The 106,520-nt window shown below is 42.7% G+C and overlaps 1 protein-coding gene across 1 annotated transcript; it reads right to left on the minus strand.

Annotated features, from left to right (window-relative positions):
* Positions 1-4,147: 4,147 nt before the first annotated feature.
* Positions 4,148-106,227, minus strand: SMARCC1 (SWI/SNF related, matrix associated, actin dependent regulator of chromatin subfamily c member 1). The gene is made up of 28 exons (XM_040994381.1): positions 105,913-106,227; positions 102,143-102,262; positions 97,175-97,260; positions 94,803-94,884; positions 93,447-93,539; positions 89,971-90,040; positions 86,501-86,570; positions 85,453-85,528; positions 82,295-82,420; positions 78,661-78,782; positions 74,683-74,807; positions 72,872-72,931; positions 71,875-71,912; positions 69,326-69,447; positions 66,283-66,354; positions 64,062-64,175; positions 63,081-63,234; positions 62,241-62,354; positions 60,396-60,455; positions 51,188-51,446; positions 50,403-50,564; positions 37,088-37,143; positions 35,881-35,995; positions 34,092-34,246; positions 25,045-25,179; positions 16,325-16,589; positions 8,843-9,019; positions 4,148-6,476 (listed from the first exon to the last, which is right to left on the minus strand). Exons 1-28 carry the CDS (start codon positions 106,108-106,110, stop codon positions 6,382-6,384), a joined length of 3,321 nt encoding a protein of 1,106 aa, XP_040850315.1. The 5' UTR covers positions 106,111-106,227; the 3' UTR covers positions 4,148-6,381.
* Between the last annotated feature and the right edge of the window lie 293 nt (positions 106,228-106,520).

Raw genomic sequence — 106,520 nt, forward strand, 5'->3', positions numbered from 1 at the left:
GCAACCATTTCGGGAATGAATTGGTAGATGGAAGCTCATTCTACTTTTCTTTTTTTTTTTTAAAGATTTATTTTTATTGTTTTTTTATTGGAAAGGCGGATATACAGAGAGGAGAGACAGAGAGGAAGATCTTCCGTCCGATGATTCACTCCCCAAGTGAGTGCAACGGCCGATACTATGCCGATCCAAAGCCAGGAGCCTCTTCCGGGTCTCCCACGTGGGTGCAGGGTCCCAAAGCTTTGGGCTGTCCTCGACTGCTTTCCCGGGCCACAGGCAGGGAGCTGGAAGGGAAGCGGGGCTGCCGGGATTAGAACCGGCGCCCATATGGGATCCCGGGCGTGCAAGGCGAGGACCTTAACCACTTGCGCCACTGCGCCGGGCCCAGCTCATTCTACTTTTCAAAAAATAATAACTTAAAAACAGTCAATGACACCAAAATCGTGCTATGGAGAGGCAAGGCCAGCATTAGAATTAAAATGCTGCCCGTGGTGCTGTCATCCCACATGGGCTGCTCCACCTGCCATCCAGCTCCCTATTAATGTGCCTTGGAATAGCAGTAGACAACTCTACACCCCTTGGGAATCTGAAAGAAGCTCCTGCCTTTGAACGGACTTCGCTCCTGCAGTTGTGGTTCTTCGGGGGAGTGAATCAATGGGTAGAAGACCAGTCTCTCATGTTTTCTTGCTGTTAACCTCTGGATGGGAATCAGGATACAGAGGCTGGGAATCAAATGGCAGCCCTGAAGCGCTATCTGCTGTCCTTCCCAGGGCACCCCTCAACTCCACTTTCACCTGGGCCTTGTGATCTCTGAATAGGGAAAGACACTGGTAACTAGACTACATTCTGTTATAGGCAAGGCTGTCACCACTTTCAGTGAACAAGCCCAGGAAGAAGGGACAGGTTAAAGGGCCAAGGGTCTTAGTTTTGAAGGACACCTCCACACTATGGGGACTCTTGAGTTCTATCCAGCACTGTCGGAAATGGACATCACAACCTGGAGGTGCTCCTGTCTAACAGCTGGGACATAGCCACACAATTTAACATAGCTTAAGATGAGGAACTACAAGTGCTTGCAGAGGAGGCCTGCTGCTTCAGGTGACAACCCAGGTGCTACCATACAACAGCTGATTAGAGCAAGGGTTTCTACAGTCTGGGCGCCCAAGGGAGAGACAGCAGTATGTCAGGGTGGAGTCACCTTGTGGAGAGGTACACCCAAGAGCCCTGCTGGCCCACGTGCTGACAGTGTGTTAGGTAGACTACGACAGCACCAAGGAGAAGGCATTTCTTTGCTTCATCAGCTATCTGGCAATGGTCACAGTATTGTATATAGTGTGGTTACATGGCTGAAGTCTGCAAAGCTGTCCTTAGGAATATAGATAGCTGTCATAATTTGGTAACCTATCTACCTTTCATGGGGTAGGAAGAGCATGAAAATCCCTTGGGAGCTGTAGTCAACATGTCTCCAATCCTGCAAGGGAGGGCTCCCACAAGAACTATATCAGAGCAGGACTGCCCCAGAGGGCCAGGTATTAAACAATCAGAGCCTCTAATTATACTATTCCATCTTAAGAAGACGTGGCACTACATAAGAATGACCAACTTTTCTATTGTTATATATTTTTAAAGATTTATTTTCATTGGAAAGGCAGATATATAGAGAGACAGAAGATCTTCCGTCCAATGATTCACTCCCCAAATGAGCGCAATGGCTGATGCTATGCCGATCCAAAGCCAGGAGCCTCTTCCGGGTCTCCCACGTGGGTGCAGGGTCCCAAAGCTTTGGGCTGTCCTCGACTGCTTTCCCGGGCCACAGGCAGGCAGCTGGAAGGGAAGTGGGGCCGCCGGGATTAGAACCGGTGTCCATATGGGATCCTGGGTGTGCAAGGCGAGGACCTTATCCACTGCGCCATTGCACTGGACCCTATTGTTATATTTTGTTACTCATTTGAATCTTTTACATGTGTTCCTATGGTCTGGTATTCCCAACCTCCCTAGGATGTTGCCTTTCTGTGACTTCACTGAAGGCGACACCCAAGGCCTGGTACATGGCAAGCCTTTAAATGTTTACTGGGCAAACTCATAGAATGAACCTTGAGGAACGGCTTCTGTGCAGACTCTACCGCAGCTTTCCTGGCCAGTGGTCCTCAGGGCAGGCTCTTGACTGGGCACAGCAGCATGCCCTGTCAACTTGCTAAGAATTGAGATGTGTAGGGCCCAGTATCTTGTGTATTCCTGGACAGGGTTATGTTACTGAATTCAAATTTGAAGTGACAATTCTCAGTGGATTTGGGGCAATTATGCCTTAACAGGAACCTGAGGATCCATGAAGGACAATGTTAGTGGGCAGTGTAGGCCGTATTATGTTCTAAAACCACTCATGCAAAGTTGTTAGCTAGTCTTTGGTTAGTCTGGATCAAAGATTAACCACCTGGGGGAATGCCACAGCTGAAGCTTCAGTCTTCTTTTTGGGAAGCACATTTTGGCAAGAACTGGAGGTTTGCCTGACAGAAGACACAGAATCCTCTTGTTCTGCCTCACTGAATTCGAATGCTACTTGAAGACAATCGTTTCTTTCCTTGTTTTCAGCCGTCTTTGCTTCCTACTTGGGGTTGTCCAAACTGTATCCTGGCACACATTCCCCATCCAGTTTGCCAAGCAAGTCTGTTCCTTCCTTGGAGGTACCTGTATGCAGGTTACCCTCTCTGTGGACAATGTCCATTCATCTCCCTTTACTGTGACTACAAAAATAAACAGCGAGACACAAGGCACTTCAGAAAGTTCATGGAGGGAACGGTGTTGTGGCATAATGAGTTAAGCTTTAGTGCTTGACACCAGCACCGCCAATGGTCGCTGGTTCAAGTCCTGGCTGCTGTACTCTGATCCAGCAACTTGCTAATGTGGAAAATGGGAAAGAAGCAGAAATTGGCCCAAGTACCTGCACCCCTGCACCCACAGTGGAAACCTGGAAGAATTTTGCAGTGTGTTGCTTCAGCCTGGTCTCGTTGGGTAAGTTGAGGCCCTTGCGGAGTGAACTAGTGGATGGAAGCTCCCTGTTTCTCTTTCTCTTTGTAATTCTGCCATTGAAATAAATCTATCTTAAAAAAATTATAAACTCTTTCCATGAACATATTTTTAAATAAATATTTTTATTGGAGAGGCAGATCAGATTTAAGGATAGGAAAGACAGATCTTCTGTCTGCTGGTTCTCTCCCCAAATGGCCGCAAAGGCCGAAGCTGAGATGATCCAGTGTCAAGAGCCAGGAGCCTCTTCTGGGTCTCCCATGTGGGTGCAAGGTCCCATGGCTTTGGGCCATCCTCCAAAGGAGAAAAAAAAAAAAATCTGTATTTATCACAAAAGAAGGATAACATGTATGTGCACACAAGATCCCATATGTTGGTTTAATTTTCAAATGCAGAGGACAGACAGGATTGGGTTTTGCTGAGGAGCACAATCGTAAGTCTCCATGAGTGGCAGGAACCCAATTACTTACATCATCACAATTTTTTGAAGAACCTTAATATGTCTGTTAATATCATAAGGGCAAGCACCTGGGAAGTAACTCCAAGTCATGCCATTATAACTGCTGACAAGACTAGGTATGCCCAAGTATTATGGTTCTTCACAGGATGCATGAAGAACCCAGTGTGTGAATGCAGAGAATGGGATTAGAATCCAGAGATCATACTGCATTTATTCACTAAGAAGCAGGGTAGGCCTTGTTTTGTGGGCAATTGCATCAGGTACCTGCCCTGCTATCTGGTAGGCATGGCTTACAACTATCTCCCCATGTCCTGAGGCACAGTTTCCAGGCCTACTAGTGGAGTGTGACCTCTGACTTGATAAGGTCAAGGGGAATACACATGGAATTTGACTAGAAAATTCAAGGGAGAAAGATGTGCCTTACAGCCAATGACACTGTCTTTGGTGAATGGGGGGGGTGCTCCTGCCCTCCCCTTTCTCACTTTTTATAACCTGTACTTGTGTATAATAAAGAAGACATTCCTCAACAGCTTGTCTCTAGTGCTTCTTATGGCAAAAGAACACCACTGCATCACCCTCGGGGCCTGCTGGCAGGCTTTAAACGCTGAGATTGTTTGTCCATTCCTCCCTTCATTTTGCTGAAAGAACACACCAAAAAACAGTTTGTACAAAAACCACATATTATTCCCCTTCAAACAAAATTGGGTGGCTGTGTTACAGAAATGAAGCCAGGTTAGAGACATGAAAAGGAAGCATCACTATTTATACTCAAACATAACAGTGTAGAATTCAGTTATTCTGTAGAATTACAACCGGCATAGTAAAATCATTTCCACCTGGATCTTGTGAATTTGAAAGTGATCACAATGAAGACCTGAGGTTACAAGAGACCACAGTATGAACCAGAATTCCATTTTCCTTCGAGGATTCCAGGGGAAAAGGTTAAGTATTTAGAATGAGTTTCCTTTAGGAAAGACTGGCGGAAAGTAGGGAAAACCCTGGCCACTGTCAAAAGGCACTGGGGTCTTTCTGGAGGCCAACGCATTGGAGCTGAACTCCAGCAGGAGCACGCTCATCTCTGCTCCTACTGCGAGAGTCCCCCACCCACACACACAACAACAGGAGCAAGGTCTCCTTTGGTGGCAGTATGCCAGTGCTCTGAGGGGGACCAGGGCCACCAGGGTCGAGACCGACCTGAAGGTTTGAAAGGCAAATCTCAATTGTGGTTTATTTCTTTTATTTTTTTCATTCATTCATATATTTTTTTTGCTTTCTGATATTAAGGAAAAAAATTCTAAGGTGTTTTACAAATACCTCCCCTACACCTTCTCATTTGTAAAGCTTTAGAAAATACATAGAAAAAGATATCCAAATGATATTCCACTTTGCATTCTAAACAAAAAAACTGCCACTTGACAGTTACACAAGGAAGCCAGGTGCTTTGGAAAACAAGCTCTACCAAAAACACCCTTTTCCAATGCATGGAAGGTTAGGAGGACAGAAGGACAAGAGGAGAAAACCAAAACTCCGAAGTCACTTGTCAGCAGGGGTAGATCTAAGGTCAAATTAAGGCATGTTGTGGCTCTTCCTCTGGAAAGGCATCATGCCTGTCCAGCCCGAGCACCCCAAGCCTTGAGGTGTCATGTTCTGCCTGCCAAGTCAGTTCCTTATCACCCTTAGCATCTCCTTGACAACCCTGCAACCGGTGGAATGCCACGTCTCAGAAGAGGCAGGAGAACGCACGAAGCCAATGCACCTGCCCTAATCTTCCAATCCTAACTCAAGCCTGAAGTACCGTTTCACGCAATTCCACTTATCTTGGCCACAGCAAGAGGTAGTCTGGCGACTTGTACCCTCCTCCCCGCTGCCCCAAGCCATCCTATCCAAGCTCCAGGAGCTAAAAGTTTGTAACTATCTACCTTTTTTTTTTTTTAAATTTTATAGTTTTTTTGTCAAAGAGAAAAAAAAAATAAAAAATGCATACAAAGCAGTGAATCGTAGGCTAGATTCATAGGGGCTCACTGCTAGCCATGGATCCCATACAACTTTGTGGCCAGTTTAAGGAACTAAAGATGCCACCTTAAAACCCAACCCTTAGAACTCACACTGCCTTCAGAGAAACCAAACACCTGCCCACAACCCAACAACTCATCTGCATAGAGAACCAGAACCAGGGGGCCTGGGGAAGGAGGGGTTGTGTTCTATGGTTTGTGCTCGCCTCTGCCATGCAATAGCCAGAGTGATCGTTCTGCCAGGCAGGGTGGAAGCCCTCACTAGGGAAGAGAATCAGTGGGGTTTCCTTGCCCATCTCTTCCAATTTGGTGCATTTTATGTGTGGTAAAGTCTCATGATGCTTCACCGACAACTGTACGATTCTTAGCTCAGATAAGCAGAAGTAAGGTCACTTATAATGCCTTCAGTTGTGTCCCCTGTAGCTATCCCCTTCTGCCTATCACCATTTTTTGGTTCCTATTAACTTAAGATGCTCTCCTTTACAATAATGATAACAACAAAAAAAGAAAGACAATGATTATAGAGCAGTATCCACAGAAGCAGAAGACAAAACAAAAACTGCAGGAGGGTGAAGATGATGAAGACATGGATACTAATGCTGACCTGCGGAACAGACTGCCAACAGCCCCCTCAACAGGACAGGGGAGACGTAATTTTGAGTGACCAGCATATACTGGCACCACAGGCTCCCTCTTGAGTGTAGGCAGAGGCCCTGACACAAGAGGTGTCAGAGCTTGGAGGGAGTGGCAAGGGGATTGGGGGGACACGGGAAATGTGCTTGGAGCTGCAAGAAAAATCCTGAAAGAAACACGAGGAAGCTGAGAAACGCAAGTCTTGTCACCCAAGTTCCATGGTGGTGGGCGCTGGTGTTTCCTGTTTCTTCCAGGTCAAGGAGCAGCTGAGGCTGGTGGGCCTGGAGCAGTAGGTGGAGGGACCCCGTCTGCAGGTGGCTGTGGTGGCGGCTGTTGTGGTGGAGGTGGATCTGCAAACACACCAAGAGTAACCCATCATAGCTGGAACCATGGTGCAAGGGGCTTGACAAGTAGCCCAGGGAGTAAAGCAACTACTATACCCTGTTGAGGCCTTGCTGCCACTGTTGGGCCATGCACACAAAGTCTAAACCTCTAAGCTGCTGCTCCACCCTAAGGAGAGTGAGGGCGGCTGAGTCTGCCTTACTCTGCTTCAAGGCCCATTTCTATCAAGAGTCATGCCAGAGACTGGTGCTATTGGTTAACTTGTTGCCTGAAGCACCAGAATCCCAATATGAGGACAGGATCCAGTTGCCTGCTAATGGCAAACTCATTTTTCCATGCTCATGGCATGGAAAAAACAGCAGAGGATGGTTCAAGTGTTTGGGTCCTTGCAGTCATCTGGGAGACTGGGATGCTTACAGTCATTTGGGGGAATGAATCAGCAGATATAAGATGCCTTTTCCTCTCTATAATTCTGCCTTTCAAATAAATAAATGGAAAGTAGTTGAGGATGGCCCAAAGCCTTGGGACACTGCACCCGCATGGGAGACCCAGAAGAAGCTTCTGGCTCCTAGCTTTGGATCAGCTAATCTTTGGCCATTGTAGCCACTTGGGGAGTGGTTCAGCGAATGGAAGATCTTCCTCGCTGTTTCTCCTCCTCCCTGTATTTGAGTTTCCAATAAAAAGAAATAAATCTTTAAAAAAATGTATATATGCATGTGTTTATTTATCTATATATACACACACACGTCACTTCAGATCCTTTCACGGATCTCATATTTTGATTGTGATGTATCTAAATGTTCTACTAATCTTATTTTTTCAGTTCAACAGTAAGCTCCTTTCCTGGGCAAGCTTTACTTTATTTTTCCTTGTCATGCAATGTCTAGCTTAGCTGGGTAAAAATCCACCAAGGCCTGAGAACTTCACTTTGGGCAGCTGAACAGACCACGGAGGCCCTCGCACTTTCGTAACTGCAGTCTCTGGATTTCTGGCCAAAACTGGGTCAGGTCCTGAAGGGAACAATTAACATGAGTGTTTGGGGCTTTTTCCTATTTCAGTGTCAGCTCCTGAGTATACAAAGAACTCCAGAGATCACTTAATCCAAGGTTTTAAAGCCTTTATGTCTTGCCAGGAACAGAAATATGTGAAATATCTTACCCCAAAGAGGTCTCTACCAAAATCCTAAGGCTCCGTCACAGCAATTTCAAGGCCAATGGTCTAATATTGTATGCTATCTTTGAGTAGGCCTTAAGAGGAAGCCAAGTTGTGCAGTGTTGTCCTCCCCATACCCTAGAGCCAACTCAGCAGTAGCACAGAACCACCAAAGCAGGGAGTGGTGGAGATGGGTGCCACCTGAAACCTACACATCTGCAAGGTGCTCCACTGATGGCCCTTTAAACCATGTAACCCTGAAATCACAAATGCTGGGTATTCAGCTGGCTCTGACAGTGGCAAATACCAATGACCTTGTCTCCGCCATCTCTGACAGCTGAGATGGGAAACTGGTCAACAATCCTGGCAGGCCAGCTCACGTGAGAATCATCTATATAAGGCAGGAGACCCATTATAGTATAACCCCGTATCTCTGGTTCCAGGGATTACTGATTTTTTTTTAACTCTCATAACCTCAAGTACTTGGCTTTCCTCCTTGAGTAAATCTACTTTGTCCTGGCCCTTAGTGGCCCAAAGAGGTGCATGAACTTCTAAATGAACCTGAGATTATACATTGGCTGCACCATAGGATCACCTTCCAGGGAGAAGAACTGCAACAGGAGAGCACATGTCAGAGCTTTAGAAGCAAACTTTGGAGATGAAGACTGGAGCAAGGGTCACTGGTGGAAAAGACCTGGCCCCTGCACACTCTCAACAGACATGGCTGAATAGCACCAGGGCTGTCCCCACTAGTCCTGCTGGGACCCCAAATTCTTTCTCAGCATAGCCTCTGACTGCTCCTTCCTCAGTCTATGCAGCCATTACTAACATATGAAGTTAGAATACTACAAGAAACTTGCTGTTCTTGTAGATTAGTTTCTGTTCTTTTTTACACACTCACCACTTACAAACCTCGAATTCAAAAAATACTCCTGTAGGGAAAATAACCAATGGCTCCGTATGTCTGCTGAGAACCAAATGAGAAAGGCTTAACCAGGAAGAGGAGAGGATGTTTCTCTGTTGCTTGCTCACAGACCCTGGTGCTGCCATGCACAACAGGAAGGCCATGGAGCACAGGCCTGACTAAGTGGCAGCCTCACACTCAGCACTCCTGGCACTGCCTGTGGACCTGCCATGCTTCAGGAAGAAGACAAGGCCTCTCTTGTCTCTAGTCCTCCAGGATGGACGCTGGTGTAACCTATCTCTCCACTATGGTACTTACACATGCCATTAGGTGCTGTAAGAGGTACCCGGGGTCCTAAGATATTGCCTGGCATCGGTGGCATACCAGGGGGGGCAGGACCACCCCCAGAAGGATGGATGTTGGCTCCCACAGCGGGAATCATGCGGCCTGGTATGGGCTGCCCAGGCATCATGGAACCTGGGCCTGGTATCTGACCTGTAAGAGGGAAATTTAAAGTATCATTAGTAGGAAGAGGTTTTAGAAAGGCAGTAATTAAATATCCAGGATTTCTAAAACAGATCAAATCATTCAAAGGATCCAAAACACTAAAAGAACAATAACCTCTGACAAACTCTGCCTGACTTTCCAAGATTTAGAAGGAGGTAACAGAGATACGTCTGTGAGCACCTGTTTATCCTGAGCTCTGGAACATGCACAGCCAGCACAACATTCCTAACAGAGAGCACTCACTCTTGGTTTTGATGAGCAGTGGTTAAATAAGTGTGTTCCTGAGCACAGGGAGTGTAAGCCTGAGCACAGTCTCAGGACCACAACTCAGTGAAGACAATGATTTGTGTATGGGTGTTGAGATGGTCTGTTTGAAAGGATCATGGTATTAATACTGTGAAATCACCACTAAAAAGGGACTGTGAGGAGGAAGGGTTTCTGTATTGATCAAGATGCCCATGTTCTACACAGAAGCACCTTGGTTCAATCTGATTATGGCCCCTAACTCTAGCTTTCTGCTAATGTAGACACTGGGAGACCATAGGTAATGGCTCAAGTACTTCAGTTTTTTGCCAATCACATGGGAGACATGGAATGTATTTGAAGCTCCTGGCTTCAGTAGATACTTGAGGAGTAAACCAGTCATTGGGAGCGTGTTCCCTTTTAAGAAAACAAAGAATAGAGTCCTCTCCATAAAACATTCTCCCTGGGCTTGGTGCAGCAGCCTTACATGTGCTGGGATCCCATATGGACACTGGTTCACATCTCAACTGCTCCACTTCCTTTCCAGCTCCCTGCTTGTGGCCTGGGAAAGCAGTTGAGGACGGTTCAAAGCCTTGGGACCCTGCACCTGCATCAAAGACACAGAAGCTCCTGGGTCCTGATCAGCTCAGTTCCAGATGTTGTGGCTACCTGGTGAGTAGATCAGCTCATGGAAGATCTTTCTCTCTTCCTTCTCTCTATAAATCGGGTCTTTCCAACAAAAATAAATAAATCTTATTTTTTTAAAAAAATCCTCCCCTATAGATCACATCATGAAACAGTAGACTAGGAGAGTGACAGGGTATATGGTAGGGGTGAAGAGACAACAAAGTACAGCTCTATTATTTTCAAATTAATGACAGGAGATCACAGAATAAGAACATGTATTGGTAGAACAGATCTGGTATTAACACTTTACAATTTGCCAGTAATTTGGTTTGTCACCATTCAAGTCCGCCTCTATAGCATGAAGGAGTTTTAGATGTGAACAGGAAGCCCTTTCTGAAGCTCTTAACTAGAGTTCTAGGCCTCGAGGCAAAAAAGTACTTGTGATGCCAGGAAGTTACGTAGACCACGTCCTATCAACAGATACACGCTGTCTCCTTCAGGCAAATCCAGTCTCCACAGAGGACTTCAGCAAGTCAGGAATGATGCTGATTCCCAGGAGCACTATGAACTAGGCACTATCATCCCTCCAGAACAAAGGTGAGGACAGAAGGTTGGCACAAGTCACCTGGCATCAAGAAGTATGGAAAGGAGGGAACCAAAACCTGACTGGGTCACACTGGCTCCAGTGTGTGTCTAGCTCACAGACTTACTTAGTGCCCAGCCCCGTAAACAATTCTCTGAGCCAGTGTATTCCAGCAGAGTAAACAGCCACTCAAGAAACATACTCAAAAGGTTATGCCTGACCTGAGCCCTCAGGTTCCTGTTCTCAGCCTCATCAGCTCTGCTACCAAAACTCCCTGGCTCAGTGGCCATGGCTCATTTACCTATTTCCCTATATCTTCACGGCAATCAGCTAGAGTAGAGCAGCTGCAGGGCTGCAGGGTTTCCCAAGGCTAGAAGTCCAATAGCTACACAATGTTTTTTTTTTTTTTTAATGGAAATTTCAGGAGCCTGAAAAAATTTTCCTATGCTACTGTCACTGGAATATAGGTATCTAAGGTATGAGAGGACAATACCCTGAAAGAGGTAGCATTGAAAAGGTCAAGCAATAACTCCTATTTCCCTGCAGGAAAACATCTTTGAAGAAACAAAGGAGTATACTTAGAGTGGCTGATGTCCCTGTGCTGTCCAAAGGTTATGGCTGGCATACAGCATACTCAGCGTTGGTGTCTGCAGCATGAGTGACTTAGACATCAGGCATGGAGGGTGGGAATACTGCACAGGGAGGTAAAATCCTGAGGCTCAATTCTTTTTCTTTCTTCCATCTTTTTTTTCAAGATGCATCATCCCCCTGAAAAGTGCTGATTTCTAAAGATCCATCTAAAATAGAGCAGAACTGAGGACTGGGGCGGGGGAAAGGGGGGTCTGAGCATTTGGAACAGGAGCTAAGCTGTCACTTGGGGATATCTGTGAGTCGTAGTTCTTCGGTCCTGATCCAGATTTCTGCTGATGCACACCTTGGGTGGCAGCAGATGATGATTCACACACTTGCATCCCAGCCACTGACATGGGAGACCAGGATTGAGTTTCTAGTCCCTGGCGTCAGGCTGGCCCAGTTTCGGTCGCTGAGGGAGTTTGAGGAGCTGAACCAGTGAATGACAGATCTCAGGCTGTCTCTGCCTTTTAAATAGAATAAGTTTTTTTTTTTTTTTTTTCGTTTAAAGAAGAGGACTTCAAAAAATGACAACCTCGTCAAAGTAATACCTTTTGAAATTTAACGTCCTGGTTGTTTTGTGGTGTTAAGTAAAGTTATCAACTTCTGGATGACAATGTCTGAAGGCATTTCCACTAATCCAACAACATTAAGAAACCTGAATCACATAAACCCAAAATGCATAAAAGCAGGTCTTAACAAATAAAATGAAAGGTGTTACATACTTTCCCATAGGGAAAAAAAAAAAAAAGCAAGCAAGCAAGCAGGTATGCTTTTCCTCCGTTAAGAGTGGGAGGAAAAAGGTGAGCGAGACGTGGCTTCCAAGCAGTCTCCAAACGCAGAGTGGTGGGAGTCTGACCTACATACGCTTCCCCCCCCGCCTGCTACCCCTGCCAAAGGCAGGCAACTGAAACATGAAAATGGTAAGGTTTGCTAAAATTAGGTTTAGTCAGTAGAAAAAACTGCTGGCTGCTCAGAGTTTATCAGATCTTGTACTAATGCCTTATCATGTCCAATGGAATATATATTAAAACTTTTATTTTTATTCCTTAGTTCAGGAAAGAAAGGGAAACAGATTCTAGAAAAAGGAAACCCGAATTTCCAGTCTTGAGCACATTTCTTCAACTTTTCTAACTGTCTTTGGTGCATCCTTTGGCTGGGGCCCTGAGAGAATTCAAGTAGCACAATCCGAGCCAACCGAGGGGAAGCCCAGGCTCCCCCGAGACGGCGGCTTCCGGGGGCCACCCGGGACAGACGCTCTTTGTTGAGCACTGGGCCCTCACTGTTCTCTTTGCGAGGGTAACCTGCTACTCCGGAAAGTGGCATGGCAGCCTTGTCATCACATGATGCAAACACGAGCAGAAGCATCACAGATAATAAACACTTGGCGGATGCAGCAGGCTATTCCTTCTTCCTTTTAAGAGTGAGGCTGCGTCTGGCCAGTGGGTTAGGAAGTGAAGACTGGCTGCAATCGTTTCCTGAGCCCTGTTTCCCATGGTGGGGCTGTGGAAGTTGGTTTAACTGAGGGGCTTAAAGATCCAAGAACGCAACGCCTGGGTTGAAATTCTCCTAAACTTGCCTTTCACTGACAGAAAATGCTGCTATTTTATCATTCAAGTATTTCATCATGTCTGAATTTTCACCATATCAGATATCCAAACTATCCTACTTTCATGTACCTATTTATAGGAAAGAAACGACAAAGATATTAAAAACCTGTGTTCCTCTCACACACAGATTGTGTGCCATTACAGGCAGCTCACGTGGGATCCATGCTCTAGAGGTAGATGCTTTGCTGATTAGAAACACCCAGGGACTATAGAGCTCACCACCATGCTACCACACCAGAGTTACGTCACTTGCTTTTATGTCAATTCAATGACAAACCTTCCCTTAAACATGTTTCAAGGTTCCTAGAGCACTAACCAGTACAGTAAGGCGACCCTCTGCAGCACGAGAGCCTTCCCTGCTTGGGAAGGCAGAATAAAGCACAGCTCAGGAAACAGCTGCTACTATCTAGGCCAATTTGGTTGACGGTCCCATGTTCTCTCAAGGTCTCCAGGGACCTCACTGTGGCCAAGGAATGCTAGAATAGACTACTCAGCTTGGATCATCAGGAATGGCAACTGTACACAAACAATAGAAAGTATTTAACTACAAGTCATGCAATACACTTTTACAGTCCAAGTGAAAGAGCTGAAAAACAATACTGTGGATTTTACCACTAGGACCTCAACATGATCCGAGAACCCAAGTCTCCAGGCAGAAACTATATACTAACAATATTTTACCACAGACCCAGGCTTTTTGCTTAATGGAACAAATTCATCACATACAGGAAAATCCTACAAATCTACAGTTCTCAGTTGAGTCAGCAAGCAGCTAAAGTCCTTGCTTGCACGCGCCAGGATCCCATATGGGAGCCAGTTCTAATCCTGGCAGCCCTGCTTCCCACAAGCTCCCTGCTTGTGACCTGGGAAAGCAGTCGATGACAGCCCAAAGCCTTGGGACCCTGCCACCCATGTGGGAGACCCGGAAGAGCTCCTGGCTCCTGATCAGCACAGCATCAGCCATTGCAGCCATTGTAGTCAATTGGGGAGTGAATGACTAGAAAGAAGATAGGTCTCTGTTTCTCCTCCTCTCTCTATATATCTGACTTTGCAATAAAAATAAATTAATAATTAAAAAACATGTAGGGCCAAATAGTAAGTAAGATGAAATGAAGAGACCTACAGACAGTACTTGATACACAAAAAATGTTGAGAATCTGAATAACTTAACGATGAGAGACAGCAACATGAAGAATAGCAAAGGCACAAACTAAACACAATGGAAATAACATACAGGTTTAGTGGGTATCCACGAGTCAGATGACCAGGCCGGTACTTATCTGCTAGCCTGGAGATTCACAGCATTTAGCTGTTTTGTATGAATGGGCACGGCCACTAAAAAATAGTCACTCAGACAAAAATTACACAAAGCTGGGCCCATCTCGATAGCCTAGCAGCTAAAGTTCTCATCTTGCATGTGCCAGGATCCCATATGGGTGCTGCTTCTAATCCTGGCAGCTCCACTTCCAATCCAGTTCTCTGCTTGTGGCCTGGGAAAGCAGCTGAGGATGACCCAAAGCCTTGGAATTCTGCAACCATGTCGGAGACCTGGAAGAAGTTTCTGGATCTCGGCTTCGGACTGGCATAGTATTGGCTGTTGCGCTCACTTGGGGAGTGAATCATTGGATGGAAGATCTTCCTCTCTGTATATCTGACTTTGCAATAAAAATAAATAAATCTTTAATAAATACAATTTTCAAATTCTGGCCAAATAAAAAACCTCTAGAACTAAACTTCCTGGGAACAACCTATTCTGGTTTCTTGTTTGTTTGAATTTAAAATTTAGTCATGGGCCCAGTTCAGTGGCCCAGCAACTAAAGTCCTCATCGTGCACGTGTCAGGATATTATGTGGGCGCCAGTTCTAATCCCAGCAGCCCCAATTCCCAACCAGCTCCCTGCTTGTGGCCTTGAAAACAGTCGAGGACAGCCCACAGCCTTGGGACTCTGCATCCACGTGGGAGACCCGGAAGAGGCTCCTTGCTCTGGATTGGCTCAGCTCTGACTGTTGCTGTCACTTGGGGAGTGAATCATCGGACGGAAGATCTTCCTATCTCTCCTCCTCTGTATATCTGACTTATACATATACATGACTGGGGATAGCACTATGGTGCAGAGTTAACCTGCCACCAGCAATGCTGGCATCCCATATGGGAGCCTAGTTCAAATCCTAGCTGTTCCATTTCTGATTCAGCTCCCTAGGAAGAAGCAGTAGATGGCCAAAGTCCTTGGGCGACTGCATCCACATGGGAGACTCTGATGAAACTCCAAGCTGAAGTTTGGCCTTGTCGTGGACAGTGAAGCATTTAGGGAGTGAACTAGACAGTCCAAAGCCTTGGGACCCTGCATCCATATGGGAGACACAAAAGAAGTAACATACATGGCAGGTCTTGGGGCATAGCCAGTTAAACCGCCAGTATTCCATATCAATACTGATTTGAGTCCCAGCTGCTGACTTCCAATTTCTCCTTGCCAATGGACTGGGAAAATCCAAGTGCTTAGGTCCTTGTGCCTACTTGGGAGACCTGGGAGAAACTCTTGGCTTCAGCCTGGCTCAGCCTCAGCCATAGCAATCAACTGTGGAGTGAACCAGCAAAGAGAAAAACCTCTTTCTGTCTCTCCTTTTATTTAACTCTGCCTTTCAAATAAATAAATCTTTATGATCAAAATTCAGATCTTGGGCCCAGCACAGTGGTCTAGTGGTTAAAGTTCTCGCCTTGAACGTGCCAGGATCCCATATGGGCACCAGTTCTAATCCCAGCAGCTCCACTTCCCATCCAGTTCCCTGCTTGTGGCCTGGAAAGGTAGTCGAGGACAGCCCAAAGCCTTGGGACCCTGTACTCATGTGAGAGATCTAGAGGAGATTCCTGGCTCCTGGCTCTGTACAGCACAGCACCGGCTGTTATGCTTACTTAGGGAGTGAGTCATCGGACGGAAGATTTTCCTCTGTGTCTCTCCTCTTCTCTGTATATCTGACTTTGCAATAAAAGCAAATATATCTTAAAAAAAAATTTCAGATCTCTTACATTAGTATAAGGATGCTGTTTCTTTACTTTTTTTTTCTGTTAAAGATTTATTTATTTTTATTGGAAAGGCAGATTTATGGAGAGGATACAGATCTTCCATCAGATGATTCGCTCCTCAAAAAGCTGCAATAGGTGAAGTGAGCCAATCAGAAGTCAGGAGCCAGGAGTTTCTTCTGGGTCTTCTTTCAATGGGTGCAAGAGCCCAAGAATTTGAGTCCTCCTCTGCTGCTTTTCCAGGCTAGCCAGCCTAGAAACTTATCTGAATGGTGAAGTTATACATAAATAGACAGAGATAGACAGACAGATAGATAGAAAGGAGAGAAAGAAACAAAGGAAGGAAGAAAAAGGAAACAACAGAACAGAACAGAACCTTCCATCTCCAGATAGCTCTCCAGATGGCTGCCATAGCCCGGGTTGGGCCAGGCTGAAGTTAGGAGTCTGGGGTCTCTCCTGGATCTCCTTGGACAGCAGCAGCCCAAGTACTCTCTTAGGCATATTAGCAGGGAGTTTCATTAGAAGTGGAGTACACAGGTTTCTGGCCCTCAGAAGCCCTTCCCAGGAGTACAGCTTTCTCACCTGGCTGGGGTGGATGAGGTGGTGGCATTTGGTGGTGCATCAGAGGGTAAGGTGGAGGCTGCTGATGAGGCATCATGCCGGGGTGTGCTGCTGTGCCAAGTGGGGCCAGGCCTGGTCCTCCTGTGTGCTGGTGTGCCTGCTGAGGGTTCTGGCCATGCTGCTGCTGCTGCTCCATTTGCTGTCGGGCACGCAATTCGGCATACTTCAGCTGTTCCATGTGGAAATTCTGGCGCTCAGTAAGCAGCTGCTGCCTCTGCTGTTCCAGCTGTAACACAGGGGGAAAGCAGAGCAATGACACCAGAGGAAGTCTCAGGATGTGAGGGTGTCTGTTCACTTCACCTCCTATGATGTCCACAGGTAAGAAAGGGGCATTATTTACTGAGTGGTATACTTCCATATGACCACAGATCTTCTCCAAGTTGAGTCTAAGATCTACTTGTATTTGTAACCTCCTATTGATCTCTGGGCCACTCAGGGCACATATAGTCTGTCCAGAAGCCCACTAGATACTTAAAAAGGACTCTCCGTGATGGTCTGTCTTCCCACAGCTTGAAATGGCCTCTCCTAACATTTTAACATTCCCTCACATGCGAATACTTCAAGTCTACTTAATTACCCCAGGCATGCTTTTTTTTTAATTGTAAAGTCAGATGTACAGAGAGGAAGATCTTCTGTCCAATGATTCATTCCCCATGCGGCCGCAAGAGCTGATGCTGTGCTGATCCAGAGCCAGGAGCCAGGAGCCAGGAACCTCCTCTAGGTCTCCCACACGGGTGGCAGGGTCCCAAGGCTTTGGGCTGTCCTCGACTGCTTTCCCAGGCCACAAGCAGGGAGCTGGATAGGAAGTGGAGCTGCCAGGACTAGAACCAGTGCCCATATGGAATCCAGGCGCGTTCAAGGCGAGAACTCTTTCCAATAGGCCACGGCACCGGGCCCTGGCACTCTCTTCTGAAAGTGATTCTTTTGACTATATTTTAGAATATAATATCAGAGCCAAAGTGACATGGCCTTAACTGTAAAGATATGCATTTCCTCACACAGAATTTTGGAAGAGGTTCAGCAAATTCTAGCTTTCAAGTTACCAAAATTATACCAGTTGATATATTCAGAATATTTTAGCTGCTTAAATAAAATATTGCAGAAATCTTGGTTTTAAATAATATAAACAACCCAATGTTCAAGATAATCTTTTTGGGACAGCCCAAAGCTTCGGGACCCTGCACCCATTTGGGAGACCTGGAAGAGACTCCTGGCTCCTAGCTTCGGACTGGCTCAACTCTGGCCTTTGTGGTCACTTGGGGAGTGAGTCAGAGGATGGAATATCTTCCTCTGTCTCTCCCCTTCTCTGTATATCTGACTTCGCAATTAAAAAAAAAAAAAAAAAAAAAAAAGGTAGTAGATGCCAGAGTGGGGAAGACAGTAGATGAAAAAGGTGACAAATGGACAAATGATTTCTGCAGCCACACCTTATAGACTCCTTGGGGAAAAGGTGCTCTCTGAAAACAAATTTGAGAGGTTGTGGGTTATTCACAGAAAGAACCAGGAAGGGAAATGGTCCCTCTGGCATCCTAGAGTGAGAGTGGATGTGAAGAGAGTGAAGGCTGATTTGGTCAGCCTCTGAGCGCAGCTGCACAAAATAAATAGCAAGAGAATTCTCCATTCTGAGGAAGACTGATCTGTGAGATGATGTCTAAGGAGGTAAAGTGACAAAAAGGGGAACCTTCTGATCCCATGCTTCCTTCCAATCACTCTTTCTAGGAAATCAAGGAATCTAAGAACCTGCTGAGGTTAGACTGAAGAGGTTGCCAGGGATCTCTTACCTAGGTTCCTGTTGAGTCACTATTATTCTGGGCAGCCTGGCTAAAATCCTGCAGTTACATAAGAACTGTGGAATTTAGGTCAAGTTTTGCTTTATAAAGGAGCTGAAGTGCTAGTAGAACAAGATTTCTATGTGTCTTAGTGAATTTTTTGTATCTCTATTACCTACCTCAGTAGTTTCATTTACTTATTTTTAACCAAACTAGCAATTCTTTGATGGCTAACCATAGTATTAAGATAGAATTACTGGGGTGGGGGGCGGCGTGATAGTGAAGTGGTTAAAGTCCTCGGCTTGAACGCGCCGGGATCCCATAAGGGTGCCAGTTCTAATCCTGGCAGCTCCACTTCCCATCCAGCTCCCTGCTTGTGGCCTGGGAAAAGTCGAGGATGGCCCAAAGCTTTGGGACCCTCACCTGCGTGGGAGACCTGGAAGAGTTCCTGGTTCTTAGCTTCAGATTGGCTCAGCTCTGGCCATTGCGGCCGCTTGGGGAGTGAAACATCGGACAGAAAATCTCTGTTTTGCCTCCTCTCTGTATATATGCCTTTCTAATATAAATAAATAAATCTTAAGATTTTTTTTTAAAAGATATGATTTCTGGGAAAATCATTTTAAAAATCTATCACAAAAAAGGATGAGAAAGCCACTGGGAAGAAAACTTGCCCAACTTTCCTTGCCTACAATCTGACATAACCTCTTGAGTCCTTTCTATTTTCTAAGCTTCATCTTCTTTTTAAAAGATGGAAGGTAATTAAAACAAAGTAATTAGAAGAATTAAAAAGGGTGATTAAACACACCTCAACAAGAACCAAGTGTTAAGCCTAAAACTCCCATGTGGGCCAAGCAGGTTCCTTCAAGAGGATCAGCTCTGTTCCTGACAGACAAGCAAGAGTTGAAGGCCTCAAGCGAGTCTCCTCAAGGAATGGAAGAGCTCTTCTGTCCTGGCCATCTCATTTTACTGATTCTAATTGGAGTGAGTGAGTGTGTGTCCGTCCAGTACAAGGACTACGAAATGGGGAATCTCTGAGCAAAATTTTAGTAGCATTAGGCATATTTTAAATGCAACTGAACACTGACCCAGTGATTTGACATCTGGAAATCTGTCCTAGAAAACTATGTATTTTGTAATTCACAAACTGCTATGAACTGTACAGATACCAGCTGTAGACATCTTGACTGTACTTCCTCCTTCTCTGGCTACTAGGACCGGCGAGAAAATCTCAATAGCTAAAATAAACAGTGAAAATTACTTATATAAATAAAGTGTTAATGGAACTGTTAACTTCTTCTATGACTCCCCAATCTGGTTCTAGGATATGCAGTTTCAAGCAAGACTGCCTGGTGCCCCGAAATCCAAGGCCTCCTCCACTGCATTCAAATCCTGCCTTTATATCCTCCTTCTCAGTGTATGCACAAAGCAGCCGCATCCTGAGGGAGCCCAACACAACAGAGCACTTTTCAAGGCTAAGACACCAAATGCAGACACAGCTGCAAGTGCAGCTGGAACTCACACAAAGCTCTTATCCCAACTCCATTTGCATAAAGTACGGAGGATGGGAGGAATATGAGGCGAAGGGAAGATAGTGGGGCTGTAAAAACCCTCTACCCTGCCAGGAACTGAAATATCTGCAGACATGAAACTTGTGACTCTTTGCCCTCAGAACTAAAGAAAACAGTTACACCTTTCCCTCACAGTGTTTCGTGTAACTGATGAGACATTTACTGAAGAAAAAACAAATCTAAAAAACACACATCCACTCTCCTCCTTATTTCCTTATTACGCCTAAGGAAAAGCACACAACTCAACTCAGCTGTGTGCTGGTACAGTCACATGTGGTGGCAGAAATCCCAAGGAAAACCAGCACTGTAGAGATGAAATCAAAATGGAATAAACATGGCTCATTGCTAACTGCAATACTTTTCACTTTTGTAACTTCTGCTTTACTTACTTGGCTAAGAGACTATGTGAGCTTATAGGCTTAATAGCCTATGTGACCAGTGCCTGCACCTGAGGTGAGCCAGACAGGCGCTGTCCAGGCGAGATGAACAAGGAATGTGTGGTCTTTCCTCCCTCACTCTACAAGCTATTGTAAATTGCCCCTTTGGAGCTGTTGTGAACTGCCCCTATAAAAATCCTGTGAATGTGCCATTTGGGGGCTGCACTCGGATAAAATGTGTTGGTCCCAGTCGGTCAGTTGGTTGCCTTGCCTCTCCTTTATAATAACATTTTGTTGTGATTGTCACTGGTGAATGTGACAATCTGTTTTAGTGGTAGAGTAAATACAACAGCATAATGATTGTGGCTGGCCACTTTATCCTTTTTCATGAGACCATGGGACTGCTTGTTATTTTTTTTTAAATTAGAAAGTCAGATTTACAGAGAGAAGGACAAAGACTTCCTGCTGGTTCACCCCACAAGTGGTCCCAACAGTTGGAGCTGAGCCAATCTGAAACCAGGAGCCAGGAGCTTTTTCCAGGTCTCCCACAGGGTCCCATGGGTGCAGCAGGGTCCCAAGGCCGTCCTTGACTGCTTTCCCAGGCAACAAGCAAGGAGCTGTAAGGCAAGTGGAGCAGCTAGGATATGAACCAGTGCCCATACAGATTCCTGCCGCAAGTGAGGCCAGGACTTTAGCCACCAGGGTACCGCACCAGGCTTTTTTCCTTTTTAAACATCTTTTAAAAAAAAAAATCTGAAAGGCAGATTACAGAAGAGAGATACAGAGAAAAAGATCTTCCATCTGTTGTTTCACTCCTGAAATGGCCACAATAGCCAGAGCGGGGCTGGTCCAATGCCAGGAGCATGGAGCTTTTTATGTCTCCCACATGGGTGTAGGGGTCCAAGGATTTGAGCCATTCTCTACTGTCTTCCCGGGCCAATGGGAAGAAGCAGGATTGTAAAGTAGAGCAGTGGGACTTGGTCTGGCACCCATATGTGATACCGGCACTGTGGGCAGAGGCCCAACCCACTACACCATGGCAGTGGTCCTATGGTCTCGCTTTCTAATTCTCAATATCTATAATGCAGTGGTATATGCCCAACAGTAGATTTAATTATATGACAAGGAACAGAATATCAAATAAAGTTCTACAGGACAGTATGAGTCATTTCTTCTGCTTGTTTTTCTTTAGCTTGTCATGAAATACAACAATCTGTTAGAACCTGTGTATGATGTATGAGAATATCCGCTTAGCTCTACCTTCAGAATCCCTCCAGATCCTGACCTCAGCCACCACTTCACATAGCACAACAGATGCTTCACCAGTTTCCTCAATTTTGACGTTGCTGCCTTGTAATGTGCTCTGTAGAACACAGCAGATTGACCCCCTGCTAAACTGTAAGAAAACTACGTCAGTATTCCCTTTAAGACTGCAATTATTTCAAAGTCATGTAGAATACCCTGAGGTGGCCTACAGTGTCTACAGTTTGTTCAACAGTCATTGCCTACTATACCCTGACTTCGCCCTCACTTCCCTGAATCCCCGGTTCCTCATCATATCAGGCAGGCTCAGGTCGCAGGTCTTTGCCCTGGCTGCTTGCAGTGCTTGCCGAGCAACTGGCAGGTTCTCAGGGAGATCTGCTTCAATTATTCATCTCTAACCTCACAAAACTTGTCCCAGCCTGTAACACACACAGCATGTGTGTATACATAAATACACATGGCATGTAGCTCCTTGGAAGTTCTGTAGATAGTTCAAGGCAGAGAATCTGAATTTTAATCATTCCAGTACCCCTAGTACCTACAAGACTAGAACACCCTAGGTGCGCAGAAAGAAGTGACTTTACTTACATGTTTTTCACGGCCCATGATTTGGGCCATTTTCACAAACTGGATCAATCCCTTCTCTTTTGCGCTGACCACAACCACCTCCTTGAATTTTCAGATATTCACTATTTGTATGTGTCTCACCCACTCTAACCTCCTCAAGTGGGCGGTGTGGGTTATTTACTGCTTTGAGTTTGCTAACTGATCTCTTTCTCTGAAGGATGCAATTTTTGTACTTCACTAAACATACTTCAGATATTCAGTATCTACTTCAGAAGTTATAAAGTGGGTCAGGTCACAGATTCATTCTTACTGGCCTCAAAGTCATGGTGCAGCACGTTAAGCTGTAGCTTGTGAGGTCAGGATCCTTTGTCAGAGCGTCGGTTTGGGTCTGGATTACTTTCTCTGACCTGATCTAGCTCCCTAACTCATCTGAAGTAGGCAAGTATTTGGGCATCTTTATTTTTCTAAGTCTAAAAATAAATAATTCTGAAATCCACTGCTATGTAAACAAAACGAAATGTTTACATCTCATTTTTGACATCTGGGATCAAGTCCTGAGCCTCTGCATTCGCTATCAGCGTTGCTTACTGGCAACATGTCTTAAGGGCAGAATTGAGGACCCAATTACTCGAGTTCTGGCAACCCTTGTGGGAGACCGAGACGGAGCTCCTGGCTGCTGGCTTCAGCCTGGACCAACCCCAGCAGATATGGGTATTTAGAATTTAAATCAGCATACGGGACATCACTTGTGCTGGCATTCTGCTGTCCAAACAAATAAAAATGAATAAGTAAACATTAAAAAGTAAAGAATTTGAAAGAGAAGTTTATAGATCTTAAAAAAACAAAGTCCTAGGATTGCTTATGGAATGAAGATGAGCAAGAACACCCACATGAATCACAATGTGCAGCAGATAGAACTAGGTGGTAGATGAGGCCTCACCTTTAGAAATGTGTAACTGGAGAATGAAAGAATATGCATATCTGAGTCCCTGGGTTAAAATGAGGTTAACAACAGCTCATTTCTTTTTTTTTTTTTTTCTTTTCATATCTACTGATTGATTCTCGCAAGTGGCATAGTGGCTAGAGTTGGATCAAATCAGGAGACCAGATCTCAGTCCAAGTGTCCCAGGGATGTGTATTTGAACCATTCAACACAAAGGCAGAAATGGGAGCATAACTAGGACATTAACCTAGCTATTTAATATTGAATATGGGGGGAAGGATATTAACCAATATTTTTTGGTAAGACTTATTTATTTTTATTGGAAAGGAAGATGTACAGAGAAACAGAGACACACAGAGAAAGACGTATCTTCTGCCTGTTGTTTTGCTCCCAAAGGGGCCATAATAGCTGCAGCTGGGTCTATCCAAAGCCAGGAGCCAGGAACTTCTTCTGGGTCTCCCACGCAGGTACAGGGTCCCAAGGTTTTGGGCTATCCTCTACTGTACTCCCATGCTACAAGCAAGAGTTCAACTGGAAGTGGAGCAGCTAAGACACAAATTAGCGCCCATATGGGATCCTGGACACGCAAGGCTGAGGATTTAGCTACTAGGCCATTGTTCTGGGTCACTAACCAACATCTCAAGTACCAGGCTAAAACTGCTCTAATAAGATAAAATTCTAATCAGACTGTACAAAGTAAAATACAAGATAGTCTCTGAATAATACAGCACCATGAAAAATGCTGGGAAAAACTGGCTCTATCCTACTAACAAGGATGCTTTGTTTAAATTCTTCTGGTGGCCAGACTTCCTTTCCTTAAGCAACATTTGGTATAAGCTGAATTTATGGCAAACAAATTTGTTGGACTAGACAGTACCTAGCCTCTAAAATAAATTAAGCTCATGTGTATTATTTATTTATTAGAAGTAACCCCAAATCTCAGTGACTGAAAATAGCAGACAGGCTTCAGTGGAGGATGGTATAAACAAAAGGAAGCAGGACGGCTGGAGGTCACTTTAGAAGCTCACAACAATTAGAATTCAAAAATCTCAGATTCATTTTGCTTACAATTAAGAAATTGTTCTCTAACACAGCACTAGCATCCTCTCCTTGCCTAAGACTTACGAAATCTATGACTTCTCCTTCTAATGACATTCACACAGGACTGCTGTGAGAGAAAACAAACAAACAAACGAACAAAAAAAAAAAAAAAACCCCAAAAAACACAGCATGTGTCTGACAGTGTCTAGCAGACAACAGGGGTCAGTAAATATTTACAAGCATCCCTCTAGCAGACAAGAAATCAATCACTCATGAAATTGATAAACTTAAAAGCATTGTGTACACTTATTATAAAAGGATTTTATATGAATTCTGAGATTCGACCTCCAAATTATGAGTGGAACTCAGAAACAAGAAAGCACTGACTACTTTGGATCTGATGGTTCAAGAACCCACCAGGATGCCTAGCACCATAGTCTGGTGGTAAAAGTTCCTAACTTGTACGTCCTGGGATCCCATATGGGCTCCGGTTTGTGTCCCTGCAGGACTGCTTCCCACCCAGCTCCCTGCTTGAGGCCTGGAAAAGCAGTCGTGGACAGCCCAAAGCCTTGGGTCCCTGTACCTGCATGAGAGAGCCAGAAGAAGCTCCAGGCTCCTGGCTTCACAGGCTCAGCTCTGGCTGTTTCAGCCACTTGAGTGAATCAACAAATAGAAGAAATTCTTCTCTGTCTCTCCTCCTCTCTGTATATCTGACTTTCCAATAACAATAAATAAATCTTAAAAAAAAAAAAATCCACCAGGATGTTGGTGACAAGAGAAAGCCATTCCTTTCTTAGCCCTTCTACTAGAAATCCCTGGTGCTGGGACATGGTAAAATGTGTCACACAGGTCTGAAATGACAGGGCCAATCACAAACCTATTTGACTCAGGTCTCTCAAATATCTAGTAGTTAATACTTAAAAAGTGAAGAAGCCAAATGTGACCAACAGATTTAGAAAGCTGAAATGTTGATGGTTGTAGACAGTGAACAGAATTCCTTATATTTATCACTACTGGCTGACAAGCCTTCTGAAGGAATATATCAAAGAGAAAAAAGATGACAGAAGTTAGTTGCAGAGACAGAGTAGACCATTTGCTCAGCTTGTGGTCAGGGATGACTTGTAACAAACCCACTATGTAATCCCCTACTCACAGCCTCTTTTTCTCTGTCCATGATAGTTTCCAGCTCCTCAAAATGTCGAAGTTTGATCTCTAATTTCTTCATCTGTGTCTCAACCAGGAGTGCTACCAAGGACTTGATCTTTCTCTCTTCCACGGCAGCCAGGTGCTAAGGGCAAATAAGTAAATGGATGATAAGTAAGAACAATAAAAAAATTAACTCAAATTATATGAGCTAGTATTTCATAAGAACAGTTAAGAACATGCTCAGGGCATCATGTAGTTGAGTAAACTTGTGTCCTTTTACATTTCTATTCTGGTCTTCACATTCAACAGTTTTAAAGGAAATTGCCTTAGTAAACTACTCCCTTGTAAGATTCTCAAGGAGGGCTACTGAATCCAAAGAGAACGCAGGTGACCTGGGGGCATTTCCTTACCTCCTACCCCATCACCACATACCTTGAGCCTCCCCTCATCGTTCTTTCTTCCATAGTAATTTGTTAGCAAAAGGGAGACAGCTGGGAATCCAGTACCTGATTCCAGATGTAAAGCCTCTCCCCTTCCTGTGAACAGTGTACTTGTGGAGAAGAAGAGAGTAATAGTTCACCTCTAGTTCAAAATGAAAACCAGAGGAGGAAAAACTGATAAAGCAGCAGTCGGAAGCTGCTCTGGAGACTGTCACTACTCCCTCCTCCCCCCAGTCCAAGCCAACTTACACTGCTTATCATCTGAGCAACATATATGGCGTGGTGCTACATCATTCTATCTAGTCAAAGCTGAGGTCACCAGTATGAGATCAATCCTAGCTTCTAAACACACGATCCAAAAATTCTCCAACAAACCCAATTCAACCTGGCATTCATTTTTATAGTATCTGTCACATTTATTTATTCATCTTTCTTTTACCCCACTTTTAAGAAACAGCACAGAGTGGCTTGCTTACTGATCTCTGTGTTTCCTACAGAATTTAAAGGAGCTAAATACAGGAGGAGTTTAATATAGACTTCTGGGAGCTAAACTGAGCTATAACACATGAACACCGTAAAAATAAGGTTTCATGTAACTGAAAAAGAAAAATGTAGTTTTACGGTTATGGAACTCCATCTACACAAACATTCAAAACGTAAGCAAAAGGTGGCAAAGAGAAGGTTTTAGGACTGTTAATGATCATTTTCCCTCCGAAAACTACAATGAGCTACATCAATGTAACCAAACATGTAAGTATTATGCAATTCTAAGGCTATTATTGTATAGTACCATAGGACTTATATTTGTGATAAATAAATTTATGTACATGATATAAATAAAAAAGTTAAAACTAAGTATCAGGTAATGGAAGACTGCAGTGGCACTGGGACAATTTGATATCCAAATACAAACAAAGAACGAATAGAGACTCTACACTACACTTTAAAAATTAACTTAATGGACCATAAGTAAACACAGCAGCTTATGCTATAAAAATCCTAAAAGACAGTAAATCTAAATGTACCTCAGTTAAGTCAAAGATATCTTAGATAAGACACCAAATGCAAAAAATGAAACATATTGCTAATCCAGATGTCATCAAAATTAAAACCATTGTATCATGACAAAAAGTAAAAAAATTACAACCCACGTTAGCTACTCATCCAAATGGCTACAACGGGTGGAGTTGAGCCAAGACAGAACTGGGATTTTCTCCTAGGAACATATAGGTGCAGGGTCCCAAGAATCTGAGCCACCCTCCACTGCTGGCCAAGTCCATAAACAGGAAACTGGGGTCCTAATGTGATAGTCTAGCGGCTAAATCCTTGCCTTACATCCTTCGGGATCCCATATGGGTTCTGGTTTGTGTCCTGGCTGCTCCTTTTTCATTTTAGCTCCCTGCTTGTGGCCTGGGAAAGCAGTAGAGGAGGGCCCAACGTTTGGGACTCTGTATCCATGTGGGAGACTCAGATGAGGCTCTTGGCTCCTGGCTTCAGATTGGCTCAGCTCTGGCTACTGCACACTTGGGAAGAGAACCAGCAGACTGAAGACATTTCTCTTGGTAAATCTGACTTTCCATAAAAAATAATAAATGAATCTAAAAAACCAAAGAAAACAGCTAGACTATAAGTGGAGCAGCTGAGGCACAAAAGGTAGCATTGTGCTGGCTCCTAACATTTAGTTTAACTTAGTTTTAACTCAGTATTTGCCTCTCAAGTACAACACAAGGGAAAGAGGAATTGTATACAAAGAATACATTATCATCTGTGTTATTACTCTTTTATACACATACAGCATTCAATCAGAAACAGAACCTCAGAAGGTAGACAACAGAGTTGGCAGGTAAGGACTTTATTAAGTTTAAGAAAACGGGCCCAGCAGCATGGCCTGGCGGCTAAAGTCCTCGCCTTGAACGTGCCAGGATTCCATAAGGGTGCCGGTTCTAATCCCGGCAGCTCCACTTCCCATCCAGCTCCCTGCTTGTGGCCTGGGAAAGCAGTCAAGGACGGCCCAAAGCTTTGGGACCCTGCACCATGTGGGAGACCCGGAAGAAGTTCCTGGATCCTGGCTTCTGATTGTTGTGCCCACGTGGGGAATGAATCATTAGACGGAACATCTTCCTCTCTGTCTCTCCTCCTCTCTATATATCTGACTTTCCAATAAATAAATAAAACAGAGAAGATAACTTAGGAAAAGGAGAATTTCACTGCTCCTCTGTCATTTGACTAAGATCAAATGTAAAAGGGGAACTTCAGCAAATACAAACACAATTAAAGGAGAGTTTGAAAAGTTGTCTGCAACGTATCTCTGAAATGTGTCTGTTCCTTTTTCTGCCTTCCAGGTAAAATACAATTGCACTTTTATTATTATTATTCTTATTAGAAAGGCGCGGATATACAGATGAGGAGAGACAGAGAGGAAGATCTTTCACCCGATGATTCACTCCCCAAGTGACCATAATGGCCGATGCTGTGCCGATCCGAAGCCAGGAGCCAGGAACCTCCTCCAGGTCTCCCACATGGGTGCAGGGTCCCAAGGCTTTGGGCCGTCCTCAATTGCTTTCGCAGATCACAAGCAGGGAGCTGGATGGGAAGCGCGGTAGCCAGGATTAGAACTGGCGTCCATATGGAATCCCGGTGTGTGCGAGGCGAGGACAATTGTACTTTCTAAACTTACGTCTTATAAATAGATTTAGGAAACTAAAAATAAAAATAGAGTTCTTCTCTCAGCCTGCCACTCTGTCTTTCAAATACAATTTAAAAAAAAAAAAAATGGAAAACAATAAAATCTACAACAGTGTCTAAAAGGATAGTTATACTGGCCTGATCTGGTCATTGCACTTTGTATTCATACTGAAATGTTAAATGATAAATTTCTATCCATAAAACATGTGCAAATAACATGTTAACGAAAAAAAATTTAAGAATAAAAAGTGTACAATCTAAATCCTGAAAAAACACTCTTTTCTAGTTTATAAAGAAATAACTGCTAACCTTAACAGTATACCAACCAAGAATATCCTTCAAAGGAAAGGTGAGGAGTCAGCATTTTGGAACAGGAGGTAAATGCTTCCACCAGTGATGCTGGCATAGGCATGCTCCACTCTTATCAGGCTCCCTATGAGTGGTCTGGGAACATGATGGCCAAGAGGGCCTGACATGACAGCTCGGCTGGCTAATCCTCCACCTTTAAGCACAGGGATCCATATGTGCCAGTTTACACCCCAGCTGCTCCACTTCCCATCTAGTTGCTACTGGGAAGACAGAAGCAACAGATGATGGCCCAAAGCCTTAGGATCCTGCAGCCATGATGGAGGACCAAAAGAAATTCTTGGCTCCTGGCTCTGAGTTGGCTCAGCTTTGGCCGTTACGGTCATCCCGGGAGTGAACCAGCAGACAGAAGATTTTTCTGCCTTTCCAAAAAGAAAAAAAAATTATTTATTTTTGAACCATCGGATGGAAGATCTTCCTCTCCGTCTCTCCTCCTCTTGGTATGTCTGTCTTTCCAATAAAAATAAATAAATTTTAAAAAATTATTTTTATTGGAAAGGCTGATGAAAGAACCATCTGTCTGATGGTTCACTTCCCAAGTAGCTGCAATGGCCAGAGCTAAGCTGATCTGAAGCCAGGAGCCAGGAGCTTCTTTTAAGTCCCCCATGTGGGTACAGGCTCCCAAGGCTTTGAGTTTTTCTCCACTGCTTTCCCAGGTCACAGCAAGGGAGCTGAATGAAAAGTGGAGCAGCTGGGACACAAACTGACATCCATATGGGATCCTAGCACATGCAGGGTGAAGACTTAATCACTAGGCTAATGCGCCAGGCCCAATAAATAAATCTTTAAAAACAAACAAACAAAAAACCAGAAAAGAATTCCACTCTCCACTTGACAGATGAGAAGCCCCTCGTCTTAACTGCTTGGCCATGACTACTGTTGAAAAGCCCCTATCCTAATAAAAATAAGTTACAATAAAATATAGGAAATGGAAGATCACTGAACTGGAAAAGGGAATGTAAAATCCCAGCATTTTTAGGGAAATAGTGAAAATGTGAATGAAATTGTGATAACATAATACAGTATTGTATAATCATTAGGATAAATACTGAATAGGAATAAAGCACATCTTTATTATTTTTATAATAGAGAAAATATAATTATATATAGTATACAAAGCTATAAATATATAAATATAATAGATTAGTGAATACAAAATGTTAAATAAGTTACCAAATGTCACTGCTTAAGGAAACCACTGTAGTAACGGTAAAGGAGACTGCTCTGTACTTTCCTTTTTTTTTTTTTGCTTTGTACTATTTTTGCAACCTCTATGAATCTGCAGTTATTTCAAAATATAAAGTAACAAATACCACCTTGAAAGGGTCTGTCCAAGGCCACAGAACTCTCAAAAAACCTAGCTAAGGGATGGAGCTGTGGTTCAGCTGCTTTTTTAAGATTTATTTTTATTTTTTATTGGAAAGGTGGATATACAGAGAGGAGAGACAAAGAGGAAGATCTTCCGTCCACCGAGATGCTATGCCGATCCGAAGCCAGGAGCCTCTTCCGGGTCTCCCACATGGTGCAGGGTCCCAAAGCTTTGGGCCGTCCTTGACTGCCTTCCCGGGCCACAGGCTGGGAGCTGGATGGGAAGCAGGGCTGCCGGGATTAGAACCAGCGCCCATATGGGATCCTGGTGCAAGGCGAGGACCTTGACCACTTCTGCCATCGCGCCAGGCCCGCATGATCGTGTTTGCTTCTGATCATTTCAACCTTGTTTTCTCTTTCACATGTATACACCCACCTCTCAACTTCTTTCTGTAACTATTATTGGAGTGAGAACTCTCCTAAATACTGATAGTTAGAGAAGATGACATCTAAATAGGCTGGCAACCATCCGCCCCTGCCTTCGCCTTCTCCCTTTGTAACTCTGAAATAAACTAATCTCCTCTCCCTCCAAAGACATCTAAAACCCTTAAGGACTAAGGTCAAAAAACCCAAACTGCTCTACAAAGACAACAGAGATTCAGCTTTTTAATGAACAGCAATTATATTTTAAAACATTAGTATCCAGTTGCAAGAGGACCAGGGTGAATTTCAACAAGGCAGAGGTGCCAAAGCACTGAGCAGACGCAGTATGTGTTTAGTTATGTAAGAGCTTAAGTGAACAGGGAATATAGTTTGCAAAATGGTTAAAAGAGGTCATTTCCCCCTTCCTTCTCCTCCTACTTTGTGATATGATCAAGTAAAGATATATTATCAATGGATACTGTTTAGTGTACAGTGTTAACTTTCCCGTATGAGGAAGGATTTTCAGATACAAATGAAAGAGTTAAGGAATATTTTCTGGGGGTCAGGTCTTCCTGTTGCCCCAGAGCCAACATTCACTCAGTCACTAGAGGGACCAAGGTATTGCAGTCATTTTAGACCAAGTACAGATCAAGTGGTTTGCCCTCTCCTTAAATTGTGATTTTCAGAAAATTTCCTATGTGCGTTCTTAGAATAAATGAACTTATTGCTGGTTTTACGAAAACATTGTTTCTGAAGTTGCTCGTTTATTCAAGCAATAGCTCTAGGGCCTTCCTTCTCTTGAAGACTAAGCATACAGACAGACAGAAGGGATGCAGGACATTTAACCAATGATGCTCCCTCTTGTTTGCAGCCACTCACTCCTCCTCTAGGTGAAGCAACTCACAGCTCTGGAAGTCTCCCACATGGAGAATCGAGAGAGAAGCCAGAGAGAACACCACTTTATCTGTTTAGGAGCTAGATCTGGAGCCTCTAATTACTACTTTGGATCAGAGTGAGACAAACAATTATCAGCGAGAACTCCTAATAACAAAGCTGTTCACAGACAGGACAAAATGAGAGTAAGAGAAATTTGGATTGGCTATATGTTATACTAATTACAGTAATTTAAGTGAATTCCTTACTCTCCAATTACCCTGTAGCATGAAAATGATTATGTATGCTGTAAAAGGTAGCAGATCCAGCTGTAAAAATGGCATCAACAAATCCATGTGTTGCCTGCTCATGTATCCCAAGCAATGCTACCACTGTCACAAATCAGAGGAAAGCATAAGCACCTGGGGACTGAAGATGCAAGCTCCTAGTTATTACAAATAGAGTGATGGTAACAGTGAAAATTCAACAACTTGCAACACAAAAGCATTTTGGGAGCATTTTGAAACTCCATGGAATGGCCAAGGGCAGCTTCTTTGGGGTGAGGGAGTCAATCAGCTCTTGTGAGATGGTCATTGGGGCGTAATGGGCACATGTTTGTGCAGTAAGTGGTACAGATGGCCAGCTACGTGGCCCCAGGAAAACAAAGCAGCCAAGAAAGCGGTTCAGGTGGTCTGAACACAGCAAAGATACAAGCACTGTGGGATGCAGGGGAAAGAGCAAGAAGGTAGAATGCAAGACCCTCTCTTACAGAGAGGGTCCAAAATATCCAATCTTTTCACTGAAGATAACGAACTGGATTTATTGTAGTGGAACTGACAAGATTCAAAATAATCGGTCTACACAGGAAAACAAGCAGACTTGAGAAGTAAAAAGCTGCCCAACCATGAAATAAATGGTAAATTGCATGAAATTATTTTCAAATTTTAACCTAAGGGAAACAAAGAGGTTATAATTATTCAATGACATATTTCCTATTTATTTTTTTTACTTGAAAGTCAAATTTACAGAGAAGGGAGAGACACAGAGATGTCTGCTCCACTCCCCCAAATTGCTGCAACAGTCAGGGCTATTCCAGGTAGAAACCAGGAGCTTCTTTTGGTCTCCTTTATGGGTTAGGGATTCATGGACTTGGGCCACTCTATGCTGCTTCCCCAGGCCATTAGCAGGGAGCTGGAAAAGAAGTGGAATATCTGAGATAGGTGCCCAAAAGGGGTACCAGTGCTACAGGCAAAGGCTTACCTACCACACCAATGATGTGGACCTAAGATCTCTGATCATGATCATATTGTAAAATTCCATTTACAGATAGTTAAAAACAGGAGAGGCTAATTCAAGATGTTAGAGGACAGGCTAGCACACCATTTTAAACCTCAACTGCTCAAAGCTCATCTATGCAATCCTGGGTGGGAGACCCGGATGAGTTTTAGGACTTTACCAAATCCAATCCTGGCTGTTAGTAATCTCAGAGGGTAAATCCATGGATACATTTTTACTTCTGTAACTCTATTTTTCAAACCAAACAAATCAAACAAAATACTTTAAAATGATAGGCTAGTAATTACTCTGGAGGGGCATGCTAACCGGATGGAAATACAAAGATGCACTTCTGTTGTGAGTAGTGCTGTGACGTTGTTTTCTGACTGTTGTATACTTGGGGGGGGGGGGGAGTTAGTGTATGAAAGTCACTGCATTAAGTAAGGTAAACTTCAAGGAAAAGTGAAAAAAAAAAAAAAAAAAAAAAAGAAAGGGACAAGAGAAAATCTCTTTTGGCCTTCAACTTCTCATTTATAAAATGAGAGTATATGCTCAAGACATCCTTAAGGTCTCCAAGACCTCTGATTGGCCAGCTCATAGGCAAAGAGATACCCAAACAGTCTAACCTGGCCAAACAGATGTTTCCAATGAAGAGAAACTACAACAAACTTGTATCTACCCTAGCACTAGTGTTCCTCAAAACTCTGCAAGTAGGGAGTGGCAGAGAACAGAAACCTTACATGGAACAGGAGAACTCTAAAACCAGGTTGGGGGAGCAGTACTGTGCCCTCTTACTCCTTGCAGATGGTGGGCACTTGAAACTGGGTGTGAATTGGTTGGCTTTTCTAAGGGTCTATCCAAATCAAACATGCAAATTCACAGCAGTTTAATGCTTCAAGAGAATATCTTTTAGAGCACTAAAGAATATCTTCACGAAACATTCAAGAACAGCTCGAGATAAAACATTTAGGAATGTTCTAGTAATCACAACCTCTTGAAAGGTGGTGACCTATTGAGGAAGGAAACTGCTTTTGATGTAGAAAGGGAGAAAAAGAAAAAGAATTTTTTTAAACTTCACATATGCATGTTTGGAATGCCTTAAAATGCTAAATTAACACAAAGTGGAGGAAAATAACATTTTCTTGTCTTCTTAAATATGTTGTACAGCCGATACTATGTTATAAATAGAAGAAACCACCCCCAGAAAAGCTGGCAGATTGGAAAAAAAAAAAAGAGCTATTTTAGGTACCCTCATTCCTTTCAGTCTGTAAAAGCAGTGGGGTGAGGTATGCACATAAATCTTTGTCTTAAAAATCACAACTATTTCAATCTGGTAGAAGTTACCACAGCAACAGTCCAGGCCAGGACAAGTTCCCTAAGCAAGTAAAAAACAAAATGAAGGCTCAATCCCTTAGACGCAAAAGTGTGACTTGGATCTCTGTAGATTTCCCAAGCTAAATGATACAGCTGATTAGAACCAGGAGAGTCACCACTCAGGACTTGATGTACTCTTTCTGTCATCTTCCCCTTCCTTGTGAAATTCTTAACCTAGAAATGCCATTCAAGTAAACAGTTATCTCCTACTGGGAGCAGGGCTCTTTATACTAAATGTTCCCAATTAACTAAAAACAATACGACCATTCATGGCTACAGAGAGCACTGCAAAATGGCTGTTGGGGCAAACCTTGGCTTTGGTCGCAGCTGAGGCGAGAGCAGCTGCTGCAGCTGTGGCAACATTTCCTTCAGAAATCTCATGTTCTACTTTCTTCTTCCCAATCTCATTTTCTTTTTCTTTACACGCATCAGGGAGTTCCTTCTTCTCTTCAGTCTCCTTCTCATCTGAAAATATCAGAAAGCTTTATGATCATTATTCCCAATCTAAATAACCCATTGTCCGTCTTAATTTTTTGCCTATGACAAACCAGGACTGAAGTCAGAAAACATCTCACTGACATTTTCCTCATCTTAAGAATTTTGTTCAATTTTTTCTAGGCTTTGTGTCTATTTCAATTTGGAAAATATTTTCCATAATGTAATCTTAAGGTTACTCTAAGTTTCATGTATAGTGTCCTTGGAAAGAACAGAAAAGAAAATTGAACAGAATTGACATATGCATTGGTCTCTCAGAGAATAAATCCCAGTGAAAGGAGGAAATGAGTTGCTGAAAACATAGTAACTTCCACAAGCCTTGGAGACAGGCATAGAGAGGAGACTTTAGCAGCTGACACTGAAACTGGCAAGCCACTTATTCATCTACACACCACTGAAAAGAGGAAAGCACATTAGCAGTACTGCTTGGTATATAGCTGCTAAACAAAACTCAAATGCATATTTATTGTTGTTAAAAAACAAAAACAAAAAACAAATGGGGGGGGGCCCAGCATGCAATGGCTCAAAAGGCTAATCCTCTGCCTGCCAGTACCAATATCCCACACAGGCACCCATTCCTGTCCCAGATGCTTCACATCCCATCCAGCTCCCTGCTTGTGGCCTGGGAAAGCAGTAGAGGATGGCCCAGTCTTGGGACCTTAAACTCAAGTGGGAAATCAGGAAGCAGTTCCTGGTTCCTGGCTTCAAGTTGGTTTCAGCTCTGGCTGTTACGGCCACTTGGGAAGTGAACCAGCAAATCGAAGGCCTTTCTCTCTGTAAATCTGCATTTCCAATAAAATCAATAAAATCAATAAATCTTTTTTTTTTTAAAGATTTATTTTTATTATTTTGTTATTGGAAAGGCAGATGTACAGAGAGGAGAGACAGAGAGGAAGATCTTCCATCCGATGATTCACTCCCCAAGTGAGTGCAACGGGTCGATACTATGCCGATCCAAAGCCAGGAGCCTCTTCCGGGTCTCCCACGTGGGTGCAGGTTCCCAAAGCTTTGGGCCATCCTCGACTGCTTTCCCAGGCCACAGGCAGGAAGCTGGAAGGGAAGCGGGGCTGCCGGGATTAGAACCGGCGCCCATATGGGATCCCGGGCGTGCAAGGCGAGGACCTTTAACCACTTGCGCCACCGCGCCGGGCCCAAAATCAATAAATCTTAAACAAAAAACATCTTGTATGTCAGTACATCACATCTGGGCTTATTCTGAATGTGTGAACCACATGATTGGAATTTTTCAGTCAGCATGTTTCTGTTTTCTAGCAAACATAAAGTCTGCTTTGTGGTTCTCCTCCAGTTCTTCAGTCACTACAATATCACGGAACAGAAGCTGGTAAGCAGGTCAGACTTCTGTGCCAAGGGCCCTGGAAGAGTCCGTGTGCCCCATGAGCCTGCCTTTGGGGGTGGAGCAGGGACTGGAATTTTGTAAATGTCAGGATCTTGAGCCCTTTATAAGAAGAGTTCATGGTTGGCAGGCATCAGTTCATTATCTTTTTCTCTCCCGATTCTCCACCTGCGAAGGTTTACTCTTTCTTGGCAGTGTATGCCGTTTTGCACTTCTAGGTAATAAAACTGAAGGAGTTGCTTCAGATTACCTGATTTGGTATCCTCACTAACTTCACTGTCGGGCTCCTTCTCATCATGCTTCTCATTTTCTCCATCTTGTGTTTTATCAGCATCATCCACTTCATTTTCTACTTTGCTTTCTACCTGAAAGGGTAACAAAAAAAAAAGGAGAGGGCAGGGGAAAAGTGGAAGAAAGAAAAAACAATCCTCTTATACTTGATGTTATATTAGACTAACACCTGTCTCCCCACTTTTGGCAACATACACTATTAAAGGGTCCTGTGGAGAACTAAACAAGAAATAAGCAGGTATTGGTACTGTGGCATACTGAATCATGCTACCACTTGAGATGCTTCCAGTTTACACTGCAGCACTGGTTTGAGTACAAACTTTTCTCCTTCAAATTCCTATTTCATCTGATATGCCCGGGAAGGCATCAGAAAATGAATCAAGTGCATAGGACACTACCATCCACACAGAAAGACTGGATCAAGTTCTGGCTGTTGTGGGCATTTTGGGGGAGTGAGTCAGAGGAAAGATCTCTAGTTAACATCCCCTACTACCAGACTCTGACTGCTATTAACAGCATGAGAGATGTTAAAACTGTAATGAGGTTTTACAGTCCTGTTCTAATACATTTTGCATGCATAGTCTCTTGCAAAGCAGGACTGGACCACCACTAAAGACGTGCATTTTGACACCATCTAAATATTAGTCTTAGTGTCTCTACCCACTCAACTGGAATCTGATGATCTACCCTCCACTTTCACCTTCTGGTTACTCCATTTGCATGGTAAAACTTGTCTCAAGTGTCAGCTTTTAATTAATTCTTCTCTAAATATTCTCTTCCCAGTTGTGAACCCTCCTAGAAAACTACTTCATATTCTCTAATTTTCTTTCAGCACAAACATACCAACTAAACCCTGTAATTCACTATTTACAGGAACTGTAATTTTCACATCCAGATTCCCAACTGTATGCCTGAAAGATACACAGAGATAGGATATGTAGGAATCTTCAAGAACAAATTAAAAATGTCCTTTCTGGTACTTTGTGAGAATGGTATATTACATCAACAAAGTTCATGTTGCTGATAAAACTACGTATACCACCCCCCGTGCAAGCTTAAAAGGTTTACAGAAAACAAACTACATTCTTTTTTTTTTTTTTAAACAAATTACATTCTAAACCCATGTTCTCTGTGGCTTTTCTGATGGGAGACAATTCAGACATTACCTTCTCAGGCTGCTGGCTGTCTGTATCTACTTCCATTTTCTCCTCTTCAGCTCCTTCTGTAAATAAGTTATTACACATGGAAAAATTAAAGACTGGTGTTATATGTAGCTTCAGTGCATATGAAATGCAGCCAACATACAGCGACATTCATGAATCTTATAACCACAGGAGTGAAAAAACTCAGACATAAAACAAAACATACCTTGTAATAAATAAGTAATAATATGGTGTTAGGAATCAGGCCAAGGCCTAACTAGAAAAGGGCAGGAATAGACAGCAGGTTCAAGGAGCTGTTGTGGCACACAGAAACAACACAGTGACTGCAAAGCTGGCATCGTATGTGAGCATCAGTTTAAGTCCCTGCTACACCACTTCCAAGGCTGATGCACTGGAGAGCCAGTGTGAGGAGGACCCGAAGCCTTGGGTTCCTCTACCCTCTCAGAAGCCTGGAGGTATTTCCTGGCTCCTGACTTCAGAGCAATTCAGCTCTGGTTGTTGTGGCCATCTGTGTCAGCAGATGAACAATCTCTCTTTTTAATTCTACCTTCCAAACAGAATATAACAGCCTGCCCCTCCCCCTTTTACAAGTGTCTGGTGAAACTCAATGTCACCCATAATAACATCCTAAAAAGAAGTTTCTGATGCTCAAGAAGAGTGCTATAAAAACCCAAATACAGGAACCTGCATCATGGCCTAGCGGCTAAAGTCCTCGCCTTGAACGCGCCATGATTCCATATGGGCGCCGGTTCTAATCCCGGCAGCTCCACTTCCCATCCAGCTCCCTGCTTGTGGTCTGGGAAAGCAGTCGAGGATGGCTTTGGATCGGCATAGCACCGGCTGTTGTGGTCACTTGGGGAGTGAATCATCAGACAAAAATCTTCCTGTCTCTGTTCCTCTATATATATCTGACTTTGCAATAAAAATAAATAACTCTTTAAAAAAAAATTACAAATGATATTGTTCACTAAGATATGCCACCTAGTAAGGTGAGGATGCCTGCATTACTATTTCCCTTCAATATTGTAACAAAACCAACATAGTCAACCAAGAAAGTTAGATTGAAGGGATTATGCTGAAAGAAAAAAATACCCAAATCCTAAGTCTTCCATTCCCCTTGAAGGTGTGAGGAATTCATGTAGTGTAACCTATCAGGAATAAGGCAGGTAACCTACAGAGAATAAACTCAAAAGAGAATTAGACAATAGTAACAACACAAAGACATACAGGGGGAAATCAAAAGTGATCCTAGCAACCTATTAACAGGTGGTCACTTGCAGAGAGCAGGGGAGGCACCCAGAGTGGAGCAGGTGAACAGGAGGAGGCTTGTGTCCCAACCCTGGAGACTCATGGATCCCCACCAAGGACTGACAATACGGGCACCAAGGACTGCATTCCAACTGCCAAAGAGACCACGGGGAACTGGAATGCCTTCGGAGGCCAAGAACTCAGAGGACATTCCCCCCCCCGCCCTCCGGACCTACCATATGGGATGGAAGAAGCCCGAGCCCTTCATCATGGGACTGAGAGCCACCGGAACAAGACAGGAACCCTGAGTGGTCCTGAGAACCAGAACAGTAAACCTCCTTCGGAATTGGGGAGAGGAGCTTTCTCTAGCCCTTGCTTGGTTCCAGCTTTGGGTCCTCACCCTCTCTGCAATGACCATTGGGGTTGCTCCAGAGCACCCCCTCCAAACACACACACAAGTTAGAATAGATAGGCAGAGAACAAAAAACAAAGCCTGATGACAATAAACTCACACACACTTCACTACGGAGGACACGAAGATTAAGTACTCCTCAAGAAGGTAATGAGAATTCCTCTGCATTCCCCTCCTAAACTGTTTCGCACCTCAACTGTTGAAATGTCATCGAAGTAGTCACAGGATGTGGTTAAGAACTCGATACTATGTCAGGTCCACAATATTGTATATTGTTGCTGATGTTATGTTGGGGCTTGTAACTGACCGGGATTTTACTTTGTTGGCTCTGACACTGGACCAGAGAGGGTCTCCCCAAGAAACTGTTGAACTTATCTAGAAGATGAGATGCTGAACTCTATGCTAGGTATAGGCTCACAGGGAAGGAATCTCAACTGAACTTGAACTGTGGGCATGCAACAAGGTGGAGGAATCCATCATGGGGGGAGGATTGGGGAGGAGAGGGGGAAATTCCAGTACCTAAAAAGCTGTATCACATAATGCAATGTAATAAATTGGGAAAAAAAAAAAAAAAAAAACCCAACCAAATCCATGGGACCTTGCAAACACAAGGGAGACCATAAATGCTGGGCCTAGAACTGGCTGACCTCACTGCAGGCATTTGGAAAATGAACCACCGAATGGAAAATCTCATTCCTTTTCTTTAACTCTACATTTCAAATAAGTAAATAAATAAATGAATATTAAAAAGACTAATACGTATATATATATATTTTTAAAGATTTATTTTATTTTTATTGGAAAGGCAGATATACAGAGAGGAGAGACAGAGAGGAAGATCTTCCATCCGATGATTCACTCCCCAAGTGAGCGCAACAGCCAATGCTATGCCGATCCGAAGCCAGGAGCCTCTTCCAGGTCTCCCACGCGGGTGCAGGGTCCCAAAGCTTTGGGCTGTCCTTGACTGCTTTCCCAGGCCACAGGCAGGGAGCTGGAAGGGAAGCGGGGCCACCGGGACTAGAACCGGTGTCCATATGGGATCCCGGGCATGCAAGGCGAGGACCTTAACCATTGTGCCATCGTGCCGGGCCCTAATACGTATATTTTTAAAGAAAAATTCCACGGTAAAGTAAGCATGAAAAAAAAGTTACTATTGGGCCCAGCGCTATAGCCTAACAACTAAAGTCCTTGCCTTGCACACGTCTGGTTCCCTTGTGGGCAATAGTTTGTATCTTGGTGGCCCTACTTCCCTTCCAGCTGCCTGCCTGTCGTATGGGAAAGCAGTCAAGGATGGCCCAAGCTGTTGGACCCTGCACCCACATGGGGGACGTAGGGGAGGCTCCTGGCTCCTTGCTCCATATTGACTCAGCTCCGGCTGTTGCAGTCACTTAGGGAGTGAATCAGTGGACGGAAGAGTTTTCTGTTTTTCCTCTTCCCTGTGTATCTGACTTTTCAATATAAATAAAAAAAAGCCTTTTTAAAAAAGTGACTATTTTGGGCCCGGCGCGGTGGTGCAAGTGGTTAAAGGTCCTCGCCTTGCACGCCCGGGATCCCATATGGGCGCCGGTTCTAATCCCGGCAGCCCCGCTTCCCTTCCAGCTCCCTGCCTGTGGCCTGGGAAAGCAGTCGAGGACGGCCCAAAGCTTTGGGACCCTGCACCCGCGTGGGAGAACCGGAAGAGGCTCCTGGCTTCGGACCGGCATAGCATCGGCCTGTTGCACTCACTTGGGGAGTGAATCATCGGATGGAAGATCTTCCTCTCTGTCTCTCCTCTCTCTATATCTGCCTTTCCAATGAAAAAATAATAAAAATAAATCTTAAAAAAAAAAAGTGACTATTTTATAGATGTACATATGACTAATTAATTGGAAAACATACTCTCCAGATGTGGCAAACTGCTGGGAGAAAGCAGCCAATAGCTCGTTTGCATTCTGGGCCTGGTTAATGCCAACTCTATGTTAAATATACTAGTATACCAGCACAGCTGCCTTTATAGCACTGGCCAGGGCTGGAGGACTGTGGACAAATTGGAATGGGGCCACGGTGGGCTACTTTGACATGTAAAAAATAATTTCTAAGGGATCAAGGAACAACTTCCTGCACCTGCATGTAACTGAGAGGTTTTAGACGAAGGAACCTGAAAGGACTGCCTGCATCATGTCAACGAACTGACAGGCACACTTGAGGGCTGGGGCTGTGGGTGGAACAGGCAAGGTTAAATCGCACTACTTCAAGTTGCTTGCAAGAACTGCATTTGGGGGTGGATCTGGTAAGAGATTTTGGGGCTTGACTCAACTAGACTGCTGCACCCTCTGGCACATGAAAAAGCCAGTCAAAGGACAGGCTGGGATGAGGTAGGCCAAAGTACCCATCACTGACAGCTGGGGCTGGGAGCAGGTTGGGTAAGTGCTAGATCTGGACATGGGCCTAGGAAGGATTCTGTGTGGTCATCCTGACTAGGTCACAGCACTGGGAGGTACACACAAAGGGCTGGGAGTGAATGGGGCTGCACCATTCACTGGCACATGTGACAGCAAGGTCTGAGGAATTCCCAGGCCTCTTAGGTAACTCCCCAACAAGACTACTATAATCTGTAGCCTATCCCTGACCTCAGGGAAAATCACACAGATATGAAGTCTGATCCTGCAGCACATGTTCAGGACTGGGCCAACTCAGTTGCTGACCCTTGTGAAGTATGGAGGGCATATCCAGATGCACACAGCTAACTCATCTGAGTCAACAGAAGACTTCAAGTATCTCTTCAAGTATGGAAAGAAAAACAAGTTGAACAAAACTCCAGGTCAGACTCTATAATAAGCACATAGGTGTGTGGGCACATAGAGGTAGGCAAGGATAGCTAACACATCTTAGAAAGAATGCCACCTCTGATTCAATGAGGTCAACATCTTCTCAGAACAATCAGGCCCATTCAAGTAACATTCTTGGAACACTATTGTTCATTAGGGTCTCTTAGAGACATTTATCAAATGACTGCCTCCATCCAAGGTGATGAAGTCTCACAGCAAAGAGGGCACATCCCCCAATCCCAAGCAGTGAAAAGAAAAACTGAAGCACCGTGTACCAACCACCTTTCTGGCTCCATGCTAAACCCATACCCACATGAATCTGTAACCCCCTCAAAATTGTAATAAATACGATTTAAAAAAATATACTGAAATTACTTGTCTGTAATGAGTAATTTAAGACGAGAATGAAATGCCATTTTACACTTGCCATCAGCAGTGAGTCATTTAATACCAGGAAGTGCTGAGTCAAGTGTTGCTGGGCAGAGAGCAAAACGGAAGGCATACTTCAGAAACGACATAGAATTTCCTAAAAAAAGAGACTAAACAAACAAACCAGATTTAAAAAATATCCCCAAAACCTCCTGTGTCACTGTTTATAAAAAATACTTTTAAAACTATTTTTTAAAACATAGTGTTTTTTTTTAAAAGATTTATTGATTTATTGGAAAGTCAGATATACAGAGAGGAGGAGAGACAGAGAGGAAGATCTTCTGTCCAATGATTCACTACCAATTGAGTGCAACGGCTGATGCTATGCCGGACCAAAGCCAGGAGCCAGGAACTTCTTTCTGGGTTTCCCACATGGGTGCAGGGTCCCAAAGCTTTGGGCCGTCCTCAACTGCTTTCCCAGGACACAAGCAGGGGAGCTGGATGGGAAGTGGAGCTGCCAGGAATAGAACAGGCGCCCATATGGGATCCTGGTGCGTTCATGGCGAGGACTTAAGCTGCTAGGCCACGCCGCTGGGCCCAGTTTTCTCTTTTGAAGATTTATTTAAAATGCAGATTTTACAGAGACGAGATGGTGAAACAGATCCTCGATCTGCTGATTCACGTCCCAAATGGCTGGAATGGCTGGAGCTGAATCGATCCAAGCCAGGAATCTGCAGATTCATTTGGGTCTTCAACCTGGGTGCAGGGGCCCAAGGATCTTGGCCATTCTCCACTAATTTTCCAGGTCATAAGGAGGGAGCTGCACAAAGTGGAACAGCCAGGACTGAAAATGGCACCCCAAGTGGAACACTAGTGCCTGCAGGTACAGAATCAGCCTATTGCACCATGGTGTCAGTGCCCCAGGTTTCTCTCAATTAAATATATATAACAAACCATTCTGATTAAACTAGCTAATATTGGAGAAACGCTATATTAACTTATAAAAAAATATGTATTGGGTTTGTCACAATGGCCTAGTGGCTAAAATCTTGTCTTATCTAAGTGCTGGGATTCAATATAGGTCCTGGTTTGTGTCACAGCTGCTCCACTTCCCATCCAGCTCCCTGCTTGAGACTTGGGAAAGCAGTCGAGGATGGCCCAAAGTCTTGGGACCCTGCACCCATGTGGGAGACCTGGAGGAAGCTCCTGATTCCTAGCTTCAGATCAGATTGGCTCGGTTCCAGCTGGTGCAGCCATTTGGGCAGTGAATCGGTAGACGAAAAATCTTTATCTCTGTATCTCCTTTCTGCAAATCTGCCTTGCCAGTAAAACAAACAAACAAAAACCCTCTTAAAAAAGAATTATTTATTTGAAAAGCTAATGACACAGCAATCTATCATTCACTCACTTCTCGGTGTTCCAATAACATGTCTCCCACATGGGGCAGAAGCACCTAACCACTAGCAAGTGCACTTAGCAGGGAACTGGATCAGAAGCCAAACAGCTGGAACTTGAACTGGAAATCTCATACAGGGTGCCAGCAACATAAGCAAATGCATAATCTGATGCACCTGTACCAGCCCATAAGATACCTACTTTGGAAAACATCGCCCATAGTTCTACATTCAAAAAGGATTTCAAACACTCTCAATGGCAAGCAGTAAAATTTTTAGCAACTTTGACTTAGTATGATAAACAGCTACACAATGTTAACATCTATTCATGGAGTGACTGTACAGAGGCAGACACTCTGTTAACAGAAGAAAAAGAAATCAAGTTGAGACGGTGTTCAAGCTTTAAAGAAGATGCCTAGTCATAGTTTTACCCATGCACAGAGGGTTTTCAAGATGTTATAAGGAAAATTATGTAATGTGGTTTCTATTTCATAAAATTTATTTTAAAAGACATTATTAACCATCAATCCATATGGGTGCCAATTGGAGTCCTGGATGTTCCACTTTTGAATCAACTCCCTTCTATATATCACATCATCTAAAGAATAGATTCAACACTGAAGTCATATCAATCCTGGCCAGTTTTTATAACCTAAATGCTCAATTATGAGTTGCTCAGAAGCTTAAGCTTATATTTCAATGTCTTTTGAGGTAAACACACACACACACACACACACACACACACACACACACACACACACACACGCAGGAACTCCACATTCAGCAAACCTGATGATTAAATATGATCCCACTGTATGACTCAGCATTATTTGCCCAGTGTATTTTTATATATTTTGTTGTAGAGGTGCCCGTTTTTAAATAATGTTGTAGAAATCCTCACAGTGGGAAACTGCATCTATTTATAAGCTGTGATTAACATATGAGGGCAAGATTTTAACAGACACTTCCAGGTTCTATGTTCCTAGAAAGTGACCTTTCCAATATTATTGTATATATTATGGCATACACATAGTACATATACACACACATAGAGCTTTTATATGTATTGCACATATTATAGCTTTTAACCTTCTGAAAACAGGATTGAGTTCAACTACACAGAGCTGACACCTGGCTCAAGATGAGGTCTTTGAGACACTGTATTCCATGGTTTGAAGGGGTGCTCAGTGGTTCACTTCTTCAAAACACACATTCAACTTTAAGAAAAACAAAAACAAAATACCAAAAACAATCACCTTAATCTCTTAAATTTCTCCAAAGCAGACTTAGAATTCTGAGTTGAATCTACTCAGAATTTCACAAAGCTATTTTATACAATCCCTTAAAAGCTTAATTGCTTTTGGGCCTGGAGGCATGGCCTAACGGCTAAAGTCCTCGCCTTGAACACACTGGGATCCCATATGGGTGCCGGTTCTAATCCCGGCAGCTCCACTTCCCATCCAGCTCCCCTGCTCGTGTCCTGGGAAAGCAGATGAAGATGGCCCAAAGCCTTGGGACCCTGCACCTATGTGGGAGACCCAGAAGAAGTTCCTGGCTCCTGGCTTCGGACTGGCATAGCATTGGCTGTTGCGCTCACTTGGGGATTGAATCATTGGACAGAAGATCTTCCTCTCCTCCTCTCTGTATATCTGACTGTCCAATAAATCAATAAATCTTAAAAAAAAAAAAAAGCTAAGTTGCTTTTAAATAAACGCTTTAGTGACACAGTAAATTTCTGTTTACATTCAAGTATATTACCTGAGTAATAAATCAACTTATAGTTGGATATACATTTACACTGAGATTTTTCAAATATAAAGCAACTAAAATATTCATTTGAAGTTTCACCGCAGCTTAGAGAAATCCCTAAAATTTTATTAGGGCTGACCAGCACCTGCTCTGACCTCATACAACCAGCTTTTTGCAACAATCCAGGCACTCCTACACAAGCCTTCTTGTGTAGACTCCTGCCCCGGGGCCTTTACTCTGCCTCCTCCCCAGGCCTGGAACACATTTATTGCAGATGTCTCCAGGGCTCTATTCTCCTCTCACTTGCATCTTTCCTCAAATGCCACTTTCTCACTGAGATATTCCTTCATCTTTTGAACTTGCAATTCCTGACACTTAACTCATATCTTTCCCATCCATGCTTCATATTTCACCATAGCACTTGCGTAAACACTTGATGTATTTAAATAGGGTTTATACACTGTAAGTTCTATTTACTGGATTAGACTGCTGTCTATTTTACACCTTTAAAAAACAAAGTTCACAAGCACAAGAGTAGATCTGGATTTACTCTGTTCACAAGTACCCAGCACACAGAATTGAAGGAAATGATTATGCTGACATTCATCTATGAATGCTTCTTATACAGGAAATCACAAAAACAATTTTGGTGCAGGATTTGTTGCCATTAATTTACAGATATCAAAAATGCACTGAAATTGTCTGTGGCATCTTGCCTTTTTTCCTTGAGCAGTTGTAGCTCCATGGAGAGCCTGTGTTATTTTCTAATTTGTTAACTGTGTACTACATATAACAAAGTACAGGGGAGGGCATTGTGGGGTAGAAGCTTAAACTGACACCTCAGATGTCCACATTCCTTATCAGAGGGCCTAAAACGGAAGCCACTCGGCTACAAACACAGCTTCCTGATAACGTGCAGTCTGGAAATAAGCAGAGGATGGCTCAAGTTTTGGGGTCCCTGAAATTTAGAGAGACCTGGATAGTGTTTCTTGGTTTAGCCTAACTCAAATGATGTAGGCATTTGAAAAATGAACCAACAGATCAAAGAGTTTCCCCCTCTTTTGCTAACTCTCCATTTCTCTTTGAAATGATCAGAAATAATCCAGAAAGAAAGAGGCTTCTGCCAGGGCCCAGCGGCGTGGTCTAGCGGCTAAAGTTCTCGCCTTGACCGCGCCAGGATCCCATATGGGCGCCGGTTCTATTCCTGCAGCTCCACTTCCCATCCAGCTCCGAGCCTGTGTCCTGGGAAAGCAGTTGAGGACAGCCCAAAGCCTTGGGACCCTGCACCCATGTGAGAGACCTGGAGGAGGTTCCTGGCTCCTGGCTTCGGATCGGCGCAGTACCGGCTGTTGCACTCACTTGGGGAGTGAATCATCGGACGGAAGATCTTCCTCTCTGTCTCTCCTCCTCTCTGTATTTTTATTGCCTTTACAATAAAAGTAAATAATCTTAAAAAAAACGCTGCTGGGGGTTTGGGGTGGGGAGAGAGTAGGAATAAGAGAGAGACTGAGGGAGGAATTAGGGAAGAGGATAGACAGCACAGGTATCAGGCCAGTGAATTCATTGGCTTTAAAGAGTCTGTTCTGTTAACGAAAACTAGAGCACATCTATGAACTTTCCTTCCTTCTGGCATTCTGCTGCAGCGAAGAAACCAAGCTCCGAGATTTACAGTGACTTAGGCTCAAAATTTAACACAGCAGGGGCTGGTTCTTTGCAGCAGCAAGTTGATCCTTCACCTGAGACCCCAGCAATACATACACTGCTTTGAGTCCCAGATCCTCTTCCTCCGATCCAGCTCCCTACTAGAGGCATAGGAGAACCTTGGTGCTTGGGCTCCTGCCTTTGAATTGGCCCTAACTCTGGCCACAACAGCCGTATGTGAAACGAACCAGTGGATGGAAGATCTTCCTCTATCTGTAATTCTTTTAAATTAAATAAATTGTTAAAAATAAAAATTTAACACACATTTTTATGTTGGAGGAGATCTACTAAAAACAAAGTTCTTTGCTTTTAGAATAAAAATGATGCAAAGTTTTGTCCAAAGGATTTTCTTGAAAAGAAATTCAAATGGCTATCCCTGTAAAATGCAGGCAAAACAGAACAAAGTTAAAACCCCCAACAGCATTTGAGCACTTAATTTTTTTTCCCGTTTTTGCCTTATTTTTCCATTTCCCCTAATTTTTTTTTTAAAGATTTATTTATTTTTATTGGAAAGTCAGCTATACAGAGCAGGAGAGACAGAGAGGAAGATCTTCCATCCGATGATTTACTCCCCAAGTGACCGCAACAGCTGGAGCTGTACCGATCCAAACCCAGAAGACTGAAGTTTCATGCAGGTCTCCCACGTGGGTGCAGGGTCCTAAAGCTTTGGGTTGTCCTCGACTGCTTTCCCAGGCCACAAGCAGGGGGCTAGATGGGAAGAGAGGCTGCCAAGATTAGAACCGGCACCCATATGGAATCCCGGCACACTCAACACAAAGACTTTAGCTGCTAGGTCACGCCGCTGGGCCCTCCCCTTATATTTTCATGGAACGAAAAAATATTTTTAATTAAACGCAAAAGATCTCAAGTATCAATAGTAATTACTTTGCATCTAGATTGATCTTTGATTGTAGGCATTTGAAAAATGAACCAACACATGAAAGAATCTTTCCCTCTTTTGCTAACTCTCCATTTCTCTTTGAAATGAAACAGAAATAATCTAGAAAGAAAGAGGCTGCTGGGGGGCTTGGGGTGGGGAAATAAATAAAATAGTCTACAAATTTAGAGAAATCAGCATGTCTCAGTGAATGACCATAGCCAAAGTAAACAGACTAAGCAAAGCCTATCTCATAAGCTAATACAAATTTCCTAAATAATTCCTATTAATAGCCCTTTCATGCTTCATAAACAACCCTGAAACTCACACTGTAATTTCACCATTGCCAATATGTATGAAAGAGCATGGCAAATTAGGTATCACAACAAATATTACCAACAGTTTATTACCCAAGCATTACCTTGTTTAGTAAAATCCTATCTCATTATATTTCAAATCCATGTGCTATGTAATAAGCTTGCCTTCATTATGTTAAGTATAAAAGGTAAAACAGTTGACTTCTCACTTCAATTTGCCTGAGCCAATTCCCAAGTGAGAAACATTTGCTGTTTCCCAATTTGTTCCATTAGTCACAGCCCAATATTAATTGTTCACAGCTCATTCAGAAATATTTAAATTACCTCCTAGTATAGAGTCCTGGGTAAAGTATAAAAGCATCCAAATTCAGTAGCTGCAACTAGTTAGTACACATTATACTAGAGAAAAGTTAAATGACAGGTTACTTCAGATACTGCTGTGAATTAAACTGCTCATACCCCACAGAGAATACACCATGCAGTTGGACCAGGTTATCCCTGACTAAGTTGGCACAACTTTGCAGTGCATAACCAACAAAGAGTAGCCGAGCTGCGGCATTGCCTGTTCATCTCCACCTCCATCTAAGAAAATAACTGAGTGTTCTGAGTAAGAATGAATACAGAGAACCTCAGACTGCTTTTTAAACCAAAAACTTGGCCCTCTATTGATAACCAATATTCAGAAAAATCAGGGCAATAGTTCTCTCTGAGGGCTAGAGCAAACAAAGAAAAAAACAAAACAGGCTCCATATCTATAAATGTGACTAGTAAATGGTAACCTTACAGAAGCTAAGTCCTTGGTAAGCTCAGGGAGACCACATCAAATTTTACTCAAACCATTAAATATACAGTTCCAGGAGCTCATTTTACACAATTCCACAATAAATTTCTTCTTTATGAGATTAAATGAGACGACTGGTGTTGTGGTATGCTATGTTAAGATACTGCCTGCAACACCAGAATCCCATATGGACTGCTGCACTTCCTACACAGCCTCCTGCAGCAGAAGATGGGTCTCTATCACCTAGCAGGAACCAAAGCAGAAATACTGGGCTCTGGCCTGGCCAGGTCCTGGCTATTGTAACCATCTGGTGAGTGAGTGAATGCGTGAGTGAGTGAGTGGATAGAAAATTTCTTTGAAAACTAAATAGGAGATCAAAGATGCTTGCTTCAGCCTATAATAAACCTAGATGCTGTGGCCTTTTAGAGAGTGAATTAGTGGATTAAAAAACTTTCCCTCCCTCCCTCACACCTTTTCTAATTTTCCTTTCAAATAAACAAAGGGCTATTACATTTAAAAGAAAGATTAAGGGCCCAGTACAGAAGTCTCATGGATAAAGTCCTCGTCTTGATAGTGCTGGGATCCCACTTGGCCGCATGTTTGTGTCCCAGAGGCCCTAATTCCCATCCACCTCCTTGCTTGTGGCCTGGGAAAGCAGTAGAGAATGGCCCAAAGCAGGGGAGCTGGATGGGAAGGGGGGCCACCGGGACATGAACCAGCACCCCTAAGGGATCCCGGTGCGTGCAAGATGAGGATTTTGGCTGCTAGGCTACCATGCTGGGTCCAACGTAAATATTTCAAACCAAACAGATGGCTATTTTCTTTAATGATGAGAAACAAGTATTGGCAAGGATATATAGAAATCAGAAACATCATATAGTACTGATGTGAATGTAAAATAGTTCTGTAATTATGTAAAGAATCGGCAGTTTCACAAAAATTTTAACACAGGATTAATGCATGAATCAGGTATTTCCTAAGTGCATACCCAAGAGAATTGGAAAAGCTCTAGTCACTACAAATATTCGTAGCATCATCTGTGACAACAGGATAAAAGTGGGAAGGACACATCAGCCATGAACCAATGAATAACCAGAAAGAATGTAATACAATTATTCTGCACAGAATAAGGTTATAAGGTTGAGGACCATTGAAAACATGCTAAGTGAAAGAAGCCAGAAACAAAGGTCAGATATGGCATGATTTCATGTATATGAAATGTTCAGAGCGGTATAGAAAGCAACACCTTTCCACAACCAAGACAAAGAAATGGGAAGAGAGACTACACACAACAGTTTGAAGATTTCCTTGGGGTAATGACATTCTGGTGACAGATACACAATATGTGAATATCCTAGAGGTTACTGGATTATATAACTTGAAGTGGTAAAACACTTGGAATTTATATCCAAAGAATTTTACCTCAAACACACATTCACACACAAAGAGCAATGGTCAAAGCCATTCAGCAACATGTAAATTAAGCTAATCTCCAGTAAAAACCAACATCTAAAACTGACCAATAGACATGGGGTAGTTTTTCTAGTCCTAGACACCATGAAGGAAATGAAGGGAAAAAACTCATACACTGAACTTAAAAGACAAATTAATTTTCATCATTTTATGCAGATAGGCAACGATGCATGTTTGCCCTGTGACTCACCCAGCTTCTCGGGTTCTTCAGGCCCCGTGCCCGCAATACAGCTGCTCTCCAGGCCATAGGTGGGATCTACCTTCCCAGAGACACGGGCTGCCTCCTGTACTTTTTTGACATGAGCTTCAACCAATTCCAGTGGTACCTCTTCCCGAACGCGAGAAAACTCCTCTGATTCAAGAACAAAAATGGAATAAAAATGACCTTCTGCACAAATGTTGCTTTCAAGGTAAAATCAATAGCAAATAGGAGAATATTTTATTCTGTGGGCTATGTAGTGATCCCAGAGGTACTCAGTTTCTTGCAAAACAAGTAGCCAGATGAAATGAACAATAATGAAATTCCATGAGTCTGGGAGTTTCTTTTCCCCTAAATATTATAATCTCTTCCTCAGCAAACTGCCAGTTAACAATCAAAATTACAGTCCTAATATTTACCTAACTCTAGGTGCCTAGATTGATACTCAAGAAACGAAGCAAAGCAAGGATGACTTGCATACTGCAAGCAAGGTCTAATAATATTAACAGAAAAATATTACATGACATGGTTATAGCAAATTCCAAATTAATCACAAAATATACCATATAAAATATCTGTATGTTCCTCCAATTCTTAAAGTTGTCAATTTTGAAGTTAAAAAATAAATATCAATGCTCGTAACAGCTGACAACATTTAAATTTAAGATCAAATTCTCTGTAACTTGGCCTTTCAAGTAAGTAAAAAAAAATCTTTAGAGGCACATTTAGAAAAAAGTGTGTTCATCTTTTATAGAAATGGCTTGGGAGGTCCGTACCCAAAGCTGCTTTTGCTGCAGCAGATGCCACACGAGGATCCACCACAGATGCCAAAAATGCCACAGTGCTCATCACTGGATTTCCCGACTGACTGAAGGGGACAGGCTGGTAGGCCAGAGGCCCCAAAGAAGCATCAGAGTTTTCAAGGTAGGGGTCTTCAATGGGAAGCCTCAAGAAGTGGAGAATGCACTCATCCTGAGTGCGACTTCCAACATGCTCCGACACTTTGTTCCAGTCATCTTTATACATCTCCAGGGCCTAAAACAGAAAAAAAAGCAAACATGGAGCTTTACAATCAGGGAACAATGAAATAATATGTAGCAACTTTAGAAGCCTGTGACTGTTCTTTAGCAGTTTTTTTTATTTTTCAATAACACCAATTTCTACTAAAACTGACATGATTATAAAGAATGTTATGGAAGCTACAAAAAAGGTGACAGACATAAACAATTGAGCTACTTATATAATAAAAGAGCAACAGAAAAATATTATATTTCTATATATAACAGCAATGGGAAATTTTAATATTTAAAACAGCCAAGAAAATTAAGAAATATAGGTGCTAGGGTGAAGGCTCAACTTGCTACTCTTGCGCCTATAAATGCTGGGATCCTGTATAGGCACCAGTTCCTATCTTGGTTTCTCTACTTCCCACCCAAGCACCCTGCTTGTGGTCTGGAAAGCAAACAAGGATGATCCAAAGCCTTGGGATCCTGCACCTGCACGGGAGACCCGGCAGAAGTTCCTGGCTCCTGGCTTCAGAGTGGCTCACATCTGGCCACTGTGACAGCTTGAGGAATGAACAAGTAGATGAAAAATCTTTGTCTCTGACCTTCCTTCTCTCTGTAAATCTGCCTTTCAAATAAAAATAAATATTTATAAGTGTATAAAAAGAAATATATATAACAAAATATTTCAGATGCCAGCATTCTATATCAGAGTGCAATTCATATCTCTGCCATTCTGCTTCCAAATCGACCAGCTGCCAATGACCTGGACAAGGCAAAATATAGCCCAAGGACCAGGCAACAGCCACCCACACAAGAAACCTGGATGAAATTCTTGGCTTCTGGTGTCAGCCTGGCCCAGCTCTGGCTTTTTGGGGCCATTTTAATGAAGCAGAAGATGGATGATCTTAACTACGTTACTAAGCCATTCAAATAAAGACAAATCTTTAAAAACCAGTCAATATGCTGGGAAAATAGAACACAGTGCAACAACAGAAAGAACTAAACAATCAGAAGATATGGGGTGTTCATTTATTCACACTACCAACACTAGACATCAATTCTTTTCAGGTTGAACTACATACACACCACAATCTGTTTCAAATTCCAAACGGGCTTTTTAGAAAAATCAATATAGATTCCGAAATTTAAAAACTATACAAATTGATAGGATAAGAATATATTAGTTTTCCAGCGAAAATTTTTAAGCACTCCAACAAAAAAAGAGAAAAAGTTGTCTGCAAGGGGAAGAAGGGCAGAATTCTAGAAAGACAAGCAAAATTAAGTGGTACAAAGAAAGTCACAGAATTAATTGGTACCAAAAACAAACAAACAAAAAACCAAAACACATATATTTAATGGATTACTACAGTGACCAATCTCAAAACTGGGGTAAGGCTACCTTCTGAAGCACAATGATAACATGAGACATTTCCTATTGACAAAACAGGGATGTTAACAGAGGCCATTGGATAATCATCCAATTTCCTACCATTCACATAGGAGCTCTGACCTCTCCCCACAAAAAATTCTGACTCAAATGCTACCAGTAACAGGCTTGAAAACCTTTGCACCAGATCCTAACTTACAGATCCACTCTGAGAGATGAGCTCCCTAGAAAAATCAATTCTGACCATGTTTACTTACCCAGACACTTTGAATTATGAGTTCCAAAAGCTGTTAAAAAACCCTTTCATTGTCACTGAGGTAGCAGAGAACTTCTCAAAACACTATCCAGAAATAGGTTTCGCTCATTTAATATACAAGGAAAGGAAGACAATCCTGAGTCTCCTCTGGGTATTTGGTGAGGTGACCTCAAGTACTTCTAGAAGGAGATTTCTTAAAAAGAACACTCATAAGCTGAGCATGGTAGTCTAGTGGCTAAAGTCCCACAAGGGGGTTGGTTCTAGTCCCAGCGGCCCTACTTCCCACCTAGCTCATTGCCTGTAGCCTGGGAAAGCAGCTGAGGATGGCCCAAAGCCTTGGGACCCTGTACCCACATGGGAGACACACAGGAGGCTCCTGGGGCTATCTGAACTTTCTTAATAGGACAGGAACTTATTTTACATACTCAATTAAAACCCTCTGGCAATAAACGTGCTACTTAAAAATGTTTATATTCTTGGGCCCAGAAGGATACTCTAGTGGCTATAGTACTGGCCTTGGATGCACTGGGATTCCATGTGAGTGCTGATTTGTGTCACTGGTTTCAATTCCCTTCCGGCTTCCTGCTGGGCACTTGGGAAGGCAGTGCAAGAGGCCCACGGACTTGGGATCCTGAACCCACACGGGAGACCTGGAGGAACATTCTGGCTCTGGACTGGCTCAGGTCCCACTGCAGCAGCCACTTGGGGAGTGAACCAGTTAATTGAGCATCTATCTCTCTGCCTATCCTTCTCTCTGTAAATTTGACTTCCCAACCCAAAAAATGAAACTAACATATAACATTTTCCCCAACATGAAAAAAGCTGTGAGAGCAACCCTTTGAGAAACAAACTCCATGCCATGCAACAGTAAAGCCTAATGCTAATAGCAAAAATGTAAGGCAGAGAGAAAAGATCTTCTAACTGGTGCTTCACTCCATAAGTGGCTGCAACCTCTGGAGCTTATCTGATCCAAAGCCAGGAGCCTGGGTTTCCTACTGGGGAACAGGGTCCCAAAGCTTTGGCTTGTCCTCGATTGCTTTCCCAGGCCAAAAGAAAGGAGCTGGAGGGCCCGGCGCAGTGGCGCAAGTGGTTAAAGGTCCTCGCCTTGCACGCCCGGGATCCCATATGGGCGCCGGTTCTAATCCCGGCAGCCCCGCTTCCCTTCCAGCTCCCTGCCTGTGGCCTGGGAAAGCCCAAAGCTTTGGGACCCTGCACCCGTGTGGGAGACCCAGAAGAGGCTCCTGGCTTCGGATCGGCATAGTATCGGCCCGTTGCGCTCACTTGGGGAGTGAATCATCGGACGAAGATCTTCCTCTCTGTCTCTCCTCTCTGTATATCTGCCTTTCCAATAAAAAAATAATAAAAATAAATCTTAAAAAAAAAAAAAAAAAGAAAGGAGCTGGAACGAAGTGGATCAGCCAGGAAATGAACCAATATCTCTATGAGATCCCAGCACATGCAAGGCAAGGATTTTAGCTACTAGGCAACTACACCATGTCCCAAGATTTATTTTCATGAGAAGGGCAGATACACAGAGAGGAGAGACAGAAATGTTTCAGCCAACTAGTTCACCCCCAGAGCTGAGCCAATCTGAAGCCAGCCAGGAGCTTGCTCTGGGTTTCTCATGCAGATGCCGGGTCCCAAGGTTTTAGGCTGTCCTCGACTGCTTTCCCAGGCCACAAGCAGGGAGCTGCATGGGAAGTGAAGCATCTGGGACATGAACTGAGACCCAAATGGATCCCAATGCGTACAAAGCAAGGATTTAGCCACAAGGTATCACACCAGGCCCTTCTTTCTTAAATTCACTACTGCTTCTGATGACAGCATGAAATAAATTTCACATAAAATACTTTCAGTCTCCTGACTGAAATGCTTACATTGTTCTTTAATGACATCACGGAATTAATGTTAAATGCAATCAAAACTGTCTACTTCTTCCATCACTCCTTACATTTCAGGAATATAAGATCCCATGACACCTGGATGTCATGCTAGTCTAGTTTATGCTGTTCCAGAATCACAAGGTATTGGAATCAGCAGAGGTATACACTCTCAGAAAGTGGCCCACATATCTTACCCACCCAACCCATCTGTACAGGAAGTCCTCTATGCATTTCTTATGCTGCAGAGTCTTATGAAGATAGGAACACTGTATTTGTTCTTTGTTTTGCATCTGTGTCTGTCATTCAACAGATTATCAACTCCATAACGGCAGGGACAGTGTCCTCTTCTTTAATCTGAATGTCTCTTACAGTACCTTAAAAGCAAGACCTAGTTGATTTATTGAATGCTAATTACAGGAAACAGTACTACTAAACTGGGAAAGTAATTTCAAGGCTCTCAAACTAAAAAGTCATTCTATTTGCTTTAAATTAATTGCATTGCATTATGTGACACAGTGTTATGGGCACTGGGATTCCCCCCAACCCCTCCCCGAACCCTCTTCTCATGGTGGATTTCTCCACCTTGCTGTGTTGCCACAGTTCAAATTCAGTTGAGGTTCTTTCATTGGAAGAATTACCAAGCATAACGTCCAGTGTCTCAATATCCTAGTGGGTTCAACAATTTGTTGGTGAGACCATCTCTGGTCCCAAGGTAAAGCCAGCAAATTACCATCCCAATCAATTAAAAGCCCGAACATAACATCAACAGCCATTTACAAACTTATGGCATTAACTGACATGGAATTGATTAATAGTATGTTGATAGGAAAATGCGGTTTCTTTACTACATCCTGTGAAAGTCATTCTATTTTAAAAATGACTTTTCCTGAAGATAGACTTATGTTTTTTAAACAGAATTGTCTGCAAGTGGTTCTAGGAAAACATGTATAACTGTTTAATTTTCCTTTCCCATAAACAATTTGAAATAACCTGGTACAAGACTTAAGTCACATAAAGTGTAGCTCGAAAGTAAATAGGAAAACTTCCTGGACTGCTGTTCAAGTGCATTCACACAAGAAATAGCTTGCTCCCTGCACCTACATGGGAGATCCAGAAGAGCTCCTGGCTTCGGATTGGCTCAGTTTCAGCCATGACAGCCATTTGGGGAGTGAACCATCAGACAGAAGATCTTCCTCTCTCTCTGTCTCTCCTCCTCTCTGTATATCCGCCTTTCCAATAAAAATAAATCTTAAAAAAAATAGCTTGCTGCTCTTTAGTGTGCATCACTTAGTGTTACTATCTCAATAAATCAGCTCATTAACAAGAAAGAAATTCTTCTAACACAAACATTAATAACACGGATTTTATCTTAAAATATAGCATTTTATACCCATCAATATCTAAGGTGAAAAAGTACACTGCTCAAAAAAGGAAAGAAAGCATATAGAATAAAATCAAGTTCACAAAGGAAATTCAGTAACTGTGCAGATTCAGGTCTTGTCAATCTCAAGTTCAGGGGTTGTAATTTGGACATAGCATGAAAAGATCAGTGAACACATCTTTGTTGTTGTTAACCTCTTACATATTAGGAAATGCGGCCATCCCAAATGCCTGCCACAGCCCAGGCTAGAGCCAAGAACAGTTTTCCATAGAAATCGTAGCGAATCAACGACTTGACTCATCACCTTCTATATCACACAGCACACATTGACAGATTAGAACTGGATGAAAGTGGGATTCAAACCCAAGCATTCTTTTTAAGTTTTTTGTTTGTTTGTTTTTTGTTTTTTATTGGAAAGGTAGATATATAGACAAGAGGAGAGAGAGAGAGGAAAGATCTTCCATCCGATGATTCACACCCCAAGTGACTGCAACGGCCGGTGCTGTGACAATTGAAGCCAGGAACTTCCTCCAGGTCTCCCACGTGAATGCAGGGTCCCAAGGCTCAGCGCTGTCCTCGACTGCTTTCCCAGGCCACAAGCAGGGAGCTGGATGGGAAATGCAGCAGCCGGGACATGAACCAGTGCCCATGTGGGATCCCAGCGTGTGCAAGACGAGGAGTTTAATCACTACGCTATTGCGCTGGGCCCAAACCCAAGCATTCTGATACAGGACACAGGTATTTGAAGAGCATTTATCACATCAGCCCACAGTAAATTTTGGAAAAGCAAACATACAGGTATTGTGGCACAGTGGTTCAAGCCATGACTTAAGAAACAGCTTTTTCAGAATCCTGGCTGCTCTGCCGCTGTCTTGAGAAAGTAGTGGATTATGGACAAATGTACTGCCCCTCAAAATGATAGAAGAGACATAAGAGCTATGCATTAATAAAACATCTTATCACATATAGTATTTTAAAAATTAGGGAGAGTTGCCCAGTGCAATAGCATTGTGGCCAAGCCTTCACCTAGCATGCACCACCAAGATCACAAGTGGGCAATGGTTAGTGTCCTTGCTGATCCATTTTCCATCCAGCTCCCAGCTTGTGGCCTGAGAGTACAGTGAAGGACAGCCCAGGGCCTTGGGACTCTGCACCCATGTGCGACAGATACCCAGAGGAGGTTCCTGGCTCCTGACTGCAGATCCACTCACCTCCAGCCAAGTGGCCACTTGGGGAATGAATAAGTGGACCAAAAAAAGCTTGCTCCGTGGATGTGGCTTCCTAATATAAATAAATCTTTAAAAAAGGGGGGTGGGGGGGAGCCGGTGTGGATGGCCTAGCGGCTAAAGTACTCACTGGGATCGCATATGCGTACTGGTTCTAATCCTGGAAGCTCCACCTCCCATACAGCTCCTTGGTTGTGGCCTCATGAAAGCAGCTGAGGACGGCACAATGCCTTGGGACCCTGCACCCACATGGGAGACCCAGAGGAAGTTCCTGGATCCTGGCTTTGGATCATTGCAGCACCAGCTGTTGCGCTCACTTAGGGAGTGAATCATCTGACGGAAGAACTTCGTCTTTGTCTCTCCTCCTCTCTCTATATCTCTGACTTACCAATCAAAAAGAAATAAATCTTTAAGAAAAAGGGGGTGGGGTAGGAGAGGGAATATTTGGTGCAACAATTAAGGCACTTCTTGGGATGCCTAGATTCTATGCTGACAAGCACTAGATACATGTTCCAGATGACCACCCTGACCGGTAGGCAAGGATGCCTCAAGTAGTTGGGTTCCTGTCAATCCCAAGAAAGACAACTGACTGAGATCTAGGATCCTGGATTCAACGGGAGCAGCCACACCTGTTAAGGGCATTTGTAAAATAAAACAATGTTTAGAATCTGTGTTTGAAATAAAAGAAAGTTGTTCTTATTTATTTATTAAAGACATAAAAATAGATGGTCTCAGGTCCAGTACTGTGGTGCATTAATTTAACCTAACAGCATCCAATGCTGGCATCCCATATGGGCATGAGTTTGAGTCACGGCTGCCCCCACTTTGACCCAGCTCTCTGCTGATGCCTGGATGAGCAGCAGAGAAGGATCTAAGTAATGGGACCCCTGCTCCTGGGGGTGGGGAGCAAGAGGAAGGCCTGGATTGAGCCCTGGTTTGGGAATTCAGCCTGGTACAGCCAAGAGTTGCAGCCAAGCATGGAAGGAACCAACAGATGGAAGATCTCTTGCTCCCTAACTCTACCTTTAAAATAAAAAAAAAAAAAAAAAAAAGGAAAAGAAAAAAATTTAACATGTTCTGAAGATCAGAAACATCTGCAATGATGCCTACATGATATAGTTTTCTAAGAAGATATTAAGATGCCTTACTGGAAACAATGGACCTCAATGAGTATACTGGATTTATCCATCCATCTATCAAAGGAAAATTGAAATTTGTTCCTTGTTTTACAACAATTAAAAATTCTCCTCTCATATTAATTGTTCTAAATAAACATAGAAATGAAAGATGTTAATGGTTAATAATGTTGTGAGGAAACCTCTTATTACTGTTTGTGTAAATACATGCAACACCTGTTGAATCAATTGTATGACTGAAGGAAATGGCAACTACTGCACAGATTCCACCTGCATGAGATAAAAGGCACTATTGTGAAGGAGTGCTATGGTTAAACACCAGGTCACAATTATTCTTATCCTATTCTGTTTACTATCCACAAATCTTAAATGGAAAAAAGAGCAAATTTTGAGCACCAAAGAGCAAGACAAAGATTCGTTGTTTTCAGTTACTACTGTATGACTAATCTCCCCCATTCAAAGCCCAATTTTAAAAAACAGGAATACTAAAGCATGTTTTATTCCTTCACACACATTAACAACAATCACCCATGACAGATCTGGCTAAACAAAACAGTCATTAAATAAATACAAAATATGTCAGAAAAAGAAGCTGTCTCCGTATCATCGATATTGAATAGGTAAAAGAGAACAAGTTAACTTGGTGGCAAAAACTCTACACAAGTTATTTTAAATTCTGATCATAAAGAAGACAGAGGAGAGAACATAAGAAGTTGAAAAGGATATAATAAAAAATTAAATATATAATAAAAAAGTAAAGGGAAAAATTTAATATACTACCAAAACTTCTAAAACACACACATGCACACACACTGTCTCTCTCTCTCTCTCTCACTCACTCAACAATTATTTTAAAAACTTCAGAATTTAAACTGGGGAGCTGCAGTTGTGGTGTGGAATAATTAACTACCTCAGTTCCAGCATCCAATATGCTTGGGAAAAGCAGGAGATAATGCATGGGCCAAGTGTTTGGGGGCGCTGCATCCATATGGCAGACCAGGATGAATTTCCTGGCTTCAAACTGATTCAATCCTGGCAGTTGTGCCCATCTGAGGAATGAACCATCAGAGAAGATCTTTCTCTCTGCACCTCTCTTTCTGTAATTATTTATAATTAATTAATAACTAATTAGTTAATTTTTATTTAGGAAAAGAAACAAAAAAATAATTTGAATAGGAGCAATACAGGAACCAAATCCCACCAGGCTCCCAGACTCTCCAGGTAGAGTCTGATGACCCAGCAAGCACCAGACTCTGAAGAAGCATACAGATCCATAGAGCTGACTGTCCTAACGTAACATGGCCTATTTTATTATGTTGATATTTGCCATCAAAACTGGTATATATATTTATGTAGTAGATATATCTTAGTACTAACACAAGTAGTAACACCCAACCATTTCAGTAATCATTTCTTCAATGCTAGAATAACAAAAAAGCCATTTACTTAAATGTTCTTATAAAAGAACTTTAAAAATTATAAATTTATAGTCCAAAAGCAAAGTACAGATGTTTCTAATATCTGATGCTATGAAGTGCAAGACACATGAAAGAACAAGATATCAAATACTGAATCTCAATGACTTACTAAAGGAAAAGCACTTGTACCAATGTTAAAGTTGTAAACTCAACTATAGACATTTCAAAGTGAATACTTCAGATACATATTCCAAGCATGGATGAAGTAGTTTCACTATTTATCCACTTACCTCCAGGAGTAGCAGAGTCTCCTGTTCTGTCCATTCTCTTCCAGCACTAGCACCTTTACTCTAAAGAAACAAAATCATTATTAATCATTTCATCACTAAAAGACAGTATTGGGCCCAGCGCCATAGCCTAGTGGCTAAATGCACCTGGATCCCATATGGACGCCAGTTCTAATCCCGGCAGTTCCACTTCCCATTCAGCTCCCTGCTTGTGGCCTGGGAAAGCAGTCGAGGACAACTCAAAGCTTTAGGACCCTGCAATCGTGTGGGATGCCCAGAAGAAGTTTCTGGCTCCTGGCTTTGGATCAGCACAGCACTGGCCATTGAGCTCACTTGGGGAGTGAATCATCGGATGGAAGATCTTTCTCTCTGTCTCTCCTCCTCTCTGTATATCTGACTCGTCCGATGATTCACTCCCCAGGCGGCCACAACGGCCGATGCTATGCTGATCCGAAGCCAGGAGCCTCTTCCGGGTCTCCCACGCGGGTGCAGGGTCCCAAAGCTTTGGGCTGTCCTCGACTGCTTTCCCGGGCCACAGGCAGGGAGCTGGAAGGGAAGCGGGGCTGCCGGGATTAGAACCGGCGCCCATATGGGATCCTGGGCGTGCAAGGCGAGGACGTTAACCACTTGCGCCACCGCGCTGGGCCCATAAATAAATCTTAAAAAAGAAAAAAGGACAGTATGGACAGAGCTCAGCAGCAATCACTTCTTTTAAAGGAATTTCTTTTTACAAAGTAGTTTTTCAGGGATCATTTCATGCAAATCACCTACCTAAAGCCCTAAATAATGAGAATTTAAAAACCCAAAAAACATTATTTCAAAGATTTCCTGATGTTAATCAAGAACTCATGAACATTCGGGAAATAAATGAACAGATGAAATATCTTTGTCTCTCTTTCTCTTGGTAAATCTAACCTGCCTTCCCAATAAATATACATAAACCTTAAAAAACAAAATTAGTTTCCTTGTGGGGCTGCCACCATGGTGACGTAGGTTAAGCCACATGGGTGCCAGCTTGAAACCTGCTACACTTCAATCCAGCTCCCTTATAATGTTCTGGGAAAGTAGCGTCAGTTAATCCAGGTCGTTGAGTCCCTACACCCAAGTGAGAGATGGAAGAAACTCCAGGCTCCTGGCTTCAAAAGGGAGCAGCTCTGATCATTATAGTCATCTGAAAATGGAAGATCTGTGTTTCCTTTTTTTCTCTCTGTAAACTTTCAAATTGAAAAAATTTTTGAAACAAAACATAAATTATTTAAGCTATAATTAGTTGCCCTGAGTCCATACTTTTTTTAAGTTTCTAAAAATTACAACATTTATAATAACATAACCTAACTATATTAAAGCAGAAGGAAACGGCTACTTTTGAGATCCCCAAATATTATCAACTCCTTGCTCACGGCTTTCACTTAGCTTTGCCCAAGCCATTACTACCACTTGGGAAGTGAACCAGTGGGAAAAGTGTCTCTTCCTATCTCTCAGTAATTCTCTCACATAAGTCATCCTTAAAAGGTGGGGAGGACAGGCCCAGCACTCTAGCCAAGCTGCTGAGGTACTCGTTTGCATTCACGGGATTCTCATGTGAGCACCAGTTCGCGTACCAGCAGCTCCACTTTCATTGCACCTCCCTGCGTGTGGCTTGGGAAGGCAGTGAAGGAGGGCCCAAGTTCTTGGGAGTGAACCAGCAAACGGAGAGCTCACATGTGCATACTCACCTTTTCTTCCCGTCACTTTCAAATAAATAAATTTCAAACAATAAAAAGAAATTACACTTCCTAAAGAAATTTACGCATCTTAGAAAGACATGCTAGACTAGAATCCAGCAGGTATGCTTAGAAAATTCCTTACCTTTGCTAATGTCTTCTTGGAGTAAATGTCAGTACGAAGACCAAAATTCTGCAAATCAATTGGTTTTTCCTTGTTCTTCTCGGGGAAATTTAACATCTGCTGAGCAGCAGGGATCTATGAGTCAAAAAATGATAAATAGTTATATTAGCCTCTTCAAAGTAAAGAGGATCAAAGTTATTAAAACGGTAATATCAGCACTTAAATCACTCTTTGCACTTTTTCTACAAAACAGATAAAAATCCACCAAAAAAGAAAAATATTCATAACTCCATACTATTTAGAAACATTTTTGGTGCCTCTTTAACTCACAGAAACAATACAAAACAATAAACATTCTTTAAAATACTCTTTTATTTCGAGCTGGAGATTTTGAGCTTAGGTTTCAATACAAGGCTATATACACTCTACTTGATATAATAATAAGTCTTTACAACTTTGCATCTGCAGAAACTGATTTTTCCAAATTTTTACTTTAGAGATGAAGATTTTGTAGTCCACGTTTTGTGGACACAGGTTAAAGACAGTGGAAAGTGATTTTGTGTAATCTGTTTGTTTATCCATGTCTGAGAACAGAAGGATAAAGAAGTTAACATATATAAGAAATAAATTTGTAATTTGATGGATTAAGGCACACTTTTGAGCCCATTAAGACTCATTTAATGTAGTCCATAGATTCTATGCACTCATTATTTGCAACAGGAAAAGGGAATTCACACACACACAAAAACCTTCAGCTAAGAAGCAACACTACCAGTGATACTCTAACATTACAATCACTGTTTTTGAACAAGAGTGCTCTAAGGAGTAATCCAGTTACCACTTGGGGCCAAAGGAATTTACCTGAGGTGATCGAAGGTGCAGAGGCACAAGCCCTGAGGGAGTATCAGCTAACACATTGAAGTGAGGAGTTGGAGGAGGCCCCATTGCCATAGGTCGGCTTTCTGGGTCAACTTGGTAATTAACGAGTCCCCACTGCTCTAAAAAGGCATGAACCCTAAAGGGAAATAAACCGCTGAAGTTAAAATCTAGAGAATCAACCATATGTTCTGTGTAACCATCATCCTATCACAAAAAACAAACAAACCAGCTAAACATGTTCTTTGCAAATGTGGATCACCATCAAGTATCTGACTATAAAATTGAATATGTAAACTGTAAAATCTGGAAAATGAACACTGAAAGATAGGCGCCAGCAAGAAAACATACAGTTTAATCAAACATTAAATAACAATGCCTTTCCCAAATGCACATGGAGGATATGGTAGTCCATTAGGGTCTGCAAAGAACATCAGGTACCATAGCAGAGGAAGGAGAGCAGAATAAATTGATTTATACTTCAGCTAAGTATTGACAACAAATATCTGGGAAAATGGAAATTCTAAGGTGGACTCTGTCACTCAATGGACCTTGGAAGGATTTCCTCATCCTTGGATCGGCGAAATCAACAGCATGTCACAACTACAAAAACCACTTGAATAGAACCCTTGGAGCATGCTCCATCAATATCAGGAAATCTGGGACATTGTGTGGCCATTCCCATTCAGGGGTACTGAGGCAGTTGGGAGGTTGGGTGTAGCTTCTCATCTTATCTCTCCCTTTACCCCATATACAGAGGGAATAAAATGAGGAAACAATGGTTTCACCCACCTTGCCCTAATTCTTGACCCTTCCCATCTTGAGCAACTATGTATACATCACCCAAAACAAAACAAAACAAAACAAAACAAAACAAAACAAAACAAAACAAAACAAAACAAAACAAAACAGCAGCAATGCCTAAGTAACTATCACTGGTAACCTAAAATGAAGCCATAATCATACCTCATCACAGCACATACATCTCCAGTCAAATTCCTCCGACATGCAGTGCTGGTTAAGTATTCTTGGGGATTTAGGCGGTATGTGTCAATCATAAAATTTCTATATGCCAAGTATCTGAAAATGAACGGCAGAATTCATAAGGCAGAGAGACATGCATCATTTCAGAAACAGTAACAGGGACAAAAATTCAACAAATAGATATATAAAGTACTGAATATTCAGTACTGACAGAAGTCAGAACCTTTAGCACACAAACCAACCGTTAACTTACATCAGAGGTATCTGACAATCTTAGCATTAAGTAACCTAAGTGCAAACTTGGTCCTGCAGGTGAAGAGATAAATTTATGACTGCCTACAAGAGTTACTACTAGCATAGATGATGAGTACTCTCCCAAGCATTTATTACATGCCAAGCACTGTTCTAAGCAAAACCTATACTATGTTCCCCATAATCTCTCTGTAAGGTAGAGTCTATTTCCCTCCCATTTTCAGATGAGAGACTGAAGTATGGTTGATAAAGCATTTCTTTCACATCAATGGATTGCTAAGTGGTGCAGCAAAAAGGAACAAAGGCAGTGTGGAGGTTCTGGCACTTACGCTTTTATCCTCTGCTCCATCTCGTTCGTACAGTCTCCCATAAAGAAACATGAGGATCTACTATGGTTATGAATTCTTGTGATATATCTTATCCACAGTTTTTTAAGCAGATTCTAGCTACTAAAGCAACAAGCGGAAGCCATATTCAAAGGGAAGACATGAACACACAAAGAAAGAAAAATTCAAGCTGTACTAAACCATTCTGCCAGAACAGATTTCAAAATCCAGAGCAAAGGATTTTCAGTCTAACAACAGCTTTTGACATTGAATACAATGAAGTAATTTGAAATCACTTTCAAAAGAACAAAAAATAACATCTATCCTCTGGAATAAACACAAGTGGGTGAACACAGAAAAGAAGATGAAGTCACAAAGTCAAAGGGGTTAATCCATAAAATGGTGCTTTTAAACAGAAAATAACCAAAACTTTTAAATAGTTAAAAGTTTTAGAAATAAGCAAAAGAGCTGAATGGCTTGCTTAGCCAAATCTGTGATTCTGGTTTGAAGTAAATTAAAAAATGATCTTTGATATGTAAACTGAAACTACCGTGGACAAACTACTATCAGTTCATATTTACTAATTAATTTTCCATTTTCATCACAATGTTTCATGTAGAAAACTAGAGGTTGATTCTCCCTTAGTTTGATCATGGGACATCTATTTATGCAGTCAGATACAAAAAGGAAGAGTAACACATAAATATCACAGATACTACTTATATCATGATAGTTAGGAACTTAGGAAGAGAAGCTTACAGTTATGTAAACTAAGCGATCATAAAAAAAATACTAACTTTCAGGCAAATTTCTACCTTCTAATAAAAAGTCCCATTTTCAATGTAAAAGCACAAAAAAGCATAATGAAATTAGGTAAACTGGATCTAGCACGGTAGCCCAGCGGCTAAAGTCCTCGCCTTATACATTTAGGATCCCATATGGGTCCCAGTTTGTATCCAGTTGCTTCACTTCCCTTCCCATCCAGCTCCCTGCTTGTGGCTAGGGAAAGCAGGCAAGGACAACCCAAACCCTTGGGACCCTGCACCCCCTGTACCCATGAAGGAGACCTGGAAAAAACTGCAGGCTTCTAATTACGGAATGTCTCAGCTTGGACCTTTGTGGCCACTTGGAGAGTGAACCATCAAATGGAAGACCTTTCTGTCTGTGCTTGTCTCTGTAAATGTGACTTTCCAATAAAAATAAAATTTAAAAAATCAAGTAAATCTTGCTGTATTCTTCAGCCATACTACACTGACTTAATCAGTAGTCACACTTTAGGTAGGTAAGATAATGACTTAATTTTCTCCTGGGTCATTATGCATGATTGCATACAATCCATAACACATTAGGAGCTGTTAGGAGAATCCTGAATATGTCTCAGTTATCACCCATTACAGAATTTAATCTTTAATTCCACCAGCTGATGTATTTATATTGTAAGCTTTAACAGGGACAAATATGCCATTTCCACTGATGCAAAGAACTCTGAAAAATTATACACATAGTTCGAAATGGAATCTGTGCAAATGTCTAAACCCCAGAAGCAATAAACTCATGACAGTGTCCTCTAACAACCTTTGCGATTTACACACAAAATAGCAAGTTTTCTAAAACACCGGTCTCACATTTCTGGAGTCTTGGATTTATTCTTTCCATTGAAAAACTCTGGAAGAGCACGCCGTTCAATCACGTGAATACTGAAAGAAAGGGAGAAAAAAAGACTGGAAGTCTTCTTCTGAAGAAAAAGATTTTAATATTTGAACTAAGCTCATTCAGTTTCCATTGTACAACTGATAAACTCAAGCACTGAGCAGAGACTGCCAAAATTAGGTGGCATACACAAGTTCCTATGTGTTAACAGCTATAATGGCTTTTCTTTCTGTAGTTTTCCCATTTTCATATTCAAACTGAAATACTTCTAACACCACAGTGAAAGCTAATTATTTTATGATTCTCTTCGTATAAACACATCATTACCAAATAACAAGACAAGATACAATGAGTTCTTATAACTGGCTAACAAAGAAAAATCAGTGTAATCACCAAGGCAGTAAGCTGATGAAAACCAAAAAAACAGTCAGGAGACACGTGAATCTGTTCCTAACCAGCACCTCAGACTCTTAGCATCAATGCACCTTTTCTCAGTCCTCAGAAACAGGGCATACGAGTAATTCCCAAAAAAATCTCAGTTATCAACCGCATTTAATAAAGTAACTGAAAATCACCAATAGCTTCGGTACAGCTGCTTTGGTAACTCAGTATCTGCAGTGGAACCTTCAACCAAACTTTCAAACAATGAGGGGATGGGATAACTGCCACAAATAATTTATGCATTATTTTTCACATTTAAATTAAATTGAAGCTATACGGACAAATGGTATAGAAACAAAGAATTAGCTAAAAACTTCTAGGAAGTTGATTTCTAAGTTGAATTAATGCTATATAAACATACATTGAATATACTTTTACTTTTATTGCAAACAAAAGCTATAAGCAATCACATAATTCTCAATAACAGCCCCTGTTTTCATGCTACATGTTAGGAACAGCCCAGCAAAAAATACATATGTAACTTATTATATAATATTAAACACAATATTTAATGGTTATATTTGCATAATTGTATGTGCACTATATGAAATTACAGTATAATATATAGTAAAATAAGATAAAATAGACATTTTTCTATATGATAACACATATGAAAACATCTACCCTCAAAGAATACTTGAGAAAAGTATTTACATGTGCGCCAAAGATTTCAGAAATGGCAATTCTATAGAATTTAACTACACAAATTTCTGACAGACTTAGTTGAGGAAGTAACTTCTGGCACTTAAATTTAAAAATGTTAAATGTTGGGCCAGTGTTGCACTGCAGCACATTAACCTAACTCTTGTGATGCTAGCAGCCCACCTAAGAGGTTGGTTGGAATTCCTGCTACTCTGCTCTTGATCTAGCTCCCTAGAAATATGCTTGGGAAAGAAAGAAACATGGCACAAGTATGTGGGCCTCTGCCACCTATATGGGAGACACAAATGGAGCTCCTTGTCCCGGGCACAAGCCTGGCCGTTGTGGCCACTTGGGAAGCAAATCTAAGATCTCATGTTGCCTATTACTCTGCCTTTCAAATAATAAATTATTTTACATTGATCTTATAAACCTTGTAATAAGTAATATGTTAATCAGAGAAAAAAGAAAAAAAAGAGATATCTTCCCATCCACTGGTGGACCCTCCAAATGGCTACAATGGCAAAGCTTGACCTTACATAAAGCCAGGAGGCAAATGGGACATCCTCTACTGCTTAGCAGGTGCATTAGCAGAGATCTGGATCAAAAGAGAAGCAGCCAGGACTTGAATCGCAACACTGGCCACAAGGGCCCTGCGCATAGTGTAGTGGTTAAAGTCCTCACCTTGCATGCCAGGGATCCCATATAGGTGCCGGTTCTAATCCCTGCAGACCTGCTTCCCATCCAGCTCCCTGCTTGTGGCCTGGGAAAGCAGTTAAAGACAGCCCAAAGATTTAGGAACCTGCACCCACGTGGGAGACCTGGAAGAAGCTCCTGGCTCCTGGCTTCGGCTTGGCTCAGCTCTAGCTGTTGTTGCAGCTTAGGGAGTGAATCATTGGACGGAAGATCTTCCTCTTTGTCTCTCCTCCTCTTTGTATATCTGACTTTCCAATAAAAATAAATAAATCTTTCCAAAAAACAAAACAAAAAATCACTGGCCACACCCAATAAGAACAATAAGATAATCTTAGGTGGGGGGAACTGATTAAAGTCAGCCTTGTATGAATTAACATCTCCTAAGCAGTCAGTAAGGAAGTTACTTTGTGCTAGCTTCAAACACCTTCCCAGGATGCCACTGCTGCCTGCCAATAGCAGGCAGGACGCTAAATAAGTATGTGTTTTTGTACATTTTAACATGCCAAGGTTTATATTTCTAAAATCTTCTAAAGTTAAATATTTTCTGATAAAATAAAGCTATCATAGCATAAAATAAATCTGTCACTGGGTATGAGAAACTTATTTATATATTTAAAATAATCATAAAAACATATAATAAATCTTAGTAATTTATAATTATAAATACTGAAAATCTGCACATAGCATGGTACCCTAGTGGTTAAAATTCTTGCCTTACATCCAATGAATCCCATGTGGGTGTCAGTTCGTGTCCTGGATGCTCCACTTCCCATTCAGCTCCTTGCTTGTGAACAAGGTAAGCAGTTGAGAGGGCCCAATGCCTTGGGAACCTGCACCCACATCGGAGACCAGGAAGAAGCTCCTGGCTCCTGGCTCTGGACTTGCTCAACCCCAGCTACTGCAGCCACTCTGGGAGTGAAGCAGTGGATTTAATTTCTTTCTCTCTGTCTCTCCTTCTCCTCTCAAATTAGAAAAAAAAAAAAGCACTCAAAATTTGCCTATCTGAACTACAACTGATGGTGAATTTAAAGCTTAACAATACATAATCTTAATTCAACAGTCCTACCTGTAAATTGTTTCAAAGAACACATTTTATAGAGAAAACTCACTTTCTACCTCCTTTAAACTAGGGAAAATTACTGACATGAGACTTGGATAGAATGACATGGCCTGGTTTCAGGGACACTTTTCCAATACTTCAGCACCATGCTTAAAGATGGCAAGAACCTACTCACTACTCACCAGTTGTAATCAAACCATGATGCATAGCTAGGAATAATGATGTGATTGGTCTGCTCCGTCACATTATCTTCACCAGGGTCAACTGATCGACTTGGATCACCTTTGCTAGGATCGTCGTCTTCCTACAAAAATGAAACCAGAGTTCAGGCACAGAATTATAGGGACAAATGTGACAGCTATCAAACTTCTGATTGTAGTTCAAATAAAATGAAGGTACAGGAATAAATTTAAAGGACTAGGAAATTAATTTGTAATAAAAACAACCTTCTAGAACTTGTAAGGGACAACACAGACAGGTACCAAGGAATTTGCTCCTCTTCTTCAAACATGAAGTGTCCTAGAAACAGTATTGAGCATCAGGTCCTTGGGGCCTTGCACCCATGTGGGAGAACAGGAAAAATTCTTGGTACCTGGCTTCAGGTCAGCACAGCTTTGGCCACTGCAGCCATTTGCGGAGTGAATCAATGGATGAAGATTTATCTCTCAGTAACTCTACCATTCCAATTTAAAATAAACAAATAAGAACCCAGGTAATTTTTGCATTGGAATTTCTTTGCATTGATTCCATAATTTAATTTTTGTTGGTAACTTGATTCAACCTAAATTTCCTGTGTTTTATATTTTGAAATGAGGATATATTATCACCTCTATACATATAAATTAGTTTAGCAACAAACATTAAAATGTTAAAATACGAAAACACCAAGAACTGAAGTAGTTACCTGAATAATATTAATTATAGCTATGTTATTACTGGTGACAGAATTTAAAAATCAACAAAATCATGTAAACTAGCAAAAATAATTTCAGATTAATGTGTTTTAGTTTGACATATCTAACAGATATTTGAGGTATAGGTTTTAAAAATCTACTAGATGACAAATAATTCCTACATTTACATAGTTTAAAAAAAAGAGATTTAATGAAGGCTGAAAATATAAATTGATTTTTGTTTAAACTTTAACATATTAATTCATTTTACTTCATTTACTTGAAAGAGAGACAAAACCCTCCTATACACTGGTCACCTCTAAAGCATACACAGTTGACCAGGCTGATAATCGGTGCGGGGAATAGGATTCGCTTCTCACCCTTGGGTGGCAAGGAACTTCTTCCCCACCACCACGGGAACCATCAGCTTTGTCCCACCAAGGACGGGGTAAGCAGGAGCCAGGAGCAAAAGCCCTGGCCCTCTACTGAGGAACACAGGTATTCCATGCCAGGTTGTTATTACTACATTATTTATATCAAATAAGAAAATAGCCAGGATGATGCTGTAGAAGAAGGACCTAGAGAATATCTAACCATTTTTAATTATCTGAGACTGACACAAGGATTTAAAATTGCTCTTGCTCTTGGCATTAAAGAAAAAATACTAACTTTACAAGGAAGTTTTACTTTTGATTTAGATCTTTCCATGCTCTAAAAATCCCTCCCCAGCCCCACTGGAGTCCACATGAGCACACATCAAACAAAGAATCAGCTAAGTCTAAGACTCAAAAAATACTATGAGAATGATCTGAGGTTTATTGGTTAAGGCTGCAATCAATAAAACCAGGAGTAAGAAAATTAATACAAGGCTGGTTCTGGCTACATAGTCAGATAATTACACAAACAACAATGCTGGGTTTGACTATTAACTACTAAGAAGGGAACCAGGGAATCAGAAATTTCACCAAATAAGGGTCACAATGTAAGATGATAGAAATTTCCTCTCTAGAAAACTTTGGGAAATAGTTCACCATTGTGACAGAGCCAAGAAGGCCAAAATCCCATTTGGATGCCAGTTCCTGTCCCTGTTGCTCCATTTCTGACGAAGCTCCTTAATAATGGTCTGAAAAAAGTGGCAGAAGATGCTCCAAGAAACTCCCACACATATAAAAGACTGCATAAAGCTACCGGTTTCTACCTAGCTCAGCCCTGATAGTGAAGCAATCAAAAGTGAACCAGCAGATGGAACAGCTCTGTGACTCTGACATTAAAATAGAAAAATAAAAACAGAGCATTCTGAGGGAGCCAAATGGGAAATTAATCAGTAGACAAAAGGATCTCTTTCCTAGTCTCTCCCACAACTCATTCAAATACATAAAATAAATCTTAAACTAAGAATACAAAAACAAACCACGGGTCTAGGGCCCAGCAGCTAAATAGTTGCCTTGCATGCACCAGAATCCCATAACCAATTTGTGTTCTGATGGCTAAACTTCCCTTTCAGCCCCCAGCCTGTGGCCTAGAAAAGCATTAGAGGATGGCCCAAAGCCTGCACCCTGCATCTATGGGAGAAACCCCAAAGAGGCTCCTGGCTCTTTGCTTTGGATTGCCTCATCTCCAGCTGTTGCTGCCATGTGAGGAGTGAACCAGAGGACCGAAGACAGGAAGATTTTTCTCTCTGCCACTCCTCAATAAAAATAAACAAATCCTTAAAAAAAAAAAAAATCAACACGTTTCAAAATGGAATTATTATTAAAAAAGCTTATAATTCACTTTTTCCAGTTCTCAATACACAGGATTTCTAGAGAAATTATTCCACATCAGGCTTCAATTATTACCTTGCCTCCTGTTGTAACTGTTTCTTCATCCTGCTCATCTGCAAAATTAAAATATAAAATTTCTTTTACGAACAGGTAAATACTAATTGGATTATCAAAAAAAAATTACTGTTTACGAAGTGATAGAGCATTAATAAAATATTACCACTGCAGGGCCTGGTGCAGTAGCTTGGTCCCTAAAGTCCTTGTCTTGCATGCGCCGGGATCTCATGTGAGTGGCTGTCCCACTTCACTTACAGCTCCTTGCTGTGGCCTGGGAAAGCAGCTGAGGAACCAAAGCCCTTGGGCCTCTGCACCCACGTGGGAGATCCGGAAGAAGCTCCTGGATCCTGGTTTTCAATCAGCTCAGCTCTGGCCACTGCAGCAACTTGGGGTTTGCACCAACAGATGGAAAGATCTTTCTGTCTCTCCCTCTCTCTATATATCTGACTTTCCAATCAAAATAAATAAATACTTAACAAAAATAAAAAAAGAGTATAAAACTTCTCAGCTGCCAGTTTCCTATAAGTGGTCAGCCTTGACTGGCCCTATATTTAAAAAAAAACAAAAAACAAAAAAAAGACAGACTAACCATTCTCCTTTAGAGTTTATGCGTTCATTAGAAGCACCATGAAATTTAACGAAACTAAGTCACACGCTGAAAAATATAATTAAAGATTTCTTCACAGCAAGTAGAGAGGGAAGCCTCAACAAAAACGTGGACAGTTAGCTGAGAAGAGAAGGAACAAAGTGATAATCCCACAGAGAAAGCAGCCAGATCAAAAGGCATCTTGAGGGGATGCATTTGGAGAACTTGCAACACTGCACAGCAGCCACGGTGAGCGTGAACAACGGTTCACAGGACAGCATGCACACCGGCAGAGGCAGCTCATAACCTGTGGTGGTCACCAGGAAACTGAAAGAAAACAACTCTCCAAAGAAAAATACTGAAGGTGCTGCTGCATTCAAGAGGAAAAAAATGACAACTTCACAGTATACAAATTATTTTGATATTTACCTAGATCTGCTACAGTTCCTCCTTTAACAGGTGTATTTTCACTATCTTTCTTTGGGTTTACTATTAAAAAAAAAACACACAAACACACAAAATTATATTTTAGAAGGAAAATTCTGTAATACTAAAGAATGAAACAGGAGAATTTCAAAATAAAAGCATCTCCTTAAAACACCAATATCATTCACTATTTACCCTCACCGTAAACACATGCCCACCTACAAGCAGTAACACCTTTTCATCGTCAAACTAAATATAGAAACATTCAAAGCAAAATATTTGAACAGCCTTTCAACCCTTGCTCCAGGACGTTTTCTAATCAATGGTTTTCGAGATTTGATCTGATCCTATTTCTCTGCTATTCATTCAGACAGGTAAAGTCAGGGAGAATCAATACCCAGGGACAATGAAATATATCCTATTAGCTTGATAACATCACATGAATATCACGCATGCCTTGTCAGTGTTTCACTGGGATCTTTTCACGTAAGTGCTTTGAACTATATATCATGTTAAATTCATTATTAACAGGTTCACTGTGTCCATGAGTGGACCAAATATTAACTATCACAACATCAGTGGAATTAAATCTGTTCTCAGCATTTTACTATTCTGTAGCCAGCATTCCTTTACAATTACTCTGCATGTGCCAGTAATTGTTTAAGATGGGCTCTAACAAAAAAAAGGGTGGTGACTAGATAGATTTATTTTTTACAAAGGATTTTTTTGGGGCTGATGGCTCTATTGGATAATCCTGCACTTTCAAGAGTCAGTATCACATATACGGCACTGGTTTGTGTTCCAGCTGCTTCACTTTTGACCCAGATCCCTATTTAAAGCCAGGGAAAGTGGCAGACTATAGCCCGAAGCCTTGGTACCATGCAATTGTTTGGGAGACCCAGTATCACAGGCAGCAGCTTAACATGCAGCCACCCCTGCGGATTCAACATTTTAAAATTTGTAGCAGATACTGCTGAATTCTATTAAGTGGGTTCATTGATTTTTTTACTTCCATCAATAACATCTGAGAGTACCCATTTCTCAAAGCAATTACAATTTTTCCATTTATATTTCACCCTTTGAAAATAAGATGAAACCTGGTTAAATCGGTTGACATATATTCATTAATTGGCTCTGTATACCTAAAAATTAGTACATTACACTTTGCTTTTCATTCTATGGGTTTAGAATCATACTTAGTTTATATATACTTAAAACACTAATCTTTTTTCTTTTTATATATGAAAGGCAGAAAGAGTAAAGACCCAACATAGACATGGATGACAGAAGCTTCATCTGCTGTACACTTCCCAGTAGTGATAGGCCTGGGTTAAATAAAATTCAGATCCTGGAACACAAATCAAGAAGGTGGAAGACCAGAGTGGAAAGAAAAGATATGGAAGGCCTCTACCAGTGAAACACTAAAAAGCCACTGAAAAGCTAAGTTGGAAAACTACACAAAAGAGAGGTGTCATGCTCATATAAGGTAAACACAAAATGCTGAGAACTCTAGTCCAGCAAAAACAATGTTAAATCACTAACATTACTATCAGCGAATCAGTAGATATTTTGCAAAACCTGACAGCTAGTTGCAAAAACTACACAGGACATCATCATTGTATCGTACTAGGTTAAGCATCTGCCTGCAGTGCCAACAACCCATATGGGTCCTTCTTTGAAAACATTAACCTTAATGGATGGATTCGATTCTTATTTGAATGTTAGGACTCTAGACTCAGAGCAAAAAAGGAATACCCCATCACACTTCTGAGAATGATCACATTACATCTAATGCCCTCCTGCAGAATACACACCGTTTTTGGGAAGTACTACTTCCTCTATATTGGGTACAGGTGTTGGGTCCTCCATGTCCTTGGTAAGATCTTCCTGCTCATCATCATCTTTCTGATTTCTGCGCTTCCCATAAAGACTAGCTTGGCTAAAATATAAAAGAGGTAGATAATAGCTGCCTATTATTAGAATCTATGCTCAGAAACAACTTAAAAGTCAAAGAGTAATCAAACCACAAAATAAATTAGACACACGCTTCAAAGTACATCTAATCAGAAAAAAATCAGCTTAAGAAATGAAGCTATGTTACCTTTTAAAATGATAAAAATTTTCTGAAAGGAAGTTAAAATTTCTGTAATAAACCTCATAATAAGGAAATATGGCAAAATAAAACAATACATAAAAAGAAGATATGTCAAAAAACAAAACAAAACAAAAAACTCAGATTATAATCAGCTACATAAGGAATTCTTTGAAATACTTCTATGAGGCCTGGCACAATTGCTTAGAGGCTAAAGCTGAAGACGGCCCAAAGCCTTGGGACCCTGCACCCACGTGGGAGAACCGGAAGAGCTCCTGGCTCCTGGCTTTGGATCAGCTGAGCTCCAGCCATTGCAGCTGTTTGGGGAGTGAACCATCCAACAGAAGATTTTCCTCTGTCTCCTCCTCTCTGTATATCTGCCTTTCCAACAAAAATACATAAATCTTTATATATATATATAAAAAAAACAAATAAATATACCATGTCATTGTATCACCACCAGGATGTGTAAAAGTAGAAATATTGAACATGGTTACTTATAATTTATTTTAATAGAAATTGGATTGTTCCTTCACACACAAAGAAATCAGATCATTTTATATTAGCAGAAGCCTAAATCAGAAATAAAAATGATTCCTTGTCCTGAAGAATTATAAGGAACAAGGTAGAAAATCATAAACTATACAATGCAATGAAACTAATTAAAAAAAATACAACAAGTATCAAAGTTCAGTGCAGAAAAATACAGAAATGAATAAAGGTGACATACATCAGAGCCAATGTTGTGGCACAGCACTGCAGGTCCGCTGCCTATAAAGGGCAGTGGTTCATATCCAGCCAACCCCTCCTTTGGAATAGTTCCCTGCCAACACACAAGAGAAAGCGACTAAAATGGGCCAAGGATGTGGACCCCCCGAGGGAGAGACTGAAATGAAGCTCTGGGCTCCTAGTTTTGTCCTGCCACAGCCTGGGCCACTGCAGGCATCAGGGGAGTGAATCAGTTTATCTTTCCTCTCTCCCTAACTCTCCTTTACAAACAAATCTTAAAAAAAAAATATCAGTTTGTAAAAATTGTGACAGTTCTATTGTACTTTGAGAATTATGAAACTTTTCACTAAGAAATAATGTTTCAAAATGAAGAGTAAAAAGACCAAGGGAGGAAAAGTAACTTCTTGGAGAAAAAGGCTGCAATAACCCAGATCAGACTAACAAATGAGAATGCAGGCAGTAATCTGGAGTGCTGGCATCCCATAAGGGCGCCCTCTGGAGTCCTGGCTGCTCCACTAGAAATCCAGCTCCCTGGTAACGGCCTAATAAAGTGGCAGAGGACAGCACGTGTACTTGGGCCCCAAGATTCGTGTACGAAATGCAGAGGCTCCAAGCTTCCAATTTCAGACAGGTTCATTAGTGGTCATTTGGGGGAATGAACCAGCGAACTGAAGATCTTTTTTCTCTCCAACTTTGACTTTCAAGGGAAATAAATTTTTTTTTTTTCCCCAAAAAGATGCAACATGTAGCTTTGCACACTCCATCTGGCTGCCTTGTACTCAGAGGAGTACGTAAGGAACAGCACCACTGCGAGCCTCCGGGACACCTCACCTTGCTACCATAATTAAGAGTGCCCCGGGCTGCATTTTACCATTTCGCCTTAGGCCACAAAGACTTCATATGGCTTTCCTACCAAAGCACTCAGCAGCTCTTCAATAGAATTCACATTACAACATGATAAACTTGGGACCAGTGTTGTAGTACAGTGTCTTAAGCTGCCATCTACAATGCCAGAATCACACATGGTTGATTTATTGTCCTAGCAGTTTCGCTTGCAATCCAGCTTCTTGTCAATTGCCTGGATTATGAAAAGCAACAAAACTTGTCCTAAGTAGAGGTCCCTGCACTCACACGGAAAACCCTGGTTCAATCCTCACCATTGGCAACATCTATCTAGGGAATAAACCAGGAAGCAGAACAACATCTTTCTATGCAACTGTAACTGTCAAATTAGCAAACTTAAAATTTTTTTTTTTTATTTTTATGGGAAAGACAGTTTATACGTAAGGGCATACAGAAAGAAAACATCATCTGTGGCTCACTCCACAAACAAAAACAAAAGCTGAAGAGCTGAAGCTAAGGTAATCCGATCTAAAGCCAGGAGCTGCTAACAGATCTCCCACAGAGGTGCAGGGTTCCAAGGCTTTTGGCCATTCTCAACTGCTTTCCAAGACACAAGCAGGGAGCTGGATGGGAAATGGAGCAGCTGGGATATGAACCGGTGCCCATATGGGAAGCCGGCATCACAGTTCCGCAGATTAGCCTGATATGCCTGCTGTCCCCCAGTCAAAGACAATGTTCTGGTTCCAGGACCTAACTTCAGCCTCCTGCCAAGGCAGGCACTAGTAAGAACTACGTTCCAATTCTGGGATACATGAATTCAGTTTACGGTTCTCGGCTCTGGTTGTGGAAACTAGGCATCTCAGAGGTAGGAACCAGAGAATGAAGTTGCTATTTTTGGTTCCATGTATACTTCTTTCCCTGTACTACTTTTTTAAAAAGATTTATTTATTTTTATTAGAAAGTCAGATATACAGAGAGGAGGAGCGACTGAGATCAAGATCTTTCGTCCAACCAGCTAGAATTGAGCCAATCCAAAGGCAGGAGCCAGGAGCTTCTTCCAGGTCTCCCACGCAGGTGCGGGGTCCCAAAGCCTTAGGCTGTCCTTGACTGCTTTCCCAGGCCACAAGCAGAGAGCCGGATGGAAGCAGGGCTGCTGGGATTAGAACTGGAGCCCCTATAGAATCCTGGGCATGCAAGGTGAGGTCTTTAACCACTACGCTATCGTGCCGGGCCCTATCCCTGTACTCTCTAAATAAATTGTTTTTTTCAGTTTTGGCTATTATTATTGCCTATTTATTAAGTACATATTTCATGTCAGACACTAATCCATGGCTTTAAAGTTTCACTTAATTCCTGTAAAAACTGCTCAGCAAGAAACAGGATCCCCTGTCAAGGAAGGATCATAAAGTAGGAACAAGGGGCTTCAACCAAGCTCCACTGCTGTGCCTTACTGAACATCCAACAGCGACAGCTTTATTTCCCTCCTGTGGGAGAGATGGTCCAACTAAGGCTGAGACACTACCTCAACTTGGACTCAGGAGCCAGGCTTCTAAACACAAACGTTAACATAGAAAAACAAAATGTTCTGGGGGACCTGGTGTGATGGGCTAGCATCTAGAATCCTCGCCTTGAATGTGCCGGGATCCCATGTGGGAGCCGGGTCTAGTCCCGGCAGCTCCACTTCCCATCCAGCTCCCTGCATGTGGCCTGGGAAAGCATTCGAGGATGGCCCAATGACTTGGGACCCTGCACCAGTGTGTAGGAGACCTGAAGGAACTCCTGACTCCCAGCTTTGAATTGGCGCAGCACCAGCCAATGCGGTCACTTGGGAAGCAGATCCTTGGACGGAGGATCTTTCTCTCTGTATCTCCTCTTTTATATATATCTGACTTTAGAGATAAATAAAATAAAATAAATCTTTTTAAAAACATGTATTCCAGTTGTCTGTATAAATGCAACAAGATGCTCCTAAGATTACATCTCTTAACAAGATAAACTTTCAATGCCAAAAGCTTCCAAACAAGTCAATCAACAAGTAATTTACAAACAGAAGAAACTTTAATGTAAAATTCCAGACAGCCCTTTCACATCTGTTTTAATGCCTTATGAATCACACAGCAGTTCTTACCCTTTCTTCCCACTCTTTTTCCGGGACTCTGTGGGTGTGGGAGGGGGAGGTGAAGGTGAATGTTTCCTCTTACGAGCACTGGCTGATGCTTTTCTATCTCTTCTTTCTGGACTTCTGACTGGCTAGGAAGAAGCAAGTAGAAATAGGTATCAGCCAACTCTACAGATGCCTCAGCTTCTGCAAACTTGTCCAAAAGGCCAGATTCCAAAAATCAAGATACCACCAAACTCATGAATTGATACAAATAAAAGCTCGCTGTGAAGTCACAAGGAGGACAAGCACAGAGATGTTACCTGACATTTCTGGTGACTCAACGCGAACACCAGCACAATCCCACGGATATCCCAACTCATTACGACACAGGCCTGCCCAGAGTTCAAGCAAAGCTAAATGCAGTTATGGCTCACATTCTGAACTATCAAGTACAGAAAGCACTAACTCTTGTAGATAAACATGAAACACATCACTACACTGTGTAAAGCAAAGACAAACAGAATGATCCTGTGACAGTGCCACTACAGAAACCACTTTTTAAATCGGCCAATAAAGGACATAAAAGAGGGAACTTCACACACAAAACATGTTGTCAACCTGAACAAGTACAATTATAGTCACCTGCCAATAACACAGGAAATCCCAAGGTTCAATTTATACAACACAATCTGTAGATGATAATTAATAATAATACAAGCATCTTAAATGATCCAAAGCATTGGCTATGGTAAAGCAAATGAAGTACAGGGCAAAAACAACCAAAACATCAGGGTTTGCCACTATGGTGTAGCAACTGAAACAGCCACCTGCAGAGCTGGCATCCATATGCGTGCCAATTTAGGTCTCGGCTGCCCCACTTCTGATCCAGCTCCCTGCTAATCTGCCTGGGAAAGCACTGAAAGATGGCCGAAGTCCTTGAGCCGCTGCAATCATATGAGACATCCAGGTTCCTGGTTTCAGACCAGCCCAGAGACAGTTTAGTGGTAATTTAGAGTAAATCAATAAACAGAAAATCTCTGTATCTCTCTTTTATTCTTTTGATCTAGCAAATAAATACAAATATTATGCAAGGAATTTTATCTGAACAGCCATAAAGCTGAAAAATAAGTATGAATGAATAGAAGCTGCTCCATGAAAATAGTTCAGTGTTTCAGTTTCAAAAGAATTTTTAAAAACTAAAATATGGGGCCCGGCGAGGTGGCGCAAGTGGTTAAGGTCCTCGCCTTGCACGCCCAGGATCCCATATGGGCGCCGGTTCTATCCCGGCAGCCCCGCTTCCCTTCCAGCTCCCTGCCTGTGGCCTGGGAAAGCAGTCGAGGATGGCCCAAGGCTTTGGGACCCTGCACCCGCGTGGGAGTCCCAGAAGATTCTCCTGGCTCTGGATCGGCATAGCATCGGCCATTGCGCTCACTTGGGGAGTGAATCATCGGATGGAAGATCTTCCTCTCTATCTCTCCTCTCTGTATATCCGCCTTTCCAATAAAAAAAATAATAAAAATAAATCTTTAAAAAAAAAACCTAAAATATGACAGACTGGGCTTGCAGTGCAGCAATTTAAGCCACCACAGCTGTGACACCAGCATGGAACATCTAAGCTCCCTGCTGAAGTGCTTTGGAAGGCAGCAGATGATGATGTTAATACCTGGAACCCTGCCATCCAAATGTGAGGTATGGCTAGATTCCTGGCTCCTGGAACAGGCCTGCTATGTGACCCATTCAGAGAGTGAACCGGCAGAGTTCTCCCCCCACATCGTATGTCATTAGACTTTGAAATAAAAACATTATTTGAACATTAACCTTGAAATTATCCTAATTTAGTCAGTACTACCATATTTTAAAAATATTTATTTTTTATTTTTATTAGAAACTCAAATTTAGAACCCGGCTCAATAACCTAGCAGCTAAAGTCCTCACCTTAAAAGTGCCTGGATCCCATATGAGTGCCAGTTCTAATCCTGGCAGCTCCACTTCCCATTCAGCTCCTGTTTGTGGCCTGGGAAAGCAGTTGAGGAAGGCCCAAAGCTTTGGGACCCTGCACCCGTGTGGGAGACCGGGAAGAAGCTCCTGGCTCCTGGCTTCAGATTGGCACAGCTCCAGCCTTTGCAAACACTTGGGGAGTGAATCATTAGACGGAAGATCTTCCTCTCTGTTTCTCCTCCTCTCTGTATATCTGACTTTGCAATAAAAATAAATAAATCTTTTTTAAAAAGAAACAAGACAGATTTACAGAGAGAAAGAAAAATCTTCTGTCCATTGGTTCGCTCCCCAAAGCAGCTGCAACGGACAGAACTGAGCCAATCCAAAGCCAGGAGCCAAGAGCTTTCTCCAGCCCTCCACGCGAGTTCAGCGTCCTAAAGCTTTGGGCCATTCTCTACTACTTTCCCAGGCCACAAGCAGGGAGCTGGAAAGAAATGGAGCATCTGGGACACAAACATGCGCCCAGAGGGTACGCCAGGACACGCAAGGTAGGGATTAAGCCGCTAGGCTAATGCAGCAGGCCCTTAAGTTTTTTTTTAAAGATTTATTTTTATTATTTTTTTTATTGGAAAGGCGGATATACAGAGAGGAGAGATAGAGAGGAAGATCTTCCATCCGATGATTCACTCCCCAAGTGAGCGCAACGGGCCGATACTATGCCGATCCAGAGCCAGGAGACTCTTCTGGGTCTCCCACATGGGTGCAGGGTCCCAAAGCTTTGGGCCGTCCTCAACTGCTTTCCCGGGCCACAGGCAGGGAGCTGGTAGGGAAGCGGGGCTGCCGGGATAGAACCGGCGCCCATATGGGATCCTGGGCGTGCAAGGCGAGGACCTTAACCACTTGCGCCACCTCGCCGGGCCCAAGTTATTTTTCTTAAAGAACCAAATAAAAGCATTGTGCATATTAAATCGGAAGCAAAATTACATAAAGCTGAAATATTTGGCACACAAAACTGAAACTCATATCTAACAAAAAAAAATCAGACGTTCCACCACAAAACTGACCAGTGTAAATCCTATTGACACATTTAGCATTCTCTGCTCCTTCTGTGGGGACATGCTGATCCCTAAGATGCTACTATGGACTCTTGAAATTTTACATGTACTCTGTTTTCATGTTTTTTTTGTCTTGATTGTTTGTTAAAATTTATTTTTAAGAGTAACAAAGAGGAAAAGACAAGAGACGTTTTTCATTCATTGGATCACTTCCCAAATGGCCTCAATGATGCAATACCAATCCCCATGTTTTGTTTTTTAAACTTCTATTTGTTTATTTAATGGTCAGATGAACAGAGAAAGATATGGCTCACTCAGCAAATTGTTACATGCTTCATCCAGCTCTCCCACATGGGTAGCAGGGGCCCAAGCACTGGGGCCATATCGCACTGCCTTAATCCCAGGCCCTCAACAAGGAACTGAATAGCAGAGCAGCCAATGTGATGAGGCTGCCTACTATGTACATCAAAAAATTGGCCCATTGCTTCTCGGCCTCTTGGCTAAGATGAAATGTAAAAAATTGGCCCAAATATGTACTTCATCAAAAATCAAACAAAAACTGATGCACCTTGCTTTGCTTGTAACAGTTAATCAATGAACATTTAAAAACATCTAAGTTAACAGAAAACAGAAATAGCTAGTATTTAAAACAGTAACAAATGGAATACCTCTTCATTCTTTGTTGAAATTCGCTGACGAAAGCTCACTGGCTTCCTGTTCTCATCCACCTCATAATCCTCCTCATTCATCCATTCATTGAAAACGTCAGTGTCCAAAATCCATTTCACATGAACCTGAAACAAGTCACAAATACACAGAAACACAAAAATCATTCAAACTTTTAAAGCACTCAAAAACAAAGCATATTTCATTTATTTATTTGTTTTCAATTTATCTGAAAGGCAGATATACATGTCAAAGTCTACTGGTCACTTGTAAAACTTCTAAAATACCCAGGGTTGCATCAAGCCCAAGCAAAGAACCTGGAACTCATCCTGAGTTTCCCATGATGATGGCAAGGACCCAAACTCAAATCATCACTTACCATCTTCCACAGTATAAATCAGCATGAGGCTAGGCTCCTACCACACAGAGCCAGGACTTGAACCTCGGCATTTCAAATCAGAATCAAAGAGTTCCAAATATCATCTCAACAATGCAACAAGCACTTCTGTTTCATTGTCTATGCCTCAGCACTAGCAATTATATGCAACCACAACCATTTCAAATCCTTTTAAAGATTTATTGATTGATTTCTAAGTCATATTTACAGACAGAACATCTGCTGGTTCACTTCCCTGGAGGTCACACTGGCCAGTGCGGGCCAGGTAAGAAGCCGGAGCTTCTTGAAGGCCTTTGAAGGACAACAGGGAACTGAATTGGAAATCCAATATCTGGGACTTAAAATAATCACCCACATGGGATGTCAACACTATAGGCAGTAGCTTTTTCAACTACACCAAAATGCTGGCCCCTAGACTCTTGATTACACTAAGTAAAGAATAGCACAGGGCCAATGCCCTCCCATGGTCACTCCGCAATGTGTAAATGGTCCCAGGCCATCTCCTGCCAGAGAGCAGTCCGTCTGACTCTCACCCCTAATAAAACCCTTCACTTGAACTTTAAAAAAAATATTAAAAATAACAAAGTATAATTGGTTTGGTTTAATATACAATTTTGATAACCACGTCATTATATCTTCATAGAAATCACTGATAAACAGTCAAGAGCACAGAGCTGCATATACTCATGGCACTAGGAAAAAAGGAAATCTAGTTCTACATAACAAGCAACATCCTACACATTTATAGAGATCTTTCCCCTAGCTCTGTCAGGTATACACATCAATCCTTGGAGAGCATTTAGTAATGACCAACGGCGGGGTAGGTTTGGGAAACAGAATAGACAGATGAACTCCTCCCATCCTTTATACAATCATGCCTCTAGCTGCAGCAGCAAGTACCAAAGTGAACTATTCACTAGATGTGCAAATGTACATGTGACTGTATATGGCTACTTTAACCACAGATCTAACCTATGTATATTCTATTTTGCACAACACTATTTCTCAAAGAGGACTCAACTGGAACTGAGCACCAAACAATTCTATCTTAAATGAGATGGCTATTCACATCTCAAGTCATAAGGAGTGGCAGAGAAGGGTTTCCCCTGGCCATGTCTGGTCAGAAGAAACAAAAAGAATCACAAACATGAAGTTCAACTAGAAAACCACAAAGGTAAGACATACTATGACAATTACTGAAATACAACATAAACTTCCTAAAGAAAAATATTCAAGCAGGATAAATTTCCCAAAGTCCCTTATTTAAAACAAGCAAAAAGTATACGGGAAGCCTCAAGTTAATAAAGAAGAAAAATAAAACCAGGTTTAAAACAAAGAGCTTAGCGATGAGCCACAAAATACAGAAGAGGCAAAAGTGCTTTCCAAAATTTGGAAACCTTGTACTTAACATTGTAAATGACACTGTGCATCATTTATCCAGAAAGCTTTGAAATAAATTGAGAAAGCTTATTAGAAAAGCGTGTGACAACTGTGTCATGCTCTATGCCACATATGTGATGCTTCAGCTAATCGATGGCATAATGAAACAAGGCTGGCACTAGCTTCTCCACCTTTACAGACAGCCAACTGGAAAACATCTCAGCAGGACGCCTACTTAACACACATAATGGAAGCAACCCTTACATTTCCCAAGTTCTGTTTGACCATTAAACCATTCTGTTCTCTTAAACATGTTGTGCTAAATGACATCACAGGCTATGGGACCTTGTGCAAAATCACCTAACTCTGAAGCCCAGTTTGCTAACCAACAGATGGTGCTAGTAACTTCTGCAATCCACCCCACTTTAATGTTCTAAACTTCAGGGAAATAAACATCTAGAACACCTTTGGTAGAGTTCTTTGCAATACTGTCCAGCTCACTGGTCCTATAATTTATCCCATTAGTCTACAGGTTTTTTTTTTCTCTAGGCATGATTTACTCTGTTCTGACTAGACACATGAAAAATATACCCAATCTGACTACAGCCTGATCTAGCCCTGTCCATTGTAGTCTTTGGCGAGTGAACAAGCAGGCAGAAGGTAGCTCTTTGTCATCTCACTCTGCCTTTCAATTAAACAAACAAACAAATAAAATTGTTTCTTTTTTAATGACCTTGGTCAACCTGTCAAGAGTACCTAATTTCAGGAGTCCAGCAAATAACCAACTGGCTAAAGTGCTCATCTTACGTGTACTGGGATCCAATACGGGTGCCAGTTTGTAACCTGGGTGCTCCACTTCCTTTCCAGCTCCCTGCCTGTGGCCCGGGAAAGCAGTAGAGGATGACTTAAAGCCTTGGGAACCTACACAAACATGGGAGACCCAGAGAGGCGCCTGCTCCAGTTGTTGTGGCCTTTTGGGGAGTGAACTAGCAGAAGGAAAATCTTTCCGTGTTTCCTTCTCTCGATAAATCTGACTTTCCAATAAAAAATAATTAAAAAAAATTTTTTAATGAGATTCTTGTGCTGGGAATGAACATTTTCATACCAAAGTGAAACTGGCACTGCTCCAGGGCTTCTTCAATGACAGCATCAACAGCCCTACATCCCACTCTCAACTCTCTCAAAACCCACTCCGATCTAGCCTTTGAACTCTCCTCAAGTGTCACTGTATACATTCCACGCATTACCTAGACAACGAAGCCTTGGCTGTGGATATCTCATTAAGAGAAATGGAAAAGGGAGACCATCATTCTTTAACGGGATTATAGCAGAGAACTAATTACAGAGAGCTATCAGACAACATAATTTTTTTTAATCGTTCACCTTCCACGGCTTTTCTGGAATGGGTGGATCCTCAATTTCAGCATCAACATCATTACTATGCATCCAGGTATCATAGCTAAAAAGAAAAAGACAAGTTAGAAGCACTCAGTGAAAACACTTATATCAAACAGTAAGAATATATTTTATAACTACTATTATAACAAGGTATCAGACTGTTTTTACTCTTCTGGCAATAACACTCCTTGGAGATCACCAGGAACTTTTTCTTACTAAACATAAATAAGCCTCGGAGCAGGCAAATTTTAATATTTAATTGTGTTTTCTTCAAAGTATCTTCCTCACCTGGCCTTGAGGTTGGGTACCAATCGCCTGGTACTGCTTCTGGTCACCAGCCTCACTTCAGTCTCTATTGCCGATTAATAATCTTTACCCAAAATGTCTTCAGCATCTAAAGGGCTCAGGACTCAGCTGCAGGCACAATCCTTTAATGCTAAGAGATCTCCATTAACCCTATGACCTTAGATATATACCAATGACTTGAAATCCTGTATCTGTTATCTTCTCTAAAGTCATGAATCCAAACCTCAGTATATGGACAGATTTCCAAACTCAGCTTGGCTACAAACCCACTCCAGGTCAGTAATATACACAACTAAGTAAATCACAACTCCCTATTTCCAGCAGTCTGGGCAAAAGCCATCCTTGACTTTACTTTGAAACACCTACTAACATCAAGTCAGCTGCAAATTTTATAGCTCTACCATCAGAAGCATTGCCCAGAATACACTTTCTAACCCAACCCTTTGCCAGTGGCCTCCTTACTTCTAACACTGGCAGCTCAACAGTCAATTTTCCACACAGATGAGAATGTTTTTTCTGTAAATCAACTCCTATCACTCTACCACTAAAATTTTCCAACAACTCCTATCTAATCAAAATAAAACTCTCAATAAAATGACAAAAAGGACAACACCAATTAACAATGTTGTCACAATTGAGAAAATAAAATTAAAACTACTATTAACTCCCAACTTACTGTGATTTAAAAAAAAAAATGTATTCCAGATCTCAGGCACACCAACATTACCTGTCGGGATAAAATCCCCAGTGTACTAACACCTGCTTGTCCTTCCTCATCACTGGTCTCAACCATTCTTCTGAAAGGACAAAAACAAACAAAAAACAACTCTAAACTGGCAAAATAACTGGATAAACTTTGATTTGGCATTAATTTTTACATGGATTTTTAAAAAATAGAAATAATAGTCATTACAGAATCACTGAAAATACAAAAAAGAAAATGATAATTTAATTGACCCTGTGATAAACAGATGATAAGTAATGAAATCTAAGAAAAACACAATTAAAAATCAAGAGACCAAGAGAAGTCATATGCAACAATTCTGAAGAACTTATTTTGAAAAGTTAGAAATGGTAAGAGAGAGATTTCATCTCCAGTTCACTTCCTAATTGGCTGAAATGACCAGGGCTGGTGTGGAATGGAGAGAGGAGCCTAAAACGCCAATGAAGTCTTCCAAGTGAGTGGTAAGGGGCCAAACACTGAGGCAGTCATCTTCTGCTTTCCTAAGTGTATTATCAGGGAGTTAGGTCAGAAATGGGGTAGTGGCATCCAGCTCCCTGCTTGTGGCCTGGGAAAGCAGTAGAGGACGACGGCCCAAAGCCTTGGAACCCTGCACCTGCATGGGAGACCTGGAGGAGGCTCCTGGCTTTGGATTGGTGCAGCACTGGATTTTGCAGTCATTTGAGGAGTGAATCATTGGACAGAAGATCTTCCTCTCTGTCTCTCCTCCTCTATGTATATCTGACTTTGCAATAAAAATAAATTAATTAAAAAAATGCATCAATATTATTTTTTAAATTGCATTTTATGGGCCTGGCGCTGTACCCTACTAGCTGAAGTCCTCACCTTGCCTGTGTTGGGATAGCATACGGGCACCAGTTCTAATCCCAGCTGCCCTGCTTCTCATCGAGTTCCCTGCTTGTGGCCGGGGAAAGCAGCCGAAGGCAGCCCAAACTCTTGGGACCCTGCACCCGCATGGGAGGCCCAGAAGAGGCTCCTTGCTCCTGGTTTTTGAACCATTCAGCTCTTGCTGTTGCAGGTGGTTGGGGAGTGAACCATCAGATGGAAGATCTTCTCTTTCTCTTCTCCCTTCTGTATAGCTGGCTTTCGAATTAAAATATTTAAATAAATATTTAATAAATATCCGAAGCCAGGATCCAGGAACTTCCTCCAGGTCTCCCACACGGGTGCAGGGTCCCAAGGCTTTGGGCTGTCCTGGACTGCCATCCCTGGCCACAAGCAGGAAGTGAAATAGTAAGTGGAGCTGCCAGGATTAGACCCACAACCCATATGGGATCCCAGCGCATTCAAGGCGAGGACGTTATCTGCTAGGCCACGCTGCTGGGCCCAAAAAATGCAATTCTTAAAGAAAGAAAAAAATTCAAATTTTAGAAGCACTCATTTTGGAGACACTGTTTAGCAACACAGAGCTATCCACTACTTCCATCTAGTGGAAACTGGTTGCTACTACATTAACAATAGTTGAAGAACAACGAATTAACTGTACACACTAGATGCTGAGTAAGGTTTTTCATGTTATAAAATGACAAACCAATGAGTTATTAGACTGAACAACAAAAAATTACAGGCAATCCTCCCTCCCACTCCACTCCCATAGAAGGATTAACTTATGATTGCTTTAAAGATGTCTGTTGGATCTGTAGTAATGCCCCTATCCCCTTCATTCTTGACTTGTTTTCCATTGTTACAATTTATTTCAGAGGCAGAAAACAAAGAGAAAAATGCAGACAGCAGTTTAAAAAAAAGCTAAGAGCAGGAAATGCCATGCAGATCTCCCACATAAGTGACAGGAACCCAAAAACTTGAGTCTTCTGATGCCGGCCACGGTATGCATTTTCAGGAAGCCACATTCATAAGATGGAGCCAGGGCAAGAACCCATAAACTCTGATGGAGAATATTGGAGACTGAACAACCAGGCCAAAAGCCTGCTCCTAAGTTATCCTGTTTCTTTCTACCAAATCTGTATAAAGATTTTTTTTTACAGTATTATTAGAAAGGCAGATTTACAGAGAGAAGGAAAAAAGATCCTTCATCCACTGGTTCACTCCCCAAGCAGCCACAATGACCAGAGCTGAGCTGATCTGAAGCTAGCAGCAAGCAGCTTGTTCCAGACCTCCCATGCAGGTACAGGGTCCCAAGGCTTTGGGCTAGCCTCCGTGCTCTCAGGCCACAAGCAGTGAGCTGGATGGGAAGTGGGGCAACCAGGACATGAACCCGTGTCAATATGTGATCCTGGAAGTGCAAGGCAAGGATTTAACACTGAGCCTTACACAAGGTCCAATAATTCATTTCTTAAATTTCAAATATATGAGGATTGTCTAGTTATATTTTTACTGTTGGCATCTACCATTATCACACCGCTAAGGAAAAGAACACTGAGGGGTCAGCAGCACAGTACAGCACTGTTCAGCCACAGCCTGCTATCTCATGTGCACTGCTACGAGACCTAGCAGCTCTACATTCAATCCCACTCCCTGTGAACACACCTAGGAAAGCAGCCCCACATTGGCCCTGTGCCCAATGGCAGAGTAAGAAGCTCTTAGATTCCTTGTTTCAATCTGGCCCAAAACTGTCATGTCCATTTGAGGAGTAAACCAGGGATTGAAAAGTTTCTCTGTCTCTCCTCTCACTATTACCCTGACTTAGAATAAATATTTAAAAAAAATTTTTTTAAATAGGATTTTAAATACATTTTTTTAAAACCCAGTTCATGTCCGGGTGCTTCCCACCCAACTCTGAGCTGAAAGCCTAGGAAAGCAATCAAGGACAGCCCAATGGCTTGTGACACTGCATCCACATGTGAAAGAAACCAGGAAAAAGTTCTTGGCTCCTGGCTTCGGATATGGCCACTTGAGGGAGTGAACCATCAGCAGGGATATTAACCAGTGCCCATTTGGGATTCTGCCGTGTAGAAGGTAAGCACTTTAGCCACTAGGCTACCACACCAGGCTGTTCATTTTTTGTTGCTGTTCTTTTAAGATTTATTTATTTTGAGCATGGCGAGGTAGTTTAGTGGCTGAAGTCCTCACCTTGCACAAACCGGGATTCCATATGGGTGCTGGTTCTAATCCCTGCAGCCCCGCTTCCCATCCAGCTCCCTGCTTCTGGCCTGGGAAAGCAGTAGGAAAAGCCAAAAACCTTGGGACCCTGAATCACATGGGAGACCTGGGAGAGGCTCATGGCTCTGGATCCACCCAGCTCCAGCCATTGGAGGCACATGGGGAGTAAACCAGAGGAGGGAAGCTAATTCTTTCTGCATCTCCTCCTCTATGTAAACTTAACCTACCTTTCCAACAAAAACAAATATTAAAACTAAACAAATAAATAAGAAATGAGCATACAGGTCTTTCTCTGTTTTACAACGCTTCTACATTATTTTAAACTGTTGAATAGAAATAAAATTGGTATGAGGAAACATGAAGTTACCAGTTCATGACGAAAAAAACTGACTTACCATCCTCCTGTGAGGAAGGATATGGATAAACATGGTGGGAAGCTTTTGACTTTTCATCAGTAAATGTCCCCTGGAAAACAGATGAACATAAAAAATGTCAGTAGAATACATATGCCAACCAGATTGACATGATAAAAAATTCTGTAAGAATATTGAGAGCACTGGTTTATTTATTATTACTTTAAGTCAAGAAAAGGGACATTAACAAAATAGAAACTCAAATCTGTTTTTAGAGTTTATATTGTGGCACAGAAAAAAAACAGAAGTACATCGTGCCAATTTATAAATCCGATTATATCTGACTTTTACAGTTATTTCAAAACAATCACAATCTATCACAACAATTTTGGAGGTTTACAAGCTTCAGATTAAAAAAAAAAAGTTTGTTTCAGATTTACAAAGGTCAAAGACAAGAGATAGAGATTTCTCAGCCACTGGTTCACATGGCCATAATTGCTGGAAGTGATCCAACTCAAAGTCAAAACCCAGGAGCTTTTTCCAGATCTCTCATGTGAGTACAGACTCCTATAGCTTTGGACCATCCTCTACTACTTTCCCAAGTCACAAGCAGGGAGGTACATGGAAAGTGGAGCATCTGGGACATGAACCAGCACCCATATGGGATCCATGGAAGGCATAGCATTTAGCCATGACCTATTGTGCTAGGCCCAAACTATTTACTTTTACTGGAAAGTCAGATTTACAGAAAGATACTCCATCTGCTGACTCACTGCCCAAGTGACCACAAGACCGGAGCTGAGTTGATCTAACACCATAAGTCAGAAGATTCTTCCTGGTCTCCCACACAAGTGTAGGGTCCCAAGGCTTTGAGCCACATCCTCTACTTCTTTCCCAGGCTATCTGGCAGGAAACTGAAATGGAAATTGAGCATCTGGGACTAGAATGAATGCCAATATGGGATAGTGGCCCTGGAAGAAGCGAATTGAAACTGATGAGCCACAATACCAACCCCAGCCTTGACACATTTGAATTCAGAAGCCACAAAGATCAAAAATTGATCATTTCAAGTATCACAAAAATGTCATGAATCCTTACATTCAGGTATTAAGAAGCACCTTAATTCTCTGAATTTTGATTAGACAATGAATATTTCCTAATCAATATAGTCAGAAAAACATACTAATTTATTTTCATAATCTGAGTTAATGCTAAAATACAAAAATTTTAACTATCTGAAAATTAACTGGCTACCTCATTAAGGAAGGATTTCTCCATCACGGCAATGCTGTATAGAGACTAAAAAGTCAACATCACTAGCCGGTGAGTGTGGTTCAGTCTAAACGCTAAGAGCTTTCTGCTCCAGTTTCTGCTGAGATACAGCAGCAACAGAAAACACCTACATAAGCATCTGGTGCATTGATCCAGCCCAATAGCCTAACAGCCAAAGTTCTCGCCTTGTGTACGCCAGAATCCCATACGGGCGCCTGTTAGTGTCCCAAAAACCCCATTTCCCATCTAGCTCCCTGCTTCTGGCCTGGGAAACCAGGAGAGGAATTTGGCACAGACCCAGTTAATGCATACAATGAGCTGGAAAGAGTGAGAGGTACAATCACACTAAGTTATTAACATGTCTAAAATAAACAGGAGTGGTTAGCACTGTGGTTACTGGGTAAAAATGCTATTTGCAGTGCCAGTATCCTATATTTTGGCACTGGCTCAAGTCTTAGTTGTCCTAATTTCAATCCAACCACCTGCTAATGTACCTGGGAGAGCAACAGCAGATGGCCAAAGCCATGCAACCCTGTATACACGTAGGGACCAGGAAGAAGGTCCTGGCTCCTGCCTTGGACTGTCCTAAAAAATAGCCACTTCAGCCACTGGGGAGTGAACCCACAGACGAAAATCTTTGACTCTCACGCTCTCTGCAATTCTATTTTGAAATAAACAAATCTTAAAAACAGTTAGCTATGGACATTTGGCCAAGCCACTGCAATGCCCACATTCTAAACTGCAATCCCTAGGTTCAAATTCTTATTCCAGCCATTAGCATAGGTTTCTGCCAATGGGCATCCTGGAGGGCAGCTGTGAAAGCTGCAGTACAGGGTCATATTGCTCCCAGAAGACATAAGGGTTAGGGCTAAATCAGTTACCAGCAACTGGGATAGACCAGAGAAAAACAGGAAGACTGTAACAACAGATGGAAGACCTTCCTCTCAGATGAATAAAACTCAGTGACTAGTACTTTGTTAGGACAGGTTAAGCAAATGACTGTAGCAGAACAGGTTAAACCACTGATTACTGTGCAAGAAATTTATCTGGTACCAATTGAAGCTCCAGATGCTACATTTTTTAAAAATTATTTATTTACCTTTATTGCAAAGGCAGATTCAAAGAAAAAAAGGAGAGACAAAGAGAAAGATCTGTTGATTCACTCTGAAAGAGACACAATGACTGGAGTTGAGCTTATCCAACCTAAATCAAGGTACAAGAACTTCTTCCAGGTCTCCCACGCAGGGGAAGGGTCCCAAGGCTTTGGGCAATCTTCAACTGCTTTTGCAAGCCACAAGCAGGGAGCGATATGGAAAGTGGAGCAACCAGCACATAAGGCAGTGAACATATTGGCTGATGATGGCTGCGAAGCGAGGATTTAGCCACTAGGCCATTGCGACGAGCCCATGGATGTTACATTTTGGATCCAGTTCCCTGCTATTGTGCCTGATGAAGCAGCAGAAGATAACCCAACCATTTGAGCACGAGCACTCACCACATGAGAGACAAATGGAAGCTCCAAGCACATATCAAGCCCATCCCCAGAAGTTGCGAACATTCAGGGAAAGGGTAGAACATTAAGATAAAGGGTAGAATTTCTCAGCTCAATGGTCTTCAAAAGGTCATGAAGGAGGTTGCTTGGTCTCCTAGAGTTAGAAACATTTAAAAACTGCAGGATGGGAAATGACTCTGGGGTCACAAAGTAAACCTCTGGATTTCCCCATTTCTCAGCTTAAAAAAAAAGTTGAGTCTTTAAAAAAAAAATTAGGGGGCCTGGCACGGTAGCCTAGTGGTAACATTCCCATCTTGCACGCACCGGGATTCCAAGTGGGTGCGAGTTCATGTCCCCACGGCACCTACTTCCCATCCAGCTCCCTGCTTGTAGCCTGGGAAAGCGGTCAAGGACAGGCCATAGCCTTGGAACCATCTACCCACATGGGAGACCCAGATGAAGCTCCTGGCTTCTGGCTCCTGATCAGCTCAGCTCCGCCTGTTGTGACTACTTGGTGAATAAGTCATCGGATGGAAGATCTTCCTCTCTATCTCTACTTCTCTCTGTTCCTCTGATTTTCCAATAAAAAAATAAATCTTAAAATAAATAAATACATAAATGTGGGTGGTGGAGAATAAAGAATCCACAGAAAAAACATCACTTTCATGAGAAGATACAGAAATTCGAAGACATTATCACTGACACTTACTAACTTACTGCTGCACAATGTTTCCTAAGTGATCATGTCTATTACCTGATGTCGTTTGATGATATCTTTCAACTTGTTAGCCAATTTTAGATCAATGTCTGGAATGAGGTAGATGTTGGGTCTGTTGAGACAATTATTCTGAAAAAGAAAGAAGTGAAAGTCTCTTTTAAGTTTTTCAAAGTAGAATAACCTGCTACACCTTATTTACAGATTACCCTAATAACATAAGCAAGGACTCCAAGCTGTAGTTTTGAGAATGGGAGGACGTAACAACAACAGTAATAATTTACCTTTGTGGATAGGGTTCAGCACCAAATGCTTCTGCTTCTAGTCTCTTTCCTTTTTTTATTAGAAAGATCTTTCATCCTCTGATTCACTCCATAAGTGACCCCAATGGCACAAGCCGATCCAAAGCCAGAACTCTAGAACCTCCTCATCTCCCACTCTGGCACAAGGTCCCAAGGCTATGGGCCATTCCTTACTACTTTCCCAGGCCACAAGCAGAGAGCTGGATGGGAAGTGGAGCAGTCAGGATTAGACCTGGCACCCATATGGGATCATGCTGCATGTAGGGCGAGGACCCGAGCCACTAGGTTATGGCGCCAGGCCCCACTTCTATTCTTAAGAGTGGCATGTGGGTAAAATTGTGGTGTAGCAGGTAGGGATGCTAGTAGGAAATGCTACATCCCACATGGGTTCTGGAATGAGTCCCAGTTGCTCTGCTCACCTTCCAGTTCCCTGATAATGTAGCTAAGAAAGCACAGGAAGGCAAATGCTCAGACTCCTAACATCCACAGGAGACCCGAACAGAGTTAGCTCCACGCTTCTGCCTGGTGCAGGCCAGCTCTGCGGCCATTTAGGAAGTCCATGTCTAGATGAAAGATTCTGCATTACTTTCTCTCCCACACTTGCAAAAAAATAAATGAATCTTTAAAAAAAAGGGGGGGGGGCGATATGGTGAAGTTCTTGCCTTGAACACCCAATGATCCCATATGGGCACCAGTTCTAGTCCCAGCAGCCCCACTTTCCATCCACTCCCTGCTTATGGCCTGGGAAGTAGTCGAGGACGGCCCAGTCTTGGGATCCTGCACCCGTGTGGGAGACCTGGAGGAAGTTCTTGGCTCCCGGCTTTGGATCGGCACAGAACCAGCTGTTGCAGTCACTTGAAGGACTGAAGGCAATTCAAATAATAGATTTAACAAAAGTAATAATAATTTCTTCAAATTTAAAATCATCTTAAAATGACAAGATTAATCATCGGTCTAATACCCATATACTAACTCATTAAGAGATTGAAACAATTAAAATACTGTACTCACTTTGATCTTTTGGCAACCTAATTAAAACAATCTTGGAGCTGAAAGCAAATTGATGAAAAAAAAAAACTAATAACTGAGTTACCTGCACCAATGTTTTCTCAATGTTCATAAACATTTCCACATTACGATCCATTCGAGATGGATTCTGTAGGTCAAATCGTCGCCTAAAATAGAAAAAAAAAACCATCATAAACTGTTTCCTATAAAACACAAGTGAAAACTTAGTCTAAGAATTCAAAACAAATGAGTATCTGGGGGCCCGGTGGCGTGGCCTAGCGGCTAAGTCCTCGCCTTGAATGCGCCTGGATCCCATATGGGCGCCGGTTCTAATCCCAGCAGCTCCACTTCCCATCCAGCTCCCTGCTTGTGGCCTGGGAAAGCAGTCGAGGACAACCCAAAGCTTTGGGACCCTGCACCCATGTGGGAGACCCGGAAGAGGTTCCTGGATCCTGGCTTCGGATTGGCACAGCATCGGCCGTTGTGCTCACTTGGGGAGTGAATCATCGGATGGAAGATCTTCCTCTCTGTCTCTCCTCCTCTCTGTATATCTGACATTCCAATAAATAAATAAATTAAAAAAAAAAAAAAAACTGTGTTCAACTACCTGTATGAATCTAACAATAAGAAATAGCTGGCTGGGCCCAGGGCAGTGGCCTAGCAGCCTAAGTCCTTGCCTTGAATGTGCCAGGATCCCACTGGTTCTAATCCCTGTCAACCCACTTCCCATCCATCTCCCTGCCTGTAGCTTGGGAAAGCAGTTAAGGATGGCCCAAGCCTTGGCACTCTGCTCCCACATGGGAGACCTGGCAGAGCTCCTGGCTCCAAGCTTCAGATCGGTGCAACAATGGATGCTGCAGTTACTTGGGGGGTGAATCATTGGGCGGAAGCATATCTGACTTTGTAATAAAAATAAATAAATCTTTGGGCATGGCGCAATAATGTACTAGTCAATGTTCTCACCTTCAGCATGCCAGAATCACATAGCTCGCCAGTTCTAATCCCGGCAGCTCCACTTCCCATCCAGCCTCCTGCTTGTGGCCTGGGAAAGCAGTCAAGGACGGCCCAAGGCCTTGGGACCCTGCACCCAAGTGGGAGACCTGGAAGAGCTCCTGGCTCCCGGTTTTGGATTGGCGCAATACCAGCAGTTGTGGTCACTTGGGGAGTGAATCATAAGACAGAAGATCTTCCTCTCTGTCTCTCCTCCTCTCTGTATATCTCACTTGCCAATAAAAAAAAAAAGATAAATCTTTAAGAAAAGAATGAAATTAGGAAGCATGTTGGATGAACCAAAATGAAGAAATCAGCAAACCTTGGTGCACAACCAGATACAATGTTTTCTCTTTTTCTTTCCCCTAATTACTTATTCTTATTTGAAAGGCAGAGTTTCAGAGAGAAAGAACAGAGAGAAATCTTTCATCTGTAGCTCTATCCCCAAATGAGCAGAAAAGATGGAGCTGAGCTAGTCTGAGGCTGGGAGCCAGCAGCTTCTTCTTGGTCTCCCACATGGGTAGAAGGGTCCAAGAACTTGAGCCATTCTCACAGCTTTCCCAGGCTCTAAGTAAGGAGTTAGATCAGAAGTGGAACAGCCAAAACTGGAACCAGCACCTTTATGGGATGCAGGTGAGCGCCAGGGGCCTAACCAACTATGACAGGTTGCCAACTCCCTACAAGAAATGCAATCTCAAGAGTGAGGATCAACTGCAGAACTTCAGCAGAGAATCAGCTTTTATGACACAGAGTGTTGGGTTGCCAATGAGGAAGTCTGCAATGGGGCACTGGTTCTAATCCTGGCCATTCCACAGGCAACAGCTCTAACCACCCCCTGCCGGGGATACAGTTCCCTAACCACAGTGGACTCAGAATCACTATCAGCAAATATCCACTAGTTCCCCATCAAATCTTAGCACATTAGGATGGAAGCCACAGAGTTCAAGAAAGAAAAATAGCACCAGAAGAGCTGAGGTCAAAACATGAAAGAGGAAGAGCAAAGGCAAAAGAATGGGAGAAGAACAGCAGGCATTTCAATGTTATCACCACAGACACAAAGACTATTCCCTGAGAAACACTCCTGTCTTGTGTGTGTCCTAAAGATCGTAAACTGGATGATTCTGGAAGACCTATTTCAACACAACACTACACAAGCTTATCAACTTAATATAAAATGCACATTACAGCTCATAAACACACTGAAAATTTCATGATGAACCTCGCAACTACCTGCTAATGCACACCATATCTGCTATCTATCTGTAATCATATGTAAAGAAAACTTGCCCAGTGAACATAATCACTTTTGGTATCCTTCTTGTATACAGGAATAAAGTAAATTAGTGCTTTTCACAAAATACAACATAATGTGCCCTTAATCAAGTTGTAATTCAGAACTTTCTAACAGCATACAAAGAAACAATATTTAACATCATGCTAAAATAGGCAAAGAAATACAAAACTTACCATCCCTGCTCATTTTTATATTTGTAAGCAGCCCCAAGAATGTGACACAAGGTACCTCCAGCTTTGAAATCCATGAAACACTTAGCCTAAAAATGATACAAATAATAGATGAGAAAATGGGTCCTGACAATAAACAACTGATGAAGTACTAAATCTTCTAAAACACTTTCATCAATAAAAAAGTAAAACTGGATTTAAAATGTCCTTCTGGGTCCAGTGGCGTGGCCTAGTGAATAACGTCCTCGCCTTGAACACGCCGGGATCCCATATGGGTGCAGGTTCTAATCCCAGCAGCTCCACTTCCCATCCAGCTCCCTGCTTGTGGCCTGGGAAAGCAGTCGAGGACAGCCCAAAACCTTGGGACCTGTGGGAGACCTGGAAGAAGTTTTTGGCTCTTTGCTTCGGATCAGCGCAGCACTGGCTGTTGTGGTCACTTGGGGAGTGAACCATCAGACAGAAGATCTTCCTCTCTCTCTGTCTCTCCTCCTCTCTGTATATCTGACTTTGTAATAAAAAAATAAATCTTTTTTTAAAAAAGCAGCTACTGACTCTGGGCTTCAGATTGGCTCAGCTCTGACTACTACAGCCACATGGAGAGTGAATCAGCAGATGGAAGATCTTCCTGTGGTTCCTCTCTATATATCTAACTTTCCAATAAAAATAAATCTAAAAAATAAAAAAGAAGGAAGTGGAACAGCCAGGACATAAACCAGTGCCCACATGGGAGGCCAGCACTTGAAGGTAGAGGATTAGCCCACTGAATCATGGTGTTGGCCCCACTGATTCATTTTCTAACTGCTCACAAATCCAGGAATTTTCCCATATTAACGTGAGTTATCACTTGCTGTTTTCCCAGAGTACACATTAGCAGGTAGCTGGAATCTAAAGCAAAGCTGGTAGGCCAGCACTGCGGTATAAGGGATTGAGTTACCTACTGCACAGCCTCCATCCCACGAGTACAAATTCAAGTTCCAGCTGCTCTACCTCGGATCTGCCTACCTGCAGGGATGTGTGGAAAAGCAGTGGAAGACAGTCCAAGTGCTTGGGCCCCTCCTACTCACATGGGAGACAGGTATGAATTTCCTGAATCCTGTCTTTGGCCTGGCCACCCCAGGCTATTGTAGACATTTTGGGGGTAAATCAGGGGAAAGGTAGGAGAGTGTGTGTGTGTGTGTGTGTGTGTGTGTAAAACCCCAGAGTTGGAATCTGCACATAGATCCCCTAAAGTGGTGGCCAGACCTCTCCAATGGCATCTTTACTGTTAGACCAAACACATAACACTAAAGTTAACAAAGTCTTACAATGAGCACTCTATTGACAGAGGCCATCACTGCTATAATAGTTTCACTCCTGGAGAAGACAAAAACTACTGTTGCAGATACTTTATGAGAACTTATCATTTCCACTTTACACTATTACATTCATTCCTAACAACCTTACACAGATGATTCTTTTCACTCACACACATACTTTTTTTAAACAATTATATACTGAAAGGCAGTTACACAGAAAAAATAATAGAGACCTTCCATCCACTGGCTCACTCCCCAAAATGGCCACAACTACTGAGTTGTGCAAGTTGGAAGGCAGGAGCTTCTTCTAGGTCTCCCATGTGGGTAACAGGGGCCCAAATATTTGGGACATTGTCTGCAACTGTCCTAGTCATATCAGTAAGGAGCTGGACTGGAAGTGGCCTCGCAGGCTGTAGCCCAATATGCCTCAATGCCATCTCCTTAACCCCATTTTACAGAAAAGAAAAATACTGCTGACTCCAGCATTATGGCAACAACCAGAAAATCTTATAAACACTTATATCAAGGAACCTAACACTATTGTAAATGAGAAGTCAAATTCCTAGAAAGAAAGTATATACAAATAAGTCAAGTACAAAAAAAAAAAAAATCAAAGCTGGGGAAAATGTCAAAACTAGTAACCTTCTGAGGTCAACACTGCAGCACTCAGATGATGAGGTGGAAATATGCAAAGCAGAAGAAATGTAATCGGCCCAGATAACCTAGAGGTGGGCTGTACGTATACACGGGAAAGGAATCAGAGCCGGAACCAGAGCAAGGGAGATCAGTGCACACTGGGACGACCACCAGCCATATGGCCAGGAGGCCCAGTCTCCTGGGAGGCACCCATTAGGGAGGCAATGGGTTAGACAAAAAGCATCTACCAATAACGAAGCAAGAAAAATACCTCCCACCTCAAGATAACTGGGGTTTGGAACATAACACCAACATTTACTAGGAAACCCATGGCAATTTAACAAAAATTGGTCCTGAGAGCCAGCATTCAGCCTCCTCCCTGTAATGGAACATCTAGGTTCCTGCTGCATAAATTCAAGTGCTAGCTCAGGATGCTGAGTGAAGTTCTCTAAGGCTGATCCTGGGAGGAGGAACACCTGTTCTGATAAAATTGGACTTCAATTAAAAGAGCACCAAAATGGCTGGTCTTCACTACTGCCACACCATCTACTGAAAAGTCTCTCACACGCACCTGTGAAAAAAACATAACTCTTTGTGGTCTCCTCTAAGCATCAGAGGTGAAGACCACCCAGTGTTGAAATAATCTGTATGCAACATACATTTGCAAGAAAAAATTTTCAACAACCAGGAGAAGCCAGCAACCTGTCATGCATTAAAGCAAAACATTAAATCTCTACAATTTCTAAGTACTGCTTAAGTTTTCTTTCATACTTTGCAATTTTCAAAATGACCCCAAGTGATCAGAACAGGAACACATTTTCACAAAATGAAAAGCTAGGGCACAAACATCTGGCTCATGGTCCAGGGCCCTTCCCCAAAACACCTGGTCTCCAGAAACTGAAGAAGGCTTACTTCTGCATTACTTCAGTTTAAATTTTTCTTTTTCTTTTCTTTTTCATCATTTTAGCAATGCATTGCTATTTTTGCAGCACGCTCTTTAACTTAATGTTGATAAAAACTTTCCAGTTTTCTCCCTGTGGTAGAATTAGGTGGATGTGTAAGTGCACTAGAGACTTACATGTTTTGATGTGGAGATATAGTGCAGTAAGTCTGTCTCTCTGCATCCAGACCAAAAATGGACTCCCAGTGAAACTGTAGAAAATATCCTGACAGGGGCCTGGCGTAGTAAACTAGCAGCTGAAGTCCTTGCCTTGCACACGCCAGGATCCCACATGGGCGCTGGTTAATACCCCACCAGCTCCACTTCCCATTGAGCTTCCTGCCTGGGGACTGGGAAAGCAGTCAAGGATGAGCCAAAGTTTTGGGACTGGCACATGCATGGGACACCTAGAAGAAGCTTCTGGCTCCTGGCTTCACGTCAGCTGAGCTCTGGCCACTGCGGCCACTTGGGGAGTGAATCATTGGACAGAAGATCTTCCTCTCCGTATCTCTTCCTCTCTACATATCTCATGTTCCAATAAAAACAAATAAATCTTGCTTCGGGACCCTGCACCCGCGTGGGAGACCCGGGAGAGGCTCCTGGCTTCGGATCGGCACGGTATCGGCCCGTTGCGCTCACTTGGGGAGTGAATCATCGGATGGAAGGTCTTCCTCTCTGTATCTCCTCTCTGTATATCCGCCTTTCCAATAAAAAATAATAAAAATAAATCTTTATAAAAAAAAACAAATAAATCTTAAAAAAAAAACTAACACTTTTTTTACTTTTATTGGAAAGGCAGATTTACAGAAGCTTCTTCCTGGTCTCCCACATGGGTGCAGGGTCCAAAGGCTTTGGGCCGTCCTCGACTGCTTTCCCAGGCCACAAGCAGGGAGCTGGATGGGAAGTAGAGCTGTCAGGATACAAACCAAAGCCCATGTGGGATCCTTGTCAAAGCAAGGCTAGCATTCAGCCATTAGGCTATTGTGTCAGGCCCAACCTCATGTATTTTCACATGAAATCACAAGGTATTTTATATACAAAATACGGAAAGTCCAAACAAATAGCCCCCTAGCCACAACACTTGAATGAGAAACGAGAACAGGGATAAGAGGTGTAGCATAAATTATCAGGAATTAAAATAACAACAAATTCTGGCCATCATGGTAGTACAGCAGGTAAAAGCAACTACCCTCAAAGCTAGCATCTCATATAGTGCCAGTTCAAGCTCCAGATACTCCATTTTTGTGGAGGATGGCCCACATACATGTTCAGGCACCTGCATCCACACCGGAGATACGAAAGAGGCTCTGGGCTCCTGACTTTAGACAGTCACAGCTACGGCCATGTGGCCATTTGGGAAATGAACCAGCAAATAGACTGTCTTTCTTTCTTCATAGCACTGCCTTTCAAATAAAAATAAATACTTTTTAGAATTAAAAAATCTTCTTGTCTACAGCTGGAACACAATATCAGGCCTATGCCTGTAACACTGGCAACCCATATGGGCTTTGCTTTGTATCCCACTGCTCCACTTCCCATCCAACTGCCTGCTAATGTGCCTGGGAAAGCAGCAGAGGATGTCCCAAGTCCTTGGGCCCCTACACCCACAAGGGTAAGAGACCCAAAAGAGACTCCTCACTCCAACTGTGATAGGCATTGGAGGGAGTGAACCAGTTGATGGAAGATGTTCCTCTCCTGGATAGGAGGTGTAAGAGTCAAGACTCAAACCACAACCCAAATGGGATGCTGGTGCTGCAGGCAGAGGTCCATATCCAGCTCTGGTCCCTGAGCCTGCTTGCACATTCCTGCCAATGGGAGGCACTGGTGCACTCCAGGAACTAGGCTCCTCTCAGACACACAGGAAATGAGGACTGAGTTCTTTTTTCTCAGTTTCTGCAGATGGGAGTCATATGTCTCTGCTTCTCAAACTTTTTAAAAACATTTTAAATTTTCTTTAAAATAGTAGTATTCTCTACAGCTGAAATTCTGTTGAGGTTCCTTTTCTTAAAATTCACATGCTAGTCACAGAAAGGAAAACAACTACTGACTGCTTACAGAAACTTAAAACGTCCCAGTATTACCACAAGCTGATGTACTTACAGGAAGTTTGGTGAAGGCCGGATTGGTGACATGCTTTCCAAAAGCATCTTCCTGGAACTGGAGAAGCTGCACCACCAGCCCAGCCAGCGTTTTATTGGTAGGAGCGTCTGCATGAACATACTGTAAGATAAAAGAGACAGATTTAAAAAAATGGCACAAGTACTGCAGGAGAGATTGTTACCTTACACCCTAGCATGTAGCAAGCACTGCCATTACATCAGAGCAGATTCTAGACCAGTAAGACGTGTTTGCTGCTCTAAGGAGCTTACAAAAACAAATACATGCATAGCCACTTAAAAATGTCTGCAATGGGAATGCAGTTTCTGGTCAAGGTTAGGCGGCTGGGGCACCTGCTATGCTACAGTACTGATCCCCACTGTCTATTTATTGATAGAGAAACTGAAGTTGCAGCAGGACAATGTCATGGCTTAGCAAGTTAAGTCTCTTCCTATAGCACCAGCATACCATTTGAGTGTTGGTTTGAATCCGACACTTCCCAACCAGTTCCCCACTTATGACCTGGGAAAGCAGTGGAGGATGTCCAAAACCTTAGGACCCTGCAACCACATGAGAAAACAGAAGCTTCTGGTTCTTGGCTTCAGATCGGTTCAGCTCCACCCATTGCAGCCATTTGAAGCATGAACCAGCAGACGGAAGATCTTTCTTTGTCTCTCAATCTCTTTGTAAATATGCCTTTCCAACAAAATTAAGTCAGTATTTAAAAGATACATATGTTTTCCAGACCATACAAAATTATCTGGTTAAAAATTAGACTGGTATATAGCAAATTTCTAGTCCTAGCAGTAGCAGCCTTGGCAAAGCCAGGCCAAATTTTGATGATCCTTTGGGGACCAACAGACAGAACAGCCCCCACTTCAGCCCAAATGAATGGGTTCCTAGGATAGTTAATCTTTTCATCCCTCCAACAGAGTTACCGAGCACCTCCTAAGGATGTTCCGAAGTTGAGACAACAAAGAGGTTCTCTTTCATTTTCAAATCACCTATGTTTCACAGATAGTAACCATCTTCTCCAGCAGATCTAGGCAAGCTCCTCTGAGGGAGTATGCAAAGTTAAACAGCCGGACTTTAGCATCCCAGACAGCGCGTGAATACCCTCCTGGCCAATCCTATAACCATATAACTGATAACTACTATACAGTACCACTATGAGAATTTTTAAGATTTGTTCACAAATAAATACATAAAAAGATTTGTTCACTTTGCTGGTTCACGCTCCCAGTAGCAGCAATGGCTGGAACTAAGCCAAAACAAAACCTGCAGCTAGGAGCTGCTTCCAGGTCTCCAAAGTGGGTACATGGTCTCCAGGACTTGGGCCGTCCTCGACTGCTCTCCCAGGCCACAGGCAGGGAGCTGGATGGGAAGCAGAGTAGCTGGGATATGAACCAGCATACAGGATCCCAGCATGTGCAAGGCAAGTATTTTAGCCACTAGGCTACAGTGCAAGGTCCTAAGGATTTTTTAAGATTTTATTTTTGAGCCTGGCATCTAATCCCAGAAGCCCCACTTCCCATCCAGCTCCCTGTTGTGGCCTGGGAAAGCAGTCGAGGATGGCCCAAAACTTTGGGATCCTGCACCCATGTGGGAGACCTGGAAGAAGTTCCTGGCTCCTGGCGATGGATCGGCACAGAACCGGCAATTGCAGTCACTTGGGGAGTGAATCATCGGTCGGAAGATCTTCCTCTCTGTCTCTCCTCCTCTCTGTATGACTTCGCAATAAAAATAAATAAATCTTTTTTTAAAAAAACAAGATATTATTTTTGGTCCTGGCACGATAGCCTAGTGGCAAAACCTTCCTGAATGAGCTGGTTCATGTCCTGGCTGCTCTACTTCCTATCCAACAGCTTTACTGTGACCTGAGAAAGCAGTAGAGGATGGCCCAAAGCCTTGGGACCCTGCAACCACATGAGAGTTAGAGGAAGCTCTTGGTTCCTGGCTTAAACCAATGCCCAATATGGGATCCTGGTGCTTGCCAAGGTGAGACTTGAGCCACTGAGCCACGAGGATTTTGAGTTGTTTTAAGCGCTTGGCATATAGCAGATTCTCAGCTGTTCACTGAATACATGGACAAGCCATCGACAAAAACAGGCTCAACAATTTCATTTATTTCATATGGCTGCTAACACTCAAACTGGCTGCTACTCTGAGAATGGAGTAGTAAAGGCAACACCCATCAATACACACATTGAGCAGAAACATGGGGTGTAATAAGGAACTGTCCTTGACCAGGACTCCCAGAGGCGGTCAAGCCTAAGGGCTAGCTACCCTTCTGAAGCTCAGGAGGCTCAAGGAATACTCTGGCTCTATGAAGGTCTGAAGTCAAACCAACCCTGACTTTGTCTGGAAAGCCACAGGATAGTGTGTCCCCATGGCCTACCCACGGCCAATGAGACCCACAGCCACTTTCCCAACCACCTAGACCTCTGAAGGGGTACTCAAGTCCGATGCTGCCTCTTCCAGTTTCACCAAGATGAATCCTCTAAGCACCTGCAGAGGTCAGAATAACTTCCATTTACTTTTTTCCAGTCTTTCTTGTTATTCGAAGGAATACGATTCCTGGTTATTTTTTTTCCTGTCACATCTTCCTTAAAGTGAACACCCAAAGAATTGGATGAGAGATTATTATGTTAAAAAAAAATGATGACATCTTTGTAACACATGAGCCATTTCCTAAAGCTGTATGGATGGCATTGTAGAAAAGAAAAAAAAAAAATTTAGTCCCAAATTTGACTTAGGGAGATGGGGGAGTAGGTAAAGGTATCTAAAAATGTAACCCATAATTTCTCACTTCCTCCAATTTCAGAACAGAAAACCCAACAGTGTAGGGTCAGAAGGAACCTGTGCTCACCTAAGAGCTGTTGGAACTGGCGGGCTTCCTGGAGTTCCAGGCCCCAAACAGGTTCCTAGATCCACATACCCTTTCATCCAATTTAGAGTATGCACGCAGGACCTACTAAGGGCCAGGCACCAAGTGCCAGTGACCAGGCCTGACCACAGTGGGGTCCTCCCTGAGGGGAAACACTGAGAGGATAGTGGGCAAAAAGAAAAGTTTGCAAGCTGGGTTTCCTCAACCTTATAAGGCAGTCATTTCTGAATATTTACATAAAGTGTAAAATTAAAGGGTTTAAAGAAACAAATACAAGGGGTTAAGTCACAACTTCGAAAACCCATGACTTGATAGAATTTAACTGCAAAAAAGGAAGACACAAAGCCAACAACAAAAACGTCAAGAGGAAATCAAAGGTGACATTTAGTAGCATGCCCCACTGTAGAGGTGGCTCCCCGAGAAGGCCAAGCTTCAGAGACCACCAGGGAACCCACACTCGAACCCACAGCGTTACCACACACAAGTACTATGAAAAACCGACATGTTTCCACCGAGTTCTACGCCACAATCAGCGAGCCTGAGCTGCCCTGAGGAGGACCGGCTTGGTGCCGAGCGGGGAGACGGAGGAGGTCATTGTTCATACACCTGAAGCCGCTCAACAAAAGATGCTGCCGCCCAGCGCCGCAGCGCCCCGAGGCCCGCGGGAGCTTCCGTCCCGAGCGCGCGCGGGACCCCGGGCGGCCGAGGCGCGGGGGCGTGGTGGCCCCGGCCTTTGTTGTCCCTCGTGGCGCGCGCGCGCGCGGGGGGGACTGGAGGAGGAAGCGGAGGAGGGGCGGCCCCGGACCCGCGAAGCTGCCCGCCCGCCCACTCCGTCCCTCACGGCCGCGCGACCTCCCCGGTCCCCACGGGGGACGCGCGAACCCACCTTCTTGTAGTGCTTGCCCAGCCAAACGCGAACCGAATCCAGCTGGGACACCGTCTCCGGGCTCTCCCAGAACTTGCTGGCCGGACCCCCGTCCTTCCGCCGATAAACCGCTAGTCCCGAGGCGGCCGCCGCAGTTCCCCCAGCGCCCGCGCCGCCTGCTGCCGCCCCGGGCCCGCCACCACTTGCCGTCGCGGCCATGGTCGCCTTCCGTCGTCCCCACCGTCCGGCCCGGCTCGGCCCTTGCAGCGTTTCCCGTTCGCACCCGCGCCTGCGCGCAGCTGTTACCGCCGCCGCCGCCGCCACCACCACCGCCGCGCCACCCACCACCAGCACCGCCACCCACCACCACCGACAACGCGTCTCAGTCCCGCACAGCCAACCCCTTTCCGGCGCCGAAGCGCAACCCCGCCCCGAGTCGGCCGCCGACGCCGTAACCGCCGCGAGCACGCGCGCGCTTGCGCAGTGCCCCGCCAGCCGCCGGCTCCTGCACCCGCCCCTTCCGCCGCGCCTGCCAACCCTTCTGTGAGCTCTGCCTCGGCCCGCCCCTGCCCCTGCACTGGGGTTCCTGCGACCCGACTGGTGTGCGTCCGTGGCGAGGGTCTGTGCAG

The sequence above is a fragment of the Ochotona curzoniae genome, unplaced genomic scaffold, assembly GCF_017591425.1.
Source record: "Ochotona curzoniae isolate NIBS_2020 unplaced genomic scaffold, NIBS_Ocur_1.0 contig_908, whole genome shotgun sequence".
NCBI classification, from domain to species: Eukaryota; Metazoa; Chordata; class Mammalia; order Lagomorpha; family Ochotonidae; genus Ochotona; species Ochotona curzoniae.

Excerpts from the sequence above, each read along its gene's own strand:
- SMARCC1 (XM_040994381.1), bottom strand. The coding sequence starts at position 106,110 with ATGGCCGCGACGGCAAGTGGTGGCGGGCCCGGGGCGGCAGCAGGCGGC. Across the intron at positions 94,885-97,174 it reads TATAAAAATGAGCAGGGATG|GCGACGATTTGACCTACAGA; the intron begins GTAAGTTTTGTA and ends TTTCTATTTTAG. Across the intron at positions 86,571-89,970 it reads TCCTTCCTCACAGGAGGATG|AAGAATGGTTGAGACCAGTG; the intron begins GTAAGTCAGTTT and ends TTGTCCTTTCAG.